The sequence below is a fragment of the Glandiceps talaboti genome, chromosome 4 (assembly GCF_964340395.1).
Source record: "Glandiceps talaboti chromosome 4, keGlaTala1.1, whole genome shotgun sequence".
In the NCBI taxonomy this organism is placed as follows: Eukaryota; Metazoa; Hemichordata; class Enteropneusta; family Spengelidae; genus Glandiceps; species Glandiceps talaboti.
Window position 1 is genome coordinate 23,015,042 of NC_135552.1, and position 137,139 is coordinate 23,152,180.

General features: G+C 35.6%; 3 protein-coding genes and 1 long non-coding RNA gene across 4 annotated transcripts; all 4 read right to left on the reverse strand.

The window, feature by feature from the left end:
* Positions 1-60,393: 60,393 nt before the first annotated feature.
* Positions 60,394-86,771, reverse strand: LOC144434344 (uncharacterized). The gene is made up of 34 exons (XM_078122796.1): positions 86,578-86,771; positions 86,262-86,366; positions 84,374-84,703; positions 84,057-84,152; positions 83,569-83,617; positions 83,006-83,178; positions 82,352-82,459; positions 81,593-81,653; positions 81,109-81,138; positions 80,430-80,588; positions 78,609-78,943; positions 77,233-77,380; positions 76,113-76,379; positions 74,700-74,828; positions 73,917-74,248; positions 73,525-73,672; positions 72,727-72,915; positions 72,195-72,499; positions 70,777-70,924; positions 70,109-70,237; positions 69,286-69,617; positions 68,894-69,041; positions 68,096-68,284; positions 67,564-67,868; positions 66,134-66,281; positions 65,746-65,874; positions 64,921-65,252; positions 64,529-64,676; positions 63,731-63,919; positions 63,199-63,503; positions 61,769-61,916; positions 61,079-61,207; positions 60,461-60,591; positions 60,394-60,411 (listed from the first exon to the last, which is right to left on the reverse strand). The coding sequence occupies exons 1-34, from the start codon at positions 86,758-86,760 to the stop codon at positions 60,394-60,396; spliced, it is 6,075 nt and encodes a 2,024-aa protein (XP_077978922.1). The 5' UTR covers positions 86,761-86,771.
* A 1,264-nt stretch (positions 86,772-88,035) lies between these two features.
* LOC144433790 (uncharacterized) lies at positions 88,036-89,349 on the reverse strand. The gene is made up of 3 exons (XR_013480805.1): positions 89,244-89,349; positions 88,753-88,820; positions 88,036-88,061 (listed from the first exon to the last, which is right to left on the reverse strand). It is a non-coding gene; the product is annotated as an uncharacterized LOC144433790 (long non-coding RNA).
* Positions 89,350-92,362: 3,013 nt separating this feature from the next.
* On the reverse strand, positions 92,363-96,000 carry LOC144434345 (von Willebrand factor-like; the record flags this gene model as incomplete). The annotated part of the gene is made up of 6 exons (XM_078122797.1): positions 95,981-96,000; positions 95,350-95,396; positions 94,632-94,863; positions 93,423-93,475; positions 92,874-92,939; positions 92,363-92,481 (listed from the first exon to the last, which is right to left on the reverse strand). Coding segments are annotated over exons 1-6 (537 nt in total), but the record flags the coding sequence as incomplete, so codon positions are not given.
* Positions 96,001-100,970: 4,970 nt separating this feature from the next.
* On the reverse strand, positions 100,971-116,639 carry LOC144434346 (von Willebrand factor-like). Its single transcript, XM_078122798.1, has 13 exons — positions 116,457-116,639; positions 115,651-115,794; positions 108,978-109,057; positions 108,340-108,438; positions 106,954-107,055; positions 105,947-106,045; positions 105,315-105,416; positions 104,648-104,758; positions 104,114-104,300; positions 103,496-103,629; positions 102,551-103,045; positions 101,737-101,874; positions 100,971-101,083 (listed from the first exon to the last, which is right to left on the reverse strand). The coding sequence occupies exons 1-13, from the start codon at positions 116,540-116,542 to the stop codon at positions 100,971-100,973; spliced, it is 1,890 nt and encodes a 629-aa protein (XP_077978924.1). The 5' UTR covers positions 116,543-116,639.
* Between the last annotated feature and the right edge of the window lie 20,500 nt (positions 116,640-137,139).

The window sequence follows — 137,139 nt, forward strand, 5'->3', positions numbered from 1 at the left end:
AAGTAGAATTTGTCTGAATACGACTTTGGTGCCGTCATTTCAATCATATTTTCTCGGGTTGTGTAAGTTCGGAGATCAGAGCTCGATGGAAAATCGGAAGTAAGCTTGCCGGCTGCTAGTGCTACATCGATAATCTACTTGATTTTTAAATAGAATAAAATATATCAAATAATAATAAAAGTACCTCTACGTATGAAACTCAGGCCATCTAAGGATACGTGTAACGTAATGTATGCATTTACATTTTGAAAGCACGTAATTATTACGATGAACTTGATCATAGCGTAGGATTGGCACGAATATTCGAACAGTATGGAGAAAAAAATATTTTGGTAGAACAGGGGTGGTATGCTCTGAAATCACCCCCTGTTTGACGTCACACAGTAGAAGATATGCACGTATTTATGTGATAAATATATATATAATATATATATATATATATATATATATATATATATATATATATATATATATATATATATATATATATATATATATATATATATATAAATGTATATACTAACCACTAGAGGTTGTTGTGGTAGTCTCTTTCACTGTGGTTGTGGTAGTTGCTTCTCCAGTTGTACTGCTCGGTTTGTTCTCAGTTATGGTAGTTGTCTCTGTTGTTGCAACTGTAGTTACTGTGGAAATCATTACATTCACATATTATATATGGCGAAATGTATATTATGACATAGTTGGATATAACATTGTCACACTGTCAACCCCCAATATTAGATTGAATGAATTTCTCACCTTTTCAGTATGGCTCAATTTAAGAAAAAGACGTTATTATTTTGGTTTGCATCTATGCTAAATGTTTGCAGAATTTCTTGTAGCCAAGTCTTTAATAAGCATTTGAAAAGGTTTGTGTGTCTGAAAGACCTCTCGCTATTTGCTTATAATTCTTCACTAAGTCTTTTAAACATCATCATTTGTTTCTGTCCAAATTCTGATCTCAAAAAGGACTAACATGCGTGTTGAAGAATAACTAGCCGCAAAAACGGTATTAATCTAACTCAGAGTCAAAAATAGCCTTGTTAAATATATATATATTGTTTCATTGTGTTATATTTAAAATAAATGGCATATTTCTGAGAACAGCGAGTGATATTGTCCGGTAAATCAATGTTTTCGTCCGTGATGTGACCCAAAATTATCCTGGAGAGAAGAATGTTAGGGTCATAAGGGCTTAGTGCCAACACGATATTTTATCCTTTTTCTCAAAGGAACGTTTTCATATGTAAACATACTTGCATCAATCACTTCATAGACCCGAAAATGGATGGCATCATATTTCTCACCTATCTTTGAACATTCATCTATGCCAACGTCGGATAATCCCATTGACATATTCCTATCGTTCTGCTGTGGCAATATTCTGATGAAGTTTACATCAGGTATATTACCGAGCATGACTGTGGCGTTCATCTCACCAATGCTCTTTCCTGAGAAGAGGTTCTGCACAGAAAATGAAGCAAGAGAAACAATTCAAAATGATACATATTACTTAGAAAAAATAACAATATTAATAGCCTTAAACTGATACCATGTTGTAATATTTACAGTAAGAAAATTATGACATTTACCTCCGGTTTTATATTCGATTCTATTTCTTCGGATGTGAGTTGGCTTGGGGACTCGGGTCTATCATTGGCGCTAATCTTCTCTGGGTTTTTGAGCAGATCAAATGTCAAATCATCCTCTGATACTGCAATGGCATACACTTTTACGTTGAGTAGACTAACAGTAAGTCTAGCTGGTACAACTGAAGAATCAATTCCGACTTGCAACCAAGACTCTGATACATCTGACTTTGGGATCCACATGTTGTTATTTGCAAATAGATTGTCAGGTTCTCCATCAGACGCAGTATATACCAGGTCTTGTACAGGTGCAAATTCGTCTTCATCAGTCATGGTTGAATCCTCTGAGCAGACAGCTGTAAAGAATTGTTACAGAAGGGATGTTTAAAATATCGATCTCATATCCACTGAAATATGACCTACAGACGTTGGCATCAATCAAATAAGAGTATTTACATGGAATCAATAGGCACACCATCAATAGCAATAGCTATTAGTAGTACTCACATTAAAGATATTCATTATAGTTGAACACTTCTACTCCCCATTAGTTTCGATATCATGTAATAGTTCTCGTTCATGCAAATCGGGCACAAACCAACGCTACTACTGTATAGGTTGGAAAGGTCAGAGCCGATCCACCATCAAAACACCAATCAGTTTATACTCATAGACACCATGGACAATTCGATTGATATGACTTTATGCACATTACAGCATCAACACATCCTCTCAGGATGTTGACAAAAGAACAGAACAACACCATTGATGACCGACTATTTCATGAACTCTTCATGGATTTGATTAGATGGTTCAAGTTGAATTCGTACATTTACCTTCAGTAACAGGCACCTTCTCAGTCACGGTTGAAACAAATGTGCTGGAAATAGGTCCTTGAGTGGTTGGCTGACTCGTTTTTGTAGAGATTGAAGTTGTTTTCTCCCCGGTTGTAGGGCTAACCACAGTGGATGTTGTCCGTTCCACTGTGCTTTCACCTTTCAAATAAAAAGTAAACATGAAATTTGGACGTTTCTACGACAGTGGTTTCGAGCAACAACCCTCAGTAATGTTGTTAAGATTTAGTTGATTAATAATCAATATAACTTACTTTCTTTTTGGGTCGTCATTTCAGTCGATGTCTCAGTGGGCTCTAAAGGAGACAAGTGGGACAAATTGCATTAACAGGTATACTAGTATGTAGAATAAGCCATAAGGAAAGTTAATCAAACTCGTATATCTTAGTTTGTCCTCAAACAGTAAATTTGTATGACTGCCATCGACAACTCAATGCCCAATCGAGTGTTTTGTTGTGCTTACTATAATATTTAGTGAAAGGACTGTCTGCTACTGGTAGACATTTATCACAAAGATGAGGGTATTTCGAATGATTTAGTTTGGGGATGTGTTAGTGCCGTAACGATAGCGCAGCTTATCAGATTCAGCTATGTTGGAAAAAAACATTCAAGATTGGTGTACGCAAACAACTCTATCATGGTTTAATTTTCTGCTGGATAACGCCAGGATATAACCGTTTAAGGGCTATCTAATATAGATGAGTTTAATAACTTCCACAATATTTTCTTTTCATGCAATGCCATCTAAAACTTTGTAATATACTTGCTATGATAATCCTTTTTTATCCCAGTTTTGCAGTATTGCATTTCGCATCATTGTTATCGCCGATTTTGGCATTGTCAGTCTGTTCCTCATAAGTGCATATGCATATATTCAATTTCATGTTACTACCTGACATTTTGGTCGTGACTGTTCTTTCAGTACTGGTTTTACTTGAACCAGTTGTTGTCTCTTCTGCTTTAGTAGTAACAGTTGTAGTGGTTATTCCAGATGTAGATGTCGTAGTACTAACAGCAGACACTGTTGTGGTAGCTGGTGACTCTGATGGCCCTGAGCGGTGTGATAAAAATGATACTATCATTGATACTTATAAGTTCAAATCATTATTTGCATACTGACCACATAAATTCGCTGTGTACTTACAAATAAAGAGACTCACATTAGAAGTTAATACCGCGACATTGAAATTTTCGACCAATGTCTATTGTATTCTGAATGTAAAATATTTTGCTGTCTTGAAATTAATTCCGTTGACCACATTTAGTTTACATTTAGGTTACTTTGCCCAGTTCATGAAATACTCAATCGTGTTACCCAGGTTTTGAAGTAGGTATGGTAAGATATGCCCAGTACATGAAATGAGCATCTTTTAGAGGACACACACAAAATAGATTAAGAATCAAACATTTTTATTATCATGTATTTACAAACTCATCACTTCACAATCCCTATTTCATTATAATTCAGTGTAGCTTGTGTTTTTAGTACAGTTCGATAATCAACACCCCAGTTCAAAACTCTTGCCCAAAAAATTTTACTCTCAATTGCATAAGGTAAACCATTGCATGAACTGGGCAAAGTTACATTGCACATTTCATGAATTGAGCAGTTTCACGGATTGGGTGTAACATATATATATATATATATATATATATATATATATATATATATATATATATATATATATATATATATATATATATATATATATATATATATATATATATATATATATATATATATATATATATATATATATATATATATAATCCCATGAAATCATTGTTACTTTGATTCCGCAGACTAATACAAATGAGAGCTGGTAGGTGAGATTTTGTAGTTCGTGGAATCATACGAGGAGCATTATGACATAAAACTAACATTGATTTGATGGAATTATATATTTATCACATAACTAAGTATTTCCCCGTATTTTTCTTAAATTTTAAATCGTATTTTACGAATACTGTATCATTTTATCGCACTATATTCTTGATCGCGTATTAAAATATGGCGTCCGACGGCTATGCAAATTACATAATCGTGTGACCTGTCGCGAGGTCAAGCTTACCATATACATGGTATCGGTCGCGGTCACTGATAGTGTTCTGTGGTTTCTCAACAAATATGATCGGTTATAACCTTGCGATGTACATGTAATATCGAATTTAGTTGAAAAAGTAAGTAGAATTTGTCTGAATACGACTTTGGTGCCGTCATTTCAATCATATTTTCTCGGGTTGTGTAAGTTCGGAGATCAGAGCTCGATGGAAAATCGGAAGTAAGCTTGCCGGCTGCTAGTGCTACATCGATAATCTACTTGATTTTTAAATAGAATAAAATATATCAAATAATAATAAAAGTACCTCTACGTATGAAACTCAGGCCATCTAAGGATACGTGTAACGTAATGTATGCATTTACATTTTGAAAGCACGTAATTATTACGATGAACTTGATCATAGCGTAGGATTGGCACGAATATTCGAACAGTATGGAGAAAAAAATATTTTGGTAGAACAGGGGTGGTATGCTCTGAAATCACCCCCTGTTTGACGTCACACAGTAGAAGATATGCACGTATTTATGTGATAAATATATATATAAATATATATATATATATATATATATATATATATATATATATATATATATATATATATATATATAAATGTATATACTAACCACTAGAGGTTGTTGTGGTAGTCTCTTTCACTGTGGTTGTGGTAGTTGCTTCTCCAGTTGTACTGCTCGGTTTGTTCTCAGTTATGGTAGTTGTCTCTGTTGTTGCAACTGTAGTTACTGTGGAAATCATTACATTCACATATTATATATGGCGAAATGTATATTATGACATAGTTGGATATAACATTGTCACACTGTCAACCCCCAATATTAGATTGAATGAATTTCTCACCTTTTCAGTATGGCTCAATTTAAGAAAAAGACGTTATTATTTTGGTTTGCATCTATGCTAAATGTTTGCAGAATTTCTTGTAGCCAAGTCTTTAATAAGCATTTGAAAAGGTTTGTGTGTCTGAAAGACCTCTCGCTATTTGCTTATAATTCTTCACTAAGTCTTTTAAACATCATCATTTGTTTCTGTCCAAATTCTGATCTCAAAAAGGACTAACATGCGTGTTGAAGAATAACTAGCCGCAAAAACGGTATTAATCTAACTCAGAGTCAAAAATAGCCTTGTTAAATATATATATATTGTTTCATTGTGTTATATTTAAAATAAATGGCATATTTCTGAGAACAGCGAGTGATATTGTCCGGTAAATCAATGTTTTCGTCCGTGATGTGACCCAAAATTATCCTGGAGAGAAGAATGTTAGGGTCATAAGGGCTTAGTGCCAACACGATATTTTATCCTTTTTCTCAAAGGAACGTTTTCATATGTAAACATACTTGCATCAATCACTTCATAGACCCGAAAATGGATGGCATCATATTTCTCACCTATCTTTGAACATTCATCTATGCCAACGTCGGATAATCCCATTGACATATTCCTATCGTTCTGCTGTGGCAATATTCTGATGAAGTTTACATCAGGTATATTACCGAGCATGACTGTGGCGTTCATCTCACCAATGCTCTTTCCTGAGAAGAGGTTCTGCACAGAAAATGAAGCAAGAGAAACAATTCAAAATGATACATATTACTTAGAAAAAATAACAATATTAATAGCCTTAAACTGATACCATGTTGTAATATTTACAGTAAGAAAATTATGACATTTACCTCCGGTTTTATATTCGATTCTATTTCTTCGGATGTGAGTTGGCTTGGGGACTCGGGTCTATCATTGGCGCTAATCTTCTCTGGGTTTTTGAGCAGATCAAATGTCAAATCATCCTCTGATACTGCAATGGCATACACTTTTACGTTGAGTAGACTAACAGTAAGTCTAGCTGGTACAACTGAAGAATCAATTCCGACTTGCAACCAAGACTCTGATACATCTGACTTTGGGATCCACATGTTGTTATTTGCAAATAGATTGTCAGGTTCTCCATCAGACGCAGTATATACCAGGTCTTGTACAGGTGCAAATTCGTCTTCATCAGTCATGGTTGAATCCTCTGAGCAGACAGCTGTAAAGAATTGTTACAGAAGGGATGTTTAAAATATCGATCTCATATCCACTGAAATATGACCTACAGACGTTGGCATCAATCAAATAAGAGTATTTACATGGAATCAATAGGCACACCATCAATAGCAATAGCTATTAGTAGTACTCACATTAAAGATATTCATTATAGTTGAACACTTCTACTCCCCATTAGTTTCGATATCATGTAATAGTTCTCGTTCATGCAAATCGGGCACAAACCAACGCTACTACTGTATAGGTTGGAAAGGTCAGAGCCGATCCACCATCAAAACACCAATCAGTTTATACTCATAGACACCATGGACAATTCGATTGATATGACTTTATGCACATTACAGCATCAACACATCCTCTCAGGATGTTGACAAAAGAACAGAACAACACCATTGATGACCGACTATTTCATGAACTCTTCATGGATTTGATTAGATGGTTCAAGTTGAATTCGTACATTTACCTTCAGTAACAGGCACCTTCTCAGTCACGGTTGAAACAAATGTGCTGGAAATAGGTCCTTGAGTGGTTGGCTGACTCGTTTTTGTAGAGATTGAAGTTGTTTTCTCCCCGGTTGTAGGGCTAACCACAGTGGATGTTGTCCGTTCCACTGTGCTTTCACCTTTCAAATAAAAAGTAAACATGAAATTTGGACGTTTCTACGACAGTGGTTTCGAGCAACAACCCTCAGTAATGTTGTTAAGATTTAGTTGATTAATAATCAATATAACTTACTTTCTTTTTGGGTCGTCATTTCAGTCGATGTCTCAGTGGGCTCTAAAGGAGACAAGTGGGACAAATTGCATTAACAGGTATACTAGTATGTAGAATAAGCCATAAGGAAAGTTAATCAAACTCGTATATCTTAGTTTGTCCTCAAACAGTAAATTTGTATGACTGCCATCGACAACTCAATGCCCAATCGAGTGTTTTGTTGTGCTTACTATAATATTTAGTGAAAGGACTGTCTGCTACTGGTAGACATTTATCACAAAGATGAGGGTATTTCGAATGATTTAGTTTGGGGATGTGTTAGTGCCGTAACGATAGCGCAGCTTATCAGATTCAGCTATGTTGGAAAAAAACATTCAAGATTGGTGTACGCAAACAACTCTATCATGGTTTAATTTTCTGCTGGATAACGCCAGGATATAACCGTTTAAGGGCTATCTAATATAGATGAGTTTAATAACTTCCACAATATTTTCTTTTCATGCAATGCCATCTAAAACTTTGTAATATACTTGCTATGATAATCCTTTTTTATCCCAGTTTTGCAGTATTGCATTTCGCATCATTGTTATCGCCGATTTTGGCATTGTCAGTCTGTTCCTCATAAGTGCATATGCATATATTCAATTTCATGTTACTACCTGACATTTTGGTCGTGACTGTTCTTTCAGTACTGGTTTTACTTGAACCAGTTGTTGTCTCTTCTGCTTTAGTAGTAACAGTTGTAGTGGTTATTCCAGATGTAGATGTCGTAGTACTAACAGCAGACACTGTTGTGGTAGCTGGTGACTCTGATGGCCCTGAGCGGTGTGATAAAAATGATACTATCATTGATACTTATAAGTTCAAATCATTATTTGCATACTGACCACATAAATTCGCTGTGTACTTACAAATAAAGTGACTCACATTAGAAGTTAATACCGCGACATTGAAATTTTCGACCAATGTCTATTGTATTCTGAATGTAAAATATTTTGCTGTCTTGAAATTAATTCCGTTGACCACATTTAGTTTACATTTAGGTTACTTTGCCCAGTTCATGAAATACTCAATCGTGTTACCCAGGTTTTGAAGTAGGTATGGTAAGATATGCCCAGTACATGAAATGAGCATCTTTTAGAGGACACACACAAAATAGATTAAGAATCAAACATTTTTATTATCATGTATTTACAAACTCATCACTTCACAATCCCTATTTCATTATAATTCAGTGTAGCTTGTGTTTTTAGTACAGTTCGATAATCAACACCCCAGTTCAAAACTCTTGCCCAAAAAATTTTACTCTCAATTGCATAAGGTAAACCATTGCATGAACTGGGCAAAGTTACATTGCACATTTCATGAATTGAGCAGTTTCACGGATTGGGTGTAACATATATATATATATATATATATATATATATATATATATATATATATATATATATATATATATATATATATATATATATATATATATATATATATATATATAATCCCATGAAATCATTGTTACTTTGATTCCGCAGACTAATACAAATGAGAGCTGGTAGGTGAGATTTTGTAGTTCGTGGAATCATACGAGGAGCATTATGACATAAAACTAACATTGATTTGATGGAATTATATATTTATCACATAACTAAGTATTTCCCCGTATTTTTCTTAAATTTTAAATCGTATTTTACGAATACTGTATCATTTTATCGCACTATATTCTTGATCGCGTATTAAAATATGGCGTCCGACGGCTATGCAAATTACATAATCGTGTGACCTGTCGCGAGGTCAAGCTTACCATATACATGGTATCGGTCGCGGTCACTGATAGTGTTCTGTGGTTTCTCAACAAATATGATCGGTTATAACCTTGCGATGTACATGTAATATCGAATTTAGTTGAAAAAGTAAGTAGAATTTGTCTGAATACGACTTTGGTGCCGTCATTTCAATCATATTTTCTCGGGTTGTGTAAGTTCGGAGATCAGAGCTCGATGGAAAATCGGAAGTAAGCTTGCCGGCTGCTAGTGCTACATCGATAATCTACTTGATTTTTAAATAGAATAAAATATATCAAATAATAATAAAAGTACCTCTACGTATGAAACTCAGGCCATCTAAGGATACGTGTAACGTAATGTATGCATTTACATTTTGAAAGCACGTAATTATTACGATGAACTTGATCATAGCGTAGGATTGGCACGAATATTCGAACAGTATGGAGAAAAAAATATTTTGGTAGAACAGGGGTGGTATGCTCTGAAATCACCCCCTGTTTGACGTCACACAGTAGAAGATATGCACGTATTTATGTGATATATATATATATATATATATATATATATATATATATATATATATATATATATATATATATAAATGTATATACTAACCACTAGAGGTTGTTGTGGTAGTCTCTTTCACTGTGGTTGTGGTAGTTGCTTCTCCAGTTGTACTGCTCGGTTTGTTCTCAGTTATGGTAGTTGTCTCTGTTGTTGCAACTGTAGTTACTGTGGAAATCATTACATTCACATATTATATATGGCGAAATGTATATTATGACATAGTTGGATATAACATTGTCACACTGTCAACCCCCAATATTAGATTGAATGAATTTCTCACCTTTTCAGTATGGCTCAATTTAAGAAAAAGACGTTATTATTTTGGTTTGCATCTATGCTAAATGTTTGCAGAATTTCTTGTAGCCAAGTCTTTAATAAGCATTTGAAAGGGTTTGTGTGTCTGAAAGACCTCTCGCTATTTGCTTATAATTCTTCACTAAGTCTTTTAAACATCATCATTTGTTTCTGTCCAAATTCTGATCTCAAAAAGGACTAACATGCGTGTTGAAGAATAACTAGCCGCAAAAACGGTATTAATCTAACTCAGAGTCAAAAATAGCCTTGTTAAATATATATATATATTGTTTCATTGTGTTATATTTAAAATAAATGGCATATTTCTGAGAACAGCGAGTGATATTGTCCGGTAAATCAATGTTTTCGTCCGTGATGTGACCCAAAATTATCCTGGAGAGAAGAATGTTAGGGTCATAAGGGCTTAGTGCCAACACGATATTTTATCCTTTTTCTCAAAGGAACGTTTTCATATGTAAACATACTTGCATCAATCACTTCATAGACCCGAAAATGGATGGCATCATATTTCTCACCTATCTTTGAACATTCATCTATGCCAACGTCGGATAATCCCATTGACATATTCCTATCGTTCTGCTGTGGCAATATTCTGATGAAGTTTACATCAGGTATATTACCGAGCATGACTGTGGCGTTCATCTCACCAATGCTCTTTCCTGAGAAGAGGTTCTGCACAGAAAATGAAGCAAGAGAAACAATTCAAAATGATACATATTACTTAGAAAAAATAACAATATTAATAGCCTTAAACTGATACCATGTTGTAATATTTACAGTAAGAAAATTATGACATTTACCTCCGGTTTTATATTCGATTCTATTTCTTCGGATGTGAGTTGGCTTGGGGACTCGGGTCTATCATTGGCGCTAATCTTCTCTGGGTTTTTGAGCAGATCAAATGTCAAATCATCCTCTGATACTGCAATGGCATACACTTTTACGTTGAGTAGACTAACAGTAAGTCTAGCTGGTACAACTGAAGAATCAATTCCGACTTGCAACCAAGACTCTGATACATCTGACTTTGGGATCCACATGTTGTTATTTGCAAATAGATTGTCAGGTTCTCCATCAGACGCAGTATATACCAGGTCTTGTACAGGTGCAAATTCGTCTTCATCAGTCATGGTTGAATCCTCTGAGCAGACAGCTGTAAAGAATTGTTACAGAAGGGATGTTTAAAATATCGATCTCATATCCACTGAAATATGACCTACAGACGTTGGCATCAATCAAATAAGAGTATTTACATGGAATCAATAGGCACACCATCAATAGCAATAGCTATTAGTAGTACTCACATTAAAGATATTCATTATAGTGGAACACTTCTACTCCCCATTAGTTTCGATATCATGTAATAGTTCTCGTTCATGCAAATCGGGCACAAACCAACGCTACTACTGTATAGGTTGGAAAGGTCAGAGCCGATCCACCATCAAAACACCAATCAGTTTATACTCATAGACACCATGGACAATTCGATTGATATGACTTTATGCACATTACAGCATCAACACATCCTCTCAGGATGTTGACAAAAGAACAGAACAACACCATTGATGACCGACTATTTCATGAACTCTTCATGGATTTGATTAGATGGTTCAAGTTGAATTCGTACATTTACCTTCAGTAACAGGCACCTTCTCAGTCACGGTTGAAACAAATGTGCTGGAAATAGGTCCTTGAGTGGTTGGCTGACTCGTTTTTGTAGAGATTGAAGTTGTTTTCTCCCCGGTTGTAGGGCTAACCACAGTGGATGTTGTCCGTTCCACTGTGCTTTCACCTTTCAAATAAAAAGTAAACATGAAATTTGGACGTTTCTACGACAGTGGTTTCGAGCAACAACCCTCAGTAATGTTGTTAAGATTTAGTTGATTAATAATCAATATAACTTACTTTCTTTTTGGGTCGTCATTTCAGTCGATGTCTCAGTGGGCTCTAAAGGAGACAAGTGGGACAAATTGCATTAACAGGTATACTAGTATGTAGAATAAGCCATAAGGAAAGTTAATCAAACTCGTATATCTTAGTTTGTCCTCAAACAGTAAATTTGTATGACTGCCATCGACAACTCAATGCCCAATCGAGTGTTTTGTTGTGCTTACTATAATATTTAGTGAAAGGACTGTCTGCTACTGGTAGACATTTATCACAAAGATGAGGGTATTTCGAATGATTTAGTTTGGGGATGTGTTAGTGCCGTAACGATAGCGCAGCTTATCAGATTCAGCTATGTTGGAAAAAAACATTCAAGATTGGTGTACGCAAACAACTCTATCATGGTTTAATTTTCTGCTGGATAACGCCAGGATATAACCGTTTAAGGGCTATCTAATATAGATGAGTTTAATAACTTCCACAATATTTTCTTTTCATGCAATGCCATCTAAAACTTTGTAATATACTTGCTATGATAATCCTTTTTTATCCCAGTTTTGCAGTATTGCATTTCGCATCACTGTTATCGCCGATTTTGGCATTGTCAGTCTGTTCCTCATAAGTGCATATGCATATATTCAATTTCATGTTACTACCTGACATTTTGGTCGTGACTGTTCTTTCAGTACTGGTTTTACTTGAACCAGTTGTTGTCTCTTCTGCTTTAGTAGTAACAGTTGTAGTGGTTATTCCAGATGTAGATGTCGTAGTACTAACAGCAGACACTGTTGTGGTAGCTGGTGACTCTGATGGCCCTGAGCGGTGTGATAAAAATGATACTATCATTGATACTTATAAGTTCAAATCATTATTTGCATACTGACCACATAAATTCGCTGTGTACTTACAAATAAAGAGACTCACATTAGAAGTTAATACCGCGACATTGAAATTTTCGACCAATGTCTATTGTATTCTGAATGTAAAATATTTTGCTGTCTTGAAATTAATTCCGTTGACCACATTTAGTTTACATTTAGGTTACTTTGCCCAGTTCATGAAATACTCAATCGTGTTACCCAGGTTTTGAAGTAGGTATGGTAAGATATGCCCAGTACATGAAATGAGCATCTTTTAGAGGACACACACAAAATAGATTAAGAATCAAACATTTTTATTATCATGTATTTACAAACTCATCACTTCACAATCCCTATTTCATTATAATTCAGTGTAGCTTGTGTTTTTAGTACAGTTCGATAATCAACACCCCAGTTCAAAACTCTTGCCCAAAAAATTTTACTCTCAATTGCATAAGGTAAACCATTGCATGAACTGGGCAAAGTTACATTGCACATTTCATGAATTGAGCAGTTTCACGGATTGGGTGTAACATATATATATATATATATATATATATATATATATATATATATATATATATATATATATATATATATATATATATATATATATATATATATATATATATATATATAATCCCATGAAATCATTGTTACTTTGATTCCGCAGACTAATACAAATGAGAGCTGGTAGGTGAGATTTTGTAGTTCGTGGAATCATACGAGGAGCATTATGACATAAAACTAACATTGATTTGATGGAATTATATATTTATCACATAACTAAGTATTTCCCCGTATTTTTCTTAAATTTTAAATCGTATTTTACGAATACTGTATCATTTTATCGCACTATATTCTTGATCGCGTATTAAAATATGGCGTCCGACGGCTATGCAAATTACATAATCGTGTGACCTGTCGCGAGGTCAAGCTTACCATATACATGGTATCGGTCGCGGTCACTGATAGTGTTCTGTGGTTTCTCAACAAATATGATCGGTTATAACCTTGCGATGTACATGTAATATCGAATTTAGTTGAAAAAGTAAGTAGAATTTGTCTGAATACGACTTTGGTGCCGTCATTTCAATCATATTTTCTCGGGTTGTGTAAGTTCGGAGATCAGAGCTCGATGGAAAATCGGAAGTAAGCTTGCCGGCTGCTAGTGCTACATCGATAATCTACTTGATTTTTAAATAGAATAAAATATATCAAATAATAATAAAAGTACCTCTACGTATGAAACTCAGGCCATCTAAGGATACGTGTAACGTAATGTATGCATTTACATTTTGAAAGCACGTAATTATTACGATGAACTTGATCATAGCGTAGGATTGGCACGAATATTCGAACAGTATGGAGAAAAAAATATTTTGGTAGAACAGGGGTGGTATGCTCTGAAATCACCCCCTGTTTGACGTCACACAGTAGAAGATATGCACGTATTTATGTGATAAATATATATATATATATATATATATATATATATATATATATATATATATATATATATATATATATATATATATATATATATAAATGTATATACTAACCACTAGAGGTTGTTGTGGTAGTCTCTTTCACTGTGGTTGTGGTAGTTGCTTCTCCAGTTGTACTGCTCGGTTTGTTCTCAGTTATGGTAGTTGTCTCTGTTGTTGCAACTGTAGTTACTGTGGAAATCATTACATTCACATATTATATATGGCGAAATGTATATTATGACATAGTTGGATATAACATTGTCACACTGTCAACCCCCAATATTAGATTGAATGAATTTCTCACCTTTTCAGTATGGCTCAATTTAAGAAAAAGACGTTATTATTTTGGTTTGCATCTATGCTAAATGTTTGCAGAATTTCTTGTAGCCAAGTCTTTAATAAGCATTTGAAAAGGTTTGTGTGTCTGAAAGACCTCTCGCTATTTGCTTATAATTCTTCACTAAGTCTTTTAAACATCATCATTTGTTTCTGTCCAAATTCTGATCTCAAAAAGGACTAACATGCGTGTTGAAGAATAACTAGCCGCAAAAACGGTATTAATCTAACTCAGAGTCAAAAATAGCCTTGTTAAATATATATATATTGTTTCATTGTGTTATATTTAAAATAAATGGCATATTTCTGAGAACAGCGAGTGATATTGTCCGGTAAATCAATGTTTTCGTCCGTGATGTGACCCAAAATTATCCTGGAGAGAAGAATGTTAGGGTCATAAGGGCTTAGTGCCAACACGATATTTTATCCTTTTTCTCAAAGGAACGTTTTCATATGTAAACATACTTGCATCAATCACTTCATAGACCCGAAAATGGATGGCATCATATTTCTCACCTATCTTTGAACATTCATCTATGCCAACGTTGGATAATCCCATTGACATATTCCTATCGTTCTGCTGTGGCAATATTCTGATGAAGTTTACATCAGGTATATTACCGAGCATGACTGTGGCGTTCATCTCACCAATGCTCTTTCCTGAGAAGAGGTTCTGCACAGAAAATGAAGCAAGAGAAACAATTCAAAATGATACATATTACTTAGAAAAAATAACAATATTAATAGCCTTAAACTGATACCATGTTGTAATATTTACAGTAAGAAAATTATGACATTTACCTCCGGTTTTATATTCGATTCTATTTCTTCGGATGTGAGTTGGCTTGGGGACTCGGGTCTATCATTGGCGCTAATCTTCTCTGGGTTTTTGAGCAGATCAAATGTCAAATCATCCTCTGATACTGCAATGGCATACACTTTTACGTTGAGTAGACTAACAGTAAGTCTAGCTGGTACAACTGAAGAATCAATTCCGACTTGCAACCAAGACTCTGATACATCTGACTTTGGGATCCACATGTTGTTATTTGCAAATAGATTGTCAGGTTCTCCATCAGACGCAGTATATACCAGGTCTTGTACAGGTGCAAATTCGTCTTCATCAGTCATGGTTGAATCCTCTGAGCAGACAGCTGTAAAGAATTGTTACAGAAGGGATGTTTAAAATATCGATCTCATATCCACTGAAATATGACCTACAGACGTTGGCATCAATCAAATAAGAGTATTTACATGGAATCAATAGGCACACCATCAATAGCAATAGCTATTAGTAGTACTCACATTAAAGATATTCATTATAGTGGAACACTTCTACTCCCCATTAGTTTCGATATCATGTAATAGTTCTCGTTCATGCAAATCGGGCACAAACCAACGCTACTACTGTATAGGTTGGAAAGGTCAGAGCCGATCCACCATCAAAACACCAATCAGTTTATACTCATAGACACCATGGACAATTCGATTGATATGACTTTATGCACATTACAGCATCAACACATCCTCTCAGGATGTTGACAAAAGAACAGAACAACACCATTGATGACCGACTATTTCATGAACTCTTCATGGATTTGATTAGATGGTTCAAGTTGAATTCGTACATTTACCTTCAGTAACAGGCACCTTCTCAGTCACGGTTGAAACAAATGTGCTGGAAATAGGTCCTTGAGTGGTTGGCTGACTCGTTTTTGTAGAGATTGAAGTTGTTTTCTCCCCGGTTGTAGGGCTAACCACAGTGGATGTTGTCCGTTCCACTGTGCTTTCACCTTTCAAATAAAAAGTAAACATGAAATTTGGACGTTTCTACGACAGTGGTTTCGAGCAACAACCCTCAGTAATGTTGTTAAGATTTAGTTGATTAATAATCAATATAACTTACTTTCTTTTTGGGTCGTCATTTCAGTCGATGTCTCAGTGGGCTCTAAAGGAGACAAGTGGGACAAATTGCATTAACAGGTATACTAGTATGTAGAATAAGCCATAAGGAAAGTTAATCAAACTCGTATATCTTAGTTTGTCCTCAAACAGTAAATTTGTATGACTGCCATCGACAACTCAATGCCCAATCGAGTGTTTTGTTGTGCTTACTATAATATTTAGTGAAAGGACTGTCTGCTACTGGTAGACATTTATCACAAAGATGAGGGTATTTCGAATGATTTAGTTTGGGGATGTGTTAGTGCCGTAACGATAGCGCAGCTTATCAGATTCAGCTATGTTGGAAAAAAACATTCAAGATTGGTGTACGCAAACAACTCTATCATGGTTTAATTTTCTGCTGGATAACGCCAGGATATAACCGTTTAAGGGCTATCTAATATAGATGAGTTTAATAACTTCCACAATATTTTCTTTTCATGCAATGCCATCTAAAACTTTGTAATATACTTGCTATGATAATCCTTTTTTATCCCAGTTTTGCAGTATTGCATTTCGCATCACTGTTATCGCCGATTTTGGCATTGTCAGTCTGTTCCTCATAAGTGCATATGCATATATTCAATTTCATGTTACTACCTGACATTTTGGTCGTGACTGTTCTTTCAGTACTGGTTTTACTTGAACCAGTTGTTGTCTCTTCTGCTTTAGTAGTAACAGTTGTAGTGGTTATTCCAGATGTAGATGTCGTAGTACTAACAGCAGACACTGTTGTGGTAGCTGGTGACTCTGATGGCCCTGAGCGGTGTGATAAAAATGATACTATCATTGATACTTATAAGTTCAAATCATTATTTGCATACTGACCACATAAATTCGCTGTGTACTTACAAATAGACTCACATTAGAAGTTAATACCGCGACATTGAAATTTTCGACCAATGTCTATTGTATTCTGAATGTAAAATATTTTGCTGTCTTGAAATTAATTCCGTTGACCACATTTAGTTTACATTTAGGTTACTTTGCCCAGTTCATGAAATACTCAATCGTGTTACCCAGGTTTTGAAGTAGGTATGGTAAGATATGCCCAGTACATGAAATGAGCATCTTTTAGAGGACACACACAAAATAGATTAAGAATCAAACATTTTTATTATCATGTATTTACAAACTCATCACTTCACAATCCCTATTTCATTATAATTCAGTGTAGCTTGTGTTTTTAGTACAGTTCGATAATCAACACCCCAGTTCAAAACTCTTGCCCAAAAAATTTTACTCTCAATTGCATAAGGTAAACCATTGCATGAACTGGGCAAAGTTACATTGCACATTTCATGAATTGAGCAGTTTCACGGATTGGGTGTAACATATATATATATATATATATATATATATATATATATAATCCCATGAAATCATTGTTACTTTGATTCCGCAGACTAATACAAATGAGAGCTGGTAGGTGAGATTTTGTAGTTCGTGGAATCATACGAGGAGCATTATGACATAAAACTAACATTGATTTGATGGAATTATATATTTATCACATAACTAAGTATTTCCCCGTATTTTTCTTAAATTTTAAATCGTATTTTACGAATACTGTATCATTTTATCGCACTATATTCTTGATCGCGTATTAAAATATGGCGTCCGACGGCTATGCAAATTACATAATCGTGTGACCTGTCGCGAGGTCAAGCTTACCATATACATGGTATCGGTCGCGGTCACTGATAGTGTTCTGTGGTTTCTCAACAAATATGATCGGTTATAACCTTGCGATGTACATGTAATATCGAATTTAGTTGAAAAAGTAAGTAGAATTTGTCTAAATACGACTTTGGTGCCGTCATTTCAATCATATTTTCTCGGGTTGTGTAAGTTCGGAGATCAGAGCTCGATGGAAAATCGGAAGTAAGCTTGCCGGCTGCTAGTGCTACATCGATAATCTACTTGATTTTTAAATAGAATAAAATATATCAAATAATAATAAAAGTACCTCTACGTATGAAACTCAGGCCATCTAAGGATACGTGTAACGTAATGTATGCATTTACATTTTGAAAGCACGTAATTATTACGATGAACTTGATCATAGCGTAGGATTGGCACGAATATTCGAACAGTATGGAGAAAAAAATATTTTGGTAGAACAGGGGTGGTATGCTCTGAAATCACCCCCTGTTTGACGTCACACAGTAGAAGATATGCACGTATTTATGTGATAAATATATATATATATATATATATATATATATATATATATATATATATATATATATATAAATGTATATACTAACCACTAGAGGTTGTTGTGGTAGTCTCTTTCACTGTGGTTGTGGTAGTTGCTTCTCCAGTTGTACTGCTCGGTTTGTTCTCAGTTATGGTAGTTGTCTCTGTTGTTGCAACTGTAGTTACTGTGGAAATCATTACATTCACATATTATATATGGCGAAATGTATATTATGACATAGTTGGATATAACATTGTCACACTGTCAACCCCCAATACTAGATTGAATGAATTTCTCACCTTTTCAGTATGGCTCAATTTAAGAAAAAGACGTTATTATTTTGGTTTGCATCTATGCTAAATGTTTGCAGAATTTCTTGTAGCCAAGTCTTTAATAAGCATTTGAAAGGGTTTGTGTGTCTGAAAGACCTCTCGCTATTTGCTTATAATTCTTCACTAAGTCTTTTAAACATCATCATTTGTTTCTGTCCAAATTCTGATCTCAAAAAGGACTAACATGCGTGTTGAAGAATAACTAGCCGCAAAAACGGTATTAATCTAACTCAGAGTCAAAAATAGCCTTGTTAAATATATATATATATTGTTTCATTGTGTTATATTTAAAATAAATGGCATATTTCTGAGAACAGCGAGTGATATTGTCCGGTAAATCAATGTTTTCGTCCGTGATGTGACCCAAAATTATCCTGGAGAGAAGAATGTTAGGGTCATAAGGGCTTAGTGCCAACACGATATTTTATCCTTTTTCTCAAAGGAACGTTTTCATATGTAAACATACTTGCATCAATCACTTCATAGACCCGAAAATGGATGGCATCATATTTCTCACCTATCTTTGAACATTCATCTATGCCAACGTCGGATAATCCCATTGACATATTCCTATCGTTCTGCTGTGGCAATATTCTGATGAAGTTTACATCAGGTATATTACCGAGCATGACTGTGGCGTTCATCTCACCAATGCTCTTTCCTGAGAAGAGGTTCTGCACAGAAAATGAAGCAAGAGAAACAATTCAAAATGATACATATTACTTAGAAAAAATAACAATATTAATAGCCTTAAACTGATACCATGTTGTAATATTTACAGTAAGAAAATTATGACATTTACCTCCGGTTTTATATTCGATTCTATTTCTTCGGATGTGAGTTGGCTTGGGGACTCGGGTCTATCATTGGCGCTAATCTTCTCTGGGTTTTTGAGCAGATCAAATGTCAAATCATCCTCTGATACTGCAATGGCATACACTTTTACGTTGAGTAGACTAACAGTAAGTCTAGCTGGTACAACTGAAGAATCAATTCCGACTTGCAACCAAGACTCTGATACATCTGACTTTGGGATCCACATGTTGTTATTTGCAAATAGATTGTCAGGTTCTCCATCAGACGCAGTATATACCAGGTCTTGTACAGGTGCAAATTCGTCTTCATCAGTCATGGTTGAATCCTCTGAGCAGACAGCTGTAAAGAATTGTTACAGAAGGGATGTTTAAAATATCGATCTCATATCCACTGAAATATGACCTACAGACGTTGGCATCAATCAAATAAGAGTATTTACATGGAATCAATAGGCACACCATCAATAGCAATAGCTATTAGTAGTACTCACATTAAAGATATTCATTATAGTGGAACACTTCTACTCCCCATTAGTTTCGATATCATGTAATAGTTCTCGTTCATGCAAATCGGGCACAAACCAACGCTACTACTGTATAGGTTGGAAAGGTCAGAGCCGATCCACCATCAAAACACCAATCAGTTTATACTCATAGACACCATGGACAATTCGATTGATATGACTTTATGCACATTACAGCATCAACACATCCTCTCAGGATGTTGACAAAAGAACAGAACAACACCATTGATGACCGACTATTTCATGAACTCTTCATGGATTTGATTAGATGGTTCAAGTTGAATTCGTACATTTACCTTCAGTAACAGGCACCTTCTCAGTCACGGTTGAAACAAATGTGCTGGAAATAGGTCCTTGAGTGGTTGGCTGACTCGTTTTTGTAGAGATTGAAGTTGTTTTCTCCCCGGTTGTAGGGCTAACCACAGTGGATGTTGTCCGTTCCACTGTGCTTTCACCTTTCAAATAAAAAGTAAACATGAAATTTGGACGTTTCTACGACAGTGGTTTCGAGCAACAACCCTCAGTAATGTTGTTAAGATTTAGTTGATTAATAATCAATATAACTTACTTTCTTTTTGGGTCGTCATTTCAGTCGATGTCTCAGTGGGCTCTAAAGGAGACAAGTGGGACAAATTGCATTAACAGGTATACTAGTATGTAGAATAAGCCATAAGGAAAGTTAATCAAACTCGTATATCTTAGTTTGTCCTCAAACAGTAAATTTGTATGACTGCCATCGACAACTCAATGCCCAATCGAGTGTTTTGTTGTGCTTACTATAATATTTAGTGAAAGGACTGTCTGCTACTGGTAGACATTTATCACAAAGATGAGGGTATTTCGAATGATTTAGTTTGGGGATGTGTTAGTGCCGTAACGATAGCGCAGCTTATCAGATTCAGCTATGTTGGAAAAAAACATTCAAGATTGGTGTACGCAAACAACTCTATCATGGTTTAATTTTCTGCTGGATAACGCCAGGATATAACCGTTTAAGGGCTATCTAATATAGATGAGTTTAATAACTTCCACAATATTTTCTTTTCATGCAATGCCATCTAAAACTTTGTAATATACTTGCTATGATAATCCTTTTTTATCCCAGTTTTGCAGTATTGCATTTCGCATCACTGTTATCGCCGATTTTGGCATTGTCAGTCTGTTCCTCATAAGTGCATATGCATATATTCAATTTCATGTTACTACCTGACATTTTGGTCGTGACTGTTCTTTCAGTACTGGTTTTACTTGAACCAGTTGTTGTCTCTTCTGCTTTAGTAGTAACAGTTGTAGTGGTTATTCCAGATGTAGATGTCGTAGTACTAACAGCAGACACTGTTGTGGTAGCTGGTGACTCTGATGGCCCTGAGCGGTGTGATAAAAATGATACTATCATTGATACTTATAAGTTCAAATCATTATTTGCATACTGACCACATAAATTCGCTGTGTACTTACAAATAAAGAGACTCACATTAGAAGTTAATACCGCGACATTGAAATTTTCGACCAATGTCTATTGTATTCTGAATGTAAAATATTTTGCTGTCTTGAAATTAATTCCGTTGACCACATTTAGTTTACATTTAGGTTACTTTGCCCAGTTCATGAAATACTCAATCGTGTTACCCAGGTTTTGAAGTAGGTATGGTAAGATATGCCCAGTACATGAAATGAGCATCTTTTAGAGGACACACACAAAATAGATTAAGAATCAAACATTTTTATTATCATGTATTTACAAACTCATCACTTCACAATCCCTATTTCATTATAATTCAGTGTAGCTTGTGTTTTTAGTACAGTTCGATAATCAACACCCCAGTTCAAAACTCTTGCCCAAAAAATTTTACTCTCAATTGCATAAGGTAAACCATTGCATGAACTGGGCAAAGTTACATTGCACATTTCATGAATTGAGCAGTTTCACGGATTGGGTGTAACATATATATATATATATATATATATATATATATATATATATATATATATATATATATATATATATATATATATATATATATATATATATATATATATATATATATATATAATCCCATGAAATCATTGTTACTTTGATTCCGCAGACTAATACAAATGAGAGCTGGTAGGTGAGATTTTGTAGTTCGTGGAATCATACGAGGAGCATTATGACATAAAACTAACATTGATTTGATGGAATTATATATTTATCACATAACTAAGTATTTCCCCGTATTTTTCTTAAATTTTAAATCGTATTTTACGAATACTGTATCATTTTATCGCACTATATTCTTGATCGCGTATTAAAATATGGCGTCCGACGGCTATGCAAATTACATAATCGTGTGACCTGTCGCGAGGTCAAGCTTACCATATACATGGTATCGGTCGCGGTCACTGATAGTGTTCTGTGGTTTCTCAACAAATATGATCGGTTATAACCTTGCGATGTACATGTAATATCGAATTTAGTTGAAAAAGTAAGTAGAATTTGTCTGAATACGACTTTGGTGCCGTCATTTCAATCATATTTTCTCGGGTTGTGTAAGTTCGGAGATCAGAGCTCGATGGAAAATCGGAAGTAAGCTTGCCGGCTGCTAGTGCTACATCGATAATCTACTTGATTTTTAAATAGAATAAAATATATCAAATAATAATAAAAGTACCTCTACGTATGAAACTCAGGCCATCTAAGGATACGTGTAACGTAATGTATGCATTTACATTTTGAAAGCACGTAATTATTACGATGAACTTGATCATAGCGTAGGATTGGCACGAATATTCGAACAGTATGGAGAAAAAAATATTTTGGTAGAACAGGGGTGGTATGCTCTGAAATCACCCCCTGTTTGACGTCACACAGTAGAAGATATGCACGTATTTATGTGATAAATATATATATATATATATATATATATATATATATATATATATATATATATATATATATATATATATAAATGTATATACTAACCACTAGAGGTTGTTGTGGTAGTCTCTTTCACTGTGGTTGTGGTAGTTGCTTCTCCAGTTGTACTGCTCGGTTTGTTCTCAGTTATGGTAGTTGTCTCTGTTGTTGCAACTGTAGTTACTGTGGAAATCATTACATTCACATATTATATATGGCGAAATGTATATTATGACATAGTTGGATATAACATTGTCACACTGTCAACCCCCAATATTAGATTGAATGAATTTCTCACCTTTTCAGTATGGCTCAATTTAAGAAAAAGACGTTATTATTTTGGTTTGCATCTATGCTAAATGTTTGCAGAATTTCTTGTAGCCAAGTCTTTAATAAGCATTTGAAAGGGTTTGTGTGTCTGAAAGACCTCTCGCTATTTGCTTATAATTCTTCACTAAGTCTTTTAAACATCATCATTTGTTTCTGTCCAAATTCTGATCTCAAAAAGGACTAACATGCGTGTTGAAGAATAACTAGCCGCAAAAACGGTATTAATCTAACTCAGAGTCAAAAATAGCCTTGTTAAATATATATATATATTGTTTCATTGTGTTATATTTAAAATAAATGGCATATTTCTGAGAACAGCGAGTGATATTGTCCGGTAAATCAATGTTTTCGTCCGTGATGTGACCCAAAATTATCCTGGAGAGAAGAATGTTAGGGTCATAAGGGCTTAGTGCCAACACGATATTTTATCCTTTTTCTCAAAGGAACGTTTTCATATGTAAACATACTTGCATCAATCACTTCATAGACCCGAAAATGGATGGCATCATATTTCTCACCTATCTTTGAACATTCATCTATGCCAACGTCGGATAATCCCATTGACATATTCCTATCGTTCTGCTGTGGCAATATTCTGATGAAGTTTACATCAGGTATATTACCGAGCATGACTGTGGCGTTCATCTCACCAATGCTCTTTCCTGAGAAGAGGTTCTGCACAGAAAATGAAGCAAGAGAAACAATTCAAAATGATACATATTACTTAGAAAAAATAACAATATTAATAGCCTTAAACTGATACCATGTTGTAATATTTACAGTAAGAAAATTATGACATTTACCTCCGGTTTTATATTCGATTCTATTTCTTCGGATGTGAGTTGGCTTGGGGACTCGGGTCTATCATTGGCGCTAATCTTCTCTGGGTTTTTGAGCAGATCAAATGTCAAATCATCCTCTGATACTGCAATGGCATACATTTTTACGTTGAGTAGACTAACAGTAAGTCTAGCTGGTACAACTGAAGAATCAATTCCGACTTGCAACCAAGACTCTGATACATCTGACTTTGGGATCCACATGTTGTTATTTGCAAATAGATTGTCAGGTTCTCCATCAGACGCAGTATATACCAGGTCTTGTACAGGTGCAAATTCGTCTTCATCAGTCATGGTTGAATCCTCTGAGCAGACAGCTGTAAAGAATTGTTACAGAAGGGATGTTTAAAATATCGATCTCATATCCACTGAAATATGACCTACAGACGTTGGCATCAATCAAATAAGAGTATTTACATGGAATCAATAGGCACACCATCAATAGCAATAGCTATTAGTAGTACTCACATTAAAGATATTCATTATAGTGGAACACTTCTACTCCCCATTAGTTTCGATATCATGTAATAGTTCTCGTTCATGCAAATCGGGCACAAACCAACGCTACTACTGTATAGGTTGGAAAGGTCAGAGCCGATCCACCATCAAAACACCAATCAGTTTATACTCATAGACACCATGGACAATTCGATTGATATGACTTTATGCACATTACAGCATCAACACATCCTCTCAGGATGTTGACAAAAGAACAGAACAACACCATTGATGACCGACTATTTCATGAACTCTTCATGGATTTGATTAGATGGTTCAAGTTGAATTCGTACATTTACCTTCAGTAACAGGCACCTTCTCAGTCACGGTTGAAACAAATGTGCTGGAAATAGGTCCTTGAGTGGTTGGCTGACTCGTTTTTGTAGAGATTGAAGTTGTTTTCTCCCCGGTTGTAGGGCTAACCACAGTGGATGTTGTCCGTTCCACTGTGCTTTCACCTTTCAAATAAAAAGTAAACATGAAATTTGGACGTTTCTACGACAGTGGTTTCGAGCAACAACCCTCAGTAATGTTGTTAAGATTTAGTTGATTAATAATCAATATAACTTACTTTCTTTTTGGGTCGTCATTTCAGTCGATGTCTCAGTGGGCTCTAAAGGAGACAAGTGGGACAAATTGCATTAACAGGTATACTAGTATGTAGAATAAGCCATAAGGAAAGTTAATCAAACTCGTATATCTTAGTTTGTCCTCAAACAGTAAATTTGTATGACTGCCATCGACAACTCAATGCCCAATCGAGTGTTTTGTTGTGCTTACTATAATATTTAGTGAAAGGACTGTCTGCTACTGGTAGACATTTATCACAAAGATGAGGGTATTTCGAATGATTTAGTTTGGGGATGTGTTAGTGCCGTAACGATAGCGCAGCTTATCAGATTCAGCTATGTTGGAAAAAAACATTCAAGATTGGTGTACGCAAACAACTCTATCATGGTTTAATTTTCTGCTGGATAACGCCAGGATATAACCGTTTAAGGGCTATCTAATATAGATGAGTTTAATAACTTCCACAATATTTTCTTTTCATGCAATGCCATCTAAAACTTTGTAATATACTTGCTATGATAATCCTTTTTTATCCCAGTTTTGCAGTATTGCATTTCGCATCATTGTTATCGCCGATTTTGGCATTGTCAGTCTGTTCCTCATAAGTGCATATGCATATATTCAATTTCATGTTACTACCTGACATTTTGGTCGTGACTGTTCTTTCAGTACTGGTTTTACTTGAACCAGTTGTTGTCTCTTCTGCTTTAGTAGTAACAGTTGTAGTGGTTATTCCAGATGTAGATGTCGTAGTACTAACAGCAGACACTGTTGTGGTAGCTGGTGACTCTGATGGCCCTGAGCGGTGTGATAAAAATGATACTATCATTGATACTTATAAGTTCAAATCATTATTTGCATACTGACCACATAAATTCGCTGTGTACTTACAAATAAAGAGACTCACATTAGAAGTTAATACCGCGACATTGAAATTTTCGACCAATGTCTATTGTATTCTGAATGTAAAATATTTTGCTGTCTTGAAATTAATTCCGTTGACCACATTTAGTTTACATTTAGGTTACTTTGCCCAGTTCATGAAATACTCAATCGTGTTACCCAGGTTTTGAAGTAGGTATGGTAAGATATGCCCAGTACATGAAATGAGCATCTTTTAGAGGACACACACAAAATAGATTAAGAATCAAACATTTTTATTATCATGTATTTACAAACTCACCACTTCACAATCCCTATTTCATTATAATTCAGTGTAGCTTGTGTTTTTAGTACAGTTCGATAATCAACACCCCATATATATATGTGTGTGTGTGTGTGTGTGTGTGTATACTAACCACTAGAGGTTGTTGTGGTAGTCTCTTTCACTGTGGTTGTGGTAGTTGCTCCTCCAGTTGTACTGCTCGGTTTGTTCTCAGTTATGGTAGTTGTCTCCGTGTTTGCAACTGTAGTTACTGTGGAAATCATTACATTCACATATTATTTATGGGGAAAACATAACAAAGAGTATTCTTTTTGCCACTTGGCCTGACAGTAAACTGTGATATCTTTACAATGGTATTATTTAGAAAAGTTGATATCATTTCATAGTAGGGGTATCCTTAGATAGTTGGGTTTTACTCTGTCACACTATCAACTTCAATATTTTGAAATAATGTACAGGTTTTACATTTGAATTGTAGCTCCCCCTTATGTAAAACAAATAAATGGCAAGGCAGCACTGAAACCTAATAGTGCGCGAGCCAAGATTCCTTTTTCTGCAAGTTACTAAACTTGGTATTCCACTCCAATCATTTCATGTCAAGTTAGCTCGATTAGTTTAAATGAATTCCCAAACTTCCTAGTATGGTAAAATGTAAATAAGAAAAGTATATTACTTTGGTTTGCATCGATGCTAAATGTGGTACACGATTTCTTGTTGCTGGGCTACAATAAGCATTTAAAAGGATAAGTTTGCCAGCCGCTTTTCACTTGTAATGCTTCATTTTTAAACATTTTCATTTTGTTGCTGTCTGATTTCTGACCTTAAAAAGGGCTAAAATGCGTTTTGAACAATAACCTGGCACAAAAACGTCATTTAATTTTCAATTTTATTCAGAGTCAAAATGGCCTTGTTAAATTTTTCAATTTGTTCATTGTCTTATATATTGAAAACATTGACATATCTCTAAAAGGTCCAAGTGATATTTTCCGATCAGTCAATGTCTTTTCTCAGATTTGACGCAACGTCGTCCTGTGGAGAAGACAGAGAGTGGGGAACTAAGAAGGTTAGGGCCATACAGACTTGGTGCCAAATGTATATTTTACTCGTTTTCTCAAAGGAACATATTTTGCTTTTCAACATACTGGCTCTAATCCCTTGGAAACTGGTAACATCCTATTTCGTACCTGTCTTTGCACATTCGTCTACCGTAATCGCGGATACTCCTGTAATTGGCAAGCCACTTTTGTTCTCCTGTAGCAATACTCTGAAGAATGCTACACCACTTGGCACATCACCAAGCATGGCTGTGGACGTTCTCCCATCAGTGCCTGTTGCTGGGAAGAGGTTCTGCACAAAAAATCAAGCATAGACACAATTCAAAATGATACATATTACTTAGAAATAATAGCAATCTTAATAGCCTAAAATTGCTACCGTGTTGTCATGTTTACAGAAAGAAAATTATGGCAAAGAAACACATTTACCTCCGGTTTTACACCCGATTCTAATTGGTCGGCTGTGAGTGGGCTTGGAGATTCGGGTCTATCATTGTCGCTCTTCTTCTCTGGGTTTGTGAGCAGATAAAATGTAACATCATCCTTTGATACTGCAATAGCATACTCTGGTGTGTTGACCCCACTAACAGTAACTCTAACTGGTACAGCTGTGGATTTAACTTTAACTTGTAACCAAGGATTTGGGTCATCTGAGTCTGGCTTCCACATACTGTCATTTGCAAACGGATTGCCAGGTTGTCCTGAAGACATGGTATATACCAGGTTTGGTACTGGTGCAAAATCGTCATCAGTCATACTTGAATCCTCTGAGCAGACAGCTGTGAAGAGTTGTTACAGAAGGGGTGTTTACAAATATCGATCTCATGTCTACTTATATATAACCTACTAACGTTTATTTCAATCTCTTCCTTACATGCAATCAATAGGCACATCAAAAGCCCGTTATTTTCGATATCATGCTAATATTTCCCATCTATGCAAACCAGGCATAAGCCAAAGCGACTACTGTATACGTTGGAATAGTCGGAGCCGATCCACCATCAAAACACCAATCAGTTTATACTCATAGGCACCATGAAAAATTCTCTTGATATGACTTTATGTACATTACAGCGTCAACCCATCCTCTCAGGATATGTTGACAAAAGAACGGCACAACACCATTGATGACAAAGTATTTCATTAACTGTTAATGCATTTGATTAGATGGTTCAGGTTGAATTCGTGCATTTACCTTTAGTAACAGGCACTGTCTCAGTCACGGTTGAAACAACTGTGCTAGAAATAGGTCCTTCAGTGGATGGCTGACTCGTTTTTGTAGAGATTGAAGTTGTTCTCTCCCCACTTGTAGGGTTAACCACGGTTGATGATGTCCGTTCCACTGTGCTTTCCCCTTTCAAATAAAATGTAAGGTTGAATATTGGACATTTACGACAGTAGTTTCAAGCTACAAGCCACAGTACTGGTGTTAAGTTTTCTTTGATTTCTTTTACGTTTAATCACTAAATATTTATATTATATTATATCATTCAATGAAACCTAACATATCATATATGAGAGTACACCATACGACATTAGAGAAGTCTCACTAAATTTACAATCATACTCATACAGGAATCAAAACTGTTCTGTAGTAGATTCTACAAAAGGGGTTCTGCTATATTTGCGAAAGCTATATACTGCTTAAAACATAATTATGAGAGTTACAATACTGAGCATTCGGACTAACAAAATGGCACACATTCATTCATCGATCCATCGATCCATCGCTCCATCCATCCATCCATCCACCCATCCACCCACCCACCCACCCATTACATGGATACTTATTTCCATCCATTCATCCATTCATCCATCCATTTATCTTTCTTTTATTTTCTATTCTTTCTTCCCGCCTTCCCTCTTGAACATATTCAGCATGAATTTATATTTTGATTTACAATTTACAGTGCGATGTAAATGACTTTTCTTAACAATGTCCCGAATTATGTCTTGATACTCTTTGGCCTGGGAACATGTTTAAACTGAAGTCATTCTGATGCCCATGTTATTATTTCAGAAAAAAACTCGGAGATAAGTCATTCTAACATTGTGATGCCTTTCATTTAAACAACTAGTCATAACACGCACAATGTGGATTTATTCGATGTTGCAATATATGTCATCAAGTAGAAGTTATACCTGGGAATTTCAGGGCAATGCAGAATCACAGATATGCTCTGCACTATGTGTGTGTTGTGATGGTTGATGTATGTAACACATTATATGAAATATGAATTACAGCTCAAATTCCGTATACGGTACATATAATAAATGAAACACAACGGCCATTTTCTAAAAGCGTTGAAGAAGTAGATTGGAATTTTTTTACACGTGCAACCATCCCAAAAACATTATATTTGCAACGTATGTATGAAGTGAAAACAAATTATAAGAGATGTAAACTCTAATCTCTGTATAACTGTGATAGTGGTACCTTTTGTGTTCCTAATTCAAGTAGAAATGGATATTGACACCATATTTAACAAAACTTGCTACATTGCCTGTTATATATTATGTCAACACATGCATATATGAAGTGAAAGCAATGATAACAAACGTATATTCTAATCCTGGTATGATAGTGAGAGTGGCACACACACACACAACATCCCTAACATATAACCTCCTCTCAAGAAAGGTAAAAATGACATTTAGACGTATATTGCCAATTTCAATCAATTTTAGGGTTATTATAATATTATTGTCTGAGGCACACTTTTTGACGAAACATGGCTTTTATAGCTCTACTGCTCTAATGCATGTTTCTGGGGAAACTGCTGTTCTTTCATATGTGTCTAAACAGTTATTACTACCGCAAATGTCAAGGATTTTTCGAATATTCTATTGTTCATGGTCTATGACAAAAATCTTCAAAGTCTGATGTTTTTGGTTAGCAGGTGATGTCCATGAAATGGTAATCAGGACACCAAGGTCCAACGTGTGGCTTAAAACAGGAGTGACCTTACATGGTTTGAATTACTATTTCTGACATCATATTTGGTTAGAGTAATATCTGGGCCTTCGGAAAACTGATGTTGCCCCTCTGGACTCTCTTGCACAAACTCACAGTAAGCAGTTTTCATTGTAAAGATGACAGAATTTTGAAAGATGCTAAACGTTACAAAACGTCGAATCGCAGGCTCCAGAAGTGCTATAACCATAATCAAAGTATATCTATGTATGTTTAGGTAGACGGGCAACTTATTGATCGTATTATATTTCCGATCAAAGGTCAAAGTTATAGTAAAAATTCAAGGTCATCTTATTTTTTCTATATTTTCATTAAACCTCGGGCGGAAAGTTTTATATAACAAACATCAGGCATAGTTGTTATTGCTGAAAATCAGTCATGCAAATAGCAAATGATATAGTCCTTCAGGAAAAATACAGTAAAAGCCTATTTTGGAGATGCTTTATTACAAAATCCTGTTACCAAGAACACTGATATCAAGATCCGCAATTGTGAAAATACGATAATACTGATGATCTCAAGGTCCCCAAATGCTATATATTTGACCAAAGTGTCTGTACATGGGTTTTAGGGGACGGGCAACTCACTGAACACATTATCTTTTTCATTGGCCATTTTCTGACCGACTTACAGCTTTACCAGTCAAAACTGATGGAAGTAAACATAAACGTTTCAATGAATGTTTCGATAAAAGTGCGACAAATTAAGTTGACCATGTACTTTGACTATGACCCTGGCCTTGAATCGAAAATGTCGTGTAATCATTAAGTTCCCTGTCCCCTAAATATATATAAACATACTTTAATCATGATTATATCACTTCTGGGTCGAGAGATGTGACGTTTTTAATGTTTTATCATCCTTCAAAACAATGTCAATGTTACCATGGAAACCGTCTCCTGTGAGTTTGCGCAAACGAATCTAGAGGGGCAGCATCAGTTTTCTGAAGGTCCAGATGTTACTCTAACCAAATGTACTGCCAAAATTTGTACTTCAAGCCGGGCAATTTTTTACAAAATTTCACTAACTATGGCTACCGTTCATGAACTCAACGTAATACATTTTTACACCTAGGTTGTATTATATTCAAATAAAGTCTTGTACTATTTCAAGTATTTGCAATATACTACATTAACATCTTTTAGTGAAACTTTTTATTTAAAACCTGAAATCATTGCTTTTTTCCATATCTCCACCTTTCCCCTAAAAGCATGTGTTAAGAAATATTCAGTCCATATTCAATTCAAATATATCGTGTGGCTATCTTCACGTTGCAAAGAACTAACTGATACTTGTCACAATGAGTAAAGCCTTGCTAGTATTTCCTCATATTTCCAAAGAACGCTCAATGATCACAATGGCTGTTGCTCTATTAACAGTTACACAATGAGCCATTTCCCGCATTTTACAATTTTATTTTTTATCAATAACATCAATCATTAGTTACTTTTACATGGTTGATGGACGACGTATAGCTTAAACGACAACTCATAACTATTATTGGAATCCTTGTAGAGACAATTCAAAGCCTAACAGACCATAATGACAATTTAAACGTTACAAAGTCGTATGCCAAGTCCACTGCCATTTAGTCCCATTATCAATGAACTCGTTGCATGAAAAATTTAGATTGTGTTAGTGTTGATATCAACCCCAAAACATGTTTAAATGCTGATGATATTGTTGACTTTGCGGATTTACCTATTTACCTTCAGAGACATTTGAATAAACTGTTTCTGTGATACATAGCTGTAAATTTAGATAAATCTAAAATTATGGTTTCCAGAAGGGGGGACTACTTAAAAACAATGATATATGCTTCTACGAAAAGCACAGACTTAATGTAGTTTCGTTTCGTACATATTTTATGGGAAGCATTTCACACCCAATCAAATTGTTCCAGAAAGTTATTTCGCAATTATTTCAATTCGATTTCAATTAGAAAACAACGAAATGTATAGCCGTGTTTAAATGACCCGGCCCCTTCACTGAATTGAGAGGCAACACAGCAATGGTACACATTGGGATTAGAACATCGAGTACAAGGAATCTACCAATAAAACTTAATATGATCATAACACCTACCAGGTTCAGATGTTGTTAAAGGTTGTGCACTAGTGGTACTAGTTGTAGGCATAGTAGTAGTTTTCAATGGCTGTGTTGATGTTGATAAGGCACTAGATGATCCCGGATGAACTGATCCAGTAGATGGTAGCATCGTACTTACAAATGGTGAAGACACTTCGCTTGATGTAAGATGAGAGGTTGTTCCCGGTGGTTTTGGAGAGCTAGTCGATGATGAACTGCTAAATGTGAGTGGTGTCGTTGTACTTGCAAATGATGTAGATGGTTTCATAGTACTTGATGTAAGATGCTGGGATGTCACTGGTGGTTTTGGAGAGCTAGTCGATGGTGAAGTGCTGGGTGTTTGTGGTGTTGTTGTACTTGCAAATGATATAGATGGTGTCATAGTACTTGATGTAAGATGAGGGTTTGTTACTGGTGGTTTTGGAGAGATAGTCGATGATGAACTTCTAAATGTGAGTGGTGTAGTTGTACTTGCAAATGATGTAGATGGTTTCATAGTACTTGATGTAAGATGCTGGGATGTCACTGGTGGTTTTGGAGAGCTAGTCGATGGTGAAGTGCTGGGTTTTTGTGGTGTTGTTGTACTTGCAAATGATATAGATGGTGTCATAGTACTTGATGTAAGATGAGGGTTTGTTACAGGTGGTTTTGGAGAGCTAGTCGATGATGAACTTCTAAATGTGAGTGGTGTAGTTGTACTTGCAAATGATGTAGATGGTTTCATAGTACTTGATGTAAGATGCTGGGATGTCACTGGTGGTTTTGGAGAGCTAGTCGATGATGAAGTGCTGGGTGTTTGTGGTGTTGTTGTACTTTCAGATGATGTAGATGGTGTCATAGTATTTGGTGTTAGATGAGGGGATGTTACTGGTGGTTTTGGAGAGCTAGTCGATGATGAACTGCTAAATGTGAGTGGCGTCGTTGTACTTGCAAATGATGTAGATGGTTTCATAGTACTTGGTGTAAGATGCTGGGATGTCAGTGGTGGTTTTGGAGAGATAGTCGATGATGAAGTGCTGGTTGTCGATGGTGGCACTGTGGATAAAGTTTTTTGTTTTAATTCTAATATCTTTTTAAAAAATGAAACCCAAGTTATTGGCCTTCTCACAATAAAAGCATTTAGTATTGCTAGTTGGTAATGTACTTAAAAGGAGAAAATCAGCGCATAAATAAAAGCATTGTAAACTAAACAATACGTTCTGGAGAGTCTTTCAATGATTTTCCAACTGAAAATGTGTACCTTGTTCATTTTTAGTGACGGCCTTTGTCATGGAGCCGTGGTGACTCGGAAGGGTATGCAATACCATATTGGCATGAGTCAATCCTAACTGAATGATCGTTATTACCTTACACAATAGTGTAATGAACTCAACACACCTGAAACTGTAGTTACCGATGCTGGAGTGGTCGTGCATACTTGTTGTTTAACACACCTGCCACCAATTTTGGCTCCCTCTGCACACAAACAGTGTTCACAACTTTGCTTGGGCAGAGAGAGATCTCCATTTTCGGTTGTTTCCTTGCCATCACAATCCATAATAGACGAGCATTCATCCGAGCATGCTGTAAAAAGCAGACATATTTCATTGTCAGTAGTATTTACTTGCCACACAGGAAGGAAATATATTTTTGGGATGGTCTGTTTGTTTGTCCGTCTGTGTATCTAACTGCATGTATGTATATATGTATGTATGTATGTATGTATGTATGTATGTATGTATGTATGTATGTATGTATATACATGTATGTATGTATATATGTATGTATGTATGTATGTATGTATGTATGTATGTATGTATGTACATGTATGTATATCTTTAGAAGGTGGTTTTAGTACTCATTTGCATAATTAATGACATTCAGTAATGTCATATCTTCAGAATGCACGCTTCGATGTAACTTTGTATTTACATAAATAATAACAAAGTGAATGTGTCCTATAAACTTTAATACCACACAATTAATGATTTTCAGGAGCTAGGCTATATCTTCAGAATGTATTCTCAAATTCAATATAACTTGGTACATATATCAAGCATAACAATGCGCACATGTTCTAAAATGCTAGTTGATGTAACTGTTATTTGTTATGTTTCAATTTCATACCTAATGGTTTCCAGTAATAAGGCCATATTTTAGGCTGCATCCTTCAAATTACTTGTAATTTGGTACGTGCATTGATCTAGATAACGACTGTAGTTTTTAAATATAATCAGACATGTATATAATTAATGTATAAAGAACACAACCTTCAAATTCCATATAATCTAGTGTACACACATTGATGACGACAAATTGCATGGGCCCTATAAAGCAACATTATTTATTTGCATAATTAATTCATTTCGGTAATTAGGCAATACACACTTGAGATTCCTTATAGATTGGCACAACTATTTGCCACATTAAGGGGTACATCGAGTGTGACAGCTAAAGCTAAAAATGTTCCACTCCAACAATTATGTGTGTAGGAACGAAAAGAAAAGAATTCCGTTTAAGTCTGGTTTAACAGCTAAATTCAGAAACCTGTGATCAACTAATGTGTAATTCAAAGTTGAGAAGTTGACCGAACGATTTAAAATAATGCTAGACCTGATAAGTGTTTCTATTAACCTTCAAAGGCATTATTCCTTGTGTTGTATAGTTAATTTTGCTACATGACAATCACATGAGATCATTCTTCAGGATGATTCAGTACTTGCTTCTGTAGTTCTAAAATCTATATAACAAAGGGACAGGGACGGAAAACAATGCCATAGTCTTGGGCAACCAATGCTGATGGCTTGTTGTAGTTTTTTGTGCAGTTGCCTGTTTGTTTGTCCGTCGTTGGTTTTATTGGTATGTTTTATTTATTTTCAGTCACTTTAATGTTTGAGAATTTAAGCTGCAGTGAAGACTCATTCAAATCATATGCAGTATCCATGTACAAAATGAACATATCTCACGTAATGATGTCTGTACCTCAATTTGTTCTTACATCTTGCTATAAGATTGTAAAGCACCATTTGGTTATGTATATACTGATGGAGAGCAAGAACTAAAATCTCTGCACTACCGTACACTATGTTATTATTGATTGTATACTATTTGTTGGTGATAGCCTGACAAATCACACTTGCATCAACTAGTACTTAATGTGAAACATATTTTTGTTTAAATTTGTGTACAAATTGTATAATGGAGTGTTTCAAACCAAACAAAATATGTATGCTATTAATGTTAAAGCTAAATGAGCCGTCAGACGTCCTTTTCAAGAATGTGTTAAAGTAATGTGTCCTCGGGTGCTTTCATCATCTTTGTGCGGTTTCCAGATCAAAACAGAAGTACCATGTGTGGGTTTTACTGTACACTATTGAAGATTTCCCATCTTCAAACAATAACATTCCATACTAACCTTGCACCTGACAGCCCACAGATTTCATCAGAAGACTGATGTCATTTGTCCAACTCAAAACAATAAGACGTAGAAATTTCAGTGGTATTGGATCATGTAGACTATACTCAATGAACTGTGTATTACTCGCTGGCCCAGTAAATACCTACACATAAAATACAACGTTGAATATCTATGTAACTTTTCAAATTCAAATTTGCACTCCATGAAATTGCACCAAATACATGACAGAAAAAGGATGTACAGTGAATAACAACGTGTGCTGACGTAAATATCTTCAGCGGAAAAGAAAATGCACAGCGTATGACAAACGATAAACATTTCTGGCTTTCCCTTTTGTCTATGTTTCAAGTATAACTACCACATGACTGACTGTGAAACATCACTTACACAGTGTGGACTCTTTACTTAGTTAATGCTATCAACAGCAACTACGTACATGACGGAAACAGTTCAGTTGGCTGCTGACTATGGGGTTTGTTTGAACTTCAAGAAGTTATACCTCTTGTCCATTGTAACTGTAGTAGTGTGGATGCTGTTACTGTTTATATTATTAACTAAATAAAGAGTTGACACTGTGTTAGTGGTGTATTTGTGTGTGTGTGTGTGTTATCTTTCTATGGTGTCTATCTCAACATGAAACCTTGTGATCGGGCTCCCTGATAGTTTATTTAATAGCTTGGGCAAGCTTCTTCGAAAAGAGCCGTAATCATTTTGACACAAAAGGACACCTGTCTTTCATTAGAGGACGCACTAATGGATGAACCGTAGTGAAGTAGAAGAGAGATTTTTATTTCTCAAATAATGAACGAAAGCAAATACATCCTTACAATATAATGTTAGCTACAGACATAATGCATACTATACCTCATCATTCTTATATTGATCAGGTAGTAGTTGACTTGGTGGAATAGCTTCATTAGGTGGTTGGGTAGAAACAATACTCAAAGGCTCTGGATTCTTGAACAGTTGATAATTCCTACCATCCATACTGAACTGAAGTAGGAATTCATTGATATGTTCTTCTTCCCCAAGTAGATTTTCAAATTTCTCTATAATTATACTGCTAAGCATAACTTCTGTTTGAAATGTCAGTTCGATCCATTGATATCGTTCTCGGAGCATTGCTGTCCATGGAAGTTCTGGGTTTTCTATCAGTAAATTAGTGGCTTCGCGCCCTTGTGAATCTGATGATGAACTAGCACCATCTGGTACCAAGTGTGTTACATCCATTCCAAACAGTTCGGAGCACACATCTAAAATGGTTTATAAAATCTTTTATTAATTAACAATTCCTACTTTTTTTGATTGTCTTAACATTTCAATCAAAGAGAACAGTCATCTAAGTTGACACTTTTTTATAGCAGGATGTCAATGTCTACCCTATCATAATATAGATACCTTCCTTGCCTTAGTTAGTCGATTTGATCTGACCAAGTATCAGATATATGCCAAAACATCACATATGCCACGTTTTCTACAAACAAAATGTGTGTAGCACAACAAGGATAATAATAATTCATCACAACTGAAAGTATGTCAGTTGTGCGAAAACGTTATTACTGAGGAAAAAGACAGCTTTCAAATACTTGCGTCTTCTGATAACATTCTAGACTTTGAAAATAACATTTCTGCATAATTGAATAATTATGGCAACGTTTAATCCTACATGCCACACCACTAAATTGTATATCACCTATGGCAGTCGTTCATTCTCATAGTAGCGCCAAAAGTATGGGAATCTTTGTCAATATACATTCGCCAAGCCTCCGGCTTGCTTCAAAACAATTCTGACTTTGTTCACATAAGCCAAAGGCGTGCTTTAGCCATTCAGCACTACTGACCAGAACATCGTTCCAGAACATCGTTCTGGAGATCGACACTTTAGGATATTGTTGGTCATCAGTACAGAGAAAAGGTTTTAGCTATTTATTTTTGACTGTTACTCACAATCTGTACAAAGTTCTTCATCAGCTCCATTGTCGCAGTCTTCGAATCCATTGCAGCGCCAGTGTGGAGGGATACAGCTTGTAGCATTACAACTGAAAAGCTTTGGACAGGTATCTTCTACACAATGGAAGCAACATCCATCATCTGTCTTCACCCTGTCATACCCCTTATTGCCAATGAAAACAAAGCCTTGTAAAATATGTCACTACTTATTAGCATGTTTTCAATACCTGCAATAACATTGTATTCCAGGGAATGGGGATTACAGACATGCCATTGAAACCGATAAAGTGAAAGTTATGTAATGATATCTGACAATTGCAAATGGGTACAAAACGAAGTCTTACATCCTCTCCCCCACCCCCATCCGCCACTAATATTTACACATTTTTATCACTAAAATTGTTCTCCTATGTCAAAAACACCATGTTTCACTTGTCTCTCACATGAACAAACACTAGTTACAATCCCTTTTATATTGATGTCAACATATATATATATACATATATGTATATATATAAAACTATTACGCTCTGCCACTGCGGTATAGAGCACTGTCTTAGCAGATTGATACTCACCGAGTTGTATATATATATATATATATATATATATATATCTATATATATATATATATATATATATATATATATATATATATATATATATATATATATATATATATATATATATATATATATATGACATACGTAAAAAAAATTGTGTATTTCTCCCGACTCCCAAAATACCCGACATGCCAAGAGCTGAATTTTCTCAAGGTATGAGTAGCTTTAAAATCCCCTGAGTTCTGAACCGTATGTGAGAATTTGTAGGGTCATTCTGAAAAAAATATATCATATGGTTCAAATGAGAGCATTTAGGTTTTTCTCGTAAAATGGAAAACAACAGCAAACTTTTCCTGGATTGTTGAGCGGTCGTTTTTATTGCCATTAGCCACTGCACGTGGTAAAATGAGTACAGATGTTTACACCCTGGGTATTCCATGTTAGATAAGAAACACAACAAGGGCCTTGGTCAATTGTGCTAGTCATTATGTACTGTAAATGAAGTTCGTTCTGTACTGAAGCCTTGTAAGCGATATGACTTGAAGTTGTGTAGATTTCTCCATTAATGAAGGCGAAATCGATGACTCTGAGTTTGGATGTAGAGTTGTGGCTGGAGTACAAGTATTACGATTTGAGATGTCATTAGAGACAATTAGTCTGCCGTTTCAGCTATATGGTGTTATTCTCTACTAACGATGAGATGTAATAATTTTATATTGTCTTTTTGTCACGTCATTTCCTATTCCAATTTGCGAGTTTCATAGATCATCATGAGCTGACAGCGTAATAAGTTTATCGTGTCAGTGATGGAACTTTATGATCATACCGCGTGATTCTCTGTTTTTTCTAGTGAAATTCTGGTTTCGGATTTGTAACACGTTTTGTTTGCACCGTTCACATGTCTTCCGTCTACAGTATTCAGTGGCCGAAGTGGTTGGTATTCTAAATGTATCTTGCAGTGAAACAGGTTAAAATGGATATTAAATTGCAACTTTTCACAAACTACCCGGTGATTACATTTGATAAGCCTTCAAAGTTGGTTCAACAATGCAATCAAAACTCACCTCTGCACAGTTGTCTGGGTTGTTACATTGGATTTCTATACATTTCTCCATACCTGGCTTAATACAATTACATTGTTCACATTGGTGTATACCTTTCCATGTGCTGTTCACCTGGCATTAAGAAAGAAAAGACAATCGTTTCAAACAAGACAACCTTCGCTGTAATACCGCCGGAGCTTATAAACTTTTCAGGTATTTTGTTGATTGTGTCCAAATTAACAGATTGAGGGATATTGCAAAGTTGTACAGTCTTCCTGATTAACCAAACTGTTTACATATATACCCAGCATTGATGGCGCAATGGCGTGATGCCTATATGTAAACAGTAGTGAATCATAAATGAACCGAATTAGTTGTCAGTAAATTGTATATTTCAGTTATGTCTTTCTTGTGTGTCATCAACCAGGACAAGCTGCACATATTGAATGATTCCAAAAATTACCAAAGTACATGTAGATTGACTTGTAAAACGTTTTAATGCTGTATACTGTATATTATGCCGAATTAAATGCATACTGCTGTTTATAAATTTGTAAGTTCAACTACACAAAGTTTTTGCAATTGATTTCTTCATAATACCAGGAAAGGTCAAACGTTTGATCCAGCGTTTGTACAGTGTATTCGCACAGTCATGTCCCTAAAACTTTATATGTAGCATTTGCAAATTAAGAGAGAGGGACAGAATAAAAACGCCCTTTGTCAGAGGAGGAAAGGGAGAAAGAATTATAATTATCTATTTCCTCACTGTGGTGAAACAGTTTGGAAGAAGTCATAAGCAACTTACATTATCCCCAAATTTCACCAAATTTAATGTATTCTTACTGAATTTAACAGTGCATAGACCATATGGTTGTGTTTCTTTCAAATGATGACATATACATTAAATACCGACAGAATACTTTGCTCAAAACATGTTATTAACTATTAATATAAGAGCTATAATAACTTCATAATAAAGAATGCTGAAAGCATTATGCGTTACCTACAAAAGCGACAAAAATGTCTAAATTAAAGTTAGGTATTAGAAAGGGACAGAGTCTCTACTGTGTACAGTCTCAAAACAAGCAATTTCATCCATTCTATTTACAAAACAGTTGTCAAATGCAATGTTTTTAGTAATGACATTACCTCATGGCATATGTTATCTTCATCATCAAAGCAGCCATTACTGCATAATGCTGCCGCAGTTGTAAATGTTGTTGGTGCTGAGGTGGTACTGAAGGCCGTAGTAGATGAGGGTGGGACTGTCATCACTGAATAGAAACAAGGTTACAGTCAATGTAAAGATTATTCCATACAACAAATACTATAAAATATATGAAGACGTTCATGAATTTACAAAGTATAAAGTGAACTTATAACTCACATGGTTCACAGCGACAACAGTCATTTCCTTCTGGGTCTACTAGTTTTTCAGTAACCTGATAATATAATCAAAAATGAAATGTAATGCTGCAAATATACCAGGAAGTACTCTATTTTATATGATATCATATACAACACCATTTAACACTATTGCATACATAACATGTGGGCAAACGAGTGTGAGGACGTCCCACGTAAACAAATGTAAGTGAACACATAGCTATATTTAAAGAAATTAGCTATACCAGACATACATTATGTCAACCTAACCCCATCACCCTTGCGTGTCAGTGTGCCTAATCAATGTATTTGTACCAGTGCCTGTAGTGTTCTCCGTTGGACAATGGAGCCAGAGAACACCACAAACAATCCTACCAATACCCCGAGTAAGCCACACTTGAATTCAAGAATCATTATGTTCTGTTATGATACTATAAACGAGTGCTAAAGGCCTATCAAGTTTAAGGCCCTCAGTATTTGTACTTATATTTCATAACGTTAGTTAACATAGCTGACAAATAATAAGTATAAAAATCGTCCAAACCATCACGATAATATTCCGACCACAAAGTTGCAATGTAGCAAAGTAATCATATCTGACGGAAATTAGCCTATACCTATAGTAAAGTGTGGGAGATGACGAAATTGGTGCGACTCATCATGATCACTAGTGACTTTACAGGGCAGAATATATATAGTATACACCCTTTGCCGACTGTGGGGGCAATGGTAGGCGTCTACGATGGCTGTTATTTAGTAACTGTTTTCCGAGGCTAAAAGCCGCTACGATGGAAATAATTGCTACATAACGGCCAATTGGAATCGCCGGTACGACTCCTGTGAAACAGTATTAGTGTCATAGATAAAATGAAAATGAGCATTGCCCTCTGTATGAAAAGGAGGGTCACGACAGATAACTAGTATATATCTTGTGATAAAGTTTAAGCCACTCACTAATGGCTACATGAAAACGATGTGCTGTAATTGTGTTATAAAAGTATTTACTTACTGAGTCACATTCCAGTTCACAGTGTTTTGAGCAGCTAACTTCTTTGTTTTCCTTACAGACACATTCCAGACACTCGAATTCATTATCGGCCCACACTTCGCCATACTTTGGAGGTAGAAGAAAGGTGATATATTCGTTATCAGAATTGTGACATCATTCTATTCGGTTATCACGATTCAATCATTGACCTCAAAGCAAACGATCGATCACATTGACAATCAACATAATTCTAGTGAAGAACAACGCCAACCTTTTGCTATCCACATGATATGAGTTAATTTCCTAATTGTCTACACCTAAGTGACTGATAATGTGTACTCACGCCATACATCTGATCTCCATAATTGCAGGCACAGTGATTAGCAGGCTCACACCTGCCATTCTGCATTACAAAGTCTTCTTGACAGAAACATCCAGATTTACATGATTCTTCACAGTCCATATCATCACATGTCTTGTCACAGCCACAGTCTTGGTACACCATGGGATATTGACATGCTGTTTAAGAAAAAGTATATTTTGCTGTCAGAAGAGCATATATATATATTTATTTATTTGCGTCACGGTACCGCGGTATGTATGTATGTATGTATGTATGTATGTATGTATGTGCATGCTTTTATGTATGTGAGGTAGGTAGGGCAGTAGGTATACATTTAGGTGGGCGGATTGGTCGGTTGTGTGCACCACATTTCACATAAACATTTCCCTCACATCAGTATGAAATCTAGATTTTATTGAGATGATTTGCCTCATATTAAAACCTCTGGGAATCAATAAGAACAAACTGAGCACCAATGACAGCCCCATCCTTTAAACATTATAAATTGAATGAAAAGTTATATTAACTTAATAAAGTGTAGGAAAGCATTTTATCAAATTGTTTGATATAATGTGCAAACTTTAACGACCTCCAAAGTCACTTATTATCCTTTTGCATGGACAGTGTGTTTTCTTTGTAATGGATAGAAAACATCTATCCATTACAAAAAAAAAACACTGTCCATGCATAGATTCACGGGCAGAAAAAGGACTGATCAATGAATCTATATTTTACCTGGTACTGTTGTTGGTGGAGGGGGTGATGTCGTCTGGAAAGCTACACATGTACAGCAGTCACCTTCTTCTTTTCGTTCCTCTCCCTTTCAAAAGGAAAACAACCTTCCCATTATATTTTGAAGCACTTAATAAACAACATCACAGTAACTATAAATCTGCAATTGTTCATACATTCAATACACTAGTTACATAGGGAAGGTTAACCCATTCTCTAAATAAAACAAGTATAAAATATACTCCTTTTATATGTACAAATACAACAATTCATCTTTGGCTCAAGGCAATACATAAAGGTTATTGAGGATAAATGAATCAGAGTACAAAATAAAAGTAATAAAAGTGACAGAAAATGGAGACAATGATTAACACATATTACTATTACTGTGATATATAACATTGAAAATGAACCAAAAGAGCACCAATTCGTTTACTCTATGTTAAAGTTTCTACAGAGGACGTACTGAAGGTAAAATTCTTTGACCTGGACATCGTTAGGCACCAGCCAGGTAATAGGTACTGGACTTTGTCATGTAAATGTTTTAAAAAAATACCCCTAAAATAATTTAATCTTTCCCACAGAATTCTGAATTAGCATGAACACTCTTTAATAGATGAGTATGATGTTTCAAGCTTAGTAAACTACTCATACATTGGAAGTTTTAATTATTCAACATGGTAACACGGATGGACGTGTAGATAGACAGACAGAGAGACAGACGGATATATTGACCGTTTCGGTATCCATTGTACTAAATAGGTAAATTGTAATTTCTACTAATCGTACTGAATAATTTGCCTTGTTTCTGTGTGACATTGACCAATTAAGTATGGGTGCAAGATATGTAGATAAGTGATCTACACAGTTGTAAAGTTGAAAGTGGTTTTCACTATAGGTAGATGCAAGACCCAAAGCAAAACAACCATGTTTTCATGTTTGCAAGACACTGGTGGCCCGTTAAAGCTATATTGAACAATTCCTCCAAAGACACAATGGTCCCAAAAGATATAATAACGCTGGGGAACAGAAGATTGTTCACTCCGACACATCCGTGAGCTCTTGGTATTTATCATGTAGTCTGAATTAACATATTTGAGCTTCTTGGAATTTAATTGTACACAGACACGGAATTTTCTTTTCTTTTTTTTAATAAACTTTGTTCGTCCAAATAAATTCGGAAATTTGGTGAATGGTCGCAACAAGAGTAGCACCCTAGACTTGCCATATGCTTCACATTGTTTTCAAGTAGGAAAAAAGAAATCACTTTTATGAATTATCAAATACAGAATTCCAATTTCACTTTAATTGACTGTCGAATTGAAAAATCCATGGTACTCAAGGTATACTTGTCCCACTCACCTCACCGCAGGTTAAAATACATGGTCCAATAGCACACTGGACGCCCTCTGCCCTGCATTCACAAACTTCACAAGCATTAGCCTCAATGTGTTGATGTAACTGTCGATAAAAACATAGCATACTGATATATGCATACCGTGCTTCATCAAAAGTAATCAAATTCATTTAAATTAGTTAGTTCCATAGTTATCCTCCTTTTGATAATAATTTACGTTTACATATTGTAGGAAGAGGAAAGTTTACGCCACAATAATCAGAACTAGATTTCAAAATGATGACTATATTTTGAATTTACCTTTACTGATTTTTATGGCGACAGTTTACATTTTCTGAGGCAAAACGACAAGCTTAAAATATAATTGTATACTTACACTCATCCAAACAGCCTGTGGCTGTTCATTTGCATCAGTGTATTCAAAGTAGCATGGACATTCGTGTGGATATATACATTTGCCATCATGTTCTACCATATCTTCAGAGCATTCACAGCCTAGATGGCCAGTACAAGAATCATCACATACAAACTCTGGATTTGCTAAATCACTGCATGTTTTGTGACATGGGCACTCTGATAACTTTTTACCATCCGTACCTAAAAACCAGACACACATCAACACTTAGTAATTTAGTCATGAGTCATGTTTTTAAAGGTTACATCTGTACAACTACAACATGACCTCTATAGCTTTGAAACACTATGAATAACAAAAACATAATCAAGTAAATTTTCTATTCACTGAAAAACTACTCTATCACTGACTATATGATTCCCATGACTATTAGTCATTGGCACTACATTTCGAGTAGTCAATAATTCATGTATTTATAGGATTCACAACAGGTACAGATTACAGGTAATATGACTAAAACGTATAATAGGAATATCAAAAGTTTTAGAACAGAACAAATTAAGTTCTAAATTAAGTGAACAAGTCACTTTGAAAACTAAATAATAAAAAGTTCCTATATTTCAAATAAGCAACTTTTAAAGAACTCACATTGTGGAGTGGTCACTGGGGGCATTGTTGTTGGTGGTGGTGTTATTGTTGTTGTTGTTGCTGCTGTTGTTGTTGTTGGTGGTGGTGTTGTTGTTGTTGTTGTTGTTGTTGTTGTTTCGGATGTTGTAGTTGACAGTACTGTGCTGGTCACTATAAACAAGCAAATACAAAATCGAATTAAGTTATTTCACATTTTATTATATGTTTAGTTCATGTTTCTTCGTATTTCTATTTTGCACAACTTCCTATGGATTGCAAATTAATAAAAAGGAAAGATTCATCAAAAATGTACTACTACAATTATGCTTTGTGGATGCAAAATCAGCATGAAATAACAGCTGAACTTGGATCTGTCATAAATAGCATGTGATATTAACAACATCTAACAATGGCTTTTATTCAAGTTCGAACAATAACCACAGCAAAACAATTCTTTGGATTTAGAAACAGGTATACACTGTATAGAGTGAATTCAAAGTTGACCATATGTTGATGTGCGGACAACCCAAGAACTCCAACATAGATACAAACTGCGTACAACTTTTCTACAGTAATTTAAAACATATGTAAGACCTGGAAATGCAACAATAGAAATCAAACACATATGCAATAACATCAAATCTGTTGTGAAATCATATTATTAACATCAGTTTTTACACCTGAATATGAACAACCAAGCCACGCAAATAAACACACACACACACACACACACACACACACACACGCACGCACGCACGCACGCGCGCGCACACACACACACGCACGCACGCACACACACACACACACACACACACACATACATACATACATACATACATACATACATACATACATACATACATACATACATACATACATACATACATACATACATACACACATACATACATACACACACAAACTACACCTTGTATTAAATAGTATCATTCAAACCATATTTATATACCTACACACGGAAACACGTGTAACTTTACATTTTCTACAGTTACATACACATGCTATACCTGTATATGGACAACCAAAGAATTCAACACGTAGGGCAATCTTGTTATTCCATTTTTCTGGATTAATTCTAATTCCCAACATGGCTGGGACAAAGTCTGGTACAAGTTCTTGAACTGGGTGATCGGCATCAAAGTTACCTTCGAAGAGCTGTGAAAACGATGAACAATCAAAATTAAAGTGTGTCCCAAGTACTCTGTACTAATATCTAAAAGAATGGATATACCAATTCGTATTGTACTTTGATTACATGGGTTCACTCATTCAGAATCAGTTCAGTTACATATTGTGAAGGGGTAGTAATCTGCACGTTTGGACTTTTAATCACAGTGGGATTGAAATAATGAAACAGGAAGACGATCTGTAATAGCGTTCAATATACAACAGCCAACACTGGTGGCACCATCAGTGGTTTGAGCTCAATGGTTGGTGCTAGTTATGACAGTTTAACCGAAGTTTAAATACATATTCAAAACCGAATGATAAATTTCTAATAAACTGTCCTTTATCTTATCATGTACACAATCTTTCCATAAGGTTGCAACTGAACCTATTCCTATTTGTCTGTTTGTGTGTGTGTGTGTTTGTTTGTTTGTTTGTTTGTTTGTTTGTTTGTTTTTTGTTTGACAGATCAAACCAACACTTAAGCAAACAGACAAACTAACCAACAGACAGTCAGGTAAGCATACAAACAGGGGTGGCAATATTCCCCTATCAACATCATTGACAAAGATAATGGGAAGTATTCCTTACCATATCAGGCCAATTTTCCATTGGCGGGAGAGTTTCAAATTCAGAAACTTGTGGCTTCTCCTTTACGAACAGCCACTCCTGGCCATCCACTGTGTATGCCAATTTATACTCATCTATTCTTGATTTATGATCATTGCCACTGCCCTGGGTCACAACTTCAGTAACTACTTTGAAGTCATCAAACATTACTTGGAACCATTCTCCAGCTTTAGATGTTTTTGGTGACCAGGACTTTTTGTTGAAGAGTCTGGCATTTTTTGGTTCACTACCAGGTTCCGAAGATGAGGCCGATATTTGATCATCTTTTATATTTCCGGGTACCATACCAAGTGATTCTTTACAAGCTGGAATAGTGAAACAGCAAGAAATCCAATAGGCATATTTGTCAGAAATGTATACATAATTTATCTGAATTCAATGCTTCAAAAAAACATAACAGACTCCACAGGATTTCATTTGAAAGGTAGTTGCCTTATGTAACCATGTATGATTAATATCCATGAAGTGACGAGAAGATCAAGCAGCGAGATAAGGGATCTCACTACAATCAGCAATGATCATATGAGCATTTATGATTTCTTGTCAACATAAAATGATCTATGTATGCAGTGTAAACACCAAGCTTAACTTGTCATGAGCTAACGTCTTAATTTGCAGAGGACGCGACAATTATGCAAATACAGACTACTATAAGAAAAAGAATATTGAAACTTTTCCAGGCGTAGTAATGTGTTTGTATTTGCAAAGGAAATTTGCGTAACTATAGTATACAAAATTACTAAAATGCAAAAATAGAAAACAAAAAGATTGAGTACTACTATACCCGGAACGTACTTTTAGGTGTAGTTGCTGGCGCCGTGGAAGGTGATCCTGAATGGAACACAGAATGATAATAATAATGTCTAATCTGATTTTCAGAATGCATATATTCCATGCATTAAAAAGAAGTCATCGATCCTATCAAATATGTATCTATTTTGCACTAATTCTATAACCAGTTATTTTTACTTATAGTCAACCGATATTTTCCCTGCATATATGCTTTCGGTCACAATTTCATAAAGTCACCAAGTGGCATGTTTATTACAAGATATTGAAGAAACGAAACTATAAAATGGTAATATTGTATTGTTTAAACAAAATAAGCTCGTTACGAAAAATTACAAAAAGTGATAAGCCTTAAAAAATAATTGTTTGGTTCCGGTTACCCGACTCCACCTAGCTTTTTACTACCGACCGTAAACTTTTAAATTGTGAAGTCTCAAGAGAAGTAGTGGATGTGGAAACTGACATCAACATAAAAAGACAATATATAACTGTTCTTCCAATCTGTAATGTCTGTACATCTTATAGGATAAATAACAGAGACACCATTTGGAAAACAATGGTAAACCTGAACTGGACACTCACACATGAAAAAATAGACAATAAAATAGAATACAAAATCTACCTTCCCGACCTATTCTAAAATTGAGCGTAATCGGAACCACATAATTTTTATTAGGCCTAAAATATGATATATAAAATAAAAAGAAAAGTGTTTACCCACCTTCTGTGGTTGTTGTCGATGGTGTCTGCGTAAGTCTTGTTGTTCCTGAAGCATATAGAATGAGAACGTTTCATTGTTTATGAAACAATATATGCTCAATTCAAACAATAACAAAAGTGAAAAATAAAATAGAAAACGTTTACATACCTTCAGTGGTTCCTGGTGGTGACTGGGCACTTGTTGTCCCTGGATAAATGATATACAGAAATTTGTTTGTGTCGATTTAATAATATTACTATGATGATATTTCCATTTCAAATAAATGGAAAAATTAAAATATAAACCTATTGGTTACAAATGAGTGGTAAACAGATTTCACATACCTTCAGATGTACCTGGTGGGGACTGGGTTGTTGTTGTCATTCCTAGATAAATAACATATTGAGAAATATGTTTAGTTTTTTTCTCTAAAATATGTTAATAATTCATTATTTAGTGACAAAATTGCCATAACAGTACTCGTTTCCGTAAGTGACGGCTGATTATATTTTGGCACTCTAAATAGTTTGGTTTTAGGAGTATACAATACCCATTGAAATAATGAATGTTTCCGACAAGAATGTAATGAACACTACGACACGGTAAAACTGGTAAGTGGACTACTGACTTACCTTCTGAAGTAGCTGCTGGTGTTGTTGACTCTATTTCTAAGATCAGATAAAACAAATATATGAGAATGAAAACAATGAAGAAAAAAGCAAGTTAAAAGTAATTTTAACAAAGGTCTTTTTTGAAACAATGTTATTTTTGTTACTTTTGTTCTTTGCTTTTTTCATTTCCGTCAAAGGTATTGGCAACATTTCTGTACGAATGTTGCTTTTGTCGTGTAGTGGATGTAGTTGTTCTTGATAAGACTTATGGAGTGTTAAAGATATATACGCTATTAGTATGTGATTGTGCATAAACAAATTTTAAACCTCTAGACTGTGTTCAACTACACTCAAATGCACAAGTTTGTATTTTGGAATTTGTACTCAACCAAAAAATGACGCAATGTTAGAATGTTTGTGAGATCAGTCTCTACACATGTTTACCCTCTGAACTATCTTGATACTGGAGAACAGCAGGTTTGTTTTCTCTTTCAGTCATACATTCATGCACATTAACATTGTTATTTTCATATAAACATATACACATCAATCATGGTCGATTTACAGTGTGAAATATGGCTGGCCAACGCTAATTATATCATGTCGTATCTAATAATCTACGACCAGCATTTACGAGGCAACATTTACTTGTACATTGTGTGAACGTTGAATATAGTAGCTGAGTGAAATAACTACTAATTAACCATTTTACGTCAATACCTACCTCTACACACAGCACAACATTCACCCTCAGGAATGTATCTTTCCGCCTACAACACAAGATGAAGAGCAATACTTAGTTAATAAAACCAGATTTAAAATGAATGTCTACCCTAAAGTCAAAGTCATTCGATTTTTGTTCCTGCACACGAAAAATATTGGAATGCAAATTCTTCGCTAAAACTATCATGCATGATATACACCTGAAGAGGCAAAAAGGTAATCTGAAGTTTGTACACTTATATATTGCCTTATTTCTGAAAATCACATACGTTTTTTATCATCAACGTATGTACCAACTTATATGAAATTTGGCGTTTATATTCGCATACCAATAATCAGTAAACTATATCACCGCATGTACAAGGTTATATGAAAATTTTACTCTTGAAATATAGCCTCCTTACTGTAACCATTAAAGTCGTTATTTATGCAGATGACCCGTTGCAACTAAAAGATATACAAATGCATTTTGTTATCATCAATATATTTACAAAGTTATATTGAAAATATGCTTTTTCAGATCCTTAATATTGTTTCTTTCTCACCTCTACGCAATCTGGAACACGTTCACACAATTTTCTCTCACAGGTCACTTCATTGTTGAAGCATGAACATTCCGTACAACTGTCGTCAGGATGATCCCATGTATCTGAAGGCTGAAATACAAAGTGGAAAATATTACTTATTCAAGATCTTGACTACCAAATGAGCAATTTCATAACCTGCATATTAAGAAACAGCGAAATATACAATGAAAGAAAACAAAACGTACAGACGTTTTGGCCTAATACTTTGCCCAGCTTTATCATGACTTAATAAGTATTACGTCACTCGCAAACGTTTTGTTCTCACTTGCTTAAGAAAATATAAGAAGTTTATCAGTCTATCTCAGTTTTTTTAGATAAAGCCGGTCGTAAAAGTAAATGAAATGTACATCCTCGCTTAATAAGACTATTGTTTACATCAAAGACAACATAAGTGTTATAATTAGCAAACAAAATGATTACAATTGGAATGTTATCATCCACTCTATGTCTCAACCTGATTTGTGAATTGTACACTCCAGCCCTGGTGTCATATTGACTGGATTTATTTAGTTTCATTTTCATAGATTTCTCGTATTCTATTCCGATATTATATATAAGTTGCTTGTTTGATCATGTTAGCAACATTTTCAACCCAAATACATTTAATTCATCCACATATTATTAGTATTATTATTATTATTATTTTAATTTCTTAGAAAACGTACTACACATACGTCACAGTGCGATGTACAGAAACTCTAAAAAGAATATGCAAAATTTAAAAATACACATTGCAAGTGGTAGGGTAAAGAACACACAGTCCTGCGGTGAAATAAATGTACAGCAAAGCAAAAAACGAATCACTGATAATACATATTAAAAAGATAGGTTTTCAAACCGCGTTTAAAAGACTCAACATTCCTTGCAGTACGAATCTCTACAGGTAACTTACTCCACAGTGATGGCGCGCAAACTGAAAAGGCTCATGTGCGCATGTTTCAATTCCCTGGCTAATTTCGACTTTTTATCTTATTTATAGTAACATTCTTGTTTATTCCTAAATCGCTTGCTATTGGTGTGCACACATAATCTGTTATTGTTTTTTAATTTAATTTCTAATAGGCTTCTAAAGTGCAAAGCTTGTTAAAAGCTTCACTTTTTGACCTTAATTATTGTAACATAATATTCTACATACCCTGTAATATAGTTCCCCAAATTTACAAAGACATTCACTTGCAAATACACAGTGGGTTCCATTAAAGACTCTTGGTTCATTACAAATGCACAATTCATGACCAGAGAATTGAGGTGCCATAACGCAGCTATCAAGGAAGTTACAACATTTAGGTTCATCGCCAAGTGTGAATGGTTCTCTACACACTGAAAAAGAATTAAACACAAAGGAAAATTAGTCGAATTCAAACTTTACTTATTGCATTGTACAATGAGAAAGGGTATTTTACACCATCTACACCATAAACACAATAATGCTCCTTCCTTCTATAAAAATGTAAACTTTCTGAAATATTTTGGTCAGGGGATTAATACTTTGTAGTTTATTTTGGAACAGGTCTGTAAAATAACAAAGGTGTGTACATATACGTTTGGCAGTATATACAACACATTGGCATGATATATTTTAATGTTGTATATATATCGTTTTACAAATTAAACGACAGAAAACAACAATCTCTCCCTCCCTCCCTCCCTCCCTCTCCCCCCCCCCTCTCTCCCTCCTCTCTCTCTCTCTCTCTCTCTCTCTCTCTCTCTCTCTCTCTCTCTCTCTCTCTCTCTCTCTCTCTCTCTCTCTCTCTCTCTCTCTCTCTCTCTCTCTCTCTCTCTCTCTCTCTCTCTCTCTCTCTCTCTCTCTCTCTCTCCTTCCTTTTACACGAGGGAAAGCATGAATCGAGATTTAAAATTCTTATATAACACTTACTTGTTGTAAGAACTGGGGTGGTAAAAGATGTGGTAGCTGTGACAAAAAAAGGGAAAACAATATTTAGCAGACAAACTGTGATACTGTGAGTGTTGAGTTACAAAAATATGACGTTAACACAAATTATGTAAAACGTGACTTCAGAACTATCATGACACTTTCACATTACTTCACCCACTTTCTTTATTTCTTTCTAGGAACTACCATGTATATACATGTGGAAATATTTAGTGGCCTTCCTGACAGCCGAATGTTATGTTAAAATGAAGTGTCCCTTCTCAATTAAGATTGTACAGAAGATGCTCTCAAGTTCTGTCCATCCCACAAGATGAAAATCCTCTCTACAAAGATTATTATACATTTCACACCATATAAACGAGCATTTGACTATAATGACGATATTATATCCCACAGAGCGTTTTTGCCTTCGGATTAGAAGTTTCATCTCATGAGACATATTGTCATCCCAACCATCTTGTGCAAACGCGCTTATAAGGACAATCACATATAAACATTAATCTTATTATCAGCTCTACCATTTCATTTTTCCCAAACTTCATATAGTATCCCATTACACGTAAAGACTGTGTTTTGAATTTTAAAAAAAAACTTACTGATTGCTTCACATTTACAGCATTCGTTTTCATACTGCACCAGTTGGTATCCCTTTATGACAAAAACCGTGATATTATTAATTACTAAATATACATTGAACTATAGTCTGGGAGGTATAACTCAATGAATAACAAGACGATGTAGCATACTTATCCACCAGGTGAAAGGTATACTTTAAAACAAAAACTGGGATTAGTTGTCAGGTTGTTCTGTATTACAGCAGTACGTACTTACTTTAACAATATTCTCCCGTGCTCGAAATATGCGTCAAAAAATTCAAAATTGTCATACTGAGTAAATGCTACAATGAACTCCGACCCTTAATTAAAATTATTATTTAACTTAATTTTTAAAGAAACGGGCTACACTGTGTCTCAGCGCATTTTACAGAAAACTATCAACTAAAAGATGAATAATCTTACAACAGCTACGAAGTACACACAAATAAAAAACATCTATAAAAAGCCACAAAACAAAGAGTACAAATGACACAAAATTGCATGCAGGTTAAAGGTTCATTCAAATACGAAGGATAAAAATTCTGAAAACAGCTAGTACATTAAAACAAATCATTTGAGAGTCATTTTTTCTGCAGCGTATAAAACCGTGGATACTAGTATTGTCTACAAAGATGCGTGTTTAACCCAGTTTTGAACATGTTAGCAATCGTAGCGCTAGGAATATCAAATGATAGTGCGTTCCACAAAGAAGGTGCGCAAACTGAGAAGGCTCTTTGCCTGTATGTACGTTTTGTTAAAGTTGTCACACGTAGCTTCTTCTCAGCTGATCTACAAGATCTATAGTCGGAGCGTACAATTAAATTAGTTCGATCAGATACAGGGGAGCAGCATTATTATATTGATGGGAAATAAACTTTTAAAAGACTGGTGGCGATTGATAACATACGATCTGAACCAGGACAGAGCCGTGCATGTGATACCGAAATGAAATTATAGTCTTTCAAGAACTGGCCTATATTTGTGTTAGTACATTGTGGTCAAGATCAGTTCCTCAACAACGGACGAATGATTGATGATTTAAAATGGTTAGAAACGTGCCAGATGAAAGGGAAATGTTGTATAAATGAACAAAGAAAGGCCCTAGAGAGTCAATACAGTCCTTGACAAAGTTTGTTTGAATTTGTAATGATTTCAAGTTCACATGATGTTAGAGTCGACTGCTTTTTTAGCGTTTTAACGGTAACAGGACAAACGCCCCCGGACAAATGCCCCTGTAGGACAAATGCCCCTGGACAAATGCCCCCGGACAAATGCCTGCGGTAGGAAAGGCATGTTTTTAGGGTTACTTTAGCATTTCTACTATAGTGCGATTTAACACGATCTACTGACACAGACTCAAACTGTTGATTGACTGAACACCAAGTCCGGCATGAAGCTTTAGAATTCGAGGAATTTGGACGGTACTTCTTTCAATGGGATGTCATTTGGAAATGCGTTTGAATTGGTTCCCTTGGTACTTGATAGCTCAGTAATAATATGAAATCATTTCTCTTATCTGCTTCATTGGTGCGAGTTTCATGGAAAGCTGACTTTACATTATCACAATTACGGAAATAATCAACCCGTTTAGTACAGAAGATTTGCCGACCGATCTCGAGTTGCTAGGTGCGCCACATATTTTCTTATGCACTTCTCTTCTCATTGACAGTATACTATTCCTCATTAAACCATGGTGCACGCGCTTTTTGGTTGACAACTTTTTCAGTTGTAGGGACAATCGCTTCCAGTGCCTTCCTGACAGTTTCATTATAAAATTCTGACAAACATTCGGCGTTCATGACAGGTGGATAGTTTGTCATGCTGACTGTTTGTCATACAAGTCCGTCTTGTCAATTGTTCGGAAATTCGTTCGCGAGATGGTGACCTTGCTATTTGGTGGTCGCTGAATTTTCAACCCGAAATAAATGATGCTGTGATCGGAGATTAGAGAGTCCTCGACCCTGATAGAGTGCAGGCTTTGATCATCGACCGCGTTATTAGCAAGTCACGAGTATGGCCCTTTCGATGTGTAGGTTCGAATACATGTTCAACTTGTTGGAAACCTATAGAATTAAAAAGGTCACCAAACTTCTTTGTGTCCCGTAAGTCGGTGTCCTCAAAATGAAAATTGAAGTCACCTGCGATTAGAAGGTGACCAGACGATGGTACGACAGTTTCCAAGAGCGTTGAGAATTCCGAAATAAACTTGCTGATGGTCACTTTATTCTTTGATGATTTTGTAGGACGGTAGACGACAATTACATGCAGACATTGACTCGACGATCGAAAAGTAATGTCTAATGCGTCGAAAGATTTAAAAATATTGCTTTCTTACCATTTCACATGTCTTCTGGCAATCTGGTTCACATTCCACCTTTCCATCTATACACTGACATATATGGCATTCACCATACTGAAATTTACCAGTGTCCTATACAAAGGTAAGGTTATACAAACAAACAAAATATAATGTTTACATATACCATGATGAGCAGACATTAAGACTAAGGAAAGACTACTTTCATAATTATACGAATATATACAAAATAGTAACTTTACTCCCCAAGCAATTACCACATACCAGTGTGACTTACATAACCTCAAAATTTATCTTACACGTATCCAATAACGTTCCTTTACAGACAATAGCCAGGATAATGAAACATGTCTTCCAACTCTTACACTTCATATACCTTTATAACCAAATTCACAAATTTTATAATTGAAATGAATTACAGCATTATTTGCCAGTAGGCGTATAAAAACATATATAAATTAGAGTTTTTTTCAAAAGAGGGATGCATTACAACGTACATATGATTGGATTTAATACAATACGATACGATACGATAAAGTACAATATACAAGTGCAATTCAATACAATTAAGACAACATTAAAGACACTGCAATATACTGTGCAACACAACACAACACAACACAACACAACACAACACAACACATCGTTGTTTGTATGATTAAATATAAATAATAATTGTGCAAGACTTACTGTGCACTCTGGAGTAGTTGTAAATGCTGTACTACTGATAGGTCCTGTAGATGTAACCCGTGCTTGTGCTACAAATGATACAAACATAGAACATTTCGTCCTTTTGAAATACAAGTATAGTACGTACACATGTCGAAATGCCACAGATTGTTTAAAAAATGCTGGTCATGGTCAAATGAAATATGTAAACATTTATCATTTGTCTTATCGATAGAATTAGATTTAAAAAGTGTTTTCGATTCAGTGTAGAATTTCACAAGACCTTTTCGTCAAATTTTGTCAATGCACAAATATGAACAATTCAATTAATTATACTTTGATATATTTACATTATTTTGCAACATTGTGTACTATTTCATTTAAATTTATTTCTTGAAGGTAGCATAAAAGTATTCTAAACACGAAAGGGTGATATCTTTTAATGTTACACATACTTGTAGATGTGCCGCCAATCGTGGTCGTTCCAAAGGTAGATTTTCCTGCTTCAGTGGTCTTAACGGTTGTTGTTAAAGGTAGTGGTGCCATTGCTGAGGAGAGAAAATGTCATAATGTAGCTGATTCTCTTATGCATACTTCTGTAACATTATGTTAAAAAACATGCAACATAGCAAAAATTAATTTATGTAAAAAACTACAGACATTTCCGGGGATTGGTGTTGTTGTTTATGTATGTTGCACATCAGAATCCTTTTAGAGGAATACTAATTCTTCTGAAAACCTATACATTACACTGACTTGACACCAGCAACCTTCATGGTTGAAATTAAGTTTTAAAGGGACACAAGCTGAGGTGATACATTTTTAGACGAGACTTATGCTGGGTATTTAACATTCACTCGCGCTATTCTACGTGCTGAATCATATTTGACTATCACTTGCAATTGACTGAGTTCAAACCCGGTATTACGATGTAACATACAGACAATCCAATGATATATCTGTTATACCATGGATATATTATGGGAGATCCATGGTTATACGTATTAAAAACTCTTGCAATCGACGGAAATCAAAACCTTGTATTAAGGTATAGCATATGAACGATCCGATGAAAAATGTTGAGGATCCATACTAAGCAACCCACTGTTCTACCATAGACCCTCGTTGGTGGAGGGTCTATGGTTCTACCAATGTCTGAATGCCTTTGTAATGTCATAGAAGGATATTACAAGATATTGAATCATACTATAATAGTTTTAATCAAGTTTTTATAGAAGTATTTTCACTTGGGTAATCGGTTTGTAAACTCAGCTTGCGCCACTTTAGTGATCGATATATGACTACAATCGGTCTGGATGCCTTTCTACATGCGTGTACAGAGTGAATATGTGAAATATCAAATTACCATATTAGACGTTCAAAGGTATACAGATTCCATACATATCTGACCATAAATGGCATATCTTTCAGGAAAAACAAATCTTCACAAAATATCCTACTATATGACACCATGTCAAGTTTGCTATTCTAAAATGTCGATATTAGTTAATAATATTATGTTATTTAAGGTACATTTGAAGTATCCTTGAAGAATGTGCCAAATGAAGTAAAATGGTGAATGTAAACTCTTCTTTATTGGAATCTACAATAATGAACAGTAAACTTTAACAACTCATTCCTAACTTCAAAAAAGCTGTTATTGTTCTATACTAGATTTTACTTACGAAGACTGCAACCAATGACCGAAATTGCCAAGGATATTTTCCCTCGCCATGCTACAGGGTGGAGTTTTAGTTTAGTAGTTTGAAGATAACCTGGACGAGGTATGTCCACAATTGTTGGAGCACTACTAGTTACAGCAAATACCTGAATGAATAAGCCAAAACATGTCAATAGTTTAGCGCACCTACTTTGTATTCCCTTTCAAATACTGTAATATTGTTATGGATAACCTCAATTCACTTAACCATTGCAATCCTCATCAGCTAGGGCTGTCTTAAAAGAAGCTTTCCCTTTATTTCCTTTCTTTCTTGGTCGGTACCGTAATGAGGACTACAAGTTCACGATAATGCATAAACCCAATGCAACGTAGAGAATAATTCATTTGATATCAAATACTTACATAGGGTTCCAAGGGACTTTGTGAATCAGAAACTGGCATCCATCCAAGAAAAGTGAAGGCTTCCATGGTGAATTCGTTGACAAAATTACCGACACTGTCGCCCTCCACTTCAATTTGTAATACATGACTGACCATCTGCAAGTCATATTCAATAAACTGGTCTTCTCCATCTCGTTTTGGACTCCATGGCTTATTACCTTTCAATCCCACTTTGCCAACACCTACTAGACTTTCATCCAATGAACTGAAGCCGTTCGGTTGTATGCTAATCTCTTCTACCATCATGTTGAAAGGACATTGGCCTGTCAAGGAAAGAAGTGATAAACATAAGAGGTGCGAATTAGCACTTGGAAATATCAAGTTCTAATTGTGACAGTAACAGTACTACAATTTATTAGCTAGTTCAAAAACTAAATTTACAAACCGTGCTGAATTGTATGGTCTGGCAAGGTCATCAAAGACGATACAATATAGTTAAATATTAGTAAGAGATTTTGTGAGCCACACTATAAAATACAGATCTTTTAGATAGATATCTGTCAAGCCAGTCGTTATATATAACAGTATTAATGACATTTTGTCCAGCCCAGGGATTATATCTCATATCTCGTGATTTTAATTCCATTCACTGTATTTTGAAAGTGGAACGTTTGAAATGTCCAGCTATATTTTCTTTTTTTATTACTCAAAAATAAAACCTTTATTTCATCTAAATATCACGCAATCACAATGCATGATGAATATCAATACTGGTAGTATATGAATGATGTGAACGCCAAAATAGATATCGGCATAACTATCATCCTTACTTTCGCTCACGACGAGACAAATTGGGTCTTGAGAACAAAGTCCCATAGCTTCTTTATTCAGTCCTTCAGCACATTGACATAGGAAATCACATCCTTCAACCTGTTGGGCACAAGTGCCTAAGCTGATCACGCCATCACTGTCGCATACTTTCTCACAAGTACAACTCTCGGGACAGACTTCCTCTGTTGGCAAATACATCATAGCATGCATAGTCAGACGTATGAAGTTGTGTGGTTTGGGTTAATTGCATCACATATCACAAATGAGATTGATTTCTAACACAGTCCTAGTAATACATATTATCAAGTCAGTTTGTAGACTGTCTATTTAGCCTTAATGTGAAATCAAACCCGTTCATTTGACAAGCATTAATGTCTAACTGGCGAAATTCAGTTATTAACACGGTAGACAATCGTGTTACCTCAACAAATGAAAGAAAGAATATCTGAAAGGTCTGCAGGTTGAGTTCAAACATTTTGCATGGAGTTTACGTATCAAATAATTCAAAAACAAAACTCTCACCATCTTCATTTTGTATTAACGTTATAAACATTATATGGTTTATAAGCTACATGTGTCATTTGTCTGTAAAGTTTAAGGTGAATTAAAATTAAACTTCACATTGTCACGTAGTTGCTGACGACTTTGTGTCATATCACATTACATCTGATGTACACTTCATAATCGTACTTTTCTCGGTCAGCGTTATAAAACAGTTTTGTAAGAGGCCTATGGTCTATTTCTTACCGACAGAAGGGTTAGCAGAACTTACCGAATGGGCAGCCCATAAACTCTGTTCTTAATTGAATTGCTTCAGTCCATGACCGTGGCAAGATCTTTATTGCTTTTACATTTCTCAATCTTTCAGGCAGGTTTTGTACATGTGGTATGTCTGGCGACTCACTATTTGCATAGAATACCTATGAACGCCAAAAATAATTGTTTTCAGCTCAAGCTAAACAAATGGAGTCATGACAGTAAGTAGCATTAAGTGACTTTACATGTGTTGATGGTCACAAACTGCATTGTCATATGATTATGTTAGACAAGGATTAAACCTGACTAATACATTTATAAACTCAGAAGGCAAAATGAAAATAAAAACTTAATTTCTTCTCATTTCTGAATGAATATCATATATCTATATATCTTTCAAATCTATTTCATTAAGAATACCTACCATTGATGTCTGGATAGTGTCTGTCTCTTCTATAACCTCTTCCTGCGATGGCTCAATCACTGGGAGGAAATCTTCACCATTATGGCTATACTCAACGGAATATGCATTCACATAACCATCTTTGTTTCCTTGGATCACAACAGCTGTAACATCTTGTGGAACATCAAACTCAACTTGCATAAATTCACCAACTTCACTGACTAATGGTGTCCAGCCGATACCATTAAGACGACCATCTCCGGCACTTAGAATTCCATCAACACTGGAATACGTTATTGAGGAATCTGGAATGATGTTGCTATCTGACATACCAAGCGGATTGCTACATATCGCTGTGAAAGATTGTGCAGAAACATAGCAGTCATTTCATATTTCAAAAGATAAGGAAAGATAATAGCCAAGATGTACAATTATTAATTAATGCTCGACAATTGTAATTCTTCATCAAAGTCATATATGAATATTTGATATCATGAAAATAATTAAGAAACGGGATAATGATATTGTACCCAATCTAACGGTAGATGTAAATTTAAATCAATCGATACACAAGAGCCAATGCATTAACTAATTGCAATTGTCAACGTCATTATAATCGTCACACCTTCGGACAAAATGTTTGTACATCAATCCACACAAACTCAATGCTTATGACCGCCATCCATATCTGTTACTTTCCTTCTCCATGTAAGTTTTACTCATTGTGTACGTTTCTGACACTGAATGCGAAATTCATATGAACAAAATCAACAGAGCATAACGCACAGTTGGTACTATACTCAAAATGCCGAACACAAAATGGGTCTACAATAAACATACTTGGAATTGTTACAGGAACTGTGGTTTCTCCTACTGTAGATGTGCCTGGTGTAGTGGATTGGGGTGGTCCCGTAGATACGACTGTTTCAGTTGTTGTGAATGATGGGGTTGTTGTTATTGCTGGTATCGCTGTAAAGGGAAACAATTGATACTTTATGATTGATAAAATGTAACCAAAACTGCGCTCACGGCAATGTAGAAAACTCTAAATCCCTCAATATCATTTACAACGATTATTTCTTCTCTATTCAAGAATTAGATGATACTGGGCGTATTTTACCCTCTCAGCTGATTGTAAGCCATGTGTAAGCCAATTGTAAGCTATGTGTAAGCCATGTGTAAGCCAATTGTAAGCCATGTGTAAGCCAATTGTAAGCCATAAAATAACATGAGTATTCATATATGAAGAATTGAATAATGTATTTCTACTGTCGCACATAACGCATTAGTACTGTACACAGTACCCCTCTTGATGGAAATATCTCCATTTCTTGGAGTTTCAAACTGTATATCTAAAGAAGAAAAGTGAATGGATACTTAAAGAATACTTAAATCTTTGAGTAATGTTTGTACAATACATTAAATCAATCTGCGTGGCAAATAATTCCTGATATTCACATATACACGAACTCTCGCTCAAAATCTATCAAACGCTCCTTCACTTATTAATAGCGAGGGGATATTACTTACGTAGACTACAGCCAATAACAGATACTTTCATGCTCATTTGCCCATCATATTCATTGGGGTAGAATCTGAATTTTGAACCTTGAATATAACCTGGACTCGGAATATGTACCGGCACTGCAATACCATTACTATCTGCTACATCAAATACCTGAAGTAATGAAACAAAACATGCAAATAGTTCAACAGTTATATTCGGTCTGGTACAAGGTGTACCCCATAAAATGAAAATTATCACTAAAGTCAAAAAAGTGCATATATAATCGAGACCCGTGTTATACCAATACTTTTTGGATGAGGACACTTACATCAAAGATTGATAGCAGATGTCAAAAATGATGACTAATATTGCCACACTATTATACATCACAATTAATTCGGGTAGGATTTCCTTTTGATGTATTAATCCAATTCTTTCATTCTCCAAATATGTGCAAGAGTATTTACATGAAAGAGCAAATCTCATGAAAATATTATTGTTGTGGTTCTAATTCATTTTTGATTACGCTAATAGTTAACACTAATTAACTGAAAGCTCTTAACCTATTAATTTGTGACAGTTTGAATAGTGTGAAGATGATTTCGTTTTAAATGTGTTACTTCAATTTTAAATAGATTTATCAAATTATGCTCAATTGTAAAGATAGATCGAAAGCTACTGTATAGAGTTTTGTCCTAGCTTTTGCGTCTCTCTCAAGAGTATCACCCTTCTGAAGGAGAAAGTGGGAATTGGTGTATACAACATGTCATTGGTTTGCAACCAGACGAGATGAATATGTACCAAGAAGGCTCATTTTCACATACACTGGTTACGTGGTTAATATAGAATAATAGTAAATTTAATGATTGCATGTATTGCGAACGCTCACATGCTCATGTGCATATACTCATGTGAATATACTACAAGGTATGCGAACATGTTTCCTTTCTTTCATATTATCATGGGTAGGTATATGATATTTATGTCATTTATTAGCAAACTTTTAAGCAAGAACTGTGCTATAATTTTATTCAGTTTTGTTAAGGAAATGACAGATTTCGGTGTTTGGATATGCTTTTGAGTGATCAATTTCACATTCTTAAGTTTAAAAAGACGTCTTGTGTCAATCATGGCTGTCTAACCACACAAATCGTCTCTAGAGTGTGCGATACACTTTGTAGTGTCGAGATCATCGCATTCCACGTATTACATGCAACAAACATCAGCTACTCTCGATATCAAACGAGAAACTAAAGTAATATGTAAATCACTTGTTCGCCATGGGAAGTCTTTTCTAAATCATGCTCCACATCACCGTAAACCTCCCGACGTCGATTTCCACGCCAATTTCAGTCAATATAGAAAACTGTTCCAGATTGGTAACAGTCAAATTCTGGATAACTGTATATATCATAGATATAATGATGAATATTATTGAAATTATAATACTCACATATGGTTCTAATGGATTTGCCATATCAACAACTGGCATCCATTCAAAGAGACCAAAAACTTCCATCGTGAATGTCTTGACAAAGTTTCCGTATGCGTCGCCTTCAACTTCAATTTGTATAACATGGGTAAGTGGAAATGGAAGCCCAACTTCCAAATACTGGCCCAGTTCATCTACCTTTGGACTCCACGCCTCTGTATATTTCAATCCTACCGTCTTATTAGGATCTAGATTATCAGCCAATGAACTAAAAGTGGTGGATTCTGGTGACACTTCTTCCGGTATCATGTTGAATGGGCATTCATCTGTCACAGAATAATAATGTGAGGTCAACTACGTCAAACTAAGGTTACATTTGTCACATGGCTTTTTTTCATGCTTGTCATTTCTTTATACTACTACATACATTCTAAAAGCAGCTGTAGGAATTTCGCATCATATTTACACATTTTCATAGCTATGACGATATATACAAATGTTATTTTAAAAGAATGAAATATTCAAATTAACGAAATGATAATATATATCTTACAAGCACTCAACACGAGACAGGATGGTGCTTTAGAACACAGTCCACTGGCTTCTCTAGTTAATCCTTCAGAACATTGACATAACAAATCACATCCTTCAACTTCTACGTCACAGTCGCCTAAATTGATCACACCAACATTTTGATTGTCACATTCTCTCTGGCAGGTACAACTCTCCGGACAGACTTCCTCTGTGTATCAAAATGAGAGAGTGACCACTGAGTTAATCTTTATAGTTGCAAATTGGATCTGTATATATTCATTATTCGTTAATCTTTGAAATCACTGAGGCACTCCACAAAAGTGACGGACACCTACAAAAGTGAATTGTCGATTCGATTCAACTCTATTATGAAGAACATTTCTTTACATTCTGTGAGTGCATATAAGACTGCCGCGTGGAAAAGGTTTAAAGTGTGCTAAAACAAATGCGGTTGAAAGCCTTTGAAACCCTTTCATTTTTCAAAGAAGGAAGAAAATGACATAGAACTTCCCAAGAAGGACGAGTACGGATTAAGGACAAAGGAATGTCCTGTCGGGATTAGCTGTATGAAACCCTTAGAAGAATAAGACATTCTGAATATGATAGAAAACATCAAATTTACACAGGTAAATGACATTGTCTAACATAAACTCAAAACCGATATCAAGGTAATTACGAAATAAGGAAAGACGCATCCCTGCTGACAAGACAATGAATTTCTATCAGAAATAGCAAGTACAAATTCATACAACGGGGAAAGAAGAAGTACATTGTTCAAAATTTATCTTAAAGAAAATACAATGTGAACAGCACTTACCAAATGGGCATCCCATAAACTCTACTCTCAATACAATGTCTCCAATCCACGACATTGGCAGGATCTTTATAGCTTTTACATTTCGTAATCTTTCAGGAAGTATCGTTACATCTGGTATATCTGGAGACCCAGCCATTACATAGAATTTCTGGTAATTAACAGAAAAAAAGTTCACATCTGAATGTGACTAAAGTAAATATTCTCACTAACTGACATGGCATTTCTATATTTAGAAAGTGTATGATCACGAGATTGAGCTACATACAAACGCGCATCTGTACTTAAAATTAATGACCACTGCGCTTACATTCCATCTGTGACACATATTCAAGACAACAATAATTTGAACACCATCGTCAACTCTAAAAGAATTAATCTCAAACATTACATACCATTGGCGTTTCCAGGGCTGCTGTATCTTCTACATCTCCTTCCTCCATTGGTTCATTCAATGGCAGGAAAGTTTGACCATCATGACTATACTCAACGGAATATACATTCACAGAACCATCTTTGTTTCCTTGGATCACAACAGCTGTAACATCTTGTGGAACATCAAACTCAACTTGCATAAATTCACCAACTTCATTGACTAATGGTGTCCAGCCGAGACCATTAAGACGACCATCTCCGGCACTCAGAATTCCATCAACACTGGAATACGTTATTGAGGAATCTGGAATGATGTTGCTATCTGACATACCAAGCGGATTGCTACATATCGCTGTGAAAGATTGTGCAGAAACATAGCAGTCATTTCATATTTCAAAAGATAAGGAAAGATATAATAGCCAAGATGTACAATTATCAATTAATGCTCGACAATTGTAATTCTTCATCAAAGTCATATATGAATATTTGATATCATGAAAATAATTAAGAAACGGGATAATGATATTGTACCCAATCTAATGGTAGATGTAAATTTAAATCAATCGATACACAAGAGCCAATGAATTAACTAATAGCAATTGTCAACGTCAGTATAATCGTCACACTTTCGGACAAAATGTTTGTACATTTATCCACACAAACTCAATGCTTATGACAGCCATCCATATCTTTTACTTTCCTTCTCCATGTAAGTTTTATTTACTCCTTGTGTACGTTTCTAACACTGATTGCGAAATTCATATGAACAAAATCAACAGAGAATAACGTACAGTTGGTACTATACTCAAAATGCCGAACACAAAATGGGTCTACAATAAACATACTTGGAATTGTTACAGGAACTGTGGTTTCTCCTACTGTAGATGTGCCTGGTGTAGTGGATTGGGGTGGTCCCGTAGATACGACTGTTTCAGTTGTTGTGAATGATGGGGTTGTTGTTATTGCTGGTATCGCTGTAAAGGGAAACAATTGATACTTTATGATTGATAAAATGTAACCAAAACTGTGCTCACGGCAATGTAGAAAACTCTAAATCCCTCAATATCATTTACAACGATTATTTCTTCTCTATTCAAGAATTAGATGATACTGGGCGTATTTTACCCTCTCAGCTGATTGTAAGCCATGTGTAAGCTATGTGTATGAACTCTCGCTCAAAATCTATCAAACGCTCCTTCCCTTATTAATTAATAGCGAGGGGATATTACTTACGTAGACTACAGCCAATAACAGATACTTTCATGCTCATTTGCCCATTATATTCCATGGGGTAGAATCTGAATTTTGAACCTTGAATATAACCTGGACTCGGAATATGTACCGGCACTGCAATACCATTACTATCTGCTATATCAAATACCTGAAGTAATGAAACAAAACATGCAAATAGTTCAACAGTTATATTCGGTCTGGTACAAGGTGTACCCCATAAAATGAAAATTATCACTAAAGTCAAAAAAGTGCATATATAATCGAGACCCGTGTTATACCAATACTTTTTGGATGAGGACACATACATCAAAGATTGATAGCAGATGTCAAAAATGATGACTAATATTGCCACACTATTATACATAACAATTAATTCGGGTAGGATTTCCTTTGATGTATTAATCCAATTCTTTCATTCTCCAAATATGTGCAAGAGTGTTTACATGAAAGAGCAAATCTCATGAAAATATTATTGTTGTGGTTCTAATTCATTTTTGATTCAGCTAATAATTAACACACATCCCGTCGTTCTGAAAGCTCTTAACCTATTAATTTGTGACAGCTTGAATAGTGTGAAGATGATTTCGTTTTAAATGTGTTACTTCAATTTTAAATAGATTTATCAAATTATGCTCAATTGTAAAGATAGATCAAAAGCTACTGTATTGAGTTTTGCCCTAGCTTTTGCGTCTGTCTCAAGAGTATCACCCTTCTGGAGGAGAAATTAGGAATTGCTGTATACAACGTGTCATTGGATTGCAACCAGACGAGATGAATATGTACCAGAAGGATCATTTTCACATACACTGGTTACTTGGTTAATATAGAATAATAGTAAATTTAATGATTGCATGTATTGCGAACGCTCACATGCTCATGTGCATATACACATGGGCATATACTACAAGGTATGCGAACATGTTTCCTTTCTTTCATATTATCATGGGTAGGTATATGATATTTATGTCATTTATTAGCAAACTTTTAAGCAAGAACTGTGCTATAATTTTATTCAGTTTTGTTAAGGAAATGACAGATTTCGGTGTTTGGATGGGCTTCTGAGTGATCAATTTCATATTCTTAAGTTTAAAAAGACGTCTTGTGTCAATCATGGCTGTCTAACCACACAAACTATAGAGTGTGCGATACACTTTGTAGTGCCGAGATCATCGCATCCCAGGTATTACATGCAACAAACATCAGCTACTCTCGATATCAAACGAGAAACTAAAATAATATGTAAATCACTTGTTCACCATGTGAAATTTTTTCTAAATCATGCTCCACATCACCGTAAACTTCCAGACGTCGATTTCCACGCCAATTTCAGTCAATATAGAAAACTGTTCCAGATTGGTAACAGTCAAATTCTGGATAACTGTATATATCATAGATATAATGATGAATATTATTGAAATTATAATACTCACATATGGTTCTAATGGATTTGCCATATCAACAACTGGCATCCATTCAAAGAGACCAAAAACTTCCATCGTGAATGTCTTGACAAAGTTTCCGACAAAGTCGCCTTCAACTTCAATTTGTATAACATGGGTAAGTGGAAATGGAAGCCCAACTTCCAAATACTGGCCCAGTTCATCTACCTTTGGACTCCACGCCTCTGTATATTTCAATCCTACCGGCTTATTAGGATCTAGATTATCAGCCAATGAACTAAAAGTGGTGGATTCTGGTGACACTTCTTCCGGTATCATGTTGAATGGGCATTCATCTGTCACAGAATAATAATGTGAGGTCAACTACGTCAAACTAAGGTTACATTTGTCACATGGCTTTTTTTCATGCTTGTCATTTCTTTATACTACTACATACATTCTAAAAGCAGCTGTAGGAATTTCGCATCATATTTACACATTTTCATAGCTATGGCGATACATACAAATGTTATTTTAAAAGAATGAAATATTCAAATTAACGAAATGATAATATATATCTTACAAGCACTCAACACGAGACAGGATGGTGCTTTAGAACACAGTCCACTGGCTTCTCTAGTTAATCCTTCAGAACATTGACATAACAAATCACATCCTTCAACTTCTACGTCACAGTCGCCTAAATTGATCACACCAACATTTTGATTGTCACATTCTCTCTGGCAGGTACAACTCTCCAGGCAGACTTCCTCTGTGTATCAAAATGAGAGAGTGACCACTGAGTTAATCTTTATAGTTGCAAATTGGATCTGTATATATTCATTATTCGTTAATCTTTGAAATCACTGAGGCACTCCACAAAAGTGACGGACACCTACAAAAGTGAATTGTCGATTCGATTCAACTCTATTATGAAGAACATTTCTTTACATTCTGTGAGTGCATATAAGACTGCCGCGTGGAAAAGGTTTAAAGTGTGCTAAAACAAATGCGGTTGAAAGCCTTTGAAACCCTTTCATTTTTCAAAGAAGGAAGAAAATGACATAGAACTTCCCAAGAAGGACGAGTACGGATTAAGGACAAAGGAATGTCCTGTCGGGATTAGCTGTATGAAACCCTTAGAAGAATAAGACATTCTGAATATGATAGAAAACATCAAATTTACACAGGTAAATGACATTGTCTAACATAAACTCAAAACCGATATCAAGGTAATTACGAAATAAGGAAAGACGCATCCCTGCTGACAAGACAATGAATTTCTATCAGAAATAGCAAGTACAAATTCATACAACGGGGAAAGAAGAAGTACATTGTTCAAAATTTATCTTAAACAAAATCCAATGTGAACAGCACTTACCAAATGGGCATCCCATAAACTCTACTCTCAATTCAATGTCTCCAATCCACGACATTGGCAGAATCTTTATAGCTTTTACATTTCGTAATCTTTCAGGAAGTATCGTTACATCTGGTATATCTGGAGACCCAGCCATTACATAGAATTTCTGGTAATTAACAGAAAAAAAGTTCACATCTGAATGTGACTAAAGTAAATATTCTCACTAACTGACATGGCATTTCTATATTTAGAAAGTGTATGATCACGTGATTGAGCTACATACAAACGTGCATCTGTACTTAAAATTAATGACCACTGCGCTTACATTCCATCTGTGACACATATTCAAGACAACAATAATTTGAACACCATCGTCAACTCTAAAAGAATTAATCTCAAACATTACATACCATTGGCGTTTCCAGGGGTGCTGTATCTTCTACATCTCCTTCCTCCATTGGTTCATTCAATGGCAAGAAAGTTTGACCATCATGACTATACTCAACGGAATATACATTCACAGAACCATCTTTGTTTCCTTGGATCACAACAGCTGTAACATCTTGTGGAACATCAAACTCAACTTGCATAAATTCACCAACTTCATTGACTAATGGTGTCCAGGCGATACCATTAACACGACCAACTCCGGCAGTCAGAATTCCATCAACACTGGAATACGTTATTGAGGAATCTGGAATGATGTTGTTATCTGACATACCAAGCGGATTGCTACATATCGCTGTGAAAGAATGTGCAGAAACATAGCAGTCATTTCATATTTGAAAAGATAAGGAAAGATAATAGCCAAGATGTACACTTATTAATTAATGCTCGACAATTGTAATTCTTCATCAAAGTCATATATGAATATTTGATATCATGAAGATAATTAAGAAACGGGATAATAATATTGTATCCAATCTAACGGTAGATGTAAATTTAAATCAATCGATACACAAGAGCCAATGAATTAACTAATAGCAATTGTCAACGTCAGTATAATCGTCACACTTTCGGACAAAATGTTTGTACATCAATCCACACAAACTCAATGCTTATGACAGCCATCCATATCTTTTACTTTCCTTCTCCATGTAAGTTTTATTTACTCCTTGTGTACGTTTCTAACACTGATAGCGAAATTCATATGAACAAAATCAACAGAGAATAACGCACAGTTGGTACTATGCTCAAAATGCCGAACACAAAATGGGTCTACAATAAACATACTTGGAATTGTTACAGGAACTGTGGTTTCTCCTACTGTAGATGTGCCTGGTGTAGTGGATTGGGGTGGTCCCGTAGATACGACTGTTTCAGTTGTTGTGAATGATGGGATTGTTGTTATTGCTGGTATCGCTGTAAAGGGAAACAATTGATACTTTATGATTGATAAAATGTAACCAAAACTGCGCTCACGGCAATGTAGAAAACTCTAAATCCCTCAATATCATTTACAACGATTATTTCTTCTCTATTCAAGAATTAGATGATACTGGGCGTATTTTACCCTCACAGCTGATTGTAAGCCATGTGTAAGCCAATTGTAAGCTATGTGTAAGCCATGTGTATGCCAATTGTAAGCTAAAAAATAACATGAGTATTCATATATGGAGAATTGAATAATGTATTTCTACTGTCTCACACAACGCATTAGTACTGTACACAGTACCCCTCTTGATGGAAATATCTCCATTTCTTGGAGTTTCAAACTGTATATCTAAAGAAGCAAAGTGAACAGATACTTAAAGAATACTTAAATCTTTGAGTAATGTTTGTTCAAAACATTAAATCAATCTGCGTGGCAAATAATTCCTGATATTCACATATACATGAACTCTCGCTCAAAATCTATCAAACGCTCCTTCCCTTATTAATAGCGAGGGGATATTACTTACGTAGACTACAGCCAATAACAGATACTTTCATGCTCATTTGCCCATCATATTCAATGGGGTAGAATCTGAATTTTGAACCTTGAATATAACCTGGACTCGGAATGTCTATCGGCACTGCAATACCATTACTATCTCTTACATCAAATACCTGAAGTAATGAACCAAAACATGCAAATAGTCCAACAGTTATATTCGGTCTGGCACAAGGTGTACCCCATAAAATGAAAATTATCACTAAAGTCAAAAGGTGCAATATATAATCGAGACCCGTGTTATACCAATACTTTTTGGATGAGGACACATACATCAAAGATTGATAGCAGATGTCAAAAATGATGACTAATATTGCCACACTATTATACATCACAATTAATTAGGATAGGATTTCCTTTGATGTATTAATCCAATTCTTTCATTCTCCAAATATGTGCAAGAGTGTTTACATGAAAGAGCAAATCTCATGGAAATATTATTGTTGTGGTTCTAATTCATTTTTGATTAAGCTAATAATTAACACACATCCCGTCTTTCTGAAAGCTCTTAACCTATTAATTTGTGACAGTTTGAATAGTGTGAAGATGATTTCGTTTTAAATGTGTTACTTCAATTGTAAATAGATTTATCAAATTATGCTCAATTGTAAAGATAGATCAAAAGCTACAATATTGAGTTTTGTCCTAGCTTTTGCGTCTGTCTCAAGAGTGTCACCCTTCTCAAGGAGAAATTAGGAATTGCTGTATACAACGTGTCATTGGATTGCAACCAGACGAGATGAATATGTACCAAGAAGGATCATTTTCACATACACTGGTTACGTGGTTAATATAGAATATAGTAAATTTAATGATTGCATGTATTATGAACGCTCACATGCTCATGTGCATATACTCATGGGCATATACTACAAGGTATGCGAACATGTTTCCTTTCTTTCATATTATCATTGGTAGGTTTATGATATTTATGTCATTTATTAGCAAACTTTTAAGCAAGAACTGTCCTATAATTTTATTCAGTTTTATTAAGGAAATGACGGATTTCGGTGTTTGGATGGGCTTCTGAGTGATCAATTTCATATTCTTAAGTTTAAAAAGACGTCTTGTGTCAATCATGGCTGTCGAACCACACAAATCGTCTCTATAGAGTGTGCGATACACTTTGTAGTGCCGAGATCATCGCATTCCACTCAGCTACTCTCGATACCAAACGAGAAACTAAAGTAATATGTAAATCACTTGTTCGCCATGGGAAGTTTTTTTCTAAATCAATGTCCACTTCACCTTAAACTTCCCGACGTCGATTTCCACGCCAATTTCAGTCAATATAGAAAACTGTTCCAGATTGGTAACAGTCAAATTCTGGATAACTGTATATATCATAGATATAATGATGAATATTATTGAAATTATAATACTCACATATGGTTCTAATGGATTTGCCATATCAACAACTGGCATCCATTCAAAGAGACCAAAAACTTCCATCGTGAATGTCTTGACAAAGTTTCCGTATGCGTCGCCTTCAACTTCAATTTGTATAACATGGGTAAGTGGAAATGGAAGCCCAACTTCCAAATACTGGCCCAGTTCATCTACCTTTGGACTCCACGCCTCTGTATATTTCAATCCTACCGGCTTATTAGGATCTAGATTATCAGCCAATGAACTAAAAGTGGTGGATTCTGGTGACACTTCTTCCGGTATCATGTTGAATGGGCATTCATCTGTCACAGAATAATAATGTGAGGTCAACTACGTCAAACTAAGGTTACATTTGTCACATGGCTTTTTTTCATGCTTGTCATTTCTTTATACTACTACATACATTCTAAAAGCAGCTGTAGGAATTTCGCATCATATTTACACATTTTCATAGCTATGGCGATACATACAAATGTTATTTTAAAAGAATGAAATATTCAAATTAACGAAATGATAATATATATCTTACAAGCACTCAACACGAGACAGGATGGTGCTTTAGAACACAGTCCACTGGCTTCTCTAGTTAATCCTTCAGAACATTGACATAACAAATCACATCCTTCAACTTCTACGTCACAGTCGCCTAAATTGATCACACCAACATTTTGATTGTCACATTCTCTCTGGCAGGTACAACTCTCCGGACAGACTTCCTCTGTGTATCAAAATGAGAGAGTGACCACTGAGTTAATCTTTATAGTTGCAAATTGGATCTGTATATATTCATTATTCGTTAATCTTTGAAATCACTGAGGCACTCCACAAAAGTGACGGACACCTACAAAAGTGAATTGTCGATTCGATTCAACTCTATTATGAAGAACATTTCTTTACATTCTGTGAGTGCATATAAGACTGCCGCGTGGAAAAGGTTTAAAGTGTGCTAAAACAAATGCGGTTGAAAGCCTTTGAAACCCTTTCATTTTTCAAAGAAGGAAGAAAATGACAAAGAACTTCCCAAGAAGGACGAGTACGGATTAAGGACAAAGGAATGTCCTGTCGAGATTAGCTGTATGAAACCCTTAGAAGAATAAGACATTCTGAATATGATAGAAAACATCAAATTTACACAGGTAAATGACATTGTCTAACATAAACTCAAAACCGATATCAAGGTAATTACGAAATAAGGAAAGACGCATCCCTGCTGACAAGACAATGAATTTCTATCAGAAATAGCAAGTACAAATTCATACAACGGGGAAAGAAGAAGTACATTGTTCAAAATTTATCTTAAACAAAATCCAATGTGAACAGCACTTACCAAATGGGCATCCCATAAACTCTACTCTCAATTCAATGTCTCCAATCCACGACATTGGCAGAATCTTTATAGCTTTTACATTTCGTAATCTTTCAGGAAGTATCGTTACATCTGGTATATCTGGAGACCCAGCCATTACATAGAATTTCTGGTAATTAACAGAAAAAAAGTTCACATCTGAATGTGACAAAAGTCAATAGTCTCACTAACTGACATGGCATTTCTATATTTAGAAAGTGTATGATCACGTGATTGAGCTACATACAAACGTGCATCTGTACTTAAAATTAATGACCACTGCGCCTACATTCCATCTGTGACACATATTCAAGACAACAATAATTTGAACACCATCGTCAACTCTAAAAGAATTAATCTCAAACATTACATACCATTGGCGTTTCCAGGGGTGCTGTATCTTCTACATCTCCTTCCTCCATTGGTTCATTCAATGGCAAGAAAGTTTGACCATCATGACTATACTCAACGGAATATACATTCACAGAACCATCTTTGTTTCCTTGGATCACAACAGCTGTAACATCTTGTGGAACATCAAACTCAACTTGCATAAATTCACCAACTTCATTGACTAATGGTGTCCAGGCGATACCGTTAAGACGACCAACTCCGTCTGTCTGAATGCCATCAACACTGGAATACGTTATTGCGGAATCTGGAATGCTGTCCTTATCTGACATACCGAAGGGATTGCTACATATCTCTGCATGGTGAGAAAGAATGCGCAGAATATAACAATCATTTTATATTTGGAAAGATAAGGAAAATCAATATCCAAGATATAGACTTATTAATCAATGCTCAACAAATGAAATTACTTATCAGACTTATATATTTACTGTTTAGTTAACGTTATTTAACGAAGGTAATTAAGAAAACGGTTAATGACATTTACCAAATCTAACGTAGTGGCAAGTTTAATCAATCAATTTACAAGAGGCAATTTATTGATTAATAATACTCGCCAACGTCTGCAAATCGTTACACGTTAGGCATAAACCCCCACATTTCCAACGCTCCGGGTAAATGCTCCTACTAGTGTATGTTTCTGGCACTTATTGCAACAGCCATACGAACAAAATCAATAGAGCATTACCCAGAGTTAATACTATACTCAAAATACCGCACACAAAATGTGTCTCAAATAAACATACTTGGAATTGTTGCAGTGAATGTGGTCTCTCCTACTGTAGATGTGCCTGGTGTAGTGGATTGGCCAGGTCCGGTAGATTTGACTGTTCCAGTTGTTGTGACTGATGGGGTTGTTGTTATTGTTGGCATTGCTATAAAGATAAAGAAATTATACTTTATGAATTAAGGTCACTCAACCCAATTCCTTATTTTGTGCACTAAATATGAATTAGAGTTGATGCTGAAATAATTAGTCATGAAAACTAGCTTATAAGACTGATGGATAATGGATCGAACAGCAGGATTTAAAGCGAAACAATAACGGAAAGTATACGTTGCAATCATGGCTATATCACCACATCACTGGATCTTGCGACAATTTTCACTATAAAGGGATCTTTGTCTATGGCTTTGAAATATTCTGGCTAGCCATAACATTCGCCTTTTGTAATTTTAAGAGAATGTCAGATAAGTGGAACCAATTGACAAACAAATATACAAACACTATTAATCGCTATTACTTCGCTGGGGGTAAACCATTTGATTTTTGAAAACAACTTTGCTGACCAACTCTAGACATAACAAAGTTGTTGTGCTGCAAGTGCGGACACTGGCTGCAAATGTGATATTTTAAGGTACATTGTTTCTTGCGCCGTTTCTTGTCAAAGATTTGCACTAACTTTTGGCAAATGACAAAACAAAACAGAACACTACCATAAAATTAAATTACTAAGAATTCTGACCTGATGTAGTACATTGAATACATAAAGAAGAAAAAAATTAATGCAATCTCATGCAACAATAGATTTTGAGATTGTTTTTCAGTGTTAGTTTACTGAATTCAAATTTCATTTGTGATCAGGGTATTGTTATCACCTTGACATGTTAAAATAACAACACTAGATAACACTCTTTTAGTCCTTAAATTTCAAATATTTCTTGATGGCGTGAGGGGTAAAGGGTTAAATAGCATCACAAAACATCCTTTTAGTTCCATCAGCACGCTGCTCATTTGTATTTTGATTACATTGACTTTAATTAGTATTGCTAATTTGCTATATGTATGTATGTATGTATGTATGTATGTATGTGTGTGTGTGTATGTATGTATGTATGTATGTATGTATGTATGTATGTATGTATGTATGTATGTATGGATGTATGGATGGATGTATGGATGTATGTAACGTGTATGCAATGCGGGTATATATGTATAAGACTATCAAAGAAATAAAAGAATTGCTGATTGACAGACACTGGACTAGGGTTGTTAGCAATATCATATTCGACGCGGCAATAGTCAAATAGTTGTTCTCGAAAAGAAATATTTGCTGTCATGATTGCTGATGAAAACTTTGTTGTGGGGTACAAATCCTCAAATCCCCCTCTGTAAATGGTCTACCCTTATGAAGTGAAATACACTATGATATGCCTACATTTCGTGGTCGTCGTTGGCACAGTAGTTGTTGGCATTGTTGTACTTGTTGACACAGATGTGGCTGGCCTAGAAGTGGTTGATGGGTATTGACTTGACGGTAATGGTGCGCTCATGACACACTTGTTGTCTTCAGACATGTAAAAGTGGGGTGGCCTGCATAAACAGTCATTGGGGCATGCCGGTGCTCCATCGCAACTCATTATCTGACCTGGCATAATCTCTACTTCCGTAACATCTTTGCCACATTCACAATATTTCGGACACCCTAAAATAAATATAGAGATTGGTGATAAATGAAATAATGACCAGCCATGGCAGGCCATACAAGTCAGATTTATGCTAGAAATATTTTAAAGTACATGTACAAGGTTCACAACAATTAAAATATTTAGAGTAAGGCATGATAGTTTGGATATAAACTCTTTTACTGCTTTCAGCTATAACTAAGCTATTCTATTCCCAACTTGGTCTTCACCTTGCCCAAAAATGGAGGAAAAATACATCTCTTTCATTGTCCGGATACTGTTCGACATTTTGCCTCAAATTACATTTACATGTAGATGAAAACAATTATAGCTAATCTGGTGTTTTACTTCACAAATCTGTACAGTTTATGATATTATTAATATATAGAACCTCAGTGTAAAGTTATATATGTATAATTTTATATTTTCTTTTGTGGCTTGGATCAACAGAGATTTGATTGAGGGGATACTCCCATAGGTCATGAGTAGGACTTTCAATAATCTCCTCTCAAATTTAGATTAAGATGTCACGCACTGAAGAAAGTTGACATACAAAACAAAATAAACTTTTCACCTAAAATAACCCTAAGAGAGAGGTCATGGTAATTAAATTCAAGTACAGTCCCCCACGCAGAGCTAATGTGTTTTATCATTTCTAGACAATGAAGTTAAAGTTAACAATTATGTTAAAAATTGTCACCTATGCTGTCAAAGAACATTTGTCTCTTTCAATGAAATCATACGTGTGACGATAACGTCAGAACTGACAGTAAAGTTGGCAGTGTTACTATTAAAAAACAAAGCAATGAAAATGACTATGTTGTAAGTGTAATCTTTAGATATATATGTTACTGTTCGTGATTGTAAACTTACAATTTGGACAACCGATAACTTCCATTCTAATGGCAACATTTCCAACTACGGCTTTGGGAATGATGCGAATAGCCGTGGCAACGAAATAATCTTCTTCGTTCAATTGAAATTCATAAGGGTCTGATGGATTGGAGCTACCAATAAATTCCTTTCGAAAAAAATATATAGAGAATAGTTACGATCTTTATAGATAATATACATACATCATCACACACTTAATGTGGTCACATTTGACAAGGTGTAATTTAATCATAAGTGTTTAGTGAGTGAGTGAGTGAGTGAGTTGTTGTTGTTGTTGTTGTTGTTGTTGTTGTTGTTGTTTCTTTATTCCTCTTCAAAGTGAAGAGTTACAACTCATTTCACAAATATACAAAAACAAAATAATAAATAAATAAGTATAGAGTGCATGACTTCATTAGTCAGTTAAACGATAAACTTAAGGATTTTATCTTGAATATTTCCTATTTGTTCGGTTGGTGAAATTTATACTTACTATCTTCTCAAAAATTGACAGTAAGAAATAAGAATGTGACAAGACATCATAATCCAATCAAAAGTCTAAGTATGTGTCTATAAACTTATAAACTTATAGACTGTATCTTGAAATATTTCCCATTCGTCCGGTTGTTGAAAGTGTTTTTTACTATCTTCTAAAATACTGATAGTAAAATTAACTTCATTTAAGTTTGTACAAACGTTGATATTATCAAACATAGTCGACCAGAAAATATCTCTTTGTACAGCCGTATTACAACATGAAGTCAATCAATAAGTGGGTTAGATAGTCTCCAACGAGCTCTTGGCATTTAGACCATTCAGTTTGTCCTAAAGAGGCTAGGATTTTCATTATTTTGTAAACTATTGGCCTGTAATGAGGAAACTTACGTGATTGGAAATACAGATGAAACGGTACAAGGCTCTGATGTAATTGAGAGAAGAGTAATAATTCGTCTCTACTATCTAATCTCTGTCTCCAAAGATTGTACTTGTTTTCATTAATGGCTTCCTTTACAATGGTTTTCAATATTGTTTTAGGAGGAAAGTAGCTTGTTGTACAGAATTCATCGAGGAAGCATGGAAGATTGTATTTTGACAAGATTTCCACAAGTAAGTTAGTAAGTGAGTGAGTGAGTGAGTGAGTGAGTGAGTGAGTGAGTGAGTGAGTGAGTGAGTGAGTGAGTGAGTGAGTGAGTGAGTGAGTGAGTGAGTGAGTGAGTGAGTGAGTGAGCGAGCGAGTGAAGATTGGCTGTTGCACACTTAAACGTTTTCGTTATACACTATGCATTCACATACTACTTGGGTCTTGTTTATAATCAGTTTTAATTAATTGGCAGTGGAATTAAATGTAAAGGCTCTCCTATGTGAAACAAGCTTACCTTTACAAGACCAACTGAATCTACGACATCTTGAAAGTTAATCATAGGCATAAAAGTATCAAAACTTGTGAGGCCATATTTAACTGTGTACGTTTTCACATAGTTTGCGACACCATCTCCCTGCATTGCAATGGCAGTAATGGTACTTCTAAGCGGAAGGCGAATCTGAAGATATACTGAAGACAGCGTATTTGCTGGTAACCAGGCTATAGGGTTATTCAATCGAGCCAAAGACGGTGAGTTTCCACCTGCATCTGACGACGCTGTAATGTCGAAATCAGATATGTACAATTCGGACACACCAGGTTCCATACCAAGTCTGTAGTCACAGATTTCTAGATGAATAAAAAATATAAACAATATGTCAATATAGATTAACATGATGGTCTAAATAATGCCAAGTATGATTTTGTGTGCAATTGATTAAGACATACACAACGGAGGAAAGAGAAACAATTATATCAGTATCATTAACTGTTACACTTGCTTGCATTGTGTCTTTTAATGTCTCTAGCTAAGATTGCATGAGTGCAAACAAATATGTGGTATAGAATTATGCAATTTTAGATATGTATATATTATCCCACTGTGCGCCTTTCCTGAAGACGAGTCGGTGGCCTTGTTCCAATTTTAAAAAGCAATTTTTTCTTCCGTAAGGAAGAGATATGTTTATGTGTGGAAGGCTGTGTGTCTGTCTGTCTGTCTGTCTGTCTGTCTGTCTGTCTGTCTGTCTGTCTGTGTCATCGTTTTCTCCATAACGGCTTGCTCAATTCAAACCAGATTTTGAAGACGTATTCCGTAGGGTAATGTCAAGACTTGATTAGGTTTTGGTAAAAATCCCGAGAATATTAATGAGAAATTTACATAATTAATGATTTTCGGTAATTAGGCTATATCTCAAGAATGCACGCTTCAAATTCATTGTAACTTAGTACACACATTTGCGATACCAAAATGCACCTGTCCTGAAAATATTACTAATGTAGCTTTTAGTTTTAATAAGATATTGGCATATTTTCGGTAAATTGTACACATGGTCGTCATGAACATTAAAGGATCTGTGTCATCGTTTTCTCCATAACGGCTTGCTCAATTCAAGCGAAATTCTGAAGACGTATTCCGTAGGGAAATGGCAAGACTTGATTAGGTTTTGGTAAAAAGACCATGAATATTAATGAGCAATTAACGTAATTAATGAGGCTATATCTCAAGAATGCACACTTCAAATTCATTATAACTTGGTACACACATTTGCGATACCAAAGCGCACCTGTCCTGAAAATATTGTTGACGTAGCTTTTAGTTTCAATAAATTTTTGGCATATTTTTGAAGGCCACTAAAAAGGAAAAAATAGTTTCTCGTCAGGAAATGTTGTCTAAAGTGGTACGACGATGCACTTATTTTTCAACAAATGTCACAGTACATGTTGTGGTTGGCCAGGAGATCACTAACAGCAATGAGCAAATAGCAATCAATGAGAAAAAATAACTTATTACATATGTTCTGTTGTATTCCAACGATTGTCTGTAGGAATGACAATCTCAAAACTTTGCCCTTACGGAAGACATTCAGTTTACACTTTCTATCTTATTAGTCGTATTTAGACTGATTTTACACATCATCCTAAGTAAGCTGTTCCGCAAGTGTTTTGGACAAGGCTTGCAAAGTAATCAACTTTGATTCTCCCTCCCCCGCCTGAATCATTTTAAAATGATAGACATTTTACTTTTACAAGACTTTAGCTATTTGTCAAACAAGGAACAACACACTTGTGAACTTGGTCCTTGTCGAATGTGCTAATACAACGGATCTTTATTTACCACTGCATTCTTCTTCCGATGGAACATAAGCACAACGTCCTGAATACTTCTCTAGTCCAGCTGGGCATATACATTCGGATGGACAGGTAGCAGAAAATGGGCACAGCGACTCATATGCGCCTGAACAGCCTGGAGTACAGACACATTCAGATGGACACACTGCAAAGGAAAATAACTATCATTTAGCTAATCATCCATGTGAATGTTATGAATGGAAACCCAACACTACTCATTAATACGCAAAAAACATGTCAAACACTGATTTTAGAAAAATAATAAATCAAGGCCTTTCCAATAGAAACAATATTTAAACAATATTGTAATTTTCTAAAGATATAACTGGTATCACAGAGTGAAGTATTCGAGATAGTGAAAACTACTTCTCATCGACTTCCTAGCCTACTATCATAACGTAAACACTGTTATGAAAGCCTTCAATTTATCTACAGAATGTCAGTCAGAATGACAAAAAGTAAATATTGTGCATTGTTGTTCAAATCAAAGGAAAAGAATTAAATATTGATAAAAGTCTATATAAACAAAGAAGACAGATTTAAATAGAATGCAGCTGCTGAAACCCTAAGCCAAACTGTAACAAAGAAGTTACAACATATATAAATATGTATCCAATTGCAATAATTCTAATTTTCTTCACAGCAAAATTATTTGAGTTACTTACTTTCTGGACGAACAGTTGAAGTTATTAAAACTATTTTAAAAGAAAAAGAAATATCATTATATGGTGTTCCGCTGTCGATATCACAATCGCAATATGTAACAGAAGCTCCGTTTTCAACTAAAGTAAAATGTGTGTAAATCTGAGACGTAGTAGTCTCCTGCAGGTGGTTACTTATGCATTCAACAACTTTGCAACCGAGACAGACTGTTTGAATAGATGTTAGACTTTCTGGAAATAGGTTTATGTAGTTTAGAAGATGAAATACTGTACATCCATGTGTATATGCAACAACTTTATAATGCTTGATTTTCCCTTATTTCAAGGGTGTTTGTAAGTTCAAATTAACCTTGCAATAGTTCATACTCATCTCTTCCTTCTGGTGACTGTTCTCAGTGCAAAATGAACACATTTCAACAAATATAAACTGAATTCTTTAGACTTTATACTAGATATTTATGAACATTTTAATTTCAAATTGACTTACTTTGTGGTGCACATTCGCAGCATTTAGTGTCGTCATTTTCATTCAATTTCAGGTACAGACCCTAAAGACAGATTTCAAAAAATACTCAAGTTAATAGCCATGGTGATATTTATATCATGCTCATGTTTCTACCTACATGCCACCATTTAATACTGTTCTTAAAAACATTCAGATCCAAACAACGTAAGATACCATATCAAAGCTTCTATTTTCTTCTACTTTTATATCCCCAATGGTCCCAATGGGGTGCATAATGTAAAGGTCTATTTACCTCTTAGATTAAACTCAATATGAATATCAACGCGGTATTTAAATTTAAATTTTGACTTTCACAAATAGCGGAGAAAGCAAAGGAACAGAAAATTGCATATTGGCAGGAAAATAGCAAGGGCAATTAAATAAGAGAAAGGGAAATAGAGAAAAGGAAATGGGGAATAAAGGAAAAAGGAAAGTGAGGAAAAGAGATGCACGTGAATAAAAGGAATGGGGGAAAGGGACAAGAAAAGGAACAACTAAATTAAATAGAGCTCTTGGATTTCAAATTGATTCAGGAATCATCAAAGAAGATATGTTATTGCATTCACATAGGCAAACCGATACAGGAAACCATGATTGAAAACTTCTAAATTGGAAAAGAAAGATTAAGCATATAGGAAGAATCATGATATGCTTAAAGGCGAAAAAAAATTACACATTGTTGAATGATACATGCAAGTTTTTCAAACGCTTTATAACGAGAACGTTTATGTCAATACTTACAGGTTCATAGTCACAAGATAAATCGCAGTGTTTCTCACAAACAGAATGACCATTTTGGCACTCGCAATGAATACATGATAACTCAGGATCCTGATAAGTACCTTGATTCTGATTGAAAAGATACATAGACAAGAAGACGATGAATCAGACAGCTAGACTGGTATGTTAGTAAGGGCGTGAACTAAATCTATTTGCACAATATGCGATTCCATCATGTTTACTGCAGATGGCATGGAATAAAAAATTGTTGTCTGTAAACGGAGTGTAATTACACGAAATGGTACAATTCAAACCACTGAATGGTCGATACCACTAGGGGCTACTTTTCTTTTAAAAACTAGATTTGAGATACGAGTGGTTCAAAAGATGAAACAAACATCATTCTGTCATCGAAGTGAAATTCTCATAGAAATTTGACAGCAACCAGGAAGGTGACTGTGCCTAAATATGCCCCAGTATTCACATACGATAATTTTGATGGTTTACTGTCAATGATTTGCTGATGAGAAATGAACGCCTTACAAGTTATGTCTGCCGGCATGAAACAACGCCGTTGTCCACGTGCTGTCATTCGTGTAATATATGCTTAATCCCTAGCTCTATTATGCATTACAATATTGGTGTTGTGTTTCGAGGGATGCTATGTCAATTTACCTCATACATTGCTCCTTTATATTCACATGGACAATCTGTTTCATCAGACCCATCCTCACAGTCATTCCTGCCATCACAAACCAACCTATGAGTGTAACACGTATTGCAAGAGTCGCACATAACTGTATCTGGTGGACAGCTACACAATGTCGTTGGAATTGGCGTTGTAGTGACTGTAACGTAAATAGAATGAAATATATAATATTTGAACATTATCACAGAATAAAAACTAGCCTAAGCAAAAACCACACACACACACACGCGCGCGCGCGCGCGTACGTACATACATACATACATACATACATACATACATACATACACACACACACATTCACCAATAAATTGCTTCTATTTATGGTTCTACCTATAGTTATACATAGATTTAATACTGTTGTAACAGTCTACATATTTGAAGAGTCGTCAGTTTGTTCGGAGAATTTGAATGTTATTTCACTGGCATTATGCATTCATTTATAAAAGTCCTTTTAAAAGACTTTTCACTGGAGGAGAAATTTTGGTACCACATAACTCTAGATATCAGTCTTGTACATTATAATTATTACCTTCTTGGCAGTAACAGCACCCATTATCACCTTCTACTAATACCATACCCTATATGGTGAAAAGATGATCGTAATATTGAAAATGACAAAAAGATCTATGTCTAATTGTTATTCACATTATGGGGAAAGGGGAGATTTAATAAGATGTAGCAAAACACACGAATACAAATAGTACATTTATATATTAAGCAAATTGAAGGTAAACAAAGTAAGTTTGGTGGAAAATTAGTCTTCAAAATGTGTTAAAATCGGTTCAACAGAGTTTTATCGTTAAAATCGTGTCGGCTGTTTCAATATAGAAATATTGTTAAAAAGGAAACTTTAATTGCATCTCCTTTAGTACAGAGTTTGAACAAAAGTAAGCTGCACTCCTTAAATAAATCAAATGAATTGAAATTATATATTAATGAAACTCATTTTCTTTTACAAATGAACCTACTGCAATCATTAAATACTGTACAGTGTAGAGACAAAAGCAGTTTCCTTACCGGAGCACAGGATTTTGTGCAGACCTTAGTACATTCAAGTTGACCATTGAAGCAGGAGCACTGGTCACACTCACCAACCATTGTAAGTTCATCAGGCTGTAAAGGAAGCAAACAGCAAGTTAATAATGACTGACGCAGCTTTTTCAGGATGACGTCCGCCAGATATTTTGGGTTTTGGTAGTTTATTTAGTTTGCACAAGAAACGGTGTAAGACTCAAAGTAAAACACAGGTTTTCAACATACATTCCACAAAACTGGCCATCAACTGTCGTCTTTACTTCTGATGTTATAGTATTTCAAAAGTACACTTAACTTACCGAAATCATTTGTCCATCATCAGAAGAACACATGCATTCTTTTCTATGTACACAATGTACTGAACCATCTACAGCAGTGTCTAGTACTTTGTCTTCCTCACACAGACAACACATGCCATCCTCCTGAGGTGCTGGCATTATCTCTGCGGAACAGTCTACAATACCTGCTCTCAGATCCTCACAGGTTAATTGACATTTCGCACAGACTTGCCATGATTCTCCTCCATTCAGACAAACATGGGGTGCAGTCGTGGTCGCACTTGGTGTGGTGGTCGACAATGGTATGCACTCTTTACAGCAATTGTTACCAACCCGAGTTTCAACGTAGCCCTGTAAACAAATGAATAATGAGATTTTGTATAACTTTCATTTCATGGTTCATTTTATAGAACATTCACATTCATATCTTTAACTACAAAACAAAGAAGGAGTGCAACTTCATAGACCAGAGGAAGTAGTAGTGTTCACTACATAAACTTCAATCCCAAAGATTCCAAGCTATGCGTAAGACTAACACCTGACATCATAATATCCTCCATTGTGCATGGTTTTCTTTAAAAGAAAAATAATTGTTTGTTTTTATACAATAATTTGTTCAATATGTAATGGTTTGGTAGCGTGACGCCACCAACGTTCATTTCAGTCTGTGATTTCGTATAGTCATCTGATTTAGTTCGTTGTTGTTAGCGAATGTTTCAAATATCTGTGCATGTGCTGATAGATTTCATTGATGAGGCCGTTTATCGCTATTGAACAGTCTGGATATTGTTCCTACTACCTATTTAGGACCAAGGAGGCTGATGTCTGCCCGAAAGCAAAGGGAGCTGCTTAACATATTGAATGTTGTTGGGTTGAAGATAATTCACGTACTCAGCAAAGCCAGTTCAATAGCCTTATACTATATTGATGTGAAGGATTAGTACCATACGGTCAGTAAAACAATAAATCCTTAAATTCCTTTATCGTATTATGTTCCAGTCATCAATTGGGCAATTTAACAGATTGTGTGTAACATATATATGTATATATAAGGCCAAATTTTGTACATGTTATGTTTATCGTTTGCTGTTGGACATTTCCTGTAATTGTCAATGATTGTGAACGTCATCCCTGAGTGATTGCCTTCATCAGTTGCTATTTCCTATCATTGAACGCCTTCCTGATGATCTAATTCTATAATTGCTGTCTAGGGGAAGAATTGCTGCATTGGTGTGTGTGTCGTCGGATTGCTGTGAAAGAGCTGTCGGGAGTATCTGCTGTTGCAAAGTTGGAGACCTACAACTGTGATCATTTTTTTCGATAATGTTAAATGTGATAAAATTAAAATAAATTTTCCTAAATTTGCTATGAATGCCAAAACAATAACCATAAGGCAAATATATAGATGTAATGACCTTACTTCACCAAAGTACAGGAGGGGTGTGCAATACATAGTACTTCATTATTCAAAGTGTTTATTTTGGTGCATGAAATATACTAAATAAAGGATTAGACGTGACTGTATGTACTGATACAGCAAATTGAGAAATATTTTTCTTGAAGATAAACATTTGCTCTGAAACACGTTTTATTTAATATTGTCCTTGGAAGTCACATCCGAAAAAGCATTTAAATTTAATGGGCAATATACCAAATTTCGATAATCCCTTCCATTCAGATAGTTCAAGTAATAATTAGTGCCTTTCAGAAACCAGCAAAGGGAATGACGCGTACATTATTAACAACGCCATTCAGAACTCATATCCTAACCATTCAAAGCTTTCTTCAATGTCATGTTGTTATTGTTTTGTTTTGTTTTGTTGTTGTTGTTGTTGTTGTTGTTGTTGTTTTTGTTGTTGTTGTTGTTGTTGTTTTTGTTGTTGTTGATAACACATAGTATAGCACATACCTCAGGACACATTAAGGCAGTACAGGAAATAGGATCACATATGATATTATTGTTAGAACATCTGCACTCCGTACAAGAAGGTGTGTCATACCACATAACACCAGCCTACGAACGAAAGCAAAAAAATTAATTCATCATGATATGAAAATTAAACTTAAATTTTGACACTTTTTGGTGATAAATTTTCTATTGTATTACCCTCCGTGCATAGGTAAATTTTAACCCATCAATGAACACATATGATACTACTAGACGACAAGAATTAGTCATGTTCAATTAACTTTATGTAATATGTAATTACAAGAGAAAGACTTACATTTTTTACTTCATCGTTGTAAGCACATTTGCAGTTTGATGGATCAATACATTTACTATTTTCGTCCATGACCAAGCCATCACGACACTGACAGCCTGCTTCACAGTTTGTGCTATCCACACAGGGTGCATGGTTTGCATGGCATAGCATTGGACAATTCTCTTTGCACTCCTTGTAGACCATGCCAATTGGACATTCTGAATCAAATGAAATGGCGAAATATAAAAGATTTGGGGAAACATTGAAGGAAGTTGTGATCCAAATTAATGTTAGAATTTTCAAACAGACAGTATGTACTGTACCTATTCAGTAAAGGTTTAGGATCGCTTTCCGAACTATCATCTGGCTACAAATGTAACTTAGCACAAACACCCCAATTCAGTAGCATGGGTTACCAACTTGAATTGTACAATTAAATCCTGATGTTACGACACAGGTAATTCAGCCTTCAGTTTACTAAGATTCTAATCACCCTGTTATCAAGATAGTGTAAACATTAGAAGTCCTACACTGCAAGTTCATGGAACTCTAAATAAATAAGTTTTCAGAAACGCCTCCCTAGGCCCTACTGAGAATACAATTAAACCAACATCCATTCATTAGCTTATCACTGTTGTATCAATATGTTACGACAATAGTTTTAGTTTGTGTCTATTTTTGAAAACTGAAGGCTCAACTGCCAGGGTAACAACATCACCCTATCTAGCAAATCAAAGATAGATTCTTAAGCTGTACTGCATCACAAATACGTAACCTGACATTTTTATCTCCTAATTATGGATGGGTGGCAGTGATGTTGATTTTTTTGCATGCCAAGTAATTAACACGATTATATTATACAAAGTTATTATTTAACAATATCTCTTTACAAAAAACTATTTCAAGTGTGGATAGTTCCCCTGCTTTATTTTCTGTATTTTTTATGCACGCTATATAATCCCTTTACAGGTACGTTGTTTTGCAATAAAGTGTTCATGCCGTTACCATTGTTGTTTTGCTGTTGCGCCACTTTTCGATGCAGTTTAATGATGGAGGTGAAAAGAATAAATTGTGTATATCATTCTGAACACTTACGTGGAGTGGTGACAGGTAGAGCAGCTGCAAAAACAAAGATAAAATAGTTTAAAACAACTGAAAATATCTATAGCTTATGTAACATTTGTGAGAGGGGAATTCATTGTTTGCTGTTGAATTGTTTCTGCAAATGTTATCTTGAACTCCTTATTTATAACGTTTTCACATGTTATCTTGAGTAATGTTTTATATACCATGATGCATTGTTGTACCTATATAAATGTTCAGTGAATAAAACAAATCAAATCAAATCAAATCAAATCAAAACGGCTTACTTGTTGTAGGTTCTGTACTGATAAAGCATATATCCAGAAGTTCATCGGCGGCATCTGCACATTCAATTGTCTCATCGCATGGTGTTGCACATGATCCATCTTCACATTGGTATTCTCCAGCAGCACAGGCAACAGCTGAGGAAAGAAAGCATATTAAACACATTTATTAACTGTCGGTAAGGATTAAATCAATATGACCGTAAATCATTATCATATTTTAAACACATTTTGTTTCTATCCTTGCATCAAAATAAAATATAGAAACACATAATTATTACAACTATATTTATACACATAAAGTCACCATTTATTGAAAATGCATACCGAATTGTAACCTAGAGTACATGGCCATTCATTCTTGCATAACTTTATGGGGTTTAGGTTTAAATGTTGCATTTTTCACTTCTATTTCATTTCTTAAAGTTTTCTATAAAATCCATGGTCGTCACTCAAACATTTTAAACATTTGTCCACAAACATTAAAGATGAGTTTCAGCACATAATGTGGTAAATGCCTTTCATAATGATTTACACACTGGCTCTGTAAACCATATAACATTGTGTATGCATAAAAGGACATTACTGACAATCTCATGTTCTCTTTCAGTGTGTAATGTGCACTTAGACTAGTAGTCATGAACAATCTACAAAATACATTATGTACTTGTGTTTCAGCAATTTGACGAGTCTCCATGATATTTCGTATGTTCCATAACTCATAAATGTGTGTAAACATAACCATTAGAAATAATCACACTAATATCGATGATAATAAAGTTTTCTGTATAATATAAATATCATCATTTCAATGTATATTAACACTTACGAATTGGAGGCGTAGATTGTGAGCAGTTTGTACCAGTGCATTCTATTTTGTTGTTTCCAACACAAACACTGGAAAAAATGAAGAAGAACGTAAACATTACTGTCGCAACTCCTCTGATGACAACTATTTAAGTACATCTACCATGTACAAAAATTATAATTGGAAATGGGTGTTGTTATTTCGTTTGAAAAAGCTTGGAGGTCCTTTAACAATCCATTGCCATTACAGGTTTATTGTTTCTTGACTTTCTTAGAGAGAAGTCAGAGGTTCTACCTACTTTCATTAATACTTTGTTAATGTTCCATGTACAATGTTGCATGAGATGGCTTCCTCCTTATTCTACCTATGTGTACTGTCTCGCTAATATAAATTTCTATAATAGCCAAACTATAGGTACAATAACTCTAAACATACATATATTTTATAGCATCACAAAGTACGCATTTTATGTTCGATTCACATACACAAGAATATTGATGGCAAACACTTACCATTGCATACAGTTCATAACAAAGACTCTATTTGGCATATATTCTACTCCACCCAATGTACATGGACACATGTTTTGGGGAATACAGTTACCATTGTAGTTTGTCATACCAAGAGGACAATGACACCCTTCAACACAGGTTTTATTACTGCAGCTCTCAGATTCATACGTCTCCAACGCTCCACACTGACTTGGACAGGTGACACCACATGCTTGGTATTCCATACCATTCTCGCACTGTATAGCTATCAGAAATGAAAATAATGTCAGTATTTAGCCATACGTAACAATATTATATATATTGTAGATACGTTTCTTAAGCGAGTTTCATTGAAATTACATGCATCTGTAGAAGTTGTGTTTATTAATATTGGCGGTCAAAACAACTTTAATTACAAATGCCTTATACTAGACAATGATTTCATTAATAATTTCAAAATCGTAAATATTTTAATATTGTTTTCATTGCGCTTGAGTGGTTATATAATGCACCCAGTCATGTTACTTCCACCACATCAATTTTGAGTTATTCGGAACACAGAATGGACAGTGGCGGTTTGTGTGTTAGTTTTATTATTTTACTTGTGGAAATTGGATGTCAGTTCTGAATGTTTAAAAACTATAGAGACATAGTCACTTATCATTCTACTTTTGCTTTTCATGTACTAAGGGTATCAAATCTTGTGATTTAGCAAAAGCAATTATGAGTAGAAATGCATAGTTGATATGCATTAACCCACATTTTCTTCTTGATTCATTTCTAACTTAAAGGAATGTGTGTATAAATAGTATGGTATACATACCACAGGTACCAGTTCTTCTCCATTTGATATTAACATCAGCCATATTACACTTCTTTGCATAGGCAGCCACAGCTGTACAGAAACATTCACAATCACCACCTCTATCACAGCCACATGCATCAAATACACAGTCTTCATAGTATGGTTGTGGATCAACCTATCATCAAGGAATAAATTAAATGTGATTATTCAGCCTACCAAATTGGTATTTTTTATAACGACTCACAGACGATGAAATTGTGAATGAATTTAGTAATAAACCTGTTTCATTTGGAGACAATTCCTTCTAGCAAGAGTCCTGTTCATGAAGTTTTCCTGTCAGGACAAAGTTGGTAAATTTCAAATACGTAAGCTCCCCAACATTTTTACTGAGATCATTCGGCTGTATGGTAAGGTAAGAATAGCAACCAGTCATTGTGAAGAAGGATGTCGAATAGCAACGATTAGAAGCCAAATGATTTTATCAAATGAGTACAAGGTTGAACATGATGATATGCAAAATTAGTATTTATTCCGGACAGATTTCTTCTAAATGTTTCTTCTAAATTTTCGACTGTCATATCGTGGTTGAACTACAATGTAGATGAGCCAAACTAGAACATGCAAGTTAATTTAAGATTTTAAACATTATTTCATAGATATTTCACCCCTAGTTCCATAATTGTTTTCATTGCACTATTGTCAATTTAATTAACCTTAAAATTGATGTCAGTATCCGACTTAAATGTGAAAATATGTTAACAAAGGAAATATCACAACGTTAATAAAATCTGTACATGCCTATGTAAACACATGGACATAATAAGTATATGAACATAGTACAAGCTAAAATGTTGGTTGGTTAGTTAGTTGGTTGGTTGGTTGGTTGGTTGGTTGGTTGGTGGATGGGTTGGTGAGTGATTCGGTTGGTTGGTTGGTTGGTTGGTTGGTTGGTTGGTTGGTTTGTTAGTTAGGTGGATGGATGGGTGGGTGATAAAACAACCATGTTAAACAGTAACGACAGACAAGAGTTACTGTTTGACATGATTTGAAGGAAAGAAATACTTACAAGTTCATGACAGAGCTGGAACGTTTCTCCTAGGATAATGCTGCAAGACATTTGAGCCCAGGTCCGTCTTTCAGGTCGATGTTCACATGGATCTGCCAGATCGGATATAGCGCCTGGGCAGGAGTCCTTTACCTTCCAACTATTGGCGAACTGATGAGCAAGATCTTCTCTCTGACCATATCTGCTTACGAAATCATCATTCGGATTGCCATTGAAGTTACCACACAAGCCACATACTGATTCTCTGTGTTGTACATCCAGATCAACATAAACTCTTGTACCACCATCCCATCTGATTGTCATTCCTATGATTCACAGAACACACGATGTGTGTTAATGTAAAATGTATTGAAGTATACATGTGATGAAGTATACACTCAATCCTCAATATACATAATAATACGCCTAGAACACTCATTTATTTCAAAACATGTGGATATTATTCCTGGCATGTTTGAAAGAATAAAAGCTGGGTTCACCATCTTGTTTTCAAAAGAAACTGACAATGTGGTTATTCCTATACAATTAACTGAATTGCAAAATAGCTTGTGATAATAACGTTACACCGCTTTCACAATTTGAATTTTATTTTATTTTATTTTATGGTGGTACTTTGCTCATGAATATTTCAAGCCATTCTCATTTAAAAGACAGTTTAAGATCGCTTAGGTTCATGTGTCAAACATGGGGAAATGCTTTAACGTATTCCATCAACACTCTTCAAGGTATATCGAAATTTTATTATTTTGAAATTAAGAAATACCTTTTAAATATATTTAGGCCACAATATTTAGTATTCTTTTGAGGTAAGATCACTTTTATTTTACTAATAGCCTGGTTAAAATGAAGGTGACATGTGAATTCATGTGTATTAATATTACAAGGAAACCAGTCATTCCACTTTTCAAGAACACAGCAATATAGAGACAGTACTGGGGTTTACCAAAATATGTTAATATTATTTTATCTGTCTTGTGCAAAGTAAACACGCCAAACATGACTAGCATATCTATTTTGAACCCTGGTAAAAATAACTTTGTATATCCGATCATATGCATTTATTCATATAATTTTGGTGTAACATATCTTCATGTCAATAATAACAGGCCATGAAAACAGATGATATAGCTTACCATATGGAGTACTTATTTGAAGGAAGACACCATTCTTGAAGATTCGGTACTGAGCTCGTACAGGGCTGTCAGTGTTTGTTGTGATGACAGGGTCTGAGCCTTTTACCAAATGAATATTGGTATTGAAAAGACTAATTTTCACTGACTTTGTGCAAGTAAAGCCTTCAGCACCACAGGCAATGTTCTCCACAATGACCTTGAAGAATCCTGTGGACTTCCCACAATGATTCTCAACTAGCACATAGCTGCAAGGACCTATCAAGTAGAATCAAGTAGAAATTATAACATTCTTAATTATTACAATTTGTCTTCAAAATAGTTAAGCAAGATTTTAATACTTTTACTATATATATTTATCTGTTAAAACACAAATACGGACAGGATTAGTACTATCAACAATATGAATTACTTGATTCACACGATGGGGGACTTTGTAGGAAGAGTTTTGATAACAGTATCAACTAATCATATTTTATAACATAAGCATTACTGATGATTTTACACATATTTTGCAATTATCGCTCTAATTTTCATTTTTTTTAAATCTCTCCATAGTGTACCAGAGAATTCACTTCACTGTGTATCGCTGGGTGTATGCGTGTATGAGAGACTTCCACCAATAAACGTTTGGCTAAATGATTACATACCTTGGAATTCAAACAACTTATGATCGAATGTCTCGTAGTGAGGATCACCAAATGCTGAGCAAACACCTACGAACATTGAAATTAAGAAAAGAAATCAGTATGATATTATCACATCAATTGATTTAAAATTCTGCCTGGTGTTTTTGTTTCTCTTGTCTGTCTGTTTCTTTATGTGCGTGTGTGTTCATGTATCTGTCTGTCTGTCAGTCAGTCATAATGAAAATAACGTTTTGTAGCTTTGTGTTGTCTTTCCCTAGCAACTGTCGTTTGCCTGAAAATACAGAAAAACAAATATCCACTTGCTGAACACCTGTTAAAAGAAATAAATGCAAAGTTCTAAAATCATTTAAGTGCATAGAATTAGCAACCGTACATTAACGTATACAAGTCCTCCTATAATAGCCACATAATTCAGTGCAGATTTTACTTGAATGTTCAGTGGGTTTGTTTATAGAATATTCACAATTTCTCAAGACATATCGCTATGACATTACTAATTTCATAGGATGGAAAATGTATGAATAGTACATGCAACGAATAATCACTTACCAGGACAATTGTTTTTAGTGCATCTCCATTCTCTTGTTCCACCAAGACATTGGCTAAAATAGAGCAAAATGTAATCATATATTATAGTCAGTACCTTAATAATGGAATTATATGCCCCATACCCATGTGGCCATTATAATACTATAAAAACTAATAGTACAACATATACAAGTATTACATTAAAAGAGCCAAAATAACTAACATATATATATATATATATATATATATATATATATATATATATATATATATATATATAGTTTTGGTAGTACTGGAACTCTTTCTTTCAAGAAAGAGTTCCAGTACTACCAAAACTATTGCGCTCTGCCACTGCGGTATAGAGCACTGTCTTAGCAGATTGATACTCACCAAGTTATATATATATATATATATATATATATATATATATATATATATATATATATATATATATATATATATATATATATATATATATCAATTTGTTGTTATATAATCAAGATTTCAATAGATTACAATAATTAATTAAATTCAATACAACCAACTTGTTTATTCAAATGAAGTTATATGCCTGTGCATATATAACAAATTCAATATTTTACAACTTAATGAAAAGCTGGGTTAAGCCAATTAACCTTTCTCTTTCATTTCTTTTATTATTAGCATTACCATTATAATACTTGGAAGACTTCACTTGTCAAAGCATGGTGAGATTCATGCGGTCATTTTCTTATTGGAAAAGAACTAAAGTTGAGTATGGCAATTATACTATAATAGTGCCAGACCCGATGGTTTTCATGTATCATTTAACAATAGTTCATCCCATAACCTAATCTAGCAAATTACTAGCTTATAAAACTTCACACATAAAATAATGCGTTGTTTTTCTTCGAAACCTTCAACCTTCAATTTCCTTATATTCAGTTACTAATACCAACAATAGGAATCCGATTATCATTCGCGTATCTTGTAAAAGGCTTTTTGTTAATGGTTGTGAATTTTTCTGGTCGGTCGGTCGGTTGGTTGGTTGGTTGGTTGGTTGGTTGGTTGGTTGGTTGGTTGGTTGGATGCTTGCTTCTTGCTTGACTGGCTGGTCAGCCGATTGGTTGGTTGATTGGCTGGCTGGCCGTCTTCCCGTCTTCTTTTTCTGTTTCCTTGTCTGTTTTTGTTTTTGTGTTATTGTAAGGGGTTAATCAGAAACTGAAGCATTCTTACAAAGCAGTAACTTACCAGTAGTTGCAATCTTTCTTAATGACTTTGTTCACTTCGTATGGTTTACCATTATGGTAGCAAGGACATTGGTCAATGGGTATGCATGTATCTCCATCCAATGCATAACCTTCCTGGCAGGCACAGCCTTCAGTACAACTGTCTTCTTCACATGGCACATTCAGATTAGCACAGCTACGTTCACAGTTGGTACAATAGCTCCACACTTCGCCGGCTGAACACAGTGTAGCTTCTGTTCATGTTCAGGAGAAAATTTATAATAAAAGTGTATTCAGTGAAGAATATTCTCACATAAACAACAATGCGAAGAGCATTTCAAGGGGTATAGTCTGTCATTCCATGATCTTTGGTTGTTATTTTTGTTTAAATGTCATATACTTTTGTTTCATTCCAACTACTAAAAAACTATGTTGAATCATGTTCACCAACTGTCAGACTTTTCACCAAGATTTAGGATATGACTGAACAATTTAACGACATATAGACCGCAAAACGTAATGCCTATTGCTTGAAAGTTAAGCATCGACCAAAAACAACCAAAAAGATGTAAATTCAGAGAGTTTCAGTACTAAGCCAATACCAAACTGAAATAGTCACTCACAGGTACATTTTTCTTCTATGAAGTTTATTTCATTTACACAACCACATGACCGGAGACGATTAAATCATCTAGAATACGTATGACTAAATTGTGATATATCAAATAAAATGTACATACCATCGCATATCTTTTCTTCACAATTCCATCTCCCATTTGAGCACACGCTGTGACAAAAAGGCAAAATTAAATATTGTCATAGAATTTTTATTTACAAGCCGATGTTCTGATTATTAGCTTACATCTCAATAGTGTTTTATCTAAATAGTTACAATTATGGGGGGGGTATAGTCATCTAAATATCATTTTTTCTAAGTTAGTCTATCCGGGGAATAAGTCGTTTACAATGTCTTTAACATCTCTGACGATGACCTTTTTTCTAGTCCTGAGCCTAAATAAGGTTTTGGACTATAAATGAGCATGTGGTGAATTGTTCTTCATTAAACCAGAGAAGCTTTTGATGATAGATGGCAAGTCATTACAAACTCAACAAACAATAAAAGAATTAAGATATCTGACATAATACTCACAACTGACAACTATTATCTGATGTTACGCCGTTTCTCTTATGCTATATTCCATGTCATTTAAGGGACGAGTCTATTAAGTCTCCAAATGCATTATATATTTTGCATACCATCTATTGCATCTACAGATAATGGTGATCCAAATTAAATGCTTCTTAGTTTTTAAGACTAGTATGTGAAATATCATCACCTCTCTGCTATGCATTTGTACAGTACTCTCTTACCATTGATTGCATTTATCCATTCTGGTGGAGCCTGGAGCGTACACAACAGGTGTTTTACCCGCTGGACTTGTATAGTAACAGGAGCATTCTGAAACACTGACACATGATGAAGTCTCTATATCCCATACTTTATCTATTGGACAGTTGCAGCCTTCAATACATTCTTCAGAGCATGGCCAATCTTCACTGATAGATATGCAGGTCTGGTGACAACTGGGGCCGCATTCATAGTAGATTAGATCACTAGCGCAAGTTATTTCTAGAACAAAGACAAAATGTTATTGTTTTATTTGCATTCCCTTAAGGGCGAGTCATCAATAGGTCAATGTAGGATAAAAACTACCTTCTTATAGTTAGGCCTCAGAACCCCAGCCCTGACCCCCTTTCTAACTAATTTTGCCAAAAATGAAATTTGTTTCAGACAGCAAATCAATTTCAGTATGTAGTAGTTAGTAGTGCTATGAATACTGCAGTGAGGAAAAGCAGATCTTTTATTAACACTTTACTATATTTTACTGCCATGCATTTATGATGTCGATAATTCTTTCGTTTCTCAATTTGAACACCATATTTAAAAATATGTGTATTTAAGGGTACAAAACAGATCCATTAAAACTAAAATCTTTTTTTTAGGATGAGAACTAAAATGTTTCACCCCCCCCCCCACCCCAAAGTAAAATAATTTCGTGTTTTTTTATCCTACATTGAACTATTGATCTTGCCCCATAGATTAGTTTTTGTATAATGGATTCGAGGGAATGTTATTATAGATTAGCTTTCCAGAGATTTACACACACATACGTGTATGGATATTATTATATAATATGTAGTTATTTATAGGCTGGAATTTACTTATACAAATTATGTTGTGTGTTCTCCAGATATCTACTGTAATGAACTGGAACTTTAACCATCTATGAGTTAAATATCTCCTTCACACATTAGACCGAAATTCTTTATTCCTGAAAATTTTAATTGTACTCGGAGATTTGAAGTATCAGTAATAATGCCATTACTCAAATGCCCATGTCGTATTAAGATTAAAGTTGGATGGGCAAAAACTTGTCTAGCAGGAAAACTTCGTCCTTAGAAAATGAATGATTCTATCAAATCCGTATGCATGGCTGCACCCCGGGGGTACCACTGGCCGGGTCCGGTAGGGGTGTGCGGCCAATGCTGCCAACCCCACACCCACTTTTAGACCCATTTTGACCCTAAAAAAAATACCTCATTTTGGACCAATCAGGTTTTTAGAAGACCCCATTTTAGACCAAAATACAAAATCCGAACTAATCGAGAATTTATTATAGAGTTCCTTCCAGGGCCCCATTTTAGACCAAACAAAATTGAAATTTGTGTGAAGTGAACCCCATTTTAGACTCTTTATCTCTATAAAAAAAATACAGCACCTATTTTAGACCAAAGGGCGAAAAAAAAACGCAAGGTCGGCATATATACGTATACTCAAGAGGCTGGAGTATCCACTCCCACACCTCCCTACCCACGTGCACCCACCCAACCCCCAACCCCCCTCCCCCCCCCCCCCCACACACACACACATTCTATGATCATGGAATTTTACCTACCACATTCAGAAGCAGCTCTCCATTCCAGAGGTTTGCCTATCAGTGCACATTCTCGTGCATAGGCACTAATAGCTTCGCATTCGCAGCCTTCAACATTGTCTTGTAGTCCGCATTTACATATTGATTTTTCACACTGAGCAATGTATTCCTTTGGATCCAAGTACTGATTACATTTACTGAAAACACCACTCTTCATCTGGCTGCAGACTTCTTGGGCGTAGTCTTTGAATGCAAAAGTCAGCTTACATATGTTGTCCAGCATACCATCCTGTGTCACATCCTCACACTCAGAATTGGTCTTCCACCGATTACCAAAACTACTGACAGATATTTCAATGTCACCTGATAATGTGGTGAAGTCGTCATCTGAATTGCCATTGAAGTTACCAAACAATCCAAGAACCTGTGATATAAAAATCCAAAGTACATGTTATTGCATCATTTAATCATACCAGTTTTGATATGGCACGTATATATTACAATATGCACAGAAAGAAATCAAAACTATTTATATCTTGTAAGCTGTTCAACGCATCATAATTTCTGTGCAAATAATAGCTCGCGCAGCGGCCGCACAGCGGCTCTACGACTAGTACGCATGAGCGTGCTATATAATATGCGATAGCTCTATGCGATGTTTTTTTGGTGGTTTTACTCAAGGATGCATTGAAGGCGCAATGACTACGCATGCGGCTTCTATATACTATGCGCATTCTCCACGTGGAGGGCGCTATCTACGATATCATCGTGAGGCAGCCGGTCACAAATGAATCTACTCTGAGCGAGCTTATGGGCTTTGCCTAGTTATGATATTATATACACAATAGATTGACATAGAATTAGTTCATTGTTAAGTATAGAACTGGTCATACAAGTCACACTCTGTAAATTTTGAGAAACTGAAATCAGAGAAAATGTGTCTGCAATTTTCACTCCTTGTTCCCTTCCATGCTAATACTTTTTTTTCAAAATATTGTTAAATTCTCTATAATGTTAGATTTTTCAAAAATCTATCTTGATCCAAAACTACACGGTATACAAAGATAAGAAAAATAGCGCCAATGGCGTTGTAGCACAACTGTATGCTTTACGTTGTTTGCTTATTTTTATTTTACTATTGGTATGGGCAGTATCTAGATTGCTGTTATCCTCTTGTCTAACCATCCACGTTGTTGTTTTTGCAATATACATCACCAGTTCACTGTTGCTATGGGCGTGGTCTTGTTGCTTAGCACATTTACATTCACTTTGTGGATGTTTATTCAATTGCCGAATCATTCCTATTTTTGTCTTAAAAATATACATCGTTATTTTGCTGTTGTTATGGGCGTGTTCTTGTTGTTAGGTATCCACTTTTGAATGCCTGTCCTTTTTCTATTAGTCCCCTTTGTTAGTTTGGAAATATATGACGTCCTTTGACTGTTGCTAAGGGCGTGGCCATGGTTGCTAGGCCCAGTTGTGTCCGTACGTTGTGAACAATAAAAACAGTAAAAAATAACACCTCCTGAAACGTCCCCACTCAACTTCCGCTCCATTCACCATGAAGTTTTTGAGATATGAGTTCCTAACCAGAATTGAGGTTTTTAGACCTAATTTTGCATATCACTAATGTGATCATCATGTCATGAATAATTCTTAATCTACACACCCCCTAATAATGTTCCTACCGAATTCAGACCAATCTGGCCAGCAGTTTTGAAATTTAAGGTTCGAATTAACATTTGTTTACCCAAAACACATCTCTGATGCGATTCATTTTCATTTGAACAATTTTCCATCTACTCGCCCTGTGTAATATTCCACCAAATACCAAGGAAATCGGTCTTGCGGTTTTTTATTTTAGATCGTTTACACACACACACACACACACACACACACACATATCCACACATTTCACCATGCCAATAGCACTATTGAAACGCAGTTTTGCTACAAATTTGGTGATCTAATGGTATCATCCACATATCTCTGCAAGTCATTATATTACTATGTAACATGCTTGAAAGAAAATAAAGATGCAAGACTAGAAAATCTACCTTTCCACTCCATGATGGTTCAAGTTTAACGATCAAACGAGAAACACCGTTCCATAAAATTTCAAGACCGATGTTTGTCTGAACTTTAATGAAAAGAGATGACACCTCACGGATCGACACACCATCCTCTTCTGAGCGGTACGGCATACGGACATCAATCTCATCGACTAGAACATGTTGGTAACTCTTGAGCCTGTGCAATGGGGGATAGGCATGTTATTAGTAAATATTTACTACATTATCAGTTGTAACATGGTATTGTTATATTATATACACATGTGTTTTGTACAATATTTCAAATTTCAGATTTTTTCAAAAAGTTCGTTAACTACGTCATCACTTGTTCTTAAAGTGTATAGACCACTTACAAGGTGCAATCCATTCACGATAAAAAAAACATAAATTTCCCCCAGGTGCCTTTAATATTGTCCTAAATCACAAGCAATATATGAATTGCGTACCTGTAGAGAGGTCCATCATGTGACAATTGAAATGACAAGGATTGTATACATTCTCCAGCAGCGCTTATGCCACAGTCTTTATTTTCTATCCAAACTGTAAATGGGATATTTGGATCAACACTATGCGTCAACATGTATCGGCATGAACCTGGGAAATTGAAGAATCTGCCATCGAATGTCTTGTACAATGATTGGCTTGTGATTGTAGCTTCCCCAGCACAGGGATAGTTAGAACACGTCCAAGATCCGCTGATACAGGTACTGTGAAGATAATGCATGGTGACATTTAATAGTTATCAAATATAACACCCTTATTTTGTTATCAAAATAATATCATTATTGTTCATTGAATTTATATTTTTCTTCTAACGAACACATTCCACTTATCAAGAAATTTCATTCAAGAAACTTCATTTAAAAGATTGTAGCCCAGTTGGCCGATGTCAATCTTCTTTGGGACCACTTAATAAAATAGTACAAAAACAGGAGAAAGAAATACAGCCTATACAATAAGGACATGCAATGAATAAGAAGTGGGTCTAAAATATTGCCATCAAATATTGGTGACAGCCACGTGTGAAGGAAGATACCAATGTTCTATTTATCAAATATTTGCACCAGAAAACATAAAACTTTTCTTGAAAAGTTCCATTGTGGTCGACGTTCTAACAAGTCGGGTTTTTACTGGACCCGCTTCTGTAATCATGACGGTTGTGAACATACTTTAAATATGAGTTAAAATATTCAGGACAGAGGCTGTTAAGGCACTTTAAAGGCATAGCAGGTAATGTATTTATAGATTTAAATAAATTAGATGTGGGTGAATCTCTGTCTGTCAAAAATACATCTTTTACGGCTCTTTTCTGCTATCTCTGTAATTTTCCAAGAGGGTGTTTACTACACCATCTTACCATGTATTACAGCCTTCTGGTACAACAGCGCCAGTTGGATACTCCTGGTCTCTATTTTCACATGGACAGTCGTCTTTAATAACACATTCCTGTCCATTATACAGTGTTCCTGTATGACCAATAGAAATGATTTCATTCACAGTACAAACATATGTGGAGAACAAATATATTTTATTTACTCACCGAATACTGTATATATGTTTATATGTCCACGTAGTGATTACTAGTAACAACACAATTATGTCCAGAAAACCAAGGTGTTTATATTTACAGAGTAACGCAATACAATAATAACTATTCAGTTACACGTAATCCAAATTCAATACACTATCATAGAAACTGCTCTATACGCAGCACTTCTTTGTGGTAAAGTGTGACGTGTTTGGAAATTCATTATTGCTGCAACTATAAATTGTGAAAACCTGCACCAGATGGTTAAAGTGAAAGTTAAGCTCTAATGAGAATGTGACTGATTGTCAGACATACACAACTATATTTTCTTACTCTAATATTAACAGTTTAAGATAAATACAAGTATGTCATATTTCAACTTGTCAATTTCATCTTGCACGTATTGAATTTTAAGTTCTGCACAACCAGTTTTTGATTTTTAGTTTTTGCTATTAAATTTACTTATCATTATTACACTATTATTGTTATTACTTTGAGTATAATTAATACAGAAAAGTCCATCCATATATATCAATTCTCGACAATTAATGTAGCTATTCTATTAAGCACATGGTGCAAATAGTTTCTTACCAACAGGACATTGGCATCCATCTATGCACATCTCAGTGCATTCAGGTTCAAAACCAGCATTTCCACAGGTTCTTGGACAGGCTGATCCACATTCTGTGAACTCCATACCATTGTTGCACATCAATGGTGTTGACAATTCTGTTGAAATAAATGACACGGAAAAATGTTTTCATTGATCCGTAATCTGAATACACCAAACTTATGAGAGATTGTATGTAGTCTATTCCATTTACAACACGTCGTAAGCAGCATGGTAAGGGAGGTTATGTTATGCCTTTGTCTGTCTTTGTGCTTGTGTGTATGTGTCAGTGTATCTGTGGACACTGTATATCATAAACTCCGACATCAATTCTAACTAAACTTGCTAAAAACCTTTCTCATGGCATTTACAAGAACTGCTATGACTTGTATATGACTTGGGACATACATTGACGATGGCACAATGCACGTGTCTTATATCTTAACAATTTAAATATTACTAAGAGCACAGCACATTGTAAGATGTACATCGTTACTATGGATACACAAATTTAAATAACATTTGAATAAAGTGGGATAGGAAAATTCTGTGATATGTTCCTAAAGTCAGTTTTTTTTTTGTTCGGTTTTAATTGTTTCGTTCTTGTTTTTCATTTTTTTCTTTTGGATATCACCCATTTTAGTCAACATATGTTTGTAAGCTAGCGATAATATGAGAAAAAGCAAGACTTCATCAAGGCATTATACACGTACAATGCACATGACATTTATCACGTGATACTTAAAGGAGATAACTTTCGATGAAATTAAGTTGGAGGAAAAAAACGCAACTTACTGACAGAGCCGTCATATCTCCAATCCAAGACGACACCATTTTGTGCACACGCTCTAGAGTACTGGATGAAAGCATCCTCGCCACATACGTAGAAGTCATCACTGCCACTACTGAAACAGCTGCATATGTCGTATAGACACACGGAGGCGTAGGCTGTAGCATTGACAACATCACCGCAGATTGCGAAAGAGTCATGGAATTTCATCTGCTGACAGTAATTGTTGATTTCAGAAACCGCATACGGATCGATTTCATTTACTGCAGCACAGGGATGGTTACTGTAAGGCTGGATGACATCACAGGATTGCCCAATCTCCTTCATTGTGTTTCCAAATTCTTCGGGTGTTTCAGCAATCTTGTCAGTGTAGGGACTCATCTGGAAATCATCTTCATAATTGTTATTGTAGTTGCCACACAGACCACACATTCTTCCACTGAATTCTTTGTCGACAGTAACAAACACACTCTGGTGGCCATCGTATGAAACTTTCACACCTGTGTTGAAAGAAGTTACAGATTGTCCAGCAAACAAAAAGCATCACTCTCTTACCTTGCATTACTAAGAATCCCAAAAGTGAACATTACAAATTGCAGTCACACATACTTTTACAATGTAATTTTAAAAGAATCGTGGATGGAGAAATCAATTGTAATATATATTTTTGAATATATCTGATATGTATTGAATGTGATCGCTTAGGTTATCATCTGAAGACAGAAAGCTCAAGTAAGAAAATTGTATAATCACAATACTAAATATACTACTGATACCAAAATAATTAGCTTTAGCTTAAAGAATTTATCACACGATGCTTATTTCATGTAGCATGCATTTGTAAATCATTGTGCTCTGTTTCTTTCTTTCATCGTTAACTATTCAAACGTCCACAGTAGACAGTAAAACCCGTTGATAGTAGCAAAGCAAACGATTGAGTGTTAACTTACCACTGAAACCTTCCAGGATTGTATAAACACCGATTTGGGTCACTGTAATGTCATTATGGCTGACTGGTAGGGACGCTTCAAAGTTATTGATGAACACTCCATTAGGTTGTATGTCTACTTGTGAGATTTCAGATCTGTCGTGACAAAAAGACAATGACAAATCAAAGAAATTATACAGACAATATGAATACTTCATACCAATAGGGAATTACGTAAACTCTTACAGTTTTCACAATCGATTTTAATATTTATATATTGTACATATTGAAATATTCTCAAAGTCGTATGCATTCATTCGCATCCTATGCTCTTCAACCAAGAATATGCTTACAACAATGAATTACTAACAAATCACCTATGAAGGTTGTATATTCTCGAATTTTCTCCAAAACTTTGGCAATCACTTTCACTTGACATTCTTCAGGCCTCAAACCTTGGTTGTTTCAATCCGAAGTTGAAAACCTTTTTGCTTAACAAATATTATGATGTCGTCTAAAAGTTTATGGTGTCGTCTAATTACTATATTAACCCTACATGGATTGCAAATTTGCTACTTGCCATATATGGACTGCAGCTTTCAACATTTACGTCATACAGATGGCAGATTTAGATATTTACCTTATATGGACAGCAGCTTTACATACATCTCCTGTGCAGTCAAAAGCGGTGTCTACAGCGATACTGAATGCACTTTCCATGCATTCACTTGCCATGACATAGGTACACTTCCCAGGAAATGTGAAGTGTTTATTGTCAAAACTGCTGTAATGCTTGCCACCCCACATAGAACATACTCCACTGTCGTCTGAGAAACACAAAATACAATAGCCATGATTATTTAAAACGGATATACGGATATGTGAGTGATTAATTAGTTAGTTACCTATCGTAAAGTGAGCAAGACTGACATTTAGCAGTCGACAGCTCTCAGCTTATTAAACTATGTTTTGTATTGGTTAAAATCTTAGTACTCATAATTAAATGTCAATTTGGCCTTTTGTTTTAAATGACTGATATAGTTGACTCCTGGGAGAGCTTTATCCATTAGCAAGGGTTAACAAGACCACAGTACCGAGCATAAGAAATACTATATAGTATATTTGCTATATTCTATGAGCAATATAATTTTAATATCGGCTTTTAAATACTTACCGTTTCCAGGGCGTGCCACATCAATATTAACGAGAGCTAAGACAACGAAAACGAACAGAAAACATGTTCCAGTTAATATATTTAGTAAAGGAAACTTCTTTTGATTAAAATCTGAAGTATCAAATTTCATTATATTATGTTATGTTATGTTATGTTATATAGGAGAATACATTCAGTCGTGGTATCACATTCGGTGGTTTCTCGTACTTAAAGCTATGAAATTAAAAAGTGCTGTATAATTCTGGCGGTAACGTTAACCCATTTTGGTGTTTTGCAGGGTCTGATAATTAAATGAGTACACCTCCTTTATACCACAAGGAAGGAAACGAAATTTGAAGAAAGCTGAAAACAAAGACTTTCATTGTCTGTGTCGAAAATAGGAACGAAAATTGCTAAGCAAACTATATTCATCTATAGCTGTTTTATAGATATTTCACCTCGAATGCTTGCTCCAACTATTCTCCAAAGATATATGGAAACCAGACAAAAGTCAGCACTTATTTCCATTTCTGGAGTTTGACTTTCCCAGGCTTAACATAATCACTCAATGTGTAAGGTAAGGCAGGTAAGATAAGGTAATGGAAGGGAAGGGGGAGGAGAGGAAAGAAAGAGAAATGAAGGGAAGAGTTGTTTCACAGGAGACACAAGTAAGATGTAAATTACTCACAGACTTCACATAGACTTCCCGCGTAGCCAAGATTACACTGGCACAAGCCAGGGCTAACACATACACCACGGTTACCTGTTTCACAGAAGCTGTCACATACAGCTGAAAGGCAAGCGAAAACAAAAACAGTACAGGTGAATTGACAATGTATAGTTTTTATACTAGAATAGCAGTAATGTTGGTACTGATATTGATTCTGTGGGATCATAAATGCATAACACTTTGCGCATAACAACGTTATTTCTAATTGAATTTAGTTTTACAGGTACGTGAAAGGAAAATGTAAATCTGCATAGTGATGTTTCACTAATATTGATAAACATTTCCAATAGTATAATGATAACAAATATTCACAACCAGTTTAGTCCAGCTCAGGAGAATGGAAAGACAGGAACATAACTGTCTACAGCCCGGAAACAATACTATAAATATTTTGAGCAGTGAAGAATAACCACTTCGGAATCGTAAATTTGAAACGATCGAGAGACTGTCTATCTGTCTACTATGGACCTTTATCAAACAATACAGTAAATTGTGCCGTGGTATGCCTCCAAAAGCAAACATGGGCCTATAGTTCATGTGGATATACAGGGAATGTAAAACAGTAAGAGTTAAATCAATAACTAACTTACCTTTCTCACAGTGGCTTCCAGTGTAATCTGTTTCACTACAATCACAGTTGTTAGGCCCAATACATATACCACCATGTTCACACGGTTTTGAACAGAGAGCTGTGGAATACAATGTCAAAGATCAATTCAGATGCTATGGTGCCTTACTTAAATATACCTTTCCTTGTATGTGGTGTGTTGTGTTGTGTTGTGTTGTGTTGGGAGTCGCTACCAGCTGTTTTTGATACATACAAGTATACAACCAAAGACACTTATTATTCAATATGGTTATTTTGTTGTCCTATAATATTTTATATGCAAGTTCAGATAAGATGAGAACGCCAATTGTATGGATAATACGACAATTATTCTTAAAATGTATCATTAAGAAGATTGTAAACATGTCATCATTATAATGTTCTTCCAGAGCATTTTACACAGTATTGTGTATATATCTTTCATTTGAAAATTATTGAAATTACAAAGCATTTTTTTTTAAATTTCCTGTGATTCAATTGTTTATTTAAAATATTTAACACTGTGACAATCATTGAAAAACTTCAAAGTTAAAATAAAGTTATATATTATATCCCAGTTTTATATATGACTGTATTTACAAGTACTAAAATGCAATATTTCATCAGTAAAATATAAACTTGTCATCAAGACATATAGGTAAAAAGAACTCAGTATATAACCGGAGTTTTAACCGGTCTTTAACAATGTGTATGAGTCAATTGGGAAATTAGTGTTCTGGCGTTTATTGCAGCGACTCGGATAACATGCGTTTTCAATTGAACATATCAACATATTCTCCAAAGATACGAAAACTAGACAAAAATGATGGCCAACATGTATGATCCTTTCTGCAGTTTGACTTTCTCATATTTGATATTAGCATGGATTTGACTTTCTCATATTTGATATTAGCATGGATTACCATAAACCCTTTTTATATCAGTAAGGCAGGTAAGTAACACAAGGGTAGTATCACAGCAGACATGGTACATAATTTGTCAATTACTCACAGAGTTGACAAAATTCTCCCTCGTAGCCCGGATTACACTGGCACTCGAAAGGAGCAACACATATGCCATGGTTATCTTCTTCACAGAGGGCGTCACATAGAGCTGGAAGGCAAGCGAAAAAAAAACCGGTAAGGCTAAGTAACACTACAGAAATAATTATAGTTTTAGTAGTCTAGTAATTAGGTATAATTTGATAAACTTTGTTACTAACAATGTTATTTCTAAATAAAATTAATTTAAAGTAAATGTAAATCTGCATATTGCTTTTTTCATTAATATCAATAAACATTTTCAAATCAATATCCTAGTATAATGATTATGCAAATTTCCGACCTTTTTAGTTCAGCATGGGGGGGGAAGACAAAAGAACATAAAACATGTGGCGTAGTTAAACTATTTAGTCACTGAAACTGATTTTGATTAAAATCCGAAGTATCAAATTTCACATACATTATTATATTGGAGAAATACAATCAATAAAATGTATATGACAATCCATAAATTATCGTATTTAAATTAAAAAGTACTTTATAATTCAGCAGAAGAAATAACTATGCAGTTCTTTAACTTACTACTAGTTGAAGGTTAAAGAACTGCACCTTTATTTCTATAACTACAACTCCTTACTATTTCTCCTAAACCGTATCAGCTGTAAATGATTCACTTTTATTTTTTACAAATCTTTTTACAAATCAAGCTAGACTGTAAGATAAGTCGTGTCGTTCAGCCCTATCAGGCTTCTTAACCACATGTGGTTAACCGAATTTCTAACTTCTTAACCGAATGTCTGTATCTTACAAACTAAAATTAAGCCTGTACAAGCAATAGTTCAATCATCCAGTTATCTCTGTTATTCATTGGTGGTACTACATGCACTGATTTGATATACATATGTAGTTATGAAAAAATGTATTGACCCTGTACATTTGTTGACTTTATTATAAATTTGCTGAATGTTGTTTTTCGTAAAAAAAAAAAAAAAAAAAACGTTTGGTAAACCCCATAGTAATATATGAACTCTCTTTCATTACAATTCACAATCAATTCATGCATTTTTTTTATTCTATAAATTATACTACATTGCAGATTGTATTTTCCAATCTTTTAATTCTGAAGTATGTATCATTACATTGTAGTGAGGTATTGACAGACTACAGGAATCAATACTATAGATATTTTGCAGCGTGAAGAAGAACCACTTTGGAATGGAAATTTTGAAATGATCGAAACATTCGATCTGTCTACTATGAACCTTTATCAAACAGTGGTCAAAACTACGCAGTGTTTTCCCTCCAAACTTACAGAATGGCCTGAAGTGACTGTCACATATTCAGGTGGAAATATAGGGAATATAAAACAGTAAGAGTTAAACAATAACTAACTTACGTTTCTCACAGTACGTTCCAATGTAAAGTGTGCCGATGCACTCACACACGTTAGGCTCTACACATTTACCATTATGTTGACACGGTGTTGAACAGATAGCTGTTGAATACAAAGATCATTTCTGATGTTACGGGCCCTTATTACTTACTCTTTCTTTTATGTATATGTTGTGCTGGGAATCGCTGCCAGCTATTCTGATACATAGATGTATACAAACAAAGACACATTCTATATGCAACTTCACACGATAAGTAAAATGCTGATGAGAATGTCATTTGTGTGGATAATACGACAAACATTACATCCGAAAAATGTGTCATTCATTTATCAAAGAATTCAACAAATTGTAAACATCACACCATTATATATAAATAATGTTCTCCAATAACATTTATAGAGTACCAAGCGGTTGTGCATATAAGTTTGAGACTAAGATTTCTAGAAAGTATCAAAATTAATGAACATTTTGTTGTTTTCAAAATTTCCTTTAAATATGTGTTGTTTCACATTGTTTTTCCAAGTATGAAAACGTCGTAGAGTTGTTTTACGAATTAAAAGTCCAAAATAAATGACCCCTTTGTTATCCATATCCAAGGAATAAATAGTTTGATATAATGTAAACGTTAAGGTATACTCACGCTGGTCACAGTCAGTGCCAGTCCAACCTTCACAACAACGAACACGGGTAACTTGCTGGGTAACGTCTTTGGTGGTAGTCCTGAGAAGAAGAAATCAGTGTTTTGTTTAGAACAGCAGGGCAGTCAAATTTTCTCTATTGATGCAAATTGAAAATCAGCTGAGTTGTTTCCATTTTTCAATAAACTGTGTTTCGACAGGTTGACATGTTTTAAAGGTGACGTCATGCTATAAACTTGAAAATATGTCGCATAAGGTATATCATATGGCTCAGCAATTTTGAATATAATAAAGTATAGTGTCTTAAATCATAGATCTTAGAGGGGACCTTATATTATCTATGCTTAAAAGTCAAAAACAGATGTTTGCGAAAAAAAAATAAAAAGTGTCCCTATTTCGGTTTTAGTCTTATGTTACGATTAATATGATACAAAGTACCCAGGGGACCAGAGGGGTGTACCCGACACGGCGTGAAAGTTTGCAGTAAGCTAGGAGGTCCGTTCTGAATGCCATCTAAGACTTGTATAAATTGTAGTTGGCCGTTGTAAGATCAGTGTAGCTTTTCTGAGTTTGGCATGGCTCCGTCATGCTGTCGATGCTAGACTTATAATTTGTATAATTTTTAAATAATCTTGCTAATTTTTTTGTCTTGTTTTTTTCTTTGGACGTCGTCATTAGCTATATGATATAATCGCATGGTTTTCCCTTAAAATCCGGGGTCTGTTTTTGAATTTGAGTCGATATTTTGAACTTGGGCCGCATACCTCGGTCTCGGGGGAGGGGGGGGCAGTAACACTGTCAACTGTTCTCGCACTTGGGGAGCTAATGGTGGCACCTTGACAGAGGGGTAGTTTTCGTCTCTGTTAGTGGCAGACAGTAGCAGTTCTGACTTTGAGACTTGTCCAAATTTATCTCAAAGAAAAGTTTCTTTTGACGACAAATTTGAAATGTGTGATGGACCTTTTTTGATATATAAATACATGTATGCATGAGTATGCTTCAGCAGCTGCACTAATGAAAGAGCTAGCAATTCTAAAGAGGGTTTCAGGTTGATCATCGGAATTGCTGTAGCATAGCCCAACCATCCCAGGAAAAGGCTCAGAATGAACCATGTCTGGTTTGTCTCCTCGATATTTCGTGTTAAACATTAAACACGTTACTACTTGCATGACGACAAAGTATATGTCTAATAAAACATTACTGTAACATGCCATGGGTACTTCAATAGGAAAGAGGATGGGATGTGTCGTTCAAAAGGATTGCTTCCGGGGGTTACTTTTTTTCCCTAAACAAGTGTTCATTTTACCGTCTGAAAATTCCCCAGACATACAGTTGACTCCTATTCCGTGTCTAGGATATGTCTCCAGTCTAGTCCTCAAGTAAAATCTGAAATCACCTTCGGAAAGTCATATAAATCGAATACCCTGGCGTCTGGCATGGCAATGCTAAGGGACCGGATAGTTTCTTCGGCCTGGGGGGCGATGGATTGGGAGAGAGGGTCACCCTGTTTTTGAAATTGGCAGTAGGGGGGTCATGCTGTTTTCAAAATTGTGGATAGGGGGGTCATTGTGTTTTGGATTGTGATGGAAGAAAAAAATCCTTTTTTCTACAATGGCATATAGCCTTGTCTGAAATGTGGTACATGTAAGTATTTGTTCTTCTCCCTGTTTCTTACATGAATTCTTTAATATTACTTATTAGTTCAAGCATAACTATAAATATACATATACATGTATTACCTAGCGACCACACTAGTTACAGAACATGTCATGTAAATGCTTGGCTGTTTCACAATCAGTGCTTCACTTATATTACACTTTGGGGTAAAAGTGAACTTGAAGGTTTCGTAATGGTAATCTTCATAGATAGTTTATAAAAGAAGTTAATCTAAAATGTTCCCTACTCATCATTATGAACTTGTCAGAAGGGATTAGTACACTTTCTATTTTGGATACTACATGTTATTGACACTACAAATCACCACATCTCATCAGATTCCAGTTTCTATTATACGCTAGGTATGACCAGCTAAAGTTCTCTAACATACCGGTGACTTTACTATACATGCAATATTAATGCCACTATACCAATGTTACGGGGCCATTTTTATGTGACATGGGAAACTCATTTAAAACTTACATTTACGTTAGCTATTCGAAGCTTGGAAATATTACCTCAATGGCTATGAATAACCTAACCATTGCCTTAATATAATAGACGCAAAAAAACTGCAGATCTGCCAGGGGGAAACCCCAAGGACTCCCTCACCCCAGAGGTCACTCATGCATTCAACCAACAATCAGATGCACCAACAACCTCTTTACTGTCATAATGGTATTAAACTTTTCTTAGATATTTTCACCCAATTCTAATTTGAGATGATAGTCTTTTAAAAATGTGAAATGTTTGCCAAGGTAGTCTAAAACTGCCTTAAACTCCAAACCTACCTAGATGTGCTGACCTTTACTACACGTATATAATGATGCCATTTAACATATTTCAACCCTATGTAAGTTATAAAGAATAGTTTCTGATGATGGTGCTGTCTTGTAAAGCATGGATTGAGTTATTGCTTGAAAGGGTCTGAATAGCCTAAAAATTGGCTTTAAGAGTAAAAAGCCTCCAGGGCTTCTAGAGGGGGACCCCCTTGGACCCCCACATGAGGTGGACATATCCCAGTCTCAAGCTCTTCCCCTCTTACTGTCAAGATGCTATCAAAGTATATTTCAAAAGTATTTCAACCCTGTGTAGTTGCTTTTTACATGTTGGTGCTGTCTTGTAAAGCTTGGAAATTATTGTCTGAAAGGGTCTGAATAGTCTCAAAATTGACTTTTTTCAGAGTAAAAAACCTCCAGGGCTTCTAGGGGGAGACCCCCTAGGACCCCCCATAAGAGATATACATATTCCCTGCTCAAAGCTTTCCCATACCTTTCACAGTCAAGATGCTATTAAACTCCTTTTGGAATATATTTACCCTGTGTAGTCAATAATTATAATTATGATAGTGCTAACCTGGGATCTTATAAAGTAGATGCAAAGTCAAGCAGTCCACACTGAGTCACGATCAAAAAATAGCTGTCATGTGAATATTATATATATATGGGGGGGGGGGGGTCATCATGTTTTAGAATTAAGTGATAGGGGGGTCAGCCTGTTTTTGGTTTTACACCCCCCCCCCCCGGCTGAAGAAACTGACCGGTCCCTAAAGCCATAGACAATACAAGCGAAAGCGTGATCATTGGTGACTACATTTAGCGCCCCCAACGGCCTTGCTATCAATATTCGTGAGTCTGTCGCGTTATGTATACATTCAAATTATGGGTACCTTTTATGGGTATATGTTTCAAAAAGGATAGATGTAACGGCAAATCCCGGTCCAAATTTGTCAGATTAACACCCCCCCCCCCACCCCGCCCCCACCGCCCGCCGACCTAAAACAGAATGAACAGTGAGAATCATCGGAAACGACTGCAAAATAAAACCGAAAAGAAATTTGAAGAAATCTATATTTTTCATGTTTTTTTTTCTAATTTCACTTTATTTCAGTTAACATTGCGTTAATCGAACATTGAATTCTCGTAATTACTGGTATATGAGCCAAGATTTCAGCTACGAGAATTTTCGAAAATGTCAAAAACGAAAGTTGCTTCTATCGTAACGGTAGAGGGAAGGCTAAACAGTTTACAAAGCCCGATGTGGACGCTGTGCCGTTGCTCACACAGACATACATTTACCACAAACCTCTTGCCAAAAGCGCTAGCGACAAACATATAAGTAACATTCAACCTTAGTTTAAATAAATGAAAACTTGCTGTAAAAGTTGTCATGGCCACAGACCGGGTGTAGCTAATGTCAATTGTAACGTAAAATATTACAAGTTTGGCGGAAATCTAACGACGGAGTCGAGCAATCGAGTAGGTGTGCGTCCCTCCTTCTGCCATTGGAACTTTTTGAAGTTGCAGGACCAGAAGTACATACGCTCAAGCTTTGGTGCATTGACGTGGTTAAGAATAGACTTTCAATTAATACACTGCATTGTACTATCTCCATAGAGGTGGCGACCGAGATTATACCACCAAAATTAATCGGACTGAACAACTAGCTAGCGGGCCACTATGTCTGTAGTCTCGGTCGCCCAGACTCTTCTCGTGAAGGGTGCGGCTCGCTTATGGCTACCGTTTCCAAGAACCTTAGACCACTGATTTTAATCTGACTGAAGTCAACGTTGACAGGTTGGGTCTATTTTCTATATCTCAGCCGAATTATGTTTCGTAGGACAGTAAATTCTATATCTTTACGAGCTCTTATATTTTGATAAGGTGAATCAAAATGTTGAGGACCACGTGGTTATTATAGAAACACAAGGATATATAACCCTAGTTATTTCTAAGTTTCTCGTCGTTACACCTTTAAAATGACGGGTTGGTCGGTAAAAACAAGGGAGTACGTAAAAGTGTTTGACCAAATCGGCGATCCTTTCAATCTATAATCGTATATTTGTCAGTCTGCATACCTTAGAAATGACAATCAAAGCTACTGTAATCAAACTGAAAATATTAGCCTTTTGATCAAAGTTTATTAACGGTTCAAATTTCCAGCAATATTAAAACGATATTTTTTGCCTAGATACGCGCTTGTAGTGTAAACTTGCTCATCATTAATGTTAACGTTGTGATTTTTTTTTTTTTGAGATTTGGTCAATTAGCTGAGGGTGTCATTTTTGTTAAGTGAGTTTTTCAGTCATGTTTTATCAGTTGTGTAAAGTCGATCGAGTTGTGAGAAATGTAGTTAAAAACATTCATCTGACATGTACACGCACCGTTGTGCGAAAGTCCAAAATGAAACAAAAATGTTATCCGCGCTTCTATAATGACAGCTTCTTGTTGGTCGTCGATGGTGACGTGGCATTTGGGTTCAGTGATCTGAAGTTTGGGAAATCAGTAGGCCGTATCACCTGCGTATACTTTTCCAAAGAAACCCAGCAAACCGTGTAGTTTGCTTAAAGAACTAACGTTGACAAAAAATAATGGACAGTAAATAAATCAATGTGTAAATAATTTGCCTTTACACGGAATTTCCGACACTATCGATTGTTTGCTTTCATACTGAGAAAAATCTGGAAATTATCAATATATGTTTTATTTGGACATAAATTGATTAACTGATGAATCAATAATGAGAATTGAATAGTTGTGAGTTGATATAACGGCATCTCTCTTTTGTATATAATCACAGCTGGACTAGTACCCATTACGTAGAACGTAGTTTACGTGGCACATCGTGTGATTAAACAGCTAATGAATCCTATATATTTTAAGATTCGGTTTTTGCACAGGAGTTTGACGTTTTTCTAAATGCAAAATTCCTGATTTTTTTGATTTTTTTTTCTTCTTTTCTGATATCAAGCATGGAAGTTGCTTTCAGGTATTTGTTATCAAGTCAATACACTTGTTTGTCTGTTTGTGCAATCATTTTTTGTTTTGTCGTACGTTGGTTTGTTTTACTAAGACATAATGTAGACCAATTAAGACCCTTGATCAACTAAACCTCAAACAGTATGTAAAGCTGTCAGCATGGCTTGTACTAAGTAGCATGAATGAGTATTTTCTTGTTGTTACGATACAATACACATTCCCCTATTTGACCATGGTCATCGTGGTACCAATCAACACAAACTGTGGGATACTTTTTCGTGATATGATATTTAGCTTCTAATTGGAAAACGTTATTCCTAATACAAAAGGAAGGACTATCCTAGGCTCTATCTGTCTATTTTTGCAGGTGAAGGAGTAGCGGACAATCGTCCCAGCAAAGTACAGCATCATTTAAGTTAGTGACGTACATGCGAAGGATGTATAGTACTCCTCTGAATATGAAATATTGTTACTATCGTATGTTACCTATTTTTCAATGAACGCTGGGTTAAAAGAGGTTCTGCAACTTGAAGTAATTTCGTGGTGGCTAGCCGCTGATCAATCTGATTAAAATCCGATGTAGATGTCGGCTAATCGTGCATTGCTATCTTACCATCGTTATTTAGCTTGAATTGACCTTAGTAGTACATGTTTACATTTTTTAGCCTGATCGCCTCCTCTACTGATCGCCTCTAGAGGAGGCGATCAGGCTAAAAAATGTAAACATGTACTACGAAGGTCAATTCAAGCTAAATAACGATGTTAAGATAGCAATGCACGATTAGCCGACATCTACATCGGATTTTAATCAGATTGGCCGCTGATATAAGTTTGTTATTTTTTAACAGACATAGTTAACGACTATACACGCGTCACTAATACGACTCTTCCAGGAGATCAGATATTATCCTAAAGAAAACACATACCCATACTTAAATACTAGAAGTATAACCATTCGCAGTATACAAGGCAATTTGGTAAAAACAAGGCTTTACTACTGAATTGCTAGTTGGAAGTATGTTCTTCCCTAGATTATGAAATTTAGTCATCACCATAAGTGATGGGATTTTTGTCGTGAACAAATAACCCTTTGGACGGCAGGCACATTCCCGTTAATTTTTTCCTTTTTGAGTATAGGTATGTCACAGAAATGTGTTTATGTTGTATCGTCAGGCAAGCAGTGATCATTTTGTTATGCTTAAACTAGGAGACAAACTCTACCAGGCGAAAGTAAAATTCAAAGAACGCCTTCACGTCTTACCGGTTTACTTGACAACTAACGTCATCCAATACGGTGAGCAGTTTATCAAATTCGTCTTGTTCCGCGCATGGTTTGATCAAGCGTTCCGTCAGCTGTACTTGTACAACTTCGTCGACGACTTCGTTGCAAAATCTTTGTCCGATACTGTTGATAGAAAGAAGCGACGGGGTGATATTAGTTATATTTAAAATGAATACATCGTTTGTAGGGGAAAAAGTATTTAGTGACGTCTTGATCTTATCGAATTGCAAAATATATCATTTATTAGTGCTAGTGCATACACAAAATGGTCTATTCAGTCACTGTACACAATAATGCCTGTCAGTTCTAATCCTTACCTGAATTAATCTACAAAAACATGCTGACTCTATGCAAAGTCTAAACTAATTGAATTGGAACTCAGATTGTGCAACAATGTTTTCACAATAGGTTAGCAAAATTTATGTCGCCTCTGAATATTTACCACTTGCCACGTATAATTATTTGTAATTTTGGGTGAGAAATTCCGATCCTAGAAAAGGTTTGTATCAAATTAAGCATATTTTCTCATTGGCTTCGTTTCGTCAAGGTTGTCATCGTATCGAATTGAGAGCAAATTCGCAATTACCATCTCTCTCTCTCTCTCTCTCTCTCTCTCTCTCTCTCTCTCTCTCTCTCTCTCTCTCTCTCTCTCTCTCTCTCTCTCTCTCTCTCTCTCTCTCTCGTTCTTGACTTATATGAATTATCACATCTTTGTCAACTAAGAAATGAAATGTTTTGAAAAGTTATGTTAGCGAGTCACAAAATAAGGTATTCTAATATCTTACCTGTCTTGTGCCACTACTAACACAGGACTAAAAATTAAAATAGCTAAACATGTCAGCCGTAATACGGCCGACTCGTTCGGTATCATGGTTGATGGACAAGTCTCCGACCTCCGGACTGGAAATTGTCGTTCACGATAACGAACTAACGATAGCGATACTCGGACGAACCAGATGAACACCGACACAGTGTCACTGGATTCTGAAATTTTACAGCTGTCAGTCAAACTTATATAGGAACTTGTTTATTGATATTTTCGATTGTGGTTTTTGTTATGTTACAAGATATCGATAATTCTTTACAAGATACGCAAATATTTTGTCGCTATTTGCCTTTTCAAAAAAAATGAAACAAGAGCCACACCTGTTGCAAAAATGTGTTGAAGCTCCGTTATGCGCATGCGCCTTCTTTCTTTCCTCATTCGTAGGAAGTTTCTCAACAACAATATTTTATACGCACGGGTGTCGAAGTATGGATGGATGTCGAAGTGTGCATGGGGTTCGGAATTTGAATAATCCAGGGTTTGTTTTTTCAAAATAAATGTCGATCGATACATGTAGACACGTACGCATGTTGTCACACCAGCGAAACATGGTGTTTATCGTTACATCTCTAAGCTGGGGCGGCGAATATGGGACTATATTAACGATCATAAAACGTTGATTTTTGCGTTGGTGTGTATATCACATGGTTAGGTTGCGACAAATACCCCCCCCCCACGCCACCCAAGCCTGTAAGACGGTACAAGTGTAGCTCCCTCCTTGCGACACAACTTTCACTGCATTTGTCGAAAATTGTGATTTATGTTTAAGTCCATTGCCCATAGACTCCACGACTACAATTGAAACCACTGAACTTGAAACAGAACGCCGTCTGACGCATCGAACCAATATTGCTGCATTTCATAATCTGCCACGACAAAAAGTTTGCAAGCATTGCTATATTTCATCTAGTCTTGCTGCTAGACGTTCGGGCTTTCTTTCGATGCTAAAACTATAAGCGAACGAAGTTCGCATGTGCGGGCCTGCCCGAACATCGGATGTTCCATCCTCGATAGCGTTGTTCGGCTGTGTGTCGTATTTTATCGGAAGAACATCCGAGGGCTAGCTGATAGACTATATTCCATCGTCTTGGTCGACATAACATTGCTACACTTTCCTTTGTTTGTGATACCGTTGTCTTAGCAGATTGTTACACTGTCACCGCAGTCAGTGATTTGTTCTGTACTGGCACTGGTGTATTTGTAAAGTCGAACTATTCATTAAACTAATACACTGTGTAGATGATTTAGTGAAGATTTGCTATGATGATGATAACCCATGCAAAAAAAGTCAAAAATTTATATAGAAAAGTCAAAAACGCTGCCAAAGTTAATGTCATTGATTTACCCTCTATTGAGTCATTGAATTATGTTCGTTAGTCTGGCAAATACAAATAAACCATTGAAAATCACACCAAGCATATAACCTTTTTGAATTGCTTCCCTCTGGGAAACGTTTTAGGTCATTCAGATGAAGAACTGTACGTGTTAAGAATAGTTTATCCAAGAGCAGTGCATGTTCAGAATTTTACCTTTTTCATATCAAGATTTTATACTGTATTGTTTTATGTATGTATGTATGTATGTATGTATGTATGTATGTATGTAGGTAGGTAGGTATGTATGTATGTATGTATGTATGTATGTATGTATGTATGTATGTATGTATGTATGTATGTATGTATGTATGTATGTGTGTGTGTGTGTGTATGTGTGTATGTTTTGTCTTTAATGTTTAACAACGCCAAGACACATTGTTGCTCGGCTTTACAACCATTTTGGTTAATAAAGTATCCTAATATAATCTAATCTTATCTAATCTAATCTAATCTAATCTAATATAATCCAATCCAATATAATCCAAAGAGAATGCAGCAATATTTTGTCAAGCGAGACAATAAATGAAGCAATATATGAGTGAGATTTTGTCGCGTTAGATGATGCTCTGTTTCTGGTTTACTTGCATCCTTTGTAGACTAGAGTTGTAGTAAAGAAACAACGTTTTTGGTTGAGGTCACTGTATTGTGATTATGCTGTCGTACAGCAGAGAAAGGCTGAGTATAGTGGTCAAAAACTGTCCCTCTCTATAACTTTCGTGCAATATAACGTATCACAAATCAATGATCCAGGCGTGTAGTATTGACCATTTCCCTCGAAAATGCAGACGACGCAATTTTGAAAGGCTGATTTTAAAAAATGTTAGATGTAAACAAAATAATTGAACGTGTAAATAGACTGCTTTTGATGAACTGAATACCCTTTGAAAGATTTAAATCGATAGCGCTGAGTTTTGTAAATGCTGATTCAGCGCTTTCCACACGTGATAGTTTGTGTAGGTGTGGGTACGAAACGGAATCTGTAACACCTGTGTCAATTGAACAGTAATGGAATGTGTGCGACAGTGATTGACGCTTTATGTAAGTAATCTATAATAGTTTGAAATGGGGAATGTACAGGCAGACGATAATCACACCAAGATATACTGGCTAGGCAAATTATCTGTGTAAAAATTGAAAGGAACTACTGTCTATCTTCGAAGTGAACTTTACAATCTATGTAAATTTATCGCAGAATCATATCTCTAGAGATAAGATGACATAGATATAATATACGGACGAACGCAACACGTATATATTAACTGATCATGAAGTATGCAGTATCAAATAGCCCAGACTATGTCATCCTCTGTATTTGGGGAGATAGACCGTGGGTGGATGTACGTGTGAGTGAGAGGGAGGGGGGGAGAGACAGACAGACAGACAGACAGACAGACAGACAGACAGACAGACAGACAGACAGACAGACAGACAGACAGACAGACAGGCAGGCAGGCAGGCAGGCAGGCAGGCAGGCAGACAGACAGGCGTTGACAGATTTGAGCTTCTCGCTGACAGACAACAATTGCCTGTGACGTTTGAAATTAACATCTGATTGTCAAGGTTAAAATAACTTGTTTAATTACGTGAATATGAAGTGCGTCATTGTTGATGACATATTTTATACACATGCATATATATGTAAAACAAATACATACATAAACGGGCACACGCGTGCATATACACACATACAGACATACAGATTTACAACCCATAAAACCAAAATAAAACGTTTTCTGTATTCCACAAACGTTTAATGGCAAATACCACAGGCACGTCAATATATATATATATATATATATATATATATATATATATATATATATATATATACGTATAATATATATAATATATGGATATATACAAACATACATACATACATACGTACATACGTACGTACATACATACATACATACATACATACATACATACATACATACATACATACATACATACATACATACATTTATATATCTATATATAGATATTATATGAATTGCAATCCATGTCAACTATTGATGGCTATTAAACACAATATGTGGCCGAAGGCCAGATAGCAACGATATATACAGATCGGATGATGCAATACGGTGTTGGGTTGATCAAACAGGTATCCGAGTCGATTCATAGGTTTATCCATACAATATGTATATATACGTTTAATATGAAACTGTAAGTAGTAGTCCAGTGTATCAGGTGTACAATTGATAGAACTTAGGGGTAGCGAATTGAGTAAACACCCATCCCCGTTACACTACAGGGGTAGGTAACATCATGCATTGAACAGTATGTGCAGAGAATGTAACACAACATAAATGACGATCGAATAAACTTAGAATAGCATGTATTTACAAATTGACTTTATTTTTATCAATCTCATTCTCACAAAATGTCCTATACTAAACTTGATATTTCATATTTAAAAAAAATGTTTTTGAAAAAAAAATTGAAAATAGGAGGTTGCAAGAAAAATTGTTAAATATACATTTGTATGTGGTGATATATTGACTGGTTTCTTTCGAAGAACAGTTCAAATGTACATATTTGAATGTCATCCACTGATACCTCTGCTAGCGGCCATATATGTATTGCATGTTTTAGGAGCCCATCGTGACGACGCCCTCATTGTCATTATTTGTTAACGTTGATGAGCAAAAGGACAAGATGTAAACAACAACGTGGTAGTTTATCCGTAGGATCATTGGGTCTATGGTTCATCCGACACCGAGCAGAGTTATTGTTTATACAGCCGTTGAGAGCGTTGTTCGCAGGGCAACTGGTCTTTGTAAATACTCCGACTTTCAAATCCTGTATCGTCAATATTTTTTCCTTTTCTTGCATCTTCATGGAAATATTCAAGAAAATGACAAAATTGTCCTGGTAAGTAGTATATTTTCTGAAAAGAACCCGTGCATTAAGTATAGTCAATGACCAGTTCAACTTGTCATGCTGTTGATCGCCGCTAAACTACATGATCGAACACATATATTTACATAAATTTACATAAATCAAGATACCTCTTTTTCTGTGTAGTTTGGTTCTTGATTTTAAACGATACATTTGTAATGTTGTTTGTTTAAATTTGTTCAGATTTCAATTTGACGTAAATTGTACAGTATATATAGAATATTATGACAAACTCAGACAAAGTCCTCTCGTTCTTCCAAAATACTGAGTTAGACAACCATACTTCAAAATTTACATATATTTTCAAGCAATGTTAGACTTGTAGCATCTGTTCACTCTTTTCGGGTCCGTTAAATCTTCTCCGATGCTCAGTCATAGATCTCCGTTCAACATTATTGATCGCAGTTCTGTACACTTGCATCAGGATACACGCCCTTTTTGTCAGTTCGTATTTACAACACGTATGGAGTTACATTGTTCCAGAATGACATTATCTCAGCACAAGCCTTCCAAAATTTCACATCACTGCTCGGAATCTGGTCGAGCAAATTTGATAAACCAGTGTGCCATCGGTAAATTTTGGCATCCCATATACTCTCGCCTCAACTCTCGCGATGTGAAGAATTTAGCGAGATTACACGGCGCGCCGTATAGAGTTGTATTGGCGGAACTCTGTGCCCCTTCCCAGAACTGCGGTGTTGATGAGACTGAAGATGGCACAACATCCTGAAAAGAAAATTAAACAAAAAAGGTGAAACTCTGAGTTATTGAACAACAAAAAGTAAAGTCTCCGATCAAGTTTACATTGTGTAAAAGACCGCATATTTCAGGTATTTAGTAAAATAGTCTATTTTAAATTCAATCAAATAAATGAATGAAAATATTATATAAACAGTTAAATACCAGAGTTTAGTTTCGGACTTAGTAAATTTTGTTGTCAGTCTCTACATGTTTATGGAGATTAATTCCCAAGCGGAAGTGCCAATCATGTATATGAATTCTACAAAAGTTTTGAGGTGTAAATAACACGTGCTCTCCATTGTCTATCCAGCACCGCGTGACACATCTATATGTTCAGACTAAAGTGGTCTGTGGTCGATGTTAGATTGACTGTCTGCTAACCATGTGTGCCTTTGCCCCTCAGTCCCCACCCCAGACCCCGATGGACTGCACCACTAAATTTTAACTTACCGTTGCAAGCGTACCCATACACTGTCTGGTGTGATTCACACTTGTCAAATACTTTGTGTAGTCGTTATTCCAGGAGTACTGGTCGACTTTACCACTGGTGAATACTGCAACATTCCTGTATGCGAACGCTGACTGGAACAACCCGTCTACCACTGTCCCTGAATAACTCTGATCAACCACTAAATACACGTGATTCGTTGCACAATCTTGCAAGTCCGACGCAAGTTCACGTACCGAGTACGTCTCAGATTCGTCTGCCTGTAGAGAGGAAAACAATTTTTAGCAGAAAGTCGATATGAGTAAAACATAGAGAACGTAGGGGCATCGTTAAATGATCTCTCTCATTATATCGGCCACCGCTGACAAACCACCGAATTTACATGCTAGTGCCGTCCTTGCAATTAAAGTGTGGTCATGTCACACCCCAGGTATCTAACAAAATATAGTGTATAGGGTTGCCTAGGCAACATCAACTAGACGTTCAGATAAGTGGTGTACGACAGTGATACACATATATGGATTGTATTGTCCTATTTGAAGTCATTTTCTTGCACCTGTTTTGTACTCACGTCAACTTCATTCTTTTTCAATGCTTTTAGCCCACCATAATTTTGAATTTCACCTCGACTACCACAATGGCATTAAGTATAGATTATTTTCTTGTTTTCTGGATTGTTTCACCAACGCCTATGGTGTGCTTTAGCCATTCAGCGCTACTGAACAGAACATTGTTCTGGAACTCGGCTATTGATTGATTGATTGATTGATTGATTGATTGATTGATTGATTGATTGATTGATTGATTGATTGATTGATTGATTGATTGATTGATTGATTGATTGATTGATTGATTGATTGATTGCTGGTTTGGTGGATTGGTTGATTGATTGATTGATTGATCGATCGATCGATTGATCGATTGATTGTGTTAATCTTGGCAGTATGTTTTACAAGTTAGCGCATGTGCAACAACACGTACAATAACACAATTAAATAAGTACATGTCGATATTGGTCGTATATTCAAACTGAAACACTTGCTTGTTAGAATTCAAAATAAATAATTTTAAATTGCGGGTACTCACAATTCCGTTACCATTCGTATCCCATAGCAACATTTTACCATCACTTGTCATCGGGCTATTCAGATAGATAAACAGAGAATCCACACACCGTGGTACACTACAAAACTCTGCAATGTGATTACGGATTACCAGTTTATGTGTCGCTGGGTAGAAGTTATTCGATGTTTGCTCCTCTGCACCAGCAGCCTCTATTGAATCGAAAACAAATACAATAACGTTTACATGTTGAATTATGAGTGAAGATCAAAGTGAAACGTTCGTAATCTGGAATGCACGCTAACAACACACCGTTTCAGCCGAACGGGTCAATAAGAGGCAACCCAGCTGGGCTCAGATATACCGTGACCACCTATAGCAACTTGATTGAAGATCATTGAACGAACAAGAGATGGAACACGCGCCAAGGGTTGTGGAGATTACCTGGCCGATATTCCAAATTCCTTTTTAAGTACTTTAACAATAAAAAGTCATGAAAGTCAACTGTGTTTACCCTGTCTTGTTTTTTGACACAAATAATACTAGTATTTCAAATTGTGCAAGCCAATACTATATATAGTTGTAATATATTTTAAAACGTAATACATTCATAATCTACCAAGATGTAACACGAAACCCACAAAATGCATCTTCGAGCCGACAAGTAGACTCCTAGAAACTCTACAAGGTGATTATTGAGTAATTAGGATCAATAGTTCATTGGCTATTCTGACAGAGTTTATCGGTTAACTTCCCTCCTCCTGTGTAGCTCACAAATACAATTACCGCCTGCAAATTGAATAAATGCAAGGCTAAGACCGGTAAGAACAACACCGACTCAAAATGACGCTAGCTGTGATAGTCACTTTGACCAACTTTATAACAAATATCTTGCAAAACGGACTAGAACAACCTCCAGGGATTAATCAGAGTACAGTCAACGTTCCCTTCGTCATGATTTACGTGCGATAATACTTTAAGTGCACAACGGCAACACTGAAATCTGTTTCAGTCATCCATGCGATTCGGCCCGTGACGTAAAGCTTACGTCACACTCGAACTAATGACGCTTATGATGAAGCCGCATTTGGTGGGACTATTGATCGACGGAAGTTGAGATATCCGCAATTTAACTATAGCTGCACGTTCAATCAGAAAAAAAGAACAAGCCTTGTACAAATGAAGCTTGACTGAACTTGTTCGATTGCATGTCATCTAGTTGCTTAAATTCTCACGCTATGCTTCACCCTTCTGACATTCACTCAATAAGACCATGCCTATTAACACCTACGCTTCATTAGTTCGTCATAACCCATACTGTCTACTATTTACTTAACATTGCTCAGTTAATTGGCTGTTGTGATGTCGGCTCCTTTCATCTTCACTTGTCTTCAAACAAGAACAATAAATTTTCTCTAACTAGTCATTAGTTATTTGCACAAGAATAGCTTCGTCTGGCACACATCTCGGAGATTCCCATGGTCTTCTCGATGGGCGTGTCCCTCTTTCTCTCACAACTTTCAAAGAAGACTACTGGTGGGGTCGAAACTAGGACTCAAGATCACCAAGTGGGTGTTGGTCCAAATATAATAAAGCTCTTTTTATCAACGCATTTTACATGATTAAAGTCTATACAAAGTAACTAAAAAATTTAATGCCAGGAAACATTTCCTTTGATGCATCGATATATAGTAAAATAATTCTGTTAGATTTTAGTTTTATATATTTTCCATACATAAATATACATATTCAATAAAGCTTTTACATTATTAGGAAAGAAACCTTAGTTGGTTTTCACTCAAAAAAAAACACAAAACAGAAATACACCCATACAGAGGGAAATACACATTTCTAGTGCATACAGGCTATCTTGTGAGCTTACAAGTATCTAAATGTATACCTTTCATTTCCCCATCTGCAAAGAACGTTGTAATATGTTGTTTCTTGAACCCGTTTGTTCTCAGCATATCATAGGTAAGTTTCAGATTATCTTCCGACCAAGGCCTGACAGCCTGACTTCTCCATCCTCCTGATATCAACACAGCTTGGTCGCAAATCTCGAATATCTTACAACGACTGCGTACCTAGTGAGAGACGAATGTTGATGTATGGTTATAATAGGTCGTTGTAAACGTAGTATTCGCCTCCGAAATAAAAATATTACACTTAGCTATGACTTTATTAAGAAAAACACAAACTCATTCTCAGTTAAAATTGAGAAGAAAAAAAAACAGGGGGGTCACCGTACAATTTTAAGTTGAAATTGAATTCAAAATCATACAATTTTATAATCTAGTATGGCCGCTAAATCCTGCGTGCTATTAACTGAATGGAGAAATACATTGTTGATTCAAAGACGGCACGCCCCAACTTATGATTTCAGAGAGACCTTGAACAAGCTTGCATATATCGGAAGATTGTAAAGATTTGCTTGCCTTAAAATTGTGGTTTATGGTATAAATCATAACTAGTGTGCTTTATTGTAGTAGCATTTTAAGGTTACAGAACAGGTGAAAGAAGAAACAAACTGAGTTCAGTATCAATGAATCATTACGAATAAGCCTTAGGAAATATTACCATGTTATAAGTGAAATTAAATCGTGGGACTCTGGGAGGATGTTTCAGAGTTATAAAGTGTAATATTTACCCTTATGCTTGGAGTTGACACTCTGCCACTCAAACATCGACGTGAGTTGCTGTTCAGTTCACAGTTATTCATGAATTCGTCTTGACTGGATTCCGAGGTTCTATGCTGCGATGTAGGACATGGCGCAAACCCTGCAACAGTGTTACGACATTGCAACTGCTGCACCTGTTTACACCAACAAATAAGTATACGTACATTGTGATGACTATTATTATAATGATTATTATTATTATTATTATGATGATGATTATTATTATTATGATGATGACGACGACGACGACGACGACGACGATAAAACAATATCCAAAAATATGTCATCAGTAATACAAGGCTTTCGAAAGTCACAAGATCGTAGAACAAGTGGAGTTATAATGCATATATTGATAACATTAGAGTTTGGGCTTTAGAAATACCAACGTCTAAGAAGGAACGTGACGTGCAGAAGGTTGAATGAACTTTGTAGCTCTGGACTACTCGAAAGTGACACAGGACATTGATATATGTAGTAAGCATATAAGAAAAATATTTTCATAATATACACCAAAGATAATTTGTTGCTGACATTTGCAGCTGTCAACAACAGTGGTTGATTTACGATGCTAGCCAGTCTGTCTGTTTATCTATCTATCTATCTATCTATCTATCTATCTATCTATCTATCTATCTATCTATCTATCTATCTATCTATCTATCTATCTATCTATCTGTCTGCCTGCCTGCCTGCCTGCCTGCCTGCCTGCCTGTCTGTCTGTCTGTCTGTCCGTCCGTCCGTCCCAAAATATCTGACCTTCTCTCCCACTCCAGAAATCTTAAGAAAACTGCAAAATTTCAAAGTCTTGTTTTGACATCTACCTTAGTATTGTCATATCTCAAATGAACCAATGGGATGAAGTTTATCTGACATCTGCCTAGAGTGTTACGTCTCTGCATGGTTCGATGGAGGGCGTTGTAGCAGCGGTTCTTCAAGGCCAATTGAAGACAAATGCCATCACCTTGTGTGGAAATTTCAAAAAAAGTTGTAAGTAATTGAAATTGAATTTTTAGAAATAATGTAATGTTTCGCCATATGAAAACGTCACTACGCCACAAATCACCAGTACTTCATCGGGCATATATATATATATATATATATATATATATATATATATATATATATATATATATATATATATATATATATATATATATATATATATATATATATATATATATATAACATATATATATATATATATATATATATATATATATATATATATATATAATATATATATATACATAAAAATGAAAGAAGACGAGTCTGATATTACATTGTGGATTTACACTACGGACCGTTTCACCAGAAGGATCGTCGGGTGTAATAGTGTGGTTTAATAGTACATATAGTGTGGTTTATATATATATATATATATATATATATATATATATATATATATATATATATATATATATATATATATATATATATATATATATATATATATATATATATATATATATACGGGGAGAGTGGGGGAGGATTGGCTGTCAAATAACGTGTCATATGAACCAAGGCACTGTTGTGAAACTTGAGTACAGTTGAACACTGAAACGATAGTTGTATAATATACGTAGCATTGCTGTTGACCACATGCATTGAAACGGTATATTCAGCACACATAGTTAGAAAGATACATTTGTAATTGACTGTCTAAAGTAGATGAAATGCAGTCGGTGTGTTCTAAGTATGATAAGGTTGTAGATTTCAATTCCATTAGCGTATTAGAAACACTGATACATATCGCCTAAAGACGGCTACATGTCACGTGACCTTGAATAACCCTACAGCCATCATCCTATCACACTCACAGCAAACATCGTTAGTCGACTCGGTAGCGATATCGGAATTCAGAAAAAATATACAAACATGTAGAGTGAACATAAAAACACACGTGTACATTACTATCCTTGAATAAACACGCGATACTTTTATATATACTGTTTCGGGTAAAACTAACATGGATTATACTTCTCTTCAAACGGCACTTCAGGGGCACGTTTCATCTTGTTAAGTGTAAAGTATATTGAGACAAATCGGTGGCCAAACATGTTATTCATTTAACATTTGCTAGTGGCTGAGATTTGCATTGCGTAAAAGACGGATGACTATACCACGGAAGTGTTCGCTTATTCGAGTGAAACTATCCGTTAAATCGCCGTGTCTACGTGTGTACAACAACGAGTCGTCATGAAGCGTGTTCCTGTTATCCCTGCCACCACTTGTCTTCTAAATCCTACCCTAATTAATTCAAAATTCCTTCATGGCTTTGTTCTGTTGAGTGACGTTTAGAAGGGTGGGTGAGCGTACTGGTGTGAAAGTGGTAAGAATTGGTAGCGTGGAAAAAGTCACGATTTGCATTAGGCCTATACCATACCGGGCATCGTTCCTTAAAGTCGTCACGGCCAAATCTTTACAACACAAAATTCACCTTCGGCACATTTTACTGATGTGGAAATCAATCGAAATTCTAACTGTTTGGGTAGCCGTTACATTCCGCGCGGGTTTATAAATATTTACGTTTTCTTTCTTTGACATAGAGACAGCCGTCACACACATGGCCCTTTCAGCTCGTTTACACTTCATAAATATTTTTAATATGTACAAACTACTAACACCGAATTTAATTACTAGAAGCTCTAACAATAGAAATGCGAAGAGTCAAGAACTGGAGCTCGGATGCAAATGGAACAGTTTTGTATTAAAATTCTTTGATATTTGGCGTGGAAAGGCATTGACACTTGACCTCAAACTAAAACGCTATGGCGTTGAATGCAACCAATGCTAATTTAGTACATTGTGATCGTTCGAATCGTTCGGCTACTATATCCGGAGTTTGGCTTGACATATATAGGCTTTTTAATACCGCGCCAGTATAGCCCGTAAAAAGATAGAAATAGCATAGCTATATTTATATATGTGCCAAACATTGACACTATATCTAGCTGTTGTTCAAGGATATGCTGGAAACATAATACCCACGGTAGAGCACTGGGACGTGAGCGCACGTCTCCGCCTCTTGTATTACGGCTGGCAAAACAGTGGAACACGCGTTTCTGGCATTACAATATATATATATATATATATATATATATATATATATATATATATATATATATATATATATATATATATATATATAGACTTAATTCAAAAGAATTAGGATTTAATGATTCGTTACTCAGAGTTTCACGCTTGTTGCGATCATGAGGCGATCATACAGGGACCATCAAACGAATACACACATATATATATATATATATATATGCGATGTAATATATGGCTGGGGTTCACACTGCTACTAGTTTTTATCGATATTCCCAAACTATAAGAAGAGTTGTGGTCGATAATGATATTCGATAACGATATTGCTACTGGTCACATAAAAATGCGGTCACATAAACATTATATCACCCGTTTCATTTCTGAGTAACGTTTTCGCAATGACGAAATTGTATGAAAGAAATGCCAGAAGAATGAGTAGATATACTGACCTAAATATTTGCTGTCCTTTCCAATGCATCTTTCTCGAGAAGTTACTTTGTCAACGTAGAAGACAAGAACTAAATGACCGAAGTTAGCATTCGGGTATGGATCCAATGCAACGACTGCATCATGCATACCACCACGGCTAAGACTGCTATCAGGTAGCACGCTGACAAAGTCTAGTCCTGGACCAATATCGGTACTGTAATAGTTCATACTGCTTGCTTCAATGCTCTTCAAGCGCTCGCATTCACTCTCACCAGCGATAAGCATATGAGAGCAATCTTGCTCCTGTAGAAATTCCAACGCTCCCCGTGACCATCGCGTATCCGAAGATAGTACCTGCGCCGCAACTCTGTCACCGAGGCAAATATTGAAAATTGACAACACTGACAGAGCAAATGTTACTGATTCCATGCCGACGATTTTTTTAAACAGGGTTTGATGAACAGTGGTAGAAATTGTACATTAAGTTTCAAAACTGTGTAAGGATTTGTTTGCCTGAAGATGGATTAATGGTAAGAAATTGCTGAATTACACAGTGTGAAAATATCAAGTTTTTTTCCTTCAGAAAAGATCTTCAGTGAAATGATCGCTGTGATAGTTCCGCTCTGTTCTGCGGCTGTACTTCTCGACCAGTGGCTTTTTATAGGAAGTGCGGACGATAGGTCGCCGGTGATTATCTCTGTTTAGTTACATGTAACTCGCGGTCACAGCAGCACTGGTCTTTGATGATGACTAACTGTGTCACTACGTGGTATGTACAAAGGTAAGATACCACATAGGGGTGCATGGAATTTGGCTACCGCACACTAACGATCATTCACACCAGTTCGGAGATTCGAGATACATTCGCCACATCATCGACACAAAGACGCGTTAAAACAAAAGTGTTTGAAATTCGCCGTTGGCGGACCAGTTAAAAGGACAGTGGGGATGGCCTAAGGCCTAGCTAGTGATCAACGAATCAGAGTTTACATCGAAGTCATCTTCTCCTGAAAGAAGCCGCTGTAGTTACAGAGTGAAAACCCCACACTTGTACACGCGGTACAACTCTATGTTGTTGATATGACCTCCCGAAGCTCTTCGTCGAAAACACATGCCAAGATGTTAAACATGTGGTGAGCCCCCTTCATTAAAATAAATAAATAGATAATATTGAAGAATATATACTTATAAGATCATTATGTCGGCTTCTTTCATCTCTGAAGACGGCACGCTTTGCTTTTGTGGAGTCAATCACTTAAACAACCGTCAAAATATGCGGCGATATAGGCTACGACCTAGCTGCGCTCGTAGCACAAATCTCCCTACTCGTGTACTCTGTGCATGTATAGGAAGGAACGACTCATGTACTCTCCTTGTTTCTACATTCCTATTAGTAAGCTATACATGTACTATAACAAAAGTTTAAATAGTCTTTTTTTTCCTTCCTACCAAAATAATAGCAGCAAATATCCAAATTCTATCTATTTCAGGAAGAATCCATAACAATCCATAACACACACGATCTAAAAATAAGCAGTTTCTAATTCTATTAATATAGATATTTAACAATTATATATTTTCATTTTGGTCAATTTGAGCTCTGATTGCCATGTTGGATATTGTAATCCTTCTCCCTAAGGGAGTAGGTACCCTGGAAAGCATTAACCTCGCGTTATTTGTGATTCTGGGGTTAATTTAAAAAATACACTCTGTTAGAAAGAAGTTCTATATGCAAAGAAAACATATCTAATAATGAGTCGGTCGACCATTTCGTCGCCTAGTGACATTCGTATAATTACCTAATCTAATTTCAACAGTGCTGCCATTGGAAAATGTCTTATTTTTGCACATACATGTATGTATAACCTACTGGAAGTGATACCGTAAACATACACCATTCCACAATTAAAACTACCCAGCATTACATACATTCAAGACAATTTTTAGTTTTTGCAAAAATAATATATACACTGCGTGCGGCAATTATACTTTCCATAAATACATACATAGCACTACTAGGTATCCTTGTATACGACAGCCAACTATGTGGATACAGCCGCTGAAGTCTGCGTATACTGCAACCAAACTGTATGTTTATGTGGCAGCTGAACTGCCTGTATACAGCAGCTAAACCATGTGCATACGTCAACTGAAATGCTTGTGTATGGCAGCCAAACTAGTGTAGTTCCTGACGACCGTATTCCGAGTTTACACTGCATTATGTAATGTACAAATGTAATGTAAAATCGGAATACAGATGTCAGGAACTAGACTACAGCCAAACTGGGTGTCCATGACAGGTAAACTACATGCCGCAATGTCTGCTGCAGATGAAGTGTATGTAGATGGTATATTAAAGTAGCTCTACTGCATGTATACGGCAGCTAAGCTACATGTACATGTATATGGCAGCTACTGTATGCTTACGGCAGCTGAAGTGTATGTATACGGCAGTATGTGTATATACTACCTGTATACGTCAGTTAAACTGTGTGTATACGTCAGGTAAAAGTGGATACAAGAGAACCTGACAACTACACATGTTTTCTTAACAATATCCGGTATTTTATCATATAAAAGTACAAAAATAGTAGGTAGGTAGAAAGAACAAAACGAACAAAGGAAAGAAAGAAGGAAAGAAAGAAAGAAAGAAAGAAAGCAGAGCGGAACACACACACACACACACACACACACACACACACTATCTCTCTCTCTCTCTCTCTCTCTCTCTCTCTCTCTCTCTCTCTCTCTCTCTCTCTCTCTCTCTCTCTCTCTCTCTCTCTCTCTCTCTCTCTCTCTCTCTCCCTCTCTCTCTCCGGCTAATTTTATTTGGTATCATTTTATTTGGCTGACATTCACTTTGTTGTTACCTCACTCCCAACCCACTATATACAGGACATCGTCAGTCATGCAATATTCCCCATCGATCGTCATCTTTGTATGTACATGTCAACGGGTAATTTCCACTTGAACTATTTTTTGTATGTGTGTAAAATACCGATTGTGCAAGTAAATGGTTTAGGAACTCACGGTGCCAGTGAAGGTGGTGTGCAATTATACATGTAACAAGTAAAACTGCTTCTCAGGCTTCTATATCTGTTGTTGATGATACATTAGTCTGCGACTAGTGTAAGAAGCATAGGCAGGGGGTCATGTTTGTCACAAGACATACAAACTTCTGATCTAATCCAAGCTTTTGGGGGGCTTATCCTCATTGCGATATGAATGTGCTTATTCAGAAAATAGCACAAATTGAATAGACAGTCGGTACCTTCTGACTAGTTACTGATAATTCCCTGTTTGCTGAGCAGAATGCACACTCCGTCAGAGTAAAGACGATTACGCGGCAAAAAACAAAGGCGGATCTTTTAAAAGGCTTTCAGCGGACAAGATGTCTCGGTGGACTTGAAGACATTGTTTAGGATTTTGGTGCCAACGATTTTTCATTTGCTACAGTACATCTGTTTTTCATATTTTCGGCACTCGGCAAAGAAGAATATGTAGGAACTTGTGTTAACTGCTGAAAGACAAGAGAAAAATTCTTAGAATCTAAAGTCATGTAGCCTTGAAGGATGTGCGACATGTAACCTTTGACCCCGATCTACATCGTAAGAAGGTTGAAGGCGAGAAGCAGTTTACATTGAGTAGAGATGTTATGTAGTATATTTAGTTTTTATGGTAGCCAGACTTACAAAGGAAATTGTGGGAATATTCCCGTGGGTGGAAAACCAGTTTCCGTGCCTGTTTACTATTAAATAAAAATAAGTTTATGGGTGTAAATAGAACTATACTTAGTCATTCACTAATTTTAAGAAAAATATCTATATACGAAAGTGACGACAGTGTCCGAAAGGTCTATTCACTTTAAGTTTTTGTCATAAATGTTGCAGACGTTTCCGTTATCACCCACTTAAATTTTCGTTTCATTCTACGTTTTAATAGCAATTTACTTTTAAAAAGTTCTGGGTCGATGTCTTCTTGCCTTGGTTACGATTTCAAGACCTAGCCGTGGCACACATGTGGGTACAATCATGGATGTAATTGCAACTGTCATTAGTACAATATGTCAAAAATGCGTTCATAACCCTTCTCCCCTATAGTACATCCATGGTACAATTTATGCAATCATTTAACCGGCGTTTGATGAACCTTACTATAGTAAGCCACTACTTCTTCCAAACGACAAAATGATTGGATGAATAATTGGAAAAGTAGGATTGTTTACAACTTGACGAAATACTGTGTACACAGCGAAATCCGTAGTATATATGGTTTTCATACTAAATATTGTTCTTAGAAAACGTATATTTGTTTGCATTGGGGTCGTGGGGTAACGACTGTACCCATTACACAGGCATAGTAGCAAGTAATCCAGATAATATTAAAAGGCCTAAAGAGACATTTTCAAAACGTAGCAAAGCTGGAAAAGGTTTTATGTCTCGACAGACTATGAAATGTAGCAATATTGGTAAGGTTTTGTCGCGTTGGGTGATGTTCTTTTTCAGGTTAACTGCTTACCATTGTAACAAAAACTAAACCTACCTACACTGAAATACAGATGTTTCAGAGGTGACATGGTAGAGTTATGTATAAGACCCTATCTGGGAAGTGTGACAATGAAGTCTCAAACTTTTATTAAACTACACAAGATAACACGTGACACCAGGGGACATCAGTACAAAATTGACAAACAGTTGCAAGACTTACACGTAATGTTAGCAAATACTCGTTCATTCATAGTAGTGTGGACTTATGGAATTTTCGCCCTAACGCTGTTGCCACAGAAAGAATAATTCAGGTATTTGAAAATAGACTTTAAGTTGATAAACTTTGGAAAGGATCAACCATTTAGCTTTAACTTTTACGGAGATAAACCTACTCCTAGACAGAATGAAATAGAGCTGACATTAGAAGCCCAGCAAGACCTACAGTCAGAAGAGAATATGCAAGTACCTGTGAGGGAAGGCAATTGTTAGCGTATGAAGAACACGAAATTGGATGAACGGTTTCAGGAAAATGTTTCAATACATTTCAAAACAACATTACATGGCGCTTTTAGACACGGCCCTCCTAAAAACAGGCACAACGTTCATTCTAAAAATTGTCGATTGGGATTGGTTGCGATGAAAAGGATAGAAAGTGCGATGAAACTGTTACTGTGCCTAATATATGTAGCACTATACAATACTACAAAACTATGCAACATACTAGATGCTTACGAAATACACACAAAGTGGCTTGAAGTCGGTTAAGGGGGATTACCCCTAATCGCATTAGATGGCAGAATCGCTTTAGGCCTAAATATCATCTCGAGGGCAAGACTTAGTGCAGTATTGTTACATGTCTTAACGGAACAAGGCATGAGTTACTCTATGTACACATTGCGGTGACTTCAAACCATAATAACATGTCAACATCGTTAATAGCACACTTGGCGATCCCACAAGTACTAGTTAATGTTGTTTTCCTACAAGTAGTTGTATTGACATTTTAGACTACTTGAATCAAAACGAGACTTGAGACCATAATTACAGTAATTTGGTCTAAAATCTTTACAGAAACTCTTACATGTGAAACAAGTATGCACAGTTGTACAGTATTATGAAAGTTTAAAAGTGGTGCTCGTTTCATTGAGCATACCAGTATAAACAATGAACAGAAGTGTCTCTATCTATCTATCTATCTATCTATCTATCTATCTATCTATCTATCTATCTAGTTATCTATCTATCTATCTATCTATCTATCTATCTATCTATCTATCTATCTATCTATCTATCTGTGTGTATGTATGTCAGTATGTATGTATGTATGTATGTATGTATGTATGTATGTGTGTGTCTATCTGTCTGTCTCTCTGTCTGTCTGTCTGTCTGTCTGTCTGTCTGTCTGACTGACTATGTATGTATGTATGTATGTATGTATGTATGTATGTATGTATGTATGTATGTATGTATGTATGTATGTATGTATGTATGTGTGTGTGTATGCATGCATGCATGCATGCATGCATGCATGCATGCATGTATGTATGTATGTATGTATGTATGTATGTATGTATGTATGTATGTATGTATGTATGTATGTATGTATGTATGACTGTCACACTATCTATCTCACATATGATAGACGCACATTACCTTATGTTACGCTTTGGAGGTCATGTCATTGAAAGTGTCCATAAATAGCTTGTTAACTGATCAATTGCAATCTTCAACCAAACACCTGTTGTTGATGATAGATAGTAACAAGTGAAGACATCAATTAATGACGAAATATGTTTAAACATCACCATTAACCAAAGTTGACTTGATAAACGTAAACAACTTAAAGAATTGGTTGTCAGATGTAATGGGATATCAGATTCCATAAATTGTCGGACAATAATCTCTGACATGACAAAGAACCAAGCCAAATTTAGCGTTGCTAAATGATCTGTTTTGTTTTGGGTGTTTAGTTTTGTTTTGTTAAAACAATTGTATTGAGTTATTTTTACATGTTTTGTCTTGATTCGAATGACAGACAGACAGACAGACAGACAGACAGACAGACAGACAGACAGACAGACAGACAGACAGACAGACAGACAGACAGACAGACAGACAGACAAAGAATGCCAGTTAAAAATGTCTGCATCCCGACTGAACGATCTTAATATCATCTTAAAGAATAGGAATACATCACATGCAACTTTTGGTGGACTGATCGGGAAAATATAACCCAAACGATTAATAGAAAGACCAAACAGATTTGACCACTTATCGTTTGAGATAAAATGGTAAAAGTTGTTGATTGTCCCTTGGGCAACAATTGAAAAAAAAAATTTAGTTAGGAAACATCGCCCCTGGACGAGGAATTGTTACTGAGACATTCGAAGTAATCTTCTTAGCTGCCCTTGAGCGTGGAAATCAAGCGTGAAAATCAAGGGTTCTGTATTTGTTTCCGTTCCCACTAAAGTTGTCGGAGTTGTTATCGTTTAAGAAAGTTTCTATGCAGCAGGGGTTTCCATTTAACAGTGGTCTTGAATCTCATGACCACCGTAGTTTCGTTTTAGACCACCACATTCAATTTGCAGTGGTCCATGTTACCCACTCACTATTTGGAAAGTGTGGATGTAAGCTACAGTGGTAAAACAAAACTGTGAAGCGTTGGTATCAATGATATCAATGTATTAATTATTCATTGGCTATGTCTACATCAATTGGATTCAAAAATGTTTTATATTATGGAGAAAGCTTTCTAGAGGAAATTTTGCAGATGTCTCACGGAAAACGAAGATATATATAGATGTATACAGATAAATTACAGATAAAGAATACAAATACAGAACCCTCACGGAAAAGAGATAGATAGATAGATAGATAGATAGATAGATAGATAGATAGATAGATAGATAGATAGATAGATAGATAGATAGATAGATAGATAGATAGATAGATAGATAGATAGATAGATAGAGAGAGAGAGATAGAGAGAGAGAGAGAGAGAGAGAGAGAGAGAGAGAGAGAGAGAGAGAGAGAGGGAGATAAAAGTTACATAGGAAAGCAGCAGATGCAAATGATCAAATATTGATACTAGTATGAGAATGACTAAAATATCAACCAAAAAGAACTTACTCTGGACTACCTAAAATCTAACTGGTAGTCCACATCGAACACTTATTACAACGAAACGTTTAAACCCTGAATGTTACATTCTATGAGAATGAAATCAGACATCCCTCCACATACATACATACATACATACATACATACATACATACATACATACATACATACATACATACATACATACATACATACAATTTCAGATGAACGTAAATTTTTACCATAAAACTGAAAATCAAATATATAGGAGGCGCATTTCTACGCCGAGGTAGATGACCAGTGTCCTGCAATAAAGAATACACAGGAAAAGATGCATCGAGTTTTTTTTTTACAGATGGTGTCGAGT

Coding starts and splice junctions, on each gene's coding strand:
- LOC144434344 (XM_078122796.1), bottom strand. CDS start 86,760: ATGGTCTACAAGGAGTGCAAAGAGAATTGTCCAATGCTATGCCATGCA. Junction 86,367..86,577: donor ACAACGATGAAGTAAAAAAT/GTAAGTCTTTCT, acceptor TTTCGTTCGTAG/GCTGGTGTTATGTGGTATGA. Junction 70,925..72,194: donor CAAATCCATTAGAACCATAT/GTGAGTATTATA, acceptor TCATTACTTCAG/GTATTTGATGTAAGAGATAG.
- LOC144434346 (XM_078122798.1), bottom strand. CDS start 116,542: ATGATACCGAACGAGTCGGCCGTATTACGGCTGACATGTTTAGCTATT. Junction 106,046..106,953: donor GGGAGAATTTTGTCAACTCT/GTGAGTAATTGA, acceptor TGTATTCCACAG/CTCTCTGTTCAAAACCGTGT. Junction 105,417..105,946: donor TGGAAGCCACTGTGAGAAAG/GTAAGTTAGTTA, acceptor CTTGCCTTTCAG/CTGTATGTGACAGCTTCTGT.